Source organism: Amyelois transitella, chromosome 8, assembly GCF_032362555.1.
Source record: "Amyelois transitella isolate CPQ chromosome 8, ilAmyTran1.1, whole genome shotgun sequence".
Taxonomy (NCBI): Eukaryota; Metazoa; Arthropoda; class Insecta; order Lepidoptera; family Pyralidae; genus Amyelois; species Amyelois transitella.
The window spans coordinates 2,049,776-2,193,954 of record NC_083511.1 but is presented as its reverse complement, the minus strand read 5'-3'; the positions used below and the strand labels follow the sequence as shown (position 1 = coordinate 2,193,954).

Sequence of the window (144,179 nt, the reverse complement as noted above, 5' to 3'; positions counted from 1 at the left end):
AACATATTAAAGCTGCCATCAGTTTACTTGTAATCAATAGAATTTTAAAGCATCACTTTCTTTTCCAATAAACTTGATCATTAAACACTTATTCTATAAAACTTTCTTTATTACCAAGTTAATGGGCTGATTGCGAACAATAAAAAAATAAAACGTTTCCGGGTTCCTCTATTGGGCGTTGGTACGTAAATATACCATAAAGTTTACACCTCCCCCTAAGCCGCAACAGGCGATTAAGACCCCCATATCATTTCACCCCCTACAAGTTGCTATCAGCCTTAGAGGATAGAAACAAAGAGATGTGACAAATGAGCATCGTATTGTTTGGCACGATCTTGGAATTAATTTAAATTTAAAGCATTAACAAACCATTATGTTTTGGTTAAACATAGTATACAACTTGGGATTCTTCTTTTAGCGGTTGGCTAGCAACCTGTCACTATTTAAATTTCAGTTCCATCACTAAGCCATGTAGCTAAACGTGGCCTTTCAGTCTATTTTAGAGTTTAGACTCTGTTTACCCCTGCGGTCTACCCCGTCAGGTATAAAGACGTATATGTACGTAGAATAAATGAAATCATTTTGAAAAAAATACCTTCTTAAGTGCTTTCAACATTTGTTTGCGTCGCCTCGATAACTTATTCGTCGAGTTTAAGATGATGTATATTGATGTCGTAAAAGGCGACTAAGGGATAGGCTTACAAACTTGGGGTTCTTTTTTAGGCGATGAGTTAGCAACCTGTCACTATTTAAATTTCAGTTCCATCACTAAGCCATGTAGCTAAACGTGGCCTTTCAGTCTATTTTAGAGTTTAGACTCTGTTTACCCCTGCGGTCTACCCCGTCAGGTATAAAGACGTATATGTACGTAGAATAAATGAAATCATTTTGAAAAAAATACCTTCTTAAGTGCTTTCAACATTTGTTTGCGTCGCCTCGATAACTTATTCGTCGAGTTTAAGATGATGTATATTGATGTCGTAAAAGGCGACTAAGGGATAGGCTTACAAACTTGGGGTTCTTTTTTAGGCGATGAGTTAGCAACCTGTCACTATCTGAATCTCAAATATTTATTATAAATAATTTAAATTTAATATCTTCTTTTTTCTATTATCAACAGAAACCTCCTTCAAGTTGATATCAACCAAGTTTGTAATGGGAAGTGCAATTATTTACAAAGATTACAACGAAGCGTTAAATTTCGTATGGGGTAAGCATTAACACTTAATGTGATCTGGTTGTGTAACAAAAGGTTTGTTTTGGTTTAATTAGCACTATAGTTTATATTCAAGAGATAACTGCACTCGTGATAAAGAGGATCACTCAAAAGATTTAATTCCTATCTACTGTTTTGATTTTGACAGTGATAAATTTTATTTTATAATAGGTACCTAACTTATCTACTTTTATTTGATAAAATTATTCTTTACATAATCTCAATTGATGCTATAATAAACACATTTTTCTACAATTCTATTTAAGGAAATTTAGGCACCAGTTCCGTGCCGTGTGGTTCCCGGCACCAATCCAAAAAATAAAATAGTACACTCCATCTCTTTCCCATGGATGTCGTAAAAGGCGACTAAGTAAGGCTTACAAACTTGGGGTTCTTGTTTAGGCGATGAGTTAGCAACCTGTCACTATTTGAATCTCAATTCTATCATTAAGCCAAATAGTTGAACGTGGCCATTCAGTCTTTTCAAGACTGTTGGCTCTGTCTACCCCGCAAGGGATATAGATGTGACCATATGTATGTATGTAGGCACCAGTTTGGCATTTCTGCGGCTTAACTTTTTAAGTTGCTACATGTCGACTATGCGGAGTCATGGAGTGTTTTTTCTTAAGCCGAAGTTTCTCTTGTAAACTTTTAATATCCTTCCAAAGCCAGGAATTTATATTGGGAGCGACCACAAGGCGCACTAACATTGTTTTATGGGGAACTGAAGATTCCTTGGCATTATTGATTTTTTCTAACGATACATACGAACCGCACTGGATTATTTATTTGAGACATTTTAGTGTTTTATGTTATTTTTTATTTGTAAATAAAACGTTAAACTGTATGTACTTATATGAACTTATATCGTTTCTTGAAAGTTATATTTTGTTGCTATTAGTAGAGATTTGTAAAGAATTTTATACTTTTATTAAACTTTGATACACTATTGTTTAAGTCGTTTATTTTCTTAATACGTACATACATAAAGTCACGTCTATATCCCTTGCGAGGTAGACAGAGCCAACAGTCTAAAAAAGACTGATAGACTACATTCAGCTGTTTGGCATAATGCTAGAATTGAGATTCAAATAGTGACAGGTTGCTAGCCCATCGCTTAAAAGAAGAATCGCAAATGTATAAGCTAGTCTCTTCTCGTTGTGGTTCCCGGCACCAATAGGACTAGGACCACTCCATCTCGTTCCCATGGATGTCGAAAAAGGGAAAGAAATGGAGTAAGTTATAAGACTTTCCCTTGACAATTTTTTTATTATTTACAATCTGAAGGAAGAGAACGGCACACATTCCAGCATGGCAGCTTGGATTCGTCTCCATGATAGGATAACGACTTCCATTGGAAAAAAATGAAAAGATCTTATTCTAAACCCGAAAACTGGCACGAAATAAATGAATGAATAAATAATTCCCCGAGCAATAAAAACAAAGTTTCGTACATATTTTCGTATTCAGCGCATAAAAATGCGGAGTTCGCAACACGTTTCGTTTATAGCGATAATGGCGCGCCGAAATTCAGCTGAATTATGAACTACTTGGCGACCTGCTTTTGCGCCCTTAGCCCAGTTTCGTTCGGCTTGAATCATGGACCACCACCATTTTTAAATGTAAATAAATGTATCTTTACATTTATCTTCATTTAAAAATAAATGTGTCTTTACATTTATTTTCATTTAAAAATGTTGGTGGTCGACGCTTAAGGTGGTGTATTAAAAATGTCAGATCGGAGGAAATCTCACCGCGGCAGTATTTACTAAATCGATGCCGCGGCCATGTTCTTTTTTTACTTATGTACCTACATTAGTTTCATTACTTGCCGGCACGTGAAAAGTCTGAGAGAAAACTTGCATATTTAGACAACTGGATGTGTACTGTGCTTAAATATAACAACCACTGACTGACTGACCTCATCCAGGATCCATGGTCAAAAGTCAAAGGCATACCTCGAGCTCCTCTCCAGCATGGTGAAGATGCCACCAGACTAAAAGCCAGGAGGAAGAAGAAAAAAAAAACAATATCTGATAAAACACTTTATTATGAAAAAACAATAAACAAACGCGTTCTTTGGCTTCTGTACTATCGCGACTGCTGGCTCTGTCTACCCCATAAGGGACAAAAATGTGATTGTGTATGTATATTTTAAAGATTTTCCAGATTGGTGTTCCTAAAACCTCTGGTTTATATTAAATACGGGTCATTACTCCAGCAAAAATCCAAGGAAAAACACATCCTCCTTGAATAAATTATTTGGCCGGAATCGCACAGGATCTGCCGACCCTTAAAATTATTTAGGAGTTATTAATGCGTCCACTCAGGGCGGAAATGTTTACGCAAACTTTAATGTATTAATTTTTCACCGAGGTACCTTGTACCTAATACCAACGAATTTGTTGAAGGACGGTTTAATTTTTGATTTTGGAACATGTGGGACTATTTTGTCCGAGTAGACCCATGGGACAAGTGACACTAACAAAATTGGTACAGTGATCCCACTGTGGAGCAACTAGGACGGAAAATTTACATACATACATACGGTCACGTCTATTTCCCTTGTGGGATAGACAGAGCCAACAGTCTTGAAAAAAATTAATGGCCACGTTCAGCTATTTGGCTTAGTGATAGAATTGAGATTCAAATAGTGACAGGTTGCTAGCCCATCGCCTAAAAAAGAATCCCTAGCCTGTCCCTTAGTCGCCTTGTACGACATCCATGGGAAAGAGATGGAATGGTCCTATTCTTTTTTGTATTGGTGCCGGGAACCACACGGCAAATTTACAAAGTACTAGCTGGTCCAAATCGGTTTAGTGGTCAAAAGTCTCGCCAAGACTAAAGGCGACGTTCTGCTGTACGGCTTAATAATGGAATTGAGATTCAAATAGTGACAGTTTGTTAGCCTAGTAGTTCTACAAGAAGAATCGCAAGTTTATTGGTTTATCCTTTAGTCTCCGTTTTACTACATACATGGGATAGACATGGAGTGTTCTATTTTTAAGGGTCGGAAACCACACGGCATCCTATACAAATCTTTTATAATATTTTCCAAAAACACAGTATATATACACAATAAATTAATGGATCGGCAGGAAAAGGCAAGTGGAGTAAGAAAGTTTCTTCACGAACACCAACAGAGACACTCGTAAAAGACAAATACACGAAGGTACGACTTCCGAAGTCGTCACCTAAAAACTTTTTTCGTAAACTGTGTAAAGATGGCCATTCACTAAGGATTTTTTACGCTATTCTTATTCTTCCTTCTGGGTTTAGTCCCGGTTGCATCCTCACCGATCTGAAGAAGAACCCGGGCTATTTATAGTAGATTGGATGAGTCACTTTTTTACAAGAAGTGACTCTCATCTGACCTCCGTAAACTTTGCATGTAAACCTAACCCGTATTCGATCCATTGTTACACATCCAGTTGCTGGACAGGTTTCCTCACGATGTTTTCTCTCACCGTAAGAGCATCGGTTGGTATTTAAAAGAGCCAACCTAAAATCTAGAATGTATTAAGCTGGTTATGAAAAGGTAAATTCCATTTACGTAACTAGTTATTAAAAAAATTCATCTTCGAAACTGGGATTCGACGTTACCCGTCTACACTCGTATACCGCATACATTCATGCTTTTACTGATATATCTTACTCTGTCAACCTCTTCTATTTCTTGCAAATGAAATCGCGGGAAAAATGCTGTATAAAAATAAGTTCCGGTGCACTTAAAAATAAAATCAGATTGTACGTGCATGTCGCGCTTTAAGAACTTGTGTCACTAGGTCCTTACAACTCAAATATCAAGAGGGACGCCTCGGCGGCTGTTCTTTACGGTCTTCGCTTCGTAAACTTTTTAATGGGATAAAAAAGCCAAAACCCCTGTTGAGGTTTAGTGTTTTAGTTTTTTTTAAACACGAGTTTAGGAAAAAAATATGCAGATCAGAAAAAAGAAGTTTCATTAAAAAAATTCAACTAGTTAAATTGGAAAATTTATCAATTTTTTACAGCTGACCATGGTGGCTTTAGAGTCTTCTCTATATTGTTAGCTCTGTCTACCCCGCAAGGGATAAAGACGTGACTAATAGGTATTGCACTTTATTTCTTCTTTATGATACAAGAACGGGTAGTTTAATGAATTTCAAAAAAAGGGTAATAAGTAATGAATTAAATAAAGGATTAAATAATAATATTATACCAATTTATTCAAACTGAGTTAGCCTAAACTAGTGTATAGATTTTGAGATAAGATTTTTTAAACGAAAAGTAATAACATGATATTCATAAATTTTCTGATCATTATACATCAGTATTACCACTTTAATTATATTTTTTTAAAAATAAATTTAAAAAAGAATTACTTCATGTAAACAAAAAAAAAAAACATCACATGCACCCGCCGTAATTGTAATAAAAAAAATATACCCGCATTCCCTAACTGAGCAATAATAAAAAAATTCTATCCTTCATATTATAAGGCATTTCTTTAATACACATTTCGCGGAAAACGATATAATAAAACGTATCATGTATCACTAAGTTATTTTGATTTTATTTATGGTTCACTCCCTTTCTCGGTTGCTTCGACATAGTAGAAGTGATGCAGAATGTCAAGATGAGTGAATTGTGTGTCTGTATGTGGCTCATGTCATATATATCACATGCCGTTTGGTTCTTGGCACCACATAAAAACGAAAAGGACCAGTCCATCTCTTTCCCGTGGATGTCGTAAAAGGCGACTACATAAATTGACCTTAATAAATTGTATGAATTAATTGAAAAGCTTATAAACTTGGGATTATGCTTCTAGGCGATAGGCTAGCAACCTGTCACTATTTGGATCTCAATTCTGTCATTGAGCCAAACAGTTGAATGTGGCCTATCAGTCTTTTCAAGACCGCTGGCTCTGTCTTCCCCGCAAAGGATATAGACGTTATTGTACATCACATGCACACGCTTCTTGCGCACAGGTTGACACGACATCTTCCCCTTGTCTCTGTATTTTCTTGCAAGTTTATTTATTTAAACTTTATACATGTAAAATGTACAACAGGTGGACTTCATGCCACAAGGCATTCTCTGCCTGCAAGTTCGCTGGTTTAAAGGACACTTGACCTGACCTTTTATTAGTACGATCCCGATTTTATCAAGATAGACTTCATTATAGAGGTAAAACTATTGTATAATTATGTTTTCTATGGACCACATAGTAGGAAGTTACTTAAAATGAAAATGACAGTAAATATACCACTGTACCAAACCCAAGTCGTGTTCAAAAAAAATTATGTGTTAAAATATATTTTTAAAGGACAACATTATTTTTTCTATATTTTTATTGTAAAAAAATGTTGTCCTTCTGTTTTTATGCGTTCTTCTGTATTTAATCCCTTTTCACCCTATCCCTTATCATTAGGTAAGCCGTCCCAACCTCCAGGTTATTGATCTCACATGGATCTCCAGGTTGAGGGTTTGTTTGTAAGAAGTTAAGAAAATACATTGAAGAAGAGGATATTAATCCTTACTTTGCATAAAAAATTGTGTTAAAAAATTATATACTTGTTTTGAGGCGAAAAAATTTTTTTATGTTCATTTATATAAATATTTGTTTAGCACAGTTGTCGCATTCTCGCCTCTGATCCAAAAGATGGAAAAATTACTCTTTCTGATTGGTCTGAGTCTTAAATAAAAATTTATCTATTTAAGTAATTTTTTTATTATAAAATATGGCATCGTTGAGTTAGTATCCCTAACACAAGTCTCAAACTTACTTTGGGGCTAGCTCAGCCTACTTAATTTGTCCCGTACATATTTATATTAATTAAAAAAGGAATGTTTTTAAGGTAAACTCATGTAGTGGTAATAAATGAAAGCAGGTTTCCTAAGCACACATAAATAAAATAATGATAAATTAATATATACAGGACAGATGTCCACGCGGTATTATTTCCTACAATAAAGCGAAACCATTGTTTTATTTGCTCCATATAAAATAAGCCTATTTCCTTTGACAGGTAAAACATTTCAAAGAAAATGTATGCTTCAAACGGGCACTTATCAGCGGTTATCCGATATCCTGAAACATCAAAGTGAATCTTGAGGAAACGATATCTTTTTCTTTTGTCTCATATGATATTGAAAAGATTTATAAGTTATTTTGAATTGCTTAAAACATAGAAAAGAAATATTCTTAATAAGCATAAAGAACAATATGAAAGCATAGTGTATTTTAATGTATTTTTTTTTACAGTTTAAAAGTCAAATACAATATTAAGCCCTAAGAAGAAGATAATAATAGACAGTATAAAGAGTACATAGAAGATTTCCCTAAATTCCCACGAGAGCGGGCAAACGGGTCATCGCGTGAATGATGTCGAACGCAAAGGCTGTATATATTGGGTCTATCGCCATTAGGGTTATTAACGATATAGTGTAACGTAGTTTTAACCCCAAAAAAAACCTAATCTCGTAGGGTTTGCGACAAAGGACAACGTGCGAAACCGCGTGAATGAGTAAGTTATTACAAAAATAAAATTAAAATACAATAGATGAAAATAATAAAGAACTTTATATTTAATTATATACTTAATAATACATTTTTTATCACACATAAATTTGTTTATTTATTATCTTTGTAGGATAAAAAATATCATTGGGCATACCTCTTTTAATGTCACATCAAAACTATAACATCCGCTTCCGTAGGAACATGAGTAGACACGAGATTGACGGCCCTTGGGGCCATTCCCGTTACAAATATACAACTAGGGTCGGTTGTTTTGGGGAATTTTATATATAGATATATGTATATATCTAATATATGCCGTGTGGTTACCGGCACCAATACAAAAAAGAATAGGACCACTCCATCTCTTTCCCATGGATGCCGCAAAAGGCGACTAAGGGATAGGCTTACAAACTCGGCCTTCTCTTTTTAGGTGATGGAATCAAATGAATGGATATAAGAAGAAACCCCAGGTTATAAGCCTAAAAACATACAACTACACTGACTAGTTAACTAATATAATAAAACATCTTTCGTGGATAAAAATACTTTCTGACCTACAAGAAATTTCCTCCCATAAACTTTCAAAATATAAGCTTGCAATATCCGTGGAGATTAAACTAATTAATATTTGGAGCTGGCATTAAAATTGCCATAGCAAAGAATAAGTTTCGAGCTTATTGCTACAAAACACGTATTTACGAGTCTAAGCCTGGATTTTTGGATTTCGCAACTTTGAATGCGATTTTCATTTTGCTTTTGACGATTGTTGATTCTGAAAGTTTTACATCGTATTGTTATGTTATTGTTAAATGTATTTTTGTGCTCTAAAATAGGACCACTTGTAAGGGCTGCAAAGCTTTGGAATTCTCCCCTTTGACACTAAAAAAGCACAGACCCTCAATATACATATTTAAAAATAATGTATTTAAGTTCCTGTCCAGTTGAGCACCTAGATCGAACGCCAGGAAATTTATCTAAGTTTATGTATTTTTATTAATTAATAAGTTTATACATAAATAATTAGTGGATATGTATATGTCTATTATCTGTATTTCTGTTAGTATATCACTATATTGTTGCTAAAAACACAGTGACTTGCCGCTTTTTACTGAATTATCTAGTTCCTTTATTGTTTGCCGGTTGACTGGAAGAGATCCCTTCATGGGATAAGTCCGCCATTGCAAGTGATTTGTTTCTTTTATAACTATGTATTTACTATTTTCTTGTTACTGTCTAAACTTCTATGCAATAAAGACATTACAAACAAACCACTCCAATATAAGCGTAATATAAACTAAAATATGAGCATAGCATTACTGTATTTTTCCTCTCTTCTCCCTGGCCTTAATCCCTGTTACATCACTGGAGAGGAGCCTGGGTCCCGAAACACTTATGTGCAGGGTGCAACCGGGAATACGCAAAAAATAAGAAAGAAAAGACATCTCTGGAGAGGAGCCCGCAGTGCGCCTTTTTGGTCGTGATCCTGGAATGGGTGAGTCTGCTGCTTTCGCAAGCTTTTTTCGGTATTTATGCGGAATAAATTATTATAATTGAGCTAGCCCCAAAAAAAGTTCAACACTTGTGTCATGCAGTTTTATTAGTATATATTTCGAAATCAGTCCAACAGTGTTTGAGTTTATTATTTACAAACAAAAATAAAAATCATTTTGTCCTAATCATATTATTACAAACATACAATCTACATCCTTTACGGGACCGACAAGGCCACGTTCAGCTGTTTGGCTTAATAATAGAATTGGGGTGACAGGCAGTCCATCGCCTAAAAGAAGAATCCCAAGTTTAAAAGCCTATCGCTTAGACGCCCTTTACAACATTCATAATAAAGAAATGGAGTAAGTAGTTCTGTTTTTTCTATTGTTACCGGGAACCACACGGCACTAGCAAGTGGAAGGAATTATAAGATATTTTTTTTTTTATAAAAACAAAACCAGCCTGTTAATCTCTAGTCTGTGAAGTGCGAGTCTCGATATTCCGCCTCATTACATCCGATGACGGGGTATATTCCTCATTTCCTCGCAAACACAGGTAAGTGTATTTTTGTTAGATAATGGAATATAAACCTAACGGGGTGATGTGAAAAATGTGCGTTGGAAACACATTTTTATCGGGAATTTTCATTTTTTTGTTTATGCTCGATATATTGGCCATTTTGGATGCTGTTGATGTGTTATTTATATCTGACAGGAAGGGAAAAAATGTTCAAAGGTGTTGGTAGGTGAAGATCACGATATTGGAAAAGTCTAGAAATAATATTCTATAAGCTAACCTAATAATCAGATTTCTGTGTAGATCAAACTAATCAAATTACATCTTATAGATACCTCACTATCTAACATATTCGTTTGAGTTCGATGTTTATATATCTGTTATGAAGTGACATCACAGCGCTAATTTTCAGGCGGATTTCTGTCCTACTGCATACATACATACATACATACATATAATCAAGTCTACATCCCTTGCGAGGTAGACAGAGCTAAGAGTCTCGAAAAGAGTGACAGGCCACGTTTAGCTGTTTGATTTAATGATAGAATTGAGATTCAAATAGAGCTAGTATAATAGGTTGCTTGTCATCGCCTAAAAGAAGAATCCCAAGTTTATAAGCATTTCCCTTAGTCGCCTTTTACGACATTCGCGGGAACGAGATGTAGTGGTCCTATTCTTTTTTTTATTGGTGCCGGGAACTACACGGCACTACAGACACATGACAGACGTATTATCAAGAACAAATTAATATAAATCAAGAAGTCGCCGTCAAATTCTTCACGTTGACACATCAGGCGACTTCTTAAAGAAAAAAAAATCTACAAGATATAGTCGAAATATACAAAAACAGCATAGCAAAGCACGCAGCCAAGTTATTAGCGCCGTCATAAAGGCCAGCACGGTTCACTAGACGCGGCGGTGTCTCGGAATCTTGTTACGAGTCAATATTTTACGTGGGAGCAACGGACCGTCTTCGGGTGTGCTCTCTTTAAGCCTTTTTTCTGTTTCTTTGTTCTGATATTGGTATATACATACATACATAAAATCACGCCTCTACGCCACGCCATAAAATCAAGGCAGAGACTACCTCTTTCCACTTGCCACGATCTCCGCATACTTCCTTCGCTTCATCAACATTCATAACTCTCTTCATGCAAGCTCGGCGGTTTCGGGTACTTTTGACCTGATCCTTTACCAGATATTGATATATTGTCACGTCTATATCTCTTGCGGGGAAGACAGAGTCAACGGTTTTGAAGAGACTTATAGGCCACGTTCAGCTGTTTGGCTTTATGATGGAATTGAGATTCAAATAGTGACAGGTAGCCCATTCCCTAAAAGAAAAATCCCAAGTTTATAAGCCTATTCCTCAGTCGCCTTTTACGACATCCATATGAACGAGATGGAGTGATCTTATTCTTTCTTTTATTGGTGCCGCTAACACACGGCACCTATATCTTATATCTATATTTTATATATGTTTATATCTTATATATGTATGTATATCACATATATAAGAAAATAGCTGATCTTTGAAATAGTTATACGCTTATCCACCGTATTATGATATTACATTGACGAAAAGAATCCACGATAAATTAAGACGACATAATAAACCAAAAATGAAAAATTGAAATAATATAACTACTTCTATATTCTTTAACATTTCGCCCGTGATATTGACATTTGAATTAAAGTAACCTCTGAAAAATATTACTGAAATGTCAGTATCTCATTTCTTAGCTGTCAAATATCGTAATAATATCTCTCGGGACGACTGAGAAGGTAAGAAGTGGCACGTACTCTCCCAAAGGTAAATGACAGACGCACAGACGAGTTTAATATTATTTTGTCTTGTAGATATATCTATCTAGCTGATCATATCGGATTGAATCGATACTATATTATAATGTGGAAGATACTTCAAGATAAGAAACATTTGACGGCCTCTGTGGCGCAGCGGTAGTACGCTTGTCTGTGACACCGGAAGTCCCGTGTTCGAATTCCGGCCAGGGCATGATGAGAAAAGATTTTTTTTTGATTGGCCTGGGTCTTAAATGTTTATCTATACATATAATTATTTATTATAAAATATAGTATCGTTGAGTTAGTATCTCGTAACACAAGTCTCGAACTTACTTCGAGGCTAACTCAATCTTTGTAATTTGTCCCGTATATATTTATTTATTTATTTATCCATACATATAATAAAACTGTAACTCAACTTTGTCTGTACATTGAAGATATTTAAGAAAAAAAATTATAAGGGGTCTTTTTAGGGTCAATAGAAGCCAAAACAATTTTTTTTAGAATTTTTGTCTGTCTGTCTGTCCGTCTGTCTGTCTGTATGTTTGTACGCGCATCACGCAAAATCTACCGAACGGATCTGAACAAAATTCGGCACAGATATAGTTAGTAACCTGGATTAGAATATAGGCTACTTTTTATCCTGAAATTCTATCCCAAGGGGATGAAATAGGGGGTGCAAGTTTGTATGGAACTTCGTCATTTTTGATTTGAATCGATATAAAAAGCTATAAATAATTATACATACATACATACATATGGTCACGTCTATATCCCTTGCGGGGTAGACAGAGCCAACAGTCTTAAAAAGGCTGAATGGCCACGTTCAGCTATTTGGCTTAATGATAGAATTGAGATTCAAATAGTGACAGGTTGCTAACCCAACGCCTAAAAAAGAATCCCAAGTTTGTAAGCCTATCCCTTAGTCGCCTTTTACGACATCCATGGAAAAGAGCTGGAGTGGTCCTATTCTTTTTTGTGTTGGTGCCGGGAACCACACGGCACCATAAATAATTAATTCTTATGTTTATTATAATGAAAAATGATGATAATGATTAAAAAAATAGCATTTTTAAACGGTTTTATTTAGCTCACCTGAAATTTTGTATACACTTTGGATTTTGGTGACAATATAATTATGTTTATTCATTATCATTATAAATTCAAGATGGCCGCCGTTACAAAATGGCGGATAATTTAGGTTTCATTAATCCCATCAATATGGGTATCAAATGAAAGGGCTCAACAAGCAGAATACAATATACTATAAAAAATTGAAATCCAAGATGGCGGCCTCTACAAAATGGCGGATAACTTAGGTTTTATCAATCCCATCAACATGGGTATCAAATGAAAGGTCTCAACAAGTAGAATACAATTTACTATTCAAAATAAATGTACTAAAAACCAAAAAATAAAAAAATAGGTAAAAAAACTTTTAAAGTTAAACGGTTTTATGTTAAACATACATTGCAATGTTTAATATAAATGTACTAAAAACCAAAAAATAATAAAATAGATACAGTCGTGGGAATTATAAACATATGCATAGACTAGACTAAAATAAAACCGTGGGGCACGTCATAATAAAATAGATACAGTCGTGGGAATTATTGAAATCCAAGATGTAGTACTTTTATCATAAGTTTTGTCGATTAAAGACAAACTACGAGCAGTGAAACGATTCCTCGCTAGCCAGCAAAATAGTAAGTAATTTGCGCACCGTCTGCGGGCCAACTGCCTAACGACGAATTAAACGATTATTCTATCGCACATTAAGTCTATAATTTGTAGACAATTGGCGTGCCCCACGGTTTTATTTTAGTCTAGTCTATGCATATGTTTATAATTCCCATTGTTTATTGATTTAATTCATTATGCTTTGTTTATTGATTTAGTTCCCGTGGTTTAGGTATTTATTTTTTGACCACCCGATACGAGATGGCGCCTCATGAGAATTTAAGAAATAACACGATTGTAGCCGCCGGCAAAATTTTTAATTAATTATTAAGTTTTAATTAAGTAATTTTAGTTTCGCCAGTACTTACTTCCATTATTATACTTACCTTTTTTTGTCTTTAGAATTTATTCGTTTTTTAACAGCTGCGCCCCCGGGACTTTGCTTTTGTAGGAAAAATAAATTATGTTCTATTCCAGGCATTATTCTTCCCGTGTACGTAAGTTTCATCAAAATCTATCCAGTTGAATTTGCATGATTGAATAGCATCCTCAAACACGCACTCACGTAGGCACATCTATTTTTTTGCATAATATTAGTTTATGTCAATGCAAGGCTCTTAATCTAAGCAATCTTTTTATGGAAGCGAAATTAACGTAGGCGAAGCCGCGGGCAAAAGCTAGTTTGACATAAATTCAAACAATGTAAAACTTGCACCACCTTAAGTCTTATCTTGCTTATCACCAGGCAGATTAAGTTCTCATCTCATCCTGTTGGCTTTAGTCCTGGTTGCATCCTCATCACTCTGGCAAGGAGCCCGAAGTATACCTTTGACCATGGATCCTGTATTGGGTGAGTTAGATTTCTACACAAGGCGACTGACCTCTGCAACCTTTGCAAGTAAGCCTAACCCGTATTGGATCGATAATGGTTACACATCGAGTTGCCTTAATGTGCAGGTCTCCTCGCGATGTTTTCTTTCACCGTAAGAGCATCGATTAGTTATTAGACAAATTTACATAACTTTAAAAATAGTCATTGGTACATGGCCGAGGTGGGATTCGAACCCGTGCTTTTTTGCACATCACGCATTTTAAACGTGCCGTGTGGTTCCCGGCACCAATACAAAAAAGAATAGGACCACTCCATCTCTTTCCCATGGATGTCGTAAAAGGCGACTAAGGGAATAGGCTCACAAACTTGGGATTCTTTTTTTAGGCGATGGGCTAGCAACCTGTCACTATTTGAAACTCAATCCTATCATTAAGCCAAATAGCTGAACGTGGCCATTCAGTCTTTTCAAGACTGTTGGCTCTGTCTACCCCGCAAGGGATATAGACGTGACCATATGTATGTATGTATGCACGCATTTTAACCAGGCACCTTACTGATTCGACCACCGACGCTCGAAAATTAGTATCAAAGCTTATTCTGTGGTGACAATAGCAATGAAATACAATAACAAGAGAATTGCCACGCAACGTTTCCGATACGGATGACGCGTCTGGAAATCCCGGCTCCTATTGATTCCCGGAAAATCCGGGATAACCGGGAATTGAGTGGATCCTTTCAATGAAACGCCGTCAAACAATAACATAAATGAGTGGGGATTTAAACAATCGTAAATGAACGCTGTGTTTGAAATAACATTAGAATTTCAGTTACTTCTGTTTAATTATTTAGGACCTGGGCGACCGAGCGGCGCTCGGTGGACGTCACTTAAACCATATAACTTTTATAAAAAAAAAGAGAACCGCCTCCAATCAATCCTAACGCTAGGTGCTAGCCAATTGAACCATCACGTACAGCAATCGAAACGTCGAAACTATCGATCCCTAGTAGCCATTTTTATAGGAAAGGAATTTTGGGTGACAATATGGCAATAACGAATTTGAGAAAATTCGTAAAAAATCAATTTTTTACTCCCGTATGTACTTATATTTGAATGAAATCGTTAGAGCCGTTTTCAAGAATGCGAGTATAATAAATATTGTAGGAATTCTATTAATTCTAGAAAACCCGGAGAGCGAAAGCCAAGGAAAAGTGTAGTTATATTTTTTTTAAATAATTATAACAAAAATATTTATATACACACATAATATAATCACATACGGGTCAGACAAAGCCGACAGTCTTGTAATTTTTTTATGGAGGCCGCTATTGAGAACTATTTCTATCAAACATAGCTCTGAATAAAATTAAGATCAAAATAGGTTCACATGAAACTTATAACAGCCCATTATTTTTTCTTAAGGGAGTTAAAAGCATATTATTATGTTTTATGCAACTGTCACTACAATACTTTCCATTCCTCGTTTTTTTTTTAAATTCTAGTTTCCCGAGTGCTTCACTGTAGTGCAAAACCTTCCGATCAGATACATAACAATGAGGGTTTAGATCGCACCCCGTTTTACGAGCGGGGGCTAAAAATGTCGCTACTAGCAGTACGTGGAATAGGTACGAGTAAATGTTGACTACTATGTAATAAAGCGAAGGGAGTATGCAGAGATCGTGGCAAGTGGAAAGAGGTAGTCTCTGCCTACCCCTCCGGGAAAGAGGCGTGATTTTATGTATGTATTTATTATATTTTAAGATTGTTATAGCAATATCTTCACTACATATAATAAAGTCCCCCAATTTTCTCTGTATATATGCATGCCCTAATTTCGGAGAGATCTGGACGGATTTTTGAAATGTTACAAAGAGGGTTTTCTGAGGTTCATATTTATAAATGCTACCCGTGTAAAGCTCTTATTATATTGAAATTCTGGTAGGGATAGAGATTTCAAATTTAATATGTTCCTTAAGTGGTCTTAGGGTGTACTAAGAGAGGATTTCCCAAAATTTCTGTAAAAATATTTACATATATATTATTACAAGTTGTATTTGTAAGGAATTTTCGAGGCAACATTAATGCCTGAATGTTGCCTATACTTTGCGTGTACTACCTAAGTTCTCCCCTTACCTACCACAGACCTTAGATGGTACAAAAAGATTGGGACTCAAATTGCCAAAAAATAAAAAGGAAAACAAAATAAATTGTTCCACATCTAGAAGCAGCATTTTAGCCGCCAGTAATAAAACGGGCACTTAAATTTATCGCTTCTGGCTGTAATTTGAGAATGGCTCAATTAGAGTGATAACGTATATACGACATATGCCTTTTGTATATATTTTGCACATAAATACAAAAGACATAGGTCAGTCGATCCAGCGCAGTAGTATAGCCAAAACTATTCAAATACTTTTGTTATAGTTACGCTAATTTTAAGTCACTACAATACTGAAAAAAAAAAGAAAAACATGTTATGTCTGCGACGTAAAAATCCAACGAAAGCAATATAATTCCAAACTGAACCTATATACCTAATTCGCAGTGGGAAGCCTCGAAACGCAAAGGTACGCGGTCTCCGTTGACACGACCGTAAAAGTTCAATATCCCGGCGTATCGGGGTAATTGTAAAATTCCCCATCCGTGTATCGCTTTAATTCTCTGACTAGGCCAATTTCCGCAGCTCAGTTCGCTCCCGTTGTGCCGTGTGACGGTGGGTTCTAGAAAGGAGGAGTAAACGGTTAGTTGAGAAAAAAAAGAATTTTAATTTGAAAGAGGCTTTGGTAATAAACTTTTAACTTTCTTTTTAGATTTCTTTTACATTGCTACTCCAATGTATTTGAGATCTTTGTGTCATGAAAGCAAATTATTTTTTTTTAACATGGGCTTTAGGTGAAGAGAAATGGTTAAAGATTTTCTTTATGTTATGACCTCATAACGGGTTTTTTTTTCTCATTAACACAATTTGTTTGCTTTATTTAGTTTTATATGAAGTCGAATCCTACAATATTATTGTTAAACGTAGTACCCAATTAGTTTTATGACCTATATAAACCATATTTACAGTTGTAAATCGAGATAATTTAGAGGGTGATAAAAATGGTTTATTGCATCAAAACAACTTGCACGGATCACCTCAGGGTAGTACTTTTGGTCAATAAAAATCTTTTAATGAATAAAGTCACCTATATATGAACACAAAATTTATTTCGCACGCTTCCGCTTATGCCTTATGCCACCATTCACGCTGACGTGGGCCACAAGAAATTGAACCGCCCTCCCGTTCAGCGGACACGCTAACTACTACGACTTTACTTCTAACAAGTTACTAGAAAATGGGATTTTTCTGTAGACTCCGCGGGAATAGACGGCGTGAGTCCGTCAATTGGCGTTTGGTCCGACTTGTGTAATGGCGTGGCTTTGCGATTGTTCATAACGTAAATGTATGTAACTTATCAATTAAAATATGCCTTCTTATGAGTGAGAATACGAGCTTAGACAACAAATTTTTGTCATAGCTTGATCTTGTCTTGTCGGATATGGCTCTTAACTCATTTCGATCTTAAAACTAGTTCAAGACACCCCCCACATATTTATTGCCGACCTCTAAGACGTCATTATAAAACTGTAAAGCTGAATCTTTATATTTTATTTTCCCGTGCCGTTGCCGTGTGGTTCCCTGCATTTTGGAATACGGCTACTCCATATCTTTCTCTTGGATGTCGTCTTTAATCTGAATTGCATCATTAATGGCTAATTAAAGTGAATGTGGGCTTTCAGTTTTTACAAGACAGCTGGCTCTGTCTACCTCGCAAGGGATATAGTGACTTTATATACATATGTTTCATGGGTCAGCTGGTCAAAAATCAGAACTGAAAAAACATAGCCAATTACGTTAGTCTGAATGGATTAAGTATGCATAAAGTTACACAATTAATTTAAGCATGACTGTGTATAATGAAGCTGTTAATATTTCAGTTATCCTTTCAGAACGCTGGCTGTTCGAGTAATGGAATTTCAGACGAGATAATTATTACGGACAGTGTGGCTCCCGGCTGATCCCACTTTTCTCATGGACGTCGTAAAAGGCGACTAAGAGAATAGGCATATTCATTTAGTGCAGCTTTAACCATGATCCAATATGGGTAAGGTTCCCCTAGCTTAGTTTGCTGAGGTCAGATGGTATTTTGAAAAAACTGACTTACACAATCCAGGATCAGTGTTCAAAGGATTTATTATAGATCGGGGGAATATCCTGTCCCATCTTTACGTGTTCCCAGTTGCACCTTTCACAGAAATCCTTCACGAATTTTCTATGTTCATTATGTACGGTCTTCGGCGATCTTATTTTAAGTCAATTGACTTCTTGCGAGGTCTTCTTTCACAATGTCTAGCCAGGATTTTCCGGGAGATTCGGGTGACATTTACTTTTTCTCATTTTATAGAATTAGCAAGTTTCAAATTCAAGATTTTAATTCATTATTATGGGACATTTGAAACATGAGTTAATTAATAATTGTCATATCTTTTGTTTTACAACATTGGTTGACGTCGAATAAATTACTTTAACCTAAATTAACTGCGGCTTTTAAAGACTTTTTTCTTTAAAGTTTCTTCAATTTGAAACATGTGAAAAATCAATCGTGTGGACATTGTATTAGAGCTGATGATATTTATTTCAAATTTTACAAATTTATTCAAATATAACAGTGATTGAAAATGAAAGGCTGTTTCCAAACTTCATTTCTTTCCATGCAAAATGACACCTGGGGAAGACCTCAGTTCAAGGGTCGGGATAATATTGAGCGGCGAGATTATTAAAAAACTTTTTCTGACAAACTTGGATTGTCTTTTTTGAAAACCTATTTACTAGTGGCTCGGGAGGGCTCTTGTTTATGGGATATTTGACGGATCGACAAACATCTACGTAGCTTATGTTTGCGGTTTTGAAATCTATGAAAAATAAAGGCGAAAGGATTCAAGGGTATCCTAAATTGATGAGATTGTATGAAGAGAATTATCAAAACAAAAAAGCGAAAGCTATATCTGAATATTGCGGCCAGTGAAAGATTCAGCCTCTGCATATGCCTCCGGGAGAGAAAAGTGATAGTGTTTAAACGGTATGACTTAGTTTAATAACGTCATTCATTATTATTTCATCATTCTCCTTTCAATCTTTCGTTCTAATGGCTTCTTTACTGGGAAAGAGACCAAAGTCTGCGTTAAACCACGATCTGGGAGTGGATTAGTCGTTAAATTTGCCTAAAAACGGCTTATTTGGATCATCAACAGCCAGATTAGTCCTCTTGGCTTTCAGCCCGGGGTATGCCTTTGACCATGGATTCTGGATTAAGCGAGTCAGGTTTTTATACGAAGCGACTCCCGTCTGACCTCCGCAATTTTTACAGGTAAACCTAACCCATATTGAATCGATCATGGTTACACATCCATCCATCCTGAAGTTTCCCCGCGATATTTTCCTTAACCGTAGGAGCATCGGTTAGTATTCAAACTAATGTACGTAACTTAGATAATTGTCATTAGTACATGGCCGAGGTGGGATTCGAACTTGTTTCTTTCTGCGCATCACGCATTTTAACCGGGCACCTTACCAATTCGACCACCGACACTCTACTTGACTATATGTATGTATGACGGTACCCGGCCGAAGTGGGATTCGAACCTGTGCCTTTCTGCGCATCACATTCAGCATTTTAACCTAAGCGATTTGACCACCGACCTCGATCAACACATTCAACTGTGCATCGACTAAAAAAAGTTTAATCCATTGCGAAGCAGTAACCACATGAAGAAACTTTATATCCAGCTAGACAAATATAGGAAGCGTTTCTTTTCTACTGCGATTTAACCGCGTCCTATTTATCCAGTCTAAATGTTGGTTTAGTGGTTAACGGCGTCTATTTTAAACCTAGTTTATAGTGGGTTTAAGATGGATTATTTACTTTATGGATGCTGTTTCAATACTTAAAATTTTATAATTACTAGTTAATTCTGCTTCAACTGGTGGATTTCTTTATTTAGTTAAAAGAGTTGGTTTAGATTTATTGAATAAGTATTTTAATTTTACGATATTTTTGTAACTTTTTAACTCAACAACTATTGGACTGTTTAATTTGGAACCGAAACTTCCAGGAATATATTAGACTATTTCTCATTAAAATTTGTGGCTGCAAAGTCCAAAGGAAATGTCTAGTTATTTTAATATAACTAATATACTTAATTTAAATAAGTTAAAACTTATCTACATATTATAAATGAAGACATTGTCCCGATTCCTATATGCTACAAACATTTCTGGACCAACATTTTTATGTAACTATATTTCATACAAGTTAAATCCTTGACATTTCACTAACAGTTGGTATCCTTGCTACTCGACTCGGAAAAGATCTATAAATCAAATCGTTCCATAAAGTCTATGTTCAAATTTTATGGGTTGCTGATAAAATGTTGCATTCAACTAACCTCTTTATTTTTCTTTGGAAAATTTGAACTGTAGACGATGATCACAAAGATCTTAGTTAAAAAGAGTACCTTGTGAAATGGCAAATGCCATGACTAAAAAAAATATCTTTAGGTAGCCAAGAAGATTTATATTACGAGTACACAAACAATTATCACATCACACCTGTGAATTTGCGGGGTACTAGTTACAATATTCAAAGAACAAGTTCAGCAAGACAAATATCGGATTGAAAATCAAAGATAAAAGTGCCTAAACATCCCAAATTTAAAAACCTTTGTTATTTTTTTTTATCTGTGCGAGAAGAAAGATGGCAGGACGCTTTTTTATTGCTACGAGACCAGCATTAAAGCAAAGATATTTAATCAAATCTTAAATTTAAAATTCGAACTTTAAAAACAAAAGCAGCATTTTACAGCCCCTGGGAGACCGTTCTATCTGTCATTCGGTGTTCTGTGGCCATGATCAATGACGGAAAATTAGCGGCGCGCCCGCCGACTGCGATTTTTCACTTGGAAACTTTTAAAAGCATTCACATTCGTTGGGAAATACCCGTTTGTAAGTAGCTCCTTACTCGTTGGCACGGAGTTTGATGATCGTAATATGTTTTGTGAGTTTGGGTGAATTTGATGTTTTACAAAAAGGGGCATCATTTCGCAATTGATTTTATACATACATTCATATAATCACGTATATATCCCTTGCGGGCTAGACAGAGCGAACAGTCTTGATTAGAGTGTTAGGCCACGTTCAGCTTTTTGGTTTAATGAGCCTGTCGCCTAAAAGAAGATTCTCAAGTTTATAAGCCTATCCCTTAGTCGCCTTTTACGATATCGACGAGATGGAGTGGTCCTATTCTTTTTTCTAATGGTGCCGGGAACCACACGGGAATTAAATAAATATGAAAGGGGAATTTCGGAAAATCTTGGAAAGAATTTTGCGCAACGAAAACATTCACAACTTTAGACCCAGAAGTTTGGGGAGTTCGTTGATATGTCAGTCTATCAGTTTCCTGTTTAATATACTGAAGTATGAAATTAGATGATTAATTAAGTTATTACTTATGTTAGAAATACATATGAACCCCGACCAGTCACACAGATCAGTGTTGTGATTCAGAGATGAGTATTTACCACTTTGCCACAGAGAACTAAATATATAGAGTTAAGCTTTCAAGTCTTAGAAAGTATAATAACTCGGTCCATTATGAAAGCTGACCCTATTAAAATTAAATCACTAACAAGCACACAGATTCTGAGCACTAATGGTATGCAAAAGTATTTCCTTTTTTTTAGAGCCCTCATTACTTTGAGCTCCAGATTTTTGCCGCTTCGATCTTTTGGTTTTGCTCCAATTTAATCATACTTTTTTATTTTATGTACTGTTAAATGCTCTTTTTGAAAACGTTGACTTTTTCGTTTTTGAATATAAATTCTTTGCTTCCTGAAAAAACTGAAATTATTACTTTAAAAATCTACAGATGTTTAATGCATAGTGCATTTCAAATTTAGATCGTGAACTAAAATAATAAAATAAAACAGACGTTTCCAAAAACAATTTCGTTTATTTGTAAAAATCAATCACTCAATTTGTCACATATATAATTGAGCAGAAAATTGGTTAGACGCAAAATTAACAAGGGGCAATAGTAATGGAGACATGAGGAATATATCGAACTTGCTTCCTTCAACTTTTAACTAGTTAGATGAATTCGAACTCAAAGCAGAATAATAGTCTGCCTTCACTACAGAAGATATAGAACGATAATGGTTCTGAACGAAATGAACGAACAAGTTAAAGAGAAACTCCTTGCTGAGCTATTTTGTTCTTTTCATTTCACTCTAAATTAGAAAAACGTTTAAAATAATCGTGTATAAAACCATAACTTTAGTATCTATATATCGTATGCCTACTCCTCCGGGAATGGGGTGTGATTTTATGTATGAATGCTTAAATAATACAATCCGTTTACTTCGTTAATTTAAACAAATGGAAGGCAACATTTTTATAAAGATCATGTTTTTTTTTAAATATTACTTAGGACATGAACCAATGTCTATATTCTAAATTACGTGCATTAGTTTGATTTCTAATTGAGCTGAAGAACGCTAAGACAAAAAGGCAAAGAAATGTCTCAATATGGGTTAGGCTTTGTGTAAAATACCTGACTAAAGTCACTTTAGATTCTACAAAGGAGAAGACGCAACCAGGACTAACGCCAGGCGGACGATTATATTACATACATACATACAGTCACGTTTATATCCCTTGCGTGATAGACAGAGCCAACAGTCTTGAAAAGACTCATAGGCCATGTTCAGCTTTTTGGCTTGATGTTAGAATTGAGATTCAAATAGTGACATCCGGCGATGGGCTAGCAACTTGTCACTATGTATTTAGAATATATATACATATATATAATTAGAATAGAATCCTAAGTTTGTAATCCTACGATCATTTATAAGTGAAAATTATATTTTTCTAATTAGATAAATGATACTGACAATTAGTTAAATAAAAAAAAATGTCATAACACTATCACCATGACAATAAAATTGTATCACGAAAAATGCTTCAAAGAGCTCCTGTTTGGAATATTTCAAGATTTTCCCTTTATAAATCCAGCCTCGGTATTGATATTCAACACAGATATTTCGCCAGGAACGTAAAGGTGCGAAGTATGTAAAACTGACGGCGGCACAAAGTTGTGTAGGTTCGTGAATTTTTCAGGGGCAAAATTGTGTTGTAGTAAAAACATCAATAGACTCTTATTCTCTAGAATTGTCATTAAACTTATAATTTCTTAATGTGGTCGTGGAGCGCACTTGTAGAAGATTTCCCAAAATTCCTGTGAGAACTCAAATTATTTATGGAATATTGTTATTATTATTTTACATAATTACAACATTGATTTATAAGATATTATTTATATTACAACATTTTATTGTTATTAAACTAAAAAAGTTTGCGGGTCGGTTCGTGTACAACAACAAATTCCATAAATAATTTGAGTTCTCATAGGAATTTTGAGAAATCTTCTACAAGTGCGCCCCCCGACCACATAAAGAAACTCTAAGTTTAATGTTATTTCTAGAGAATAAGAGTATATTGATGTTTTTACTAAAACAATTTTTTATCTGTGGCGCAGCGGTAGTGCACTTGTCTGTGTCACCGGAGGTCCCGGCTTCGTATCCCGGCCAGGGCATGATGAGAAACGAACTTTCTCTGATTGACCTGGGTCTTGGATATTTACCTATAATAAGTATCTCGTAACACAAGCTTCGAACTTACTTAGAGGCTAACTCAATCTGTGTAATTTGTCCTGTATAAATTATTATCTATGAAATGAGAGCGAAACTAATTAAATCTAATTTGCAATTTCATACCGTATACATTCCACCAATAACAGGTAATCGGACGTTAACGACAACTGCCTGTAATCTAGGCTCGGTAATGCCGGTAATCGTTTGTTAATTTGGACATTTGTACACAATCATTGCGATTAGGGGCTTATATTTTATTGTGCTCTATATATCGGTTAGCAAATGAATATTTTAGTATCAAAAGACACATGACATTTAAAAACAATTCCGACATTCCGTATTATTTTTTTCAATAGTAGAAGTTTTTAGACAAGTGCAGAAAAAAACGGCATTGGCAGCGAGAATAAAGTAGACTTTAAAAAAAAGTAGATCTATGTACATACATGAAATCACGTCTATATCCCTTGCGGGGCAGGCAGAACCAACAGTCTTAAAGTACCAACATTAGTAACCGGTTGCTAGCCCATTACCTACAAGAGAAAAATCCTAAGTTTATAAGCCTATTCCTTGGTTGCCCTTTACGACATCCATGGGAAAGAGAAAGAGTGGTCCTATTCTTGATCTTATTTTTTCTTAATGTTCCCGAAACCACACGACATAAAAATCATCACACCTGTCTCCCACTGGGGTAGGCAGAGGCTATGGATTTCCACTTGCTACGATCCTTACAGACTCATTACTCTTTTCATGCATATTCGACGATTACGTGTACTCCTAACGTCTCCTATTTTTAAGACATTCGAAATTTGGTCCTTGAAAGACACAATACATATATTTGAATTAATATTCACACAATATATATTATGTGTAACGTGCCGTGTGGTTCCCGGCACTAATACAAAAAAGAATAGGACCACTCCATCTCTTTCCCATGGATGTCGTAAAAGGCGACTAAGGGATAGGCTTATAAAATTGCGATCCTTTTTTTTAGGCGATGGGCTAGCAACCTGTCACTATTTGGATGTCAATACCATCATTAAGCCGAGCAGCTGAACGTGGCCATTCAGTCTTTTCGGGACTATTGGCTCTATCTTATCGTATGTATGTATGTAGAGTCGAATGAATATTTGTTTTTATTTGATTTTGTACAAAAATACAAACATAAATGACGCCTCCTTCCCGGAGGGGTAGGCAGAGACTACATCTTCCCACTTGCCACGATTCCTGCATACTTATTGTTTGTATTTGTTTACAGGAATTCCTAAAGTTATGTATGTATGTATTTTGTGTATTACACAGTAAATGCATATTAGCCAAGGTACGGCTACATACACACTACGGCAACCCACGCCTCTAATGTCGGTCCTACAGCCTTCATTTAGTGAGCATTGTGTTCGTAGGGCTGCCAAAGAAGGTCATGTTAATTCATTTACATTTTTTAAAAAAGGAAAATTCTTGAAAAAAATTTTTTTGTCTTCTTATAATCAAGTAGATATATTAGGGGTTTAGAAATGTTTGAAAATTGCACGACTTCAGGTGAGAATGAAGCTTAATTACATTTTTATGGGTAATGAAGATTTTTTTTCATGTGAATTTAAAGCTGATTAATCTTTTTCTGTTTTTTTATAATTTAAGTAACATTAGCCACGGTCTGTTACAAATTTAGAGCTTCCTATATTTATATACATGAAAATCTCACCAGAAAAAAAAAAACACTGATACAAATTATAACACAAAAGCACTTTCTTTGGATATCTAAGTGTGTTTATCTCTATGTCTGTATGTATGCATGCTTAGATCTTTTAAACTACACAACGAATTTTGATGCAATTTTTTTTTATTGAGAAAAGTTTATATGAAAAAATGCTATCCGAGCGAAGCCGGAGCGGCTCGATAGTTAATTATAATACCTTCGTTCGGGAAATAATTATCTGCCATCCCTGTGGTACCGGATTATGTTCCCCTCACCCCAGTTCGGAGGATTCAGTAATGAGAGGAATTATGATTTTTCGTCCGAATATCGCCTGAGCAGACGGTCATAAGCGGTCTCTAGTATTGGGGGAGTTTCTTTGTTCCGTGGATTATCGTCAACAAGTTTTATGGCGATCTTTCTTCAATTTCCCTTTGTTTTGGGTAATTTTACCACAAAATGATAAGATGATACATATGATATAATCACGTTCCCTTTACGGTGAAGACCGAGCTCACGATCTGAAAAAGACTGAAAAAGACAACGTTCAGCTTAATGATGGAATTGAGATACAAATAGTGACAGGTTGCCAGCCCATCGCCTGCAAGAAGAAACACGATTTAATTAGGTTTACCCTTAGTCGCCTTTTACGACATGCATTCAAAGATGTGGTCTGGTCCTGTTTTAAATAAAAATATTGATGAATGAAGCTAAAGAAGTATACAGGGCTGGTGGGAAGATGTAGTCTCTGTCCACATCTTTGGGAAAGAGACTGTGATTTTACGTATAACTGCGAAAGGCAACGAAATACTAGCTTCAAATACTCAGTCCACGAGACTCGTTTGACAATTCAGATCAGATATTTTAAATTGAACGTGAAATAAATTCAAAGCAGTCTGTTAACCGTGGAGCCATGAGTAAATTAAATAAACCATAGATGGGTCACTTTGTATAAAGCTCATCTAGTAACTTAAAGATTACCTTTGTTCAAAGCTTATATGTGTGTCTTTGAAATTTAAAATGCCGTGTGGTTCCCGGCACCAATAGAAAAAAGAATAGGACTACTTCATCTCTTTCCCATGGGTTACTTAAAAGGCGACTAAGGTATAGGCTTATAAACTTAGGATTCTTCTTTTAGGCGATGGGCTAGCAACCTGACACTATTTGAATCTCAATTCTATCGTGAAGCCTGTTGGCTCTGTCTACCCCACAAGGTATATAGATGTGACCATAAGTATATATGTTGAAATTTAAAAGTATCTGCGGTTCGGTTGCGATTTTTATTATTTTGATACTATGCATTTTCTTTCACTAAATCTATGAAATACCCATCAGAAAATATTATACATCGATCTTAATCATACCATGACCGGAATGTGTCCTAACCTAACAGACTGGATAGCCCATACGTGTAGCGCTTATACCAAAATAAAATAATAGTAAGAAATAATTTGTATGAAAAATAATAAAATTTGTAAATCAATTAAGATAAATCCTTCTCTAATAGAACTTTAGGAATTCCTGTAAACAAATTCAAATTATAGCTTGCATGAAGAGAGTTATGAATGTCGATGAAGCGAATGATGTATGCAGGAATCGTAGCATGTGGGAAGATGTAGTCTCTGCCAGGAATCCGTCATTTATGTTTGTATTTTTGTGTAAATTCAAATAAAAACAAATATTCATTCGACATACTCGGTGCATTTCTGTGCGCTCAATAATTTGCAGACACGGTTTATCAAAATTTTAGCACAACCCTTTACTTGTACAGTCCTCAATAGCTCTCCTTACATCATTTATCATAATTAAAATTTATTATTCCGCTTTTCTGTGCCGCTGTGTTATTAATTATGAATTAATTATGATTTAGAGGAACGTTGGAAATTGTTTTAGAATTTCGTTTAAACTACTTGTTAATTATACTTCGGTGAGTAGGTTGATTGATGTCATTGGTTCATGATGAATGTCGCTTTAGAAATTGATGCCGAAAACAAAACAGCGGCAGCATTGCAGGGTTAAAGTAAAATTTTCATACAACGTAAACATACATACTTACATAGTCACGTCTATATCCCTTACGGGGTTGACAGAGCCTTGAAGAGACTGATACCACGTTCAGCTTTTTGGCTTGATGATAGAATTGAGATTGAAATAGGGACAGGTTCCTAACCCATCGCCTCAAAGAAGAATCCCAAGTTTATAAGCCCTATCCCTTAGTCGCCTTTTACGACATCCATGGGAAAGGGAAGAAGTGGTCCTTTTCTTGTTTTTATTAGTGCCGGGAACCATACAGCACTACAACGTAAACAAACTTTCAAAATTTAGCCAAATAGAGGGAGCATTATGGAAACGAATAGGAAGATCCTATCGTTTACATATTTTTTATTTTGTTCGGACTGCGCAGATCTAAATAGATATATAAAGAATTTTAGTCTGACAGCAGACAACCATGAAATAAATGGCGGAGTTAATTTCGAAATCACATCTCTCACTATTTTTCATCAACCTGTATTTCATGGAAGTAATTGTAATTTAATATGCTTGTTTTACTGCGAGCTGTAATTACTATATATGTATTCTGTGGTAACACCAAACCGCCATGAAATTTTGGGATGAATCAGTTGTGTCACGTCCTCGCCTGACTTCTTGACAAAGTAAATCAGGAAACATCACTAAATTAAAGATTACATATACAAAAAGTATATAATTAACATTATTTATTAATTTAATCCTACTAATACTATTATAAATGCGAAAGTTTGTGAGTATGTCAGTATGGATGTTTGTTACTCTTTCACGCAAAAACTACTGAACCGATTACGATGAAGTTTGATATGTAGGTAGCTGAAGACCCAAAATAACATATAGGCTACTTTTTATAAAGGAGTTCCCGCTGGATTGATAGGGTTTCCATGCGGGCGGCCTCTATTGTACAAATTTATGTTATATAAAGTGTCTTATATAGTCAAAAACTTATTCCAGCAAAATATAATCAAAGTTCAAATTACACAAAATTTACTTACGAGAGTAATGCTAACTTAACCAAAATGAAATCTTTTCAACTGAGTAACTCAACCCTTTAATAAAACTCGTTCTAACGTATTTAATAGGGTGAGTTTTACTCGGAACAGGTAAGATTTGCTCATAATATATTCATTATCAAACTGGGAGGGTGGCGTGGCACCCCGCGATATTCATGCAAGCCTATTTATCACTTTCGGATAAATAAGCATTTGGGTTTCGTAGCTGGCTCTCCCTGTTAGTCTAAGAGCTTGAGTCTCATTTTACTCGTACATTCTATGATTAAAAAGTTAATTTTTTTTTGTAAATTTTTAGTTGTACATAACTATTGTGCCGTGTGGATTCCGGGACTTAAAATAGAACCCCTCCATATCTTTCTCATGGATGTCGTAAAAGGCGTCTTAAAAATGTAGACTTATAAAATTAATATTCCTCTTGCAGGCGATGGGCTAGCAACCCGTCACTATTTTATCTCAATTCAGCCATACAGCTTACCGTGGCTTTTCAGTCTTTTCGAGACTGTTTTCCCTGTCAACTCCGCAAGAGATACAGGCGTGACTATAATATGTATGTATCAACTTTTTTCTTAAATTAAAAATATTATGTATTACATAAAAATAGTGGTCGTCTTATATCAAAATATGTTTATCGATGAAAATGACATTTCTATTGTCTATGACATACCACGCTCCACAATTTCTTTATTTTATTTTGAGACTTTTTCAGAACAACTAAAAAACAAAAAAATAAAATATTGATTGGCTTTCCAGGTCCTTTATTCATAAATATTTTATTTGTGCTTAACAAGTTTCGGTAAAACATAACGACAATTAAATCAGCCTCCCCGACTACCACAATGCTTTACCACATATCACGCGAGGCGTACGTCAAGCCATCAGTCAGGACGTTCCGATTTACACGAGATAACTCAAACATGTAGTAGACGCAGGAAATTTCATATTTCTTGTAACAATATTCTAGAGCTTCATTGCATTTTTTTTGTGCAAAACAAGTTTTAGTAAAAAAAAAATAAAAATAAAAAAAACAAGCCATACGCAATTTAACTGTGTTCTACTGCTCAAGCCGTTTTATTTGATATCCATGTTGAAATAACAAAATCAAACATATCCACAAATATCAACTACTAAAAAAATTTACCATGTTTAAAAAAAATTCTTAATCGGATCATCCATTCCTGAGCTACGATTGCACAGACAGACACTTCACATCCCGTCGATTTTTCGTCGGGGGTTAAAACTATACCCCTAATCAAATCAGCGAGCTCCCCGACTACCACAATGCTTTACCACATATCACGCGCGGCGTACATCGAGCCATCACTCAGGGCGTTCCGATTTACACGCGATAACTCAAACATGTTGCAGACGCAGGAAATTTGATATTTCTTGTTCTTCACATCATATTCGGTAGGCGCATCTATCTTAAGGTTCATCATATTACGTAAACAAGAATGGGAGACGAGTCGATAAAAAATAAATTTTGACAAGAATATTTAATATGACATTATTTTAATTTTCATTTAATTTAAATTTTCTGTATTTTTGCATGCCATGACTGGTTAAATGCGCGAAATGTATATGCTTTGTAACACCTATAATCGCTCGTTGACAAAAATGCGTTTTTTTTTAAAGCATTTCCAAGAATATATTTGCCGATTATCGGCTTTACTATAAATTATATTTTTCACAATTTTATGTAATGTGCACTTATTGTATCGATCGATTATGTACCATATAAGACAAAATAAAGTCCATTGACCAAAGGTTTTTAAACGCCACAAAAATACACGTTTTTAAAATTCCGCTCAAGAAATTTACAATAACAATAACACGGTCTCTGTTCAAGTCAATAAACACAGGCAAAATTGAACAAGACAAGGAAACTCGTTTCGATAAACAAATCAAGCGGAACTTTGCTAATATTTCGGATGCTTAACTTTGAACCTTAACTTAATTACAGCCAAATCTACTTCACGATGGAATCTAATTACCCTGCCTTTCAGAATTACCCTGGGCGGTGTCGAGAGCTCTCTCACGCCAAACATGTGCTCATAATTTGCACGTTAGAGCTCGGAGAGTCCTTGTGACACTCTGAATTTCCCCTCGGCTTGTAGGGTAAAGACGCGTACTTTAGGATGGTTAAGGTACGCAGATGTTGTCGGTCCTTGAAGAGTTTCAAACGATTTGTAACTGAAAAGGATTTGGAGTAACTTGTTTTATGAAAATCAACCAAACAGTATTTAAAATGTAGTACAATATTACCATGGTACAGTGAACGAATTTTCATATTATTTATACCAAAGGGAACATGTTATGTATTTAAAGATTGTGTGAGTAGCAAATAAAATTGTGTAATCCGACATTTTATTTCGGCGACCATCTTATACCGATTTTTATCAAACATTGTTAAAAACACGTCTGAAATATGTTTCAACCGATCGTGAGCTTCGATGATACAGACAGTCACACACAAAGACAGATAAATACACAACTTATAACATCCAAGCCTTTTTTTTTAATAATTTAAAAACTCTAAACAGAAAAAGAGGGGAAAAAGAAATACATACATCCATAAATATGGTCTCGTCTATATCCCTTGCGGGGTAGACAGAGCCAACAGTCTTGAAAAGACTGAATGGCCACCTTCAGCTATTTGGCTTAACGATAGAATTGAGATTAAACTAGTGCTTACAGGTTGCTAGTCCATCGCCTAAAAAAGAATCCCAAGTTTGTAAGCTTAACCCTTAGTCGCCTTTTACGACATCCGTAGGAAAGAGATGGAGTAGTCCTATTCTTTTTTGTATTGATGCCGGGAACCACACGGCACCATTAAATTATTTAAAAGAAATACATACATAAGAAACTTCATCTAAATTCTGTACCTAACATGGCGGACGATTAAGTTTTCCAAGACAAGCTAAGTCACTAAACTTTACTAGACAACTTTCAACCGCCGGATTTGAACAGGTTTAAACACTATCCAGCGACATGGACCCAATTTATATTAAACAAGCCCTGTAACCCTTGTTGATTTGATTACGTGCTATTAATAACGAAATGAGGGTTGTAAGGCGAAGGCCGGGTCTATAACAATAGAATAGGAAGTAATGCATAATTCATAGTACATTTCATTTTGCGAGTAATACTCGTACATCTCAGGAAATTAAAATAATGTTAAAAATTAAATGTTTTGTATATTTAACTTTGCAAGTCATCAATGTTGTCATGCCAGGTAATGTAACAGGTTTAGAACACTTGATTCATACATACATACAATCACGTCTATTTCCCATGCGGGGTAGACGGAACCAACAGTCTTTAAAAGACTGATAGGCCACGTTCAGCTGTTTGGATTAATGCCCATCGCCTAAAAAATGATCCTGAGTTTGTAGCCTATCCCTTAGTCGCCTTTTACTACATCCATGGGAACGAGATGGAGTGGTCATATTTTGTTTTTTATTGGTGCCGGAAACTACATGGCTCTCGATAAAAAGCATTTTATTTATATTTTTTAATTATGAGGCGACAATATTTTATCAGCTAAGTCTTAAAAAGACTCAGATGTCATATTCTGCTAGACGGCTTACTTATGTAATTGAGAACATAGTGACAGGTTACTAGCCCATCGCCTTTATGAAGCTGATTATCCGATAAGAAGTCGCGTGATTGGATAGGTATTAGTATTTAAAGATAATAAAAACAAAAAAAGAACTTTAAATTCTACTTTCTTTCCATTTCCGCTTATGTGCTTACACAGATCTGATGTTACCCTGAATGACAGTCAATGCGACGGCGCATCGTCATGCACGGCTGACCTAAGCCGCCCTGGTACTTAGTATAACAGTGTTTCTCAATCATGTGTGCTATTTCATTTCAAAGACCCATCCTACTGCACAATAACAAGTCAGTCGCAAACCTCTCAATAGATATTTCATTTGTAACTCGAGACCGCGTAGAATGAACATAAAAATCCCGATATCTCCCGTTCCCGCGGGAATTTACAAAAATCCTTTTTTAGCGGAAGCCTACATCATAGGAACTATCTGCATGTCACATTCCAGCTCGATCGGTTTAGTAGTTTGGGCTGCGCGTTGACAGATCAGTCAGTCAATCAACTTAAAACAATAAAATAAAATACATATATATAATGTACATTTAATTTATTATATTATTCGATTATTTTTACCCTGTTCATGATTGGTTTATCTAATTTTATGTTTTTGCTTCATGTGTCTGTTTTGTGAAGTTGTTAGGTTGAGAACCGCAGGTCTAGCCTATAGCGAGTCTAGACGGGCTATTCAGACTGCCCATAAGCCTCTGAATGTCTGTGCGCATTGTTTCAAAGCATTTACGGATATATACGGTTCAATAATCTGAATTAGAGTATTTTGTTTAATTTACACTCATATTAAAAAGAGATAAAATATATTTTCAAAAGAATAAATACGAAAATATTTTCATCTGTTTTGATGAAATCGGACCTATTTATAGACCACCTTGTAAAAACGGTAATTTTTTCCCCAGAATTTCCAAGGAGCAAAGAGAACTTACATAAAGATTGCATATGTATTAGCATAAAGTTAGACTTGTTGAATGATGATCATTAGAAATTGATTCTGGGAGAAAGAAAATAATTCCTTAGCTAATTTCTTTGTCGCAAGCTCCGTTATCGTTACAATGTTTAAGAATTTGTACGGAGAGAAAAAAAAAAAAGTGAATTTCCCTTCACAATATGCGGTACAAAACGTAGGAACATTTGCACAATGACAAAATCGTGAGGGGATGATTGCCGACACATTTTCTTGTATGAGGAATTTAACTCGAAAAATATGTGGGTATATGAGTGGTTTGTTATGACATATCTCATGGATATCAGCTTTCACGATTGTGTTATAATAGAATAGATTTATTTTCAAAATTGGATACGGTATTACTTATTGACGTCACCTCACTGAAATCAATATTAGTAGATAGACAATATTTTTAAAACCATAATTAGTGATGCGTGTGTAGTGTTATTTTTAAAGCATCGTAGAAGTGGTTACGAGTACAATAGAAGGATAATGAACAAATAACATTATCATATATAAAGTAAAAAATTGGTATTTTCTTAGTAAGCGTATTTCCTTAATAAGAAGGAATCAAGTGAAATCGTCTCATAATGCTCCCCACTCTTTGAGAAAAAATATTTTTACATTCTTGGAATCATTTTAACTTAGTGTATAAACGAATACATGAAATGTATCTTATTTATTATTTGAAAGTTAAGCTTTTACCATTAATTCGTGGCCAGACAGACTACACAAAGTTTTTATTTAGTCTACGAAGTAAGTACTTTTAAATACTATTTAGTGGTTCGACACTAAAATGTCGGAGAAAGCCATCAAAGCGGCTTCAGTTGTTTATTAGTCTAGAAAAATACTTTGTAGCGCCAGACTTCACTAATACTAAGTACAAATATTTCAGTAGGTTTTAGAGTACGAGAAACGTGTAATATAAATAAGTTTTTATAAATAATTTACTTAAGCAAGTATACTCGTATCTGTGTGTTTAAAGATGGATAAGATTACCACTTGTATGGATATCGTAAAATGCGACTTAGGAATAAAAAATCAGAAAGATTATGTATACTCATACAACTGTTAAAGTATATTCTTTGGCATTTGTCTGAGCCTCCGTCTCTTTTTATCTTTTTACTCTTAAATTTAGAGAGAGATAAAAGACTTATGTCATATTTCGTGAATATTATGTATATTCACGAAATATGACATATTTCAAAAGAAAAGTGAATGCTTAACCCTTTCAACGAAACGGTTTTTATCTCAACATCATCATAACATTATAAAAATAAAAAAATATAAGAGACGCTACAATTTCGACACCCAAACCTAACGATAAATGACACCGGAGAATATAACTAGTCAATAAAAATTCTACGTGCTCGCGTACCGGTCACGTCGGGATTGGGACCCCTTTGGTCTCAATGGGACCAATTAGGGATACGCGAGGCATGAAAAGCCGGGCCAGTTCTGTTTGTTGCACAGATACGAGAAGTTAAGACGCCGCGCCATAAACAATAGCGAGGTCTTATATTTTATTGCGACGTTAAAAAATAAATAAATAAATTGTTGTGTTTTTGTAAGCTCTAAAATTAAATAGATTTACAAGGGGCTGCAACACAACAAATGTGCTTTTTGACCAATTTTCTGTAAGTAAATAATAGAACTCTTGAGTGAATAATTATCGCAGCTGACACGTTTTTATGTGGCTCCTCTTAAAGCTCACTTTTGTGATTAGTTTATATCTTTACCTTTTTTTCTTTGTATGTATAAATCGCAATTCCAGAATTAACCTAGTACATTTATAAGTACATTGCCTTGCAAAAAATCATTTAGACAAATGGTTAAGACTAGCTATAGCCTGGGGTTTTACCGTAGCGGAAGCCTGAACTGAAAACAGATAATTAACATGCAAAATTTCATCAGCTAGACATATGTTTCGCATTAAGATTATTATAATTAATTGTAAACATTTTTTTGTTTCCTTTTAAATTCTTACCCATTTAAACCCAGTCATTTTTTGAATTCATCACCTCCGTCTTAACTTTTTTACTTTTGCCGGGTCTTAGGATCGCTGAAAGGACGTGTAATGAGGAGACGAAATATATTATGCACTGCCCTCTTTTGAGGAATCTTGAAACGCTAACCGGACGTATTCATACTTGACTTGGAGCAATGGAGTGAATATTTTTGTATTTTGGATCCTACTAAAGGTCTGCGCACATTATTGTCGTTGCTCGAAACGCAAGTTGTTAAATGTATCACTTTATACCGGGGCGTTGGTGGCTGATGTGTTACAAAAAGGGTGCCAGTTCTAAAACTCGGAGGATCAAATCCTACCTCCGTGTACTGACTCTTTTTTGAGTTACGTAAAATGAGTTTCATTGTTAATCAGTGCTTTAACAGTGAAAAAGACGACGTTAGGAAACCTTCATTATCAGGCAACATATGTCCAGTCTCTGCAAGGTTGCGATGGGCTAACAACCTGTCACTATTTTTTAATTTCAATTCCATCGTTAAGCCTAGAGGCCTTACAGTCTTTTCAAGACTATTGGCTCTGTCTACCCCGCAAGGGAAAAAGACGTGATTATATGTACTTACGTATGTAGAAACTTCCACACTCCAGGATCAGGATAACAAACATATGTAAGGGATAAACACATGATATATGTATGTGTCTGCGTACAATTCACGTCACTAGCTATAAATTTTAACGTCATACACCTTGGGGCAAACAGAAAATACATTACACTCCGCCAAGTCGAGTCAATATTAGCTTGGCCAGTGTATAACCACCCTTATTCGAAGTGTGCGATAAATAAGAAACTTATAACAAGGTAACTTCGAAGGTATGTTTATGACATTACCGACTTTCTGATATAATTTTTAGGAAGGATCAGTGACAAGTATTTGCAAGAGTATATTCTTTTTCTTTGTAAAAGATACAGATCTTTTTCGTATTGTCAAATCCTGATTTGATGTTATTGAGTCAGTGTAATGTATACAGGAATTTTAAATTCAGTATTTGGACGCCCTTTCTTGAAACACAGAGTCAGACAGTTTATGAGAAAGTGCGTTAAAGAAATTTCATTAAAAAAAATAGGTAGTTACTTTTAGGGACACGCTACATACATTATTTTTTACAATGTAGTTGAGAAAAGCGGCTAGATAGATACTTTTACTATGTTTTTTCGTTTTTCTAATACAAATCTAAATGCGATACAAGATTAAGCAATTTCAAGATCATAAAACTGGGCTTTAATCTTCTTCTCTAAGTATACAATAAAGGCTAAATTCAGCTTTTATTTCGCCATCAGTACGCAGCGTCCGAATTCAATTATTTATTTTTATTTCTGTACGTTTTGTACTTACCTGTTTTTATGGCACTCTTCGCGTAAAAGCGCGTGACTCCTGATTTTATGGAACTCAGAGTTGGTAAATTTTTGGATGAGGTATTTAATTGTTAGTAAAGGTACACAATATACTGAGGTGCAGGAAATCTCGAATGCCCTGTCTCCTGAAGGCTTTACTTCTATTGTTTGAGTGCCGTGTGGCTCCCGGCACCAATACAAAAAAGAATAGGACCACTCTATCTCTTTCCCATGGATGTCGTAAAAGGCGACTAAGGATGTCGGGATAGGCTTACAAACTTGGGATTCTTTTTTGGGCGATGGGCTAGCAACTTGTCACTAGTTGAATCTCAATTCTATCGTTAAGCCAAATAGCTGTACGTGGCCATTCAGTCTTTTCAACACTGTTGGCTTTGTCTACCCCGCAAGAGATATAGATGTGACCATATGTATGTATGTATGTTTGATTATCCGGTATTCCATTTTGCCTGTTTACAGACGGGGATGGATGTGGCGCGGCCAAACGATCGAGCTGGTAGGAGGTAAGCACACTGCTGTCTTCTTGCTTGCCTTCTGCCTCAATGGAACTATCTGGGTCTTGGCTGGTGTGGGGCAGCTAACAGCTTACTGGCCGTCCGTAATAGAAAGATCCCCGGTAAAGTCGCGCCGGGGAGCTAGGCATCATGATTGATGATGATGCCTTCAAAATGGCAACATGGCAGTGACGTGGGGGTTTTAGTGCAGTAGGTTGGCAGTAGGTAGGTTACATGCTAGGAGTCCCAAACTAACCCGGGAAAAAGGTCCCTACCTACTACCTTTGAGATAAGCAACTAGGTAGATATATGTACCTACCTTTGAGATTAGCTACTAGGTAGATATTCATAAAACCATTTGAAATTGATTGCGATTCCCAAGACTGCTTTTTTTTTAATTTATAATCTATAAACCTTGTTAGTATTAAACCGAGCTTGACGATTATACCTTGATCAAGTCGAGGATGTCCTTTCAAAATACCATATCAGAAGTACACTAAACCTAACTTAAGCTTTCATGAAGTGAATGATGCAAGAAGAATACAGGGATCGTGGGAAGTAAAAATACAGTCTCTCTTGAATAGAACATCCCCGATTTTAATTCAGACAAGACTTCTGTAACCGTTCAGTTCACTGCCAAACTGAAGCGACTCTGATAAGCGATACGCCTTTCAAGACTAAGATGATCCATAGGTCAAGCTATTTGCTTTTTTATTTATTTTCAGTAGTTTTATCGAAAATTCTGCCCCCATAGTAAAGCACGCGCGACGCCGTTATTATCGCGCGAAAAATTATCGCTGTCCCGTTTCACATCAAAATAAAAAGCGAAACAGTGATAGTTTTTAGCGCGATAGAAACGGCGTCGCGAGTACCACGGGGGCTTTTGACAAAAAATTTATTAGAACCTCAATTGCTACTAGAATATTCGCAGCTTCGCGTAAAGTTCGTCGGTCTGAAAGTACAGCATTACGGATGCACCCTCCCTAAGCAGGCTTTTATGAAATTAGCCGGCATTTGTAAGGAAAATGTAGTTCCTGAATTTTACACCAGCACCCAATCAGCTAAGTGCAAAGACTTGGATATATCTGGTCGACTTTGTGAACAGTTTCGTCAAATTCATTGCAGCTTCATTGTCTGGGATGGTACAAATTATTTATTGATACAATTTTCTTCTTGCCGTACAGTTCTCTGTACTTTAGAATAATACGGGACTAATTACGCAGATTGAGTTTGGCTCGAAGTAAGTTCGACACTTGGTTAACGAGATGCTAACTCAACAAAACTATATTTTATAATTAATACTTAATACATAAACATACAAGAGATAGTTCGTTTCTCAACATTTCCTGCCCGGGATTCGAACCTGGGTCCTCCAGTGTCACAGACAAGCAGACTACCGCTGCGCCACAGAGGCCATCTATAAATTCTAACTCAATGGGACCAACCTATATCTTTTCCATGGCTGTCGATGACAGACAATCAAATTTATCTATTGTAAGCTTCCACGCTAGTCTGGTTGCAAAGAAATAAAGAGAATCAAGAAGCCAAGCGAGGGAATGACTGTACAGAAGAAAACACATAATGTGTGCTAGCTATTTCTCGATCAAGGGAATGACGTATGAACATGGTACTCTTCTATTGCAGGCTAGCAACATGTCACTATTTGAATCTCAATACCATCATTACATCCTGCTTAACTTGGCCTTCTAGACTTAAATCTATTGGATCTGTCGACCTTATAAGTAACAAAGAGGTAATTACATACATACATACATGTACATGTAACATCACATATTTTATCCTGATATTCTCGGAACTTCAGCTAATTATTCCTTCTATATGTTCCCGTACGTTCCCTAGGGGAGTTAATCTTGTGGAAAAACTATCCAACAGCGTGTGTTGGTAACCTTTGATGTTGGTAGAGAAATAGTCGCTATGGATTTACTGGAGTAAAATATTATTAGGGGCAGGGTCAGGTTGCGGAAGTGTATTGAAAATTTGTTTGTTCGACAGAATAAGGTTGGAAGCTTCTGAAGATAAAGGGGTCTAAATGAACAAACATATTTTCTATTACTTTTTTCTTTACTGGCCTTTTACGGGAGCGTCTTTGGCGTATCAATTTCCAAATGTTATGTATTGGTAACACTACAAGCTTTAGCTCATAGCTCCGCTTGGTCTTAAATTCACATTAGTATAAAAATCTAAACATTTATAACATAAACCTAAGGAATATTTATTTTTATAATTTGTGTGCCAAAAATTCGGATGCATATTGTCAGTCATAAGTATCAAATTAAATATTGACCATCTGAATACTCGTACGAAACAATAGTCGTAATAATAGAAAATACTATGCTACTCACAATTTAATTTGTATTCTTCTTATAATATTACAATTCCTTACAAATAAACGAAATCGCTATATGATTTAGGATAAAACATTCTACCTTTGAAATAACTTAAATAAGATGAGTGCATAAGAAATATAAATACTACGTACGATAAAACGTTAAAATGGATGAGCTCAAAGCTCTTCCTTAATATTTTATTTTTTTTATTTTCGACCAGCATCTTTTAAAAAAAATCTTTCAACGTAATCGACTTACCATCTGTCACGGCTCAATCTAAGGGCCTCGATGCACGATCTACAAAATTTGTCTGATTAAATCAGCGACTAGGGCGACATCTAACTTCTTCCCATCCAAAAGTAATTACATTTGCCCACGCGTTTAAGCATGCTCAAGGAAATGTGCAAACGTCGCGTCTAATTTTCCACCCAGTCGAGGGGCGGCCTTATTTAAATAAGAATTTAAAATTGGATTCCGAATCCGCTGGGACAAGAATTCATCGGTAGAATATTAATTTGTTGACTTTAAAAATATATTGGATGGGTTGTTTATTTTGCTCTTCGTGTTCTGTTTGTTTGAAACTAGGATTCTAAATTCAAAACGGGTGTTTTTTTAATGGATAGCGAGAAGTTTATCCATCGAGTTTACATACATACATAAAATCACGCCTCTTTCTCGGAGGGGCAGGCAGAGACTACCACTTTCCACTTGCCACGATCTGTGCATACTTCCTTCGCTTCATCCACATTCATAACTCTCTTCATGCAAGCTCGGCGGTTTCGGGTACTCTTGACCTGATCCTTTACCAGGACGTTCTTAATTTGATCAAGGTACGTTCGTCTAGGTCTTCCCACTCCGACCTCTCCCTCCACACTCTCCTTGTATATTCATCGAGTATATACAATCTTTTAACTCCCTGTAAAATGTTTGTTTAAAAAATAAGGTTTTAATCCTGTCTTTCACAATGTTTTAAAATTCAAAACTTATCAAAACTCAAGAAGCCTTGTTTACTTGAATTATAAACATAACATATTATCACATCTATATTTACATTCGCCTGAAAATTGCATGAATGTTTTACATTATTCATTGTTCACAATCTTAATCTTAATATTGCCCGAACCACAAATATTTGGTGCTATACTCAAAACCAACATTATGCATTCCGTCTGCGTTAATGTTGTGTGCTCTATTTTCCATCCCGTTAATTCTTGTTTAGGAACCATGCCGTGTGGTTCCCGGCACATATAGAAAATAGAATAGGATTACTCCATCTCTCATCTCTCTCCAGTAAGTAAAAGGCGAATAAACTTATATACTCGGGATTTCTCATTAAGGCGATGGGCTAGCTATCTGTCACTATTCGAATCTTAATTCTATCATTATGCCAGAAGCTGAACGTGGCCATTCAGTCTTTTCAAGACTATTGGCTATTGTCTACCCCGCAAGGGATTTAGACGTGACTATATGTATGTATAATATTTTGTAGGAAGTCAAGAAAGGGTGCGTTGTTAGAAGGAAACGTGAGAGCAGAGCACTCCATTTATGATACGGCTACAATAACCGGAAGGTTGGTGGAGTCATGGGTGGTTTACGATAGCATACATACATACATACATACGGTCACGTCTATATCCCTTGCAGGGTAGACAAAGCCAACAGTGTAGAAAAGACTGAATGGCTACGTTTAGCTATTTGGCTTAACGATAGAATAGTTTAGTTTACGACAGTTCACTTGTAATTCATGTATTCATCATCTTACAGTATTAACTCATCAGTTAAGGGCACTCTTGATATGATCGTTGACCAAAACTTCCCTTTAGATAGCTTAAAACTAAAATTAAACCTAAAAATAGCTACCAGAAATACATGAGCGCTTATAATTATATTATGATGAAGCCACAAAGACTCTCACGGCTAATCCGCTTATGAGGCCATTACTTACCGACTCAGATATTCTTTTTCGACTCACAATAATATTAAAGAAATATTATAATACTCCTATATATATTGGTGCCGTGTGGTTCCCGGCACCGTTATCAAATTTCATCGTAATCGGTTCAGTAGTTTTTGCGTGAACTAGTAACAAACATCCATACTGACGTCCTGATATACTCACAAACTTTCGCATTTATAATATTAGTAGGATGAAGCTAAATGACAATATTTTCATGTCACTAATGACTTTATAACGACGTGCTCTTGATGGAATAAATTACAATATTAATTACTGAAAGGCATGGAAGAACAGAAACATAATAAAAATGTGCTCTGCAAGATTACAGCAAGATATCTACTGCTTAATTTATAGTCTGCACATAATATTAAAACAGGGTTGATGGCTGATGAAGTGATGAGGCCAAATAGTCATCAAGTGAAGACCACATAACAGAAAGCGCAGCGTAAGACGGCCCCTCGCGATATGAATAGAATAGAATATATTTAGTGCCGTGTGGTTCCCGGATGTTGTAAAAGGCGACTAAGGGGTATGCTAATAAACTTGGGATTCTTCTTTTAGGCGATGGGCTAGCAACCTGTCACTATTTGAATCTCAATTCTATCTTAAAGCCAAATAGCTGAACGTGGCCTATCAGACTTTACAAGACTGTTGGCTCTGTCTACCCCGCAAGGGATATAGACGTGATTATATGTATGTATGTATGTAGAATAGATTTATTTTCAAAATTGGATACAAGGCATCACTTACTGACAATGTTATGGTGAAATCCGCGGGGAAAACTTTGGATGCAGGACGCCTATAACACAGCGAGTCATTGGGAAAGGCCTATGTTTAGCAGTTGACGTTCTACGGCTGATGATGATGGTGAATAGTAACACTAGAGAAGTCTTGTAAATTTTGAAACTTCGTAATGTAATAAGAACTAAATCAGTGATAAAAAATACAGTCAAAATATAAGATTTATACAGGGAAAGTGATTCCTTTGTTTAAATACATTGTTCGAATTTAGTTTAATGAATTTTGTGTAATTAAGCAACAAATTTAATACGAGTATTGTTTAAATATTCGTATTAAGTTTCTTGCTTAATTTCTTTATTCGTTAAGTATCGATATTTTTTTCTAAGTTATGATTTTTTAAGCTGTTAGAAAATGTGCTATAGACGTTTTTTATTAATATTTTCAGAAATAGATAGCACAAGAATAAAAAAATAAACCAACAACGATTTTACTTTCAAGGCAATGCCTTACAAAAACGAACTATAAAAGACAATGGCCGAAACACTAAACATAAAGGTCCGGACACATGGTCAGTATACATAATCAGGCTCCATAGACTTTCACGAGTGCAAGAAACCGCTGGGGGTTTAATTCCGGGACTAATGTACCTCGTAAAAGTCATGAACTAAAGGTAAGTTTGCATGACAAATATATTTTTCCTTATATATATATTAATATATATTAAAGTACGAACATATAATCACGTGTATATTCCTTACTGGACAGAGCCTACAGTTTGAAAAGACTAAACGGCCACGTTCATTTGGCTTCATGATTGAATTGAGATCAAATAGTGACAGCCCATTGCCTACAAGGATATCAAATTTATTAGCTTTTCCTTAGTCGCCTTTAACGATATCCATGGAAATATATGGAGTGGTCTTCTAAAGTGCCGGAAACCAAACAATGAGTGTAATGATGTAAAATCTTGAAATTTTGTTAATTTATCTTCAGTATGTACACAGCTTTACTGTACTCTTTGCGGGGCGGTCACCATCACAAAGAATGGATTCAGGTTGAGTACTGGCAACTTCTGTGACTTCATCGCCTGTGAAAATAATATTCTTTTTTATTGTTATCATGAATGGGAACGTTAAAGCGACACTGGATTATAAAAATGTATGAACATTTTTTTGTAGTGTTATTAGCTATTGTGTTACTTTCAATAAAGTGGAACGGAGCGTAATAAGATGATTCCATTGAGAATTGATTGTTGATAGATTTTTACGTAAATTTAAATTTATTATCGATATAGTCTGGTAAAGGGTCAGGTCAAAAGTACCCGAAACCGCCGAGCTTGCATGAAGAGAGTTATGAATGTGGATGAAGCGAAGGAAGTATGCAGAGATCGTGGCAAGTGGATAGTGGTAGTCTCTCCTACCCCTCCGGGAAAGAGGCGTGACTTTATGTTATGTAAATATTGCTTGCCATTTTTATGTAATCTATAACTACTATAGGTAGTTGCGTGGAAATACCGAGTCGGTCAACCGGGTTCTAGCTGAAAACCAGTGCTTTGCTAATCTCCAGCAAAAAATCCGCCAACTGTCTTGAAAAGACTGAGATAGCCCACGTTAAAAATTTTTGGCTTGATGATAGAATTGAGTTTCATATATTGACAGGTTGCTAGTCCATCGCCTAAAAAATAAGCCCAAGTTTATTAGCCCATCCCTTAGTCGCCTTTTACGACATCCATAGGAAAGAGATAGAGTGGTCCTATTCCGTTTTCTATTGCTGCCGGGAACTACACGGCATAAGTATTTATATTGTTAAATTTTTGACAAAAATTCTGTTGTCACCGTTAAAAATACACTGTCTGCTTTTTGGTCATTTTTCATAATAAAAATCAGTGGAAGTCCCCCTAGGGAGCTTTTATTGTGGGGTAGTGGTAGTGGGAGTGAAGGACAAAGTTTGACTGCTCTTTATAGAGATAGGCCTTTGAGCTCTGTGTTAGGTTTCAAAACTTGGGAACTGACATTTTTTTTGTGAGACAAATTGTGGTAAATCCTTTTTCTGTGCTTGTTATTTGTTTTATACCTTCCACAACTATGCTTCGGGACTCGCGGGCGGCCTAGAATTTTTGCATCTGAATAAATGGTACGGTTTTTATATTTACAATGCGAATGTAAATTAAAATGTTAGAATTGAAAAGCCTAGATTTCTGGTTAAGAGTAACGAACTGACGAAGTTGCATGAAAAGATTGATAAAGGATCATAGCTTTAAGTAGTCTTCGCTTACGTAAATGAGGCCAAAGATCTTTATATTTTTTTTTATAATATATGTATTTCAGATTTAAGCCATACTTGAGAAATACTTACGATAATTTTACACAACGTAAGAATACCAGGCAGCATCATTACGACTCATCGTAGTTAATGGCCTTATTAAAATTTGGATTCAGTTAGTACTTTATCGGACCCACAAAGAACTTAAACCAGCGATGCTCTCACATGTAACACTGATTTCACACAATTTTCTAACACACCGCTATTGGAATTTATCACCACCCGATCCATTTACATACATATAATCACGTCTATCCCTAGCGGAGTAAACAGAGCGAACAGTCTTGAAAATACCTATAGCCCACGTTCAGCTCTTTGGCTTAATGATAGAATTTTTTTTTTGATAAAAAAAAGAAAAAAAAAATTACATTTACCAGGTTATAAACCACGGCAGCCAGACCGCCCCCGATCCGACGCATTTTATTTAAAGAAGAGAAAGTTCCACGTCGGCGGTCACCCGTAAACATTTACTTGAAAGGTTTATTGATGTTGAGACCTGCTCGGTTTACACGACCGCAATTTATGCTATGCATCACATTAGGTACGTGTTGTTTATTTTATGGCTGGATTTTATCAGGATTTCAGGCAATATTAACGAGACCATTAAAAAATTGTGTTTTAAGCACTCCCTGCATCGTGTAGTGAAAGAACTAAAAACAGGAATATAATTATTTTCATCATTTTAATTGGATGTGGCAAAAAAAGGTAATTATTTTATGTAACTTTAAAAAGGAATGCACCAAATTTGTTTCAATTAATGTACGCTAAAAATTTGCAGATTTCATGTCCAAATCTGGACTTTCGACAAACTACATACCTACATGAACATTTAACATACTTTACATTAACCGACTAAATTGAATTATCTCCAACATAGACAGCAGTTTCTCAGCATTCAATACGTCGTTATTTGGCTACGTACAGCGAGTCTAGCGTATTTCCTTTGAGACAACATTTGCATTCACGGCAACTGTTTAGCAGACCCGCGGGATGCACCATGCATTCATACATTCAAAGTGCATGTATGCAGCTTTGAATTTTTGAACAAGATAGAAATATTAATGATACTTTGTTAAACACGAGTGTACTGGTTCATTCCAGTACTGTAGAATAGGACCACTTTTCAATAGATGTCGTAAAAGGCGACTAAGGCAAGAGGCACATATATCTAGTGCAACTTTTTCTATGCAATATGGACTAGGTTTGCTTGCAAAGAAATATTAATGATACTATGTTAAACACGAGTGTACTGGTTCATTCCAGTACTGTAGAATAGGACCACTTTTCCATAGATGTCGTAAAAGGCGACTAAGGCAAGAGGCACATACGACGTATATCTAGTGTAACTTTTGCTTTGCAATATGAACTAAGTTTGCTTGCAAAGGTTACGGAGGTCAGATGGGAGTTGCTTCGTGTAAAAACCTGAATCACCCAATTCAGGATCCATTGTCAAAGGATACTCCTCTACAGAGATGTGCAGATGTAACTGCGATAAATGCCAGAAGACAGGTTATTTGGTTATTGTGCCGTGTGGTTCCCGGCACCATTATAAAAAATAATAGGACCACTCCATTTCTTTCCCACGGATGTCGTAAAAGGCGACTAAAGGATAGGCTTATAAACTTGGAATTCCTCTTTTAGGCGATGGGTTAGCAACCTGTCACTATATGAATCCCAATTCTATCATTAAGCCAAATAGCTGAACGTGGCCATTCAGTCTTTTCAAGCCTGTTGGCTCTGTCTACCCCGCAAGGGATATAGACGTGACCATATGTATGCAGACAGGTTATTTATAAGTATTTTTATTGTCAGATAGTTTTCTTCGTACAAAAAATTACAACTTTAGTTAGCTGTGTAAAGTTCTAAAAACATTGTAGTTGCCACGTTGAAACTTAATAAAAATGTGCTTTATCCGTAATTTAAAATAACCAGGTTGCTCATATTAGCAATAAACCAAAATCGTCTTTAATGTTACTCGCTTAAGATACATTTTAAATTGTTACAATGAACTCAGGTGTTAGTATGAAGTTCAAAAGAAATGATAATGATGTCCTTACAAAGATGACATCGTTTGAAAGACATGAACGAGGCTGAATAAACCATTTCAAATTAGACGAATTGTGTATTTTTGACACCTGACTTCTTGTAATTGATACTATTTCATCTTAAACTGTTTAACTTAGGTGACTAGTGATAAAATTCTTTAGTTATAGAAAAATGTGTTAGTTCATCTTGTTATAGTGATTTCTCATTGGCTTTTTTATTGGAATTCCTATAGTTCAGTGCATTTGCTCGGAGTCTTTCATAGACATCAATAATTCCATTGTTATTAGACTAAGTATATTATGATAAAGTTACAACACGAAATAAGTCTTCAACAAGTTGCGTTATGATCCCATTTTTTAACATACATACATATAATTACGTCTATATCCCTTGTGCGGTAGACAGAGGCAACAGTCTTGTAAAGGCTGATAGGCCACGTTCAGCTATTTGGCTTTAAGATAGAATTGAGATTCAAATAGTGACAGGTTGCTAGCCCATCGCCTAAAAAGAATCCCAAGTTTGTAAGCCCTTAGTCGCCTTTTACGACATACATGGGAAAGAGATGGAATGGTCCTATTCTTTTTTGTATTGGTGCCGGGAACCACACGAAACACACCCATTTTTTAACTTTCACAAAATACAACATTTTTCAAGCGAGTCTGAGCCATTCCCGCTTTGAACAACCAAAAAATCTGTTTTACACATTCAAAATCACCTTTAACCCAAAAAACTTCGACAGCAATTCATTAGAAGTGGCATCTTTTCTCGTTCCTTTAAATTCAGAATGCGAAAATTCTTGAGGAGCGTGTCAGGAGTATAACGGACATTTCCATACAAAACCATTGAGTTTTGTTCACTTTTACGGCGGAGACATAAATCTCGCGGGCTGACAGCCCTCCAGGTGCCACCCCACTTTCAACTCTGAATACAAATGATAATGAACACGGGGTATCTGAATCTTGTCAGTGGTGGACTACGCACTGTCTGAAAGACCGCCGCGGTTTTAGAAAGAACCCATATTACTGAAATATTTTATTATTGGGAATTTGAGTACGTTTTACCTGCAAACTGCCTAATTGTAAGCAAAATATGGTAGAGTGATTTACTAAACTTTTTTTTATAATAATTATTTTAAGTAGTAGTAGAACTCTCATATTGTGACAAAGCCAACAAATATTAGTTTACATCGACATCTTGTTGTCAAGCCACGTTCAACCGTATGGCAAAAGTAATGGAATTGAGATTTAAATAGCGACAAGTTCCTAGCCCATCGTCTAAAAGAAGTATCCCAAGTCTATCACATAGTCGTCTTATACGACGTCCTTGGAAAAGAGATGGAGTGGTCCTATTCCAAACTGCCTGGAACCACAAGGCATAATTTTCTTCAACTTAAACTTCCCCACAATTTATCAACCCTTATATTACTTTTTCATGAGCCTTAGAAAATCTTAAGGTTTTTCTGTACAGTGCGTAATACACAATACGTATTTTGTTTAAATGTGTTTTGGAAACGAAAATATACATCCTAATGAAGAGGCACGCGACGCATGTTGATGAGTTATATGACGGTACGCGAACATGACGAATTATTATTGGTATTATACGTTAAATCAATTCTATCATTAAGCCAGACAGCTTATAGTGGCCTATCTTTTCAAGACTGTTGGCTCTGTCTACCCCGCAAGCGGATCTTCGGAAACACATATCACTTTTATAATAAGGCAGACAGAGCCAATTGGTGTCTCAAAAACCACGTTTAATTGTTTGAGATAATGACAGACATGAGATGGATAGTATTGGAAAAAAAGCGGCAGATAATAAAACTGAAAAAAAAACATAAAGAAGTTATTTTCTTGAGTCATTCTTATTTTTTTTTTAATACTGACGTGCCAAGGTTTTTTCAAAAATCGAAATACAATACTCAGACGCGAAATCACACGAAGACAATAGCCAATAAACAAAATTATGATGGACAGACGTACAAACATAATACACATAAATAAGCTTACACGGACAGGTGTTATTTGCTGTTGGTTTTTGTGTTCCTCATTCAACATTGAACCTTATAGTTTACAAAATAAAGTAGTTGACTTGATTTTTATGATTGTAAATTTAAAGTTTGCGCGATGAAAGGTGGGCAAAGCCGCTCTTGATTTGTGGGCCTGAACAATACGAGATGGTTTATGGTTTCCTCATACAAAAGAATAATGTTTGCTTCGTGAATGTACACACAGGTAGTGTGTATGAAAAATATATATAGCTTTAAAATACTTAACTTGCGGTGGCGATCAAAAATAAGCCTTTATAAGGTGCCCCAATACAAAAAAGAATAGAACCACTCCATTTCTTTCCCATGGATGTCGTAAAAGGCGACTAAGGGATAGGCTCACAAACTAGGGATTCTTTTTTAGGAGATAGGCTAGCAACCTGTCACTATTCGAATCTCAATTCTATCATTAATCCAAATAGCTGAACGTGGTCATTCAGTCTTTTCCAGACTGTTGGCTCTGTCTACCCCGCAAGGGATATAGACGTGACCATATGTATGTAAGGTGCCATAATAAGAAAGGAAACCCTTATTATTTCTCAATGTTCGGTCTCTCTTTGTCCGAATCTTGCTAACACATCATTGATTATACATAATATCAAGCCTTTTTCCCGGAGCGGTAGGCAGAGACTACATCTTTCCACTTGCCACGATCTCTGCATACTTCCGTCGCTTCATCCACATTCATAACTCTCTTCATGCAAGCTCGGCGGTTTCGGATTGATTATGGTTAACTGAAACGCCTTACGCCTAAAAGAAGAATCCCAAGTTTATAAGCCAATCCCTTAGTCACCTTTTACGACACCCATGGGATAGAGATGGAGTGATCCTATTCTTTTTTCTATTGGTGCCGGGAACCACACGGCGCCAATAAATAAAATAGAAGAAAATAATTTAACAGAACAGTTTCTTTTACGCAGTAGAAATAAAGACAACTTTATTAAAAGTCTTTAGTTTTTTATTGTTTTGTATTTTTATATCATTCGGTAATTTATTATAGATTTTTATTTCCATTCAATGGGGACTATTAGGTATAATAAGATATGGATAATAATGTTACAAACATATCAATTCTTGATGGTAGTAAGTAGGTATATAATGAGTGGATGCTTTTTTATTCTCATTTATTCCATTGCATATGTCTTATATATTGACTAGTCTACATTGACATACCTAGAACATCTAACACCAAACTATTGTCCCTTTGCAGACTACTTGAACTACAATTACAGTGAGTGTTAACTCAGCTAATTAGTGCGAGTGGTCAGTCTCTAGTTATTGCTAATTGCTTGCAAGTTTAGTTAAACATGTTCTCTAGTAGAGAGTAAATATCTAGAGGACAGAAGTACCGAAATTAACGTTCGTGAACTTGTATCGTAAGACTTTTTGGGTCTTATCTTTCCCTTTTAACCGACTTTAAAAATTGAAGGTACTTATTCGACCGTATTATTACTACTTATCAACTGAACTTATCTATATCTGCTTTGTGCTGTTTTGTATGTTTTTCTCTTATGGTGCAATAAAGAGTTTTATCTATCTATCTATCTTAAATAATTGTATGATTTATAGCTGTGAGATGTAGAATTCCATTTGAAGCCAAACAGCTGAACGTGGCATATCGGTCTTTTCAAGACTGTTGGTGCTATCTACCCAGCAAGGGATATAGACGTGATAATATGTATGTATGAGAAGTAGATTAACAGTTTAAAAGCAGATTATTTTTATTTGGCCGTGTGGTTCCCAGCAGTTTAGAATAGGACCGTTCCATCTCTTTCTTAGAGATTTCGTGTAAGGCGACTTGAATTTCGTCCTGTACGACATTCAAGATAAAGATATGATATTTCGTCTTTTACGACATCCAAAAGAAAGATATGGAGTGGTCACACCGTCAAAAAACCACAAGGCAAATATATACTCATATTGTAATGTAATACTTGTTTCCGGAAAGTTACGGCTTGTCTACGATCGTTAGATTCCTTGGTTAGTAAGTTCAGTATCTTCTTGTGACCAAGATCTTACTGAACTAAGGAACTGTTGTACCTACTGAGATAGTAAGTACCATCAAATTAACCAACCAACTTGTACAAACGCGATAAATCCGAACTGATTAGGAAGCCTTTGATTCTGTTTTCTTATCAAAAATCTCTTTGTCTGATGACAAATTAATTTCCGTGTCTATCAACTTTGGTCGCCTTTTACGACAACAATGAGAAAGAGATGGAGTGGTCCTATTAAGGCAATAAAAACATGAGTGTGCTGGAATAAAAAAAAGGTATAAACTCAGTGATAATAATACTATATACATAATATTGCGTGACACGAAAGCAATCAGTGTGGTACTGATTAATTTGTTTTAAATAATAAGAGTGCATACTTTATTAAATTTATATAACTCTCCTGCAAATTAATCATCAAGATAATACGAGGAAGCTAATGTTGTACACTTGTATAGTAACCCAATTGAATATAACCCTTCCAAAGAAAATGTCATGAACACTCAGAACCTGGCTTAGACATTGACACGCTTACGATGTGGTCGGATTATCAGCGGGCGGCGTTTTGTTGAGGAGTGGAAAGGTTTGTTTGTTTGTAATACCATTATTGTACAAGAATGAATGAATGAAAAATTTGTTTGAAATAACTCAACGTAAACAAGAAAGAACAAAATACATTAAATTTAGAAATATATACATGGAATTAGGAATCCAGTAAACCACACAATAGTACACAAGAAATTTTTTTTATTTTATTTTAGGTAGACTAAAAAATTACACAGTTGATGATAGAAGAGAGAGTAGTAGCTCTTATTTTGAATAAACAGGTCACAATACAATGGCCAGGGTAATCGTAATTAAAATCAATACCATGAAGGTTTAACAAATTACATACATACATAAATCATGCATCTTTCCCGGAGAGAGAGAGAAAGTTGACTAATATGTTTTTTTTATTAGATTGCATTTATTTATTTAATTTTATTGTAATAATTACAATTTGTAAAGTACAATAGACTGTACATTATCTAACAGTCTATCATTGGGTTAAGCAGAGTACCTATGTGTGGGTGATAATAATAATGTATAATAAACATAGCTACCTACTATACTATAAACCTATATTAAATATATACATACTTATATGTATACTATATGAAAAGATACATGCAGGGATTAATTTATAGTTTTAGATAATTTCTATCATTAAGCCAAATAGCTGAACGTGGCCATTCAGTCTTTTCAAGACTGTTGGCTCTGTCTACCCCGCAAGGGATATAGACGTGACCATATGTACTATGTATGTATGTAAGTTGAACCAAATATTTCATCAGCTAAAATAATTTTCACTGAGGAATAACACTGACACCACACCTTACTATTTTCAAAACCTGATATCATGTAACCCTAAGTCTAAATTTCAAAGTTATTCCTTTTGATACCCAACGTACTTAATTAATTTGGTGACTTAAGGGAAATTTTGGAAATGAAACATCAAGTAATAATTGTGATTCTACTCGTAGTACTATTTAACTTTGAAACAAGGAGTTGAGAATTGAATAGAGATTCATAAAACTGAGAGATGATGGCTTATATAACGTAATTCTCACCTAAGTCCCTATCGGGTAATGTAAAATATACAAACACACCTCACATAACCACCATCACAATGTCTTTTACTTTTTAACACAAACTGAGTTAGCCTCAAAGTAAGTTCAAAGCTTGTGATACGTACAAAAAAAAAATTTTCATCGTGCGCTGGCCGGGATTCGAACCGGAGACCTCTTCGATTCAGATGCCGTTAACCTCGTTTCTTTTACGGGGTAGACAGATACAGAAAATACTCAAAGGCCACGTTGGTTGATTTAAAAATGAAAGTGAGATTCAGAGATAGAGGAGTAATCCCATGTTTATAAGAAGGAGAAACAGCTGGTATATATTATGTCTTTTTTTACTATTAAGTAGGTACACGGGTATTTGTAACGAATGCAAACTGTTTGTTCGTTTTGCTGACCTGCAGAAGAAGAAGAAATATCAGTTTTCCTTATATTTATTTTTTATATCATTTCCTTGCCCAGAACCACCGAGCTAGAATGAAGAGAGTAACGAATATGGATGAAGCAAAATAAGTACACAAGGATCAGGGCAAGTGGAAAGATTTAGTCTCTGCCTACCCTCCCGGGAGAGAGGAGCGATTTTATGTGTGTATGTTCTTTATGTACCACGGCACTTGCGAACACTGTCGGCTCTTGCCTTTTCCTGGTGGCTTTTTAAAATAGTTAACAAATCATTTAATGTTAAATAATTAAAACTTTGGTTAATTGCTAGACGAAAACTCCATTTGGTTACAAGCAAAATGTTTAGAAGGCTTCTTTCATTACACCTAATGGAAATGTTGCCACTTTCAAGATTAATCCCTATATTTGTGTAGTAAATGCGTCCAAAATTTAAGATGACAATTTGAAGGAAATATTTTAGGAGCTTCTTAGCTGCTGTCGAGATAAATATGTTAAATAAACATTCTGTGAATCATTGAAATATTTACAATTTTACAAATATTTAGGTTTTAACAACTGAATAACAACTAATAGGGAATGTAAAAAATTATTAAACAATATCATGTTTTTTTACTGTCTTACACAGACGAATATAGACTAGAATATAGACTTACTTTAAAACAGACGAATATATTTTTTCATATCATTGTCAAAATAAGCTTACTACTTTTATTATATATTGTTTGTTTCATTCATACCATAGCAAACATGAAACACTTACATTTAACTCTGTTTTACTTACAACCTTTCCTTTGTCTTACCTCAAAAGAATGAACTCTAAACATTATTTGTTTGTTCAATTTTCCTTATCACAATATTCTATAGACCATCACAGTTTTCACCCTAAATTGTTCCCTTCCGTTCGCATTAGATTCCCCTTTTCAAATTGTGCGTAATACCCCATCGCTGTCATATCGTAAGCTGCTTTACATTTATCAAAATGCATTATTTGCAAGTTTAAAGAAGTCGATAACATGCGCCTCAGCGTCTGTGGTACTTTGTTACGGCTCAATTAAGTTTTTGAATTGAAGAAAGAAGTTATCAAAATCCTTTAAATTATCCCTTGAACTATGCAGGCCTTTCCAAAGAAAAGATCAATTAATTCAAACAATAAGTTTTTGTTACAAATTTGCCAAACCTACGGTTCGGTAAATTGAAATTAGGAACGAAATTTTCAAATTAATTAGGAACATGATGCATTTAACCACAATAAGTCGTACGAACTAACAATATCAAAATTAGAAATATTAAAAAGATTGTTTTTCACCGCCTGCCGTAAAACTAATCATACTTCTTGAATACAGATCCAGAATAAATTACCTCAGTCTTCGACTTTTGTTCTGTTTTACATTACGGGGTTCGTTACCGAGATAAAATCTTTAATTTCCTATTTGCCGTCAGTGTCATTCGTTTTCAAAGGTCGTTCGGAACTGCTCGAGTGTGTATTTTAAAGGGTTTGATATAGGGATGGCTATTAAACGAATGATGAATAGATATAAATTTTTTGTATTAGTGCCGTGTGGTATCCGGCAAAACAAAAAGTATGTATTTATGTACATAAATAAAAAAGTTAACATATGAAAATATCAATTTATAAACTATTGTCTATTTTATAACATTATAAACGTCCAGTCGTCCATATTGTCCAATTATTTTCCAAAACATTAGTAGAAAATTACTATCTGTGGTTTTAATTCCGCGTAACTAATTATTTCGGAAATGTCAGTGAAAATAAAGCATCATTTGGTTGTTTAATATCAAATACATTACATTAATTGTTTTGTTCATTAGTCGTCTTTGTACAAATATTTATCACGTTTTTCCTTTACCGTGTAGACAGAGGCAGTAGTAAAAGTAATACACGGCTTAATTACATATATTGTTTCCCTAAATAGATTTGTATTACTGATTGAACGATAGTACTTTATTCAATAACAACATTTTTAGACAAAACAATAATATTATGACCCACGTCCATCTGAAAGGTTATACTGTTGCATCAAATTAAGATAATAATTCGTTAGTTATCAAAGGATTAATTATCTGAAATATAAATTTTATCTTTTGGCTGGATAAAAGGTTTGTAATTAATAATATTAAGTCAATAATAGTGTTGATTCCTCAACTAATTTGCTTAGCGATCATTGTCAAAATAATAATGTAAATAACTTTAAAAATACCCAAAGGCTTACATAATTAATATGTTATAGCAATTCTAAAATCAAACAAAAGAAAAAACGATTTAAAAATCGAACGGATCAAATGTTTATTTAATCTGTGACTACTCCCAACCCAAACGAATTAAGACTGCAAAATTCGAAGAAACTTTAAATTTCGAACCGATCAAAGTTCGGTTCAAAGCAAAAAGATAAAGGCGTGCACAGACGAGACCGAATGTTTGCCGGAAGCCGCTTCCGTTCGATCGAACAACATTATTCATAGTGGGGCCCACGAGTGAAAACTTCGGCCGATACACGAAACTTGGAATCGGCTTGCTTTAGTTTACGGTAAGGATGGACATTGATTTAAAACATAATAAGATACTGGACAAGACTTATTTTCTTATCCTTATATCTGAAAATCTTGGAATATATTCCTGGATGGTCAAGTATTGATTATGTTTCATATGTTCTGAAATCTGTGTAATCAAATCTGTGTAAAAAAATTATATTTAATGTTTTAGATATAATATATATAATATATATATACATATGTAAAAATAATACAATATTAATCCGTTTTAGAAAAACAAAATGAGTAGCTAAATAATATGAGTAGTTTTCATGCAACCTGATCAATTTAGGATACTCTAGGACTTGACCTTTTACAAAACCGAACTTATATCAAGTCCTTCCCATTCTTACGTTAAAATTTTCAGTCTAGTATTTTAATGTCGTTGGGTCAGAATATTGCGGGACTGCGCTTTTTGTGGTTAAGCCGCTTAAATTGTGAAAGTTTATGAAAGATTTCATTTATGATTGGCAATTGAGTTTAAACAATAAATTTTCCATTTCAATTATCTGTCTTTACTTTTTCTCAGTTTCGCTTATTGGGAGTTCTTGCTGCACAAGTTGTGTTGTCCCTTTAATCTCTCTTTCTACATTATTTACAAGAAAAGATGGTAAAAAGAAAAGATGGTAAAACCGTTTTCCTTATGGAAATTGTGTGAAACATTGTACAGGATTTTGCGGAACACATCATATTTTTTTTTAATTGGTTATGATTTTACTATAATAATACTACTAATATTATAAATGCGAAAGTTTGTGAGTATGTCGGTATGAATGTTTGTTACTCTTTCACGCAAAAAACTACTGAACCGATTACGATGAAATTTGGTGCGTAGGTAGCTGAAGACCCAGAATAACATATAGGCTATAGACTTTTTGTCTACTTTTTATTATATATGTATTATATTGATAAAGTTTTCATGCGGACAAAGTCGCGGGCGGTTTCTATAACAATTTTCCATTTTGAATAGAAATCAGTTGATAAGATGAATTAATCATAATTCATAAGTAAACGCTTTCAGCTGAACGTGGCCTTCGAGTCCTCCTTAGACCGCTGGAAAGATGATAATTGGATTCCATAACATAAGTATGTTATTGATTGACACAATAATTAGTACTAAACCACAATATTGCGGCGCCATTCAGATACGTCGATGATTCAATTCAAGGTATTTTGCAGTCGAATTAGATAACTTCTAAAACTAAGATCTTACATTGTTATTTTACAATCAAGCAATAATTTTTAATATTTATTTTATATACATACATACATAAATCACGCCTCTTTCCCGGGGGGGTAGTCAGAGATCACATCTTTCCACTTACCACGATCCCAGCACAGTTACCTCCCCCTGTCTATTTGAATCCCAAAATCCATCATAAAGTCATACAGCTGAACGTTGCCTTTCAGACATTCCAGAACTCTTGCCTCTGTCTACTCTGTAAGGAATAAAGTTGAATTATGTATATGTTTCTTTGTTTATTGTCCCGAAATAAAAATAGTCCGAACAATTACGTCCCCAGAAGACTCGTATCGTTCTTTTCAAAGAAATTAGGACAATGTCGTAAAAACAAGGAGAATAAATCGCTCTTGCTTGGATTTTTCACGTGGCTTAGCCAAATCTGCGACTTTTAATGTGGCCCGATTCGTCTCGTGGGACTTATTTTATGTACTTTCACATAAATTGTCTTGTTTTTGTCAAAGATTGCGTTACGGCGCTTTAAAAAATGGATGTTACACTCATGACTGTGTTTCCTAATATTGTAGTAATTAATGTCGTGTATAAATAAAACCGCTTGATATACTGTAATTGCATTTATTTGGCAATAGTAGAATCGTAAATGATTTAAATAAGTAGGCTTATTATGTAAAATAAAAAAAAATATTCATTACACATAATTATCTTCTTCAATTCATGGAAATGGATGTGTATTTGTTTAGGTATTTTTTTAATTTGTGTGTTGGTCGTTCCCGACATTTTTTTATGGATGTCGTAAAAGGCGACTAAGGGAGCTTATAAACTTGAGATTCTTCTTGAAGCCGATGGGCCAGCAAGCTGTCACTATTTGAATTTGAAATTCATCAGTAAGCCATACATGCTCAAAGTATGTTTGAAAGTATGTAGGTATGTATATATTTTTTTAATTTTTAATCCAATAAGTATTGCGATTGGTCTTTGTCTTGATCAAATTTTGTACATTATCTTAGTTTGTTCATAAGATACTCCTTTTCTCCTTTTTTATTTATTACGAAATCAATACACCCTTATATTAATTTTAGGTCTTATCGGAAGTGTGAAAATTAAACTCCGTCGTGTTATTTAAGAGTTTTATTACTGAAATCAGAATAATTTACATTGTAAAAAATACACATACTCCAATAATTTACGCTAAGGTTAACATTTCGCTTTCATAATAGCTATTTTACAGTTCCAACTATAGCTTCGGTTTATTTAGCCTAAAACTTTTTTAGTTTAACATCTAAATTAATAATAAGATCAATTCATCCATATTTCTTTACTTTCATTTGATATCTTCTAGTTTTGAGAGTATAAAATAGTTATATTATTGCATAACTTTCTTTTTCAAGAAGCATATTTGACTGAATAGTTTGATGTCTAAAACGTTGGTAACATAGAAATTTCTTTATAGTAGAAGTGATATTGATTTGTATTCCTGTGTGGTAAGCTTTAGAACAAAAAAAAAAGATTGCATAGAACATTATTTTTCTCTCCAATAATAAAGTTTAAACCCTCAAAAAGCTATACTTTTCGAACGATCGACTGGATATGTATGAAGTGATCTTTAATTTCATTAATCAAATAATTAAAATTATTGAAACCAATATTCTCAACTCTCATGTTACTATCTGAATCAGTTTCATGGGACTTAAGATCATCAGTTGAAATTCTTTGAAGTACAAAACCGATATAGTAATATTTAAAAGCTTCATATTTCTTTGGCATAAGCAGACATTATATAATTTGTGATTTGTAAACTGAAAATTGGGATTACCTAAATGTAAGTCAGGAACAACTAAATGTGTCCCAATGGCAATATGGACCGCCAATACAAGTGATGTATTATATTTTTTTTGTCTTCCACTGTACCTAGTGTAGTTTCAAAATTGTTGTTAACTTTTAAATGGATAAAATTAATTCTCACTTCTTAAACATTGTCAATTGACATAGATTCTTACGTTTCAATACTTAGTTGTAAACTATTTGAAATGTATACAATAAATACAGGTCCATATCTTTGTAAATTAGTCTGAATTGCACTAAAGCGAATTGCGTCATCAAATAAAACATATAGAAGGTAAGCTATAATCTAAAATACTGACTTATCTATTAGAAGCTTTTTTACATTTAATCTTTATTAAAAAAAATGTTCTTTGGATTTCACATCGACTAAACAAACTACACTTTATTGAGTTTCTGTCACTTTAATTCTTAACTAAACGATATGTATGTTAACTATTTTAGTCTCAAGAGAGCAGTTTAGTGTTGTTTTAATTATTACAGCTATGACAGATAATGAATTAATTGGTATTTGGGGAGAAATTGTGCAATAAACTTGATTGAAATGTAAGTTAAGTATGATTTGACAAAACAGTTAATTATGGTTAGAAACGAAATTTGTACAGTAAGAAATACTGCTCACTGCTTCTTCAATCTTCAACAAGGGAATCGAAATAATGCAGTGATCAGATTTCCGTGGCTAGTCACGGAAATTGGAACACTGATCTAAATCTAAATCATGAGCATGCACAGATGTAAATCATGACCATATTTTGCCATAGGCAGAATCAATGTAAACCTCAAATACTGTTAATCCGTAGTGATCTGCGCCGTGTAAAAAATCACCATGACCTCTTTTAGAATTAAAAATTTTGCTCTAATAGTTTTTTAGTTAAGAAGTTTATATAATCTGTGAAATTAAACAATGACACTTTCTATTGAAAACTAATATAAATTTAATTTTACAGCATAAGACACCACTTCATTTTGTACTAGAGCTGAAAATGTATTAGTGTTTCTAGATTTGAAAAATCACATTCATTAACTATATCTCCTAAATATATGGAAAAGCGTTTGGCAGGTTAAATAGGATAAACTAATATCTACTTAAACATAAAAAAGTTTTGAATTTTTAAATCTTCTGAAGATAATTGGAGATTTGAGCAAAATTAATTTGCAAGCAAATTAAATTTTACACACTTCAACTCACTTCATCCTTAGTCCTAACAATTGACAGAGAAATCAAAATAACTTCGAACAAGCTCACTTAGATACAGCGATAAATGATAAAAGTCTATCTAATCCAAACATTCACAGTCATCTCTTACTAAATTTATTTTTTACAACAATTTTATTGATTACTTTCTTTACACACCACGAATTTACATCCAAACGAAGGATCAATGAAATTAGAATTTGAAACGAACTGATACTGGACGGACAGACAAAGATGGTAAGAGTATTTCATGGAATATAAAAAGAAATTGAGACGTGCTTGCAAAGATTCTCAAACTGGCCTCTAATAAACGCGTTCCAAGAAAGAAACTAGATAAACATAAGTTTTAAATTTGAAAAAGGAATTACGTGAGATTATTCCGCCAGTCTTCTTGCTTCTGTTGCGTTGTGCAGTTGGTTGCACACCATCTTGATTGCATGGTGGGTGGGCAGGGCGCCCCACCGGGTCGTTGGCGGCGAATAATTCTGCGCGTGCGCACCACTGATCCTACGCAGCCACCGTCACTGCGGCATGTACTCCATTCTCCCCAGTCTGACACGCGGCAGTCTAGGAGTCCTGAGAATGAGAAGATATAAAAAAAATGCCTGATTGCAGTTTTTGAGTATAACTCTAGGTTAGGTAGAGGTTTTTACACCTCTGACACATTTCCAAACTAGACTAGATTAAATCATAATTTTAGCAATAAAAAATTAAGTTTCTTTTTATCTATAATGTGCCTTACTTGCTCTTTTCCGCTTCCTCCTCTCAGCGGGATCAGCGTTGTCAGCGCGGAGTTTGCGTCGCCTTCGGGCTCGGTACCGCCTCGCCAAACTTCGCATGGCGGATCTCTCACTGGCTGTGGGCCCTGAAGTTGGTAGCTCATTGGCTGAACGAGGCTCTTCTGTCGTATTGGCTGTCGTGTTCGTCCTATGAAATAAAAAAAAAATTATTCGTAGTTGGGTAATAAATTGAAATTTTTAAATTGCGTTCCTAATTCAAAATTTTGTTCATGTAGACTACAAAAGATTGGGAACAATTGGATTGTGATTGATAGTGAAATTAGATAAATTTTAGCGTGGTGGTTTTTTTCTGCTTCAATACTATAATGGAGTTACTTATCTGAATTAAATTCTTACCTAAAATTATATCCCCGGTTCCACAGCTATCTAGGGGCATCGTTATATGGTATTGTTAAAATTGTGTTTGCCATTATCAACATGTGATCTAAATGTGTAACTATCTCTGTTTAAAAATATAATAGGAATTTGTTATTTTTAAGTTAGTAAAATAGAATGCGAAACAGATTTTCAAATAAAATTAAAAAAACTCTGAAGATGTGACACTAAAGAAATTTACTAAAAGTAAGCATAACTATCAAAGATCAAGATAATAAAGAATGAAAGTAGAAGTTCTACATTTATACATCAAATTACACTCTTAATTCTTACGGCAAAAAACTTACAATGTATAATAAGAATAAGCCCCATCAGGCGTGGTCAGGGCACCGTCGGCGTAAATCTTCGGCGCTTCGTTCCTCTCGACTTCTTCAGCTATCGACAATGCTCGGTTCCCGTCCAGCACATCGATGCTGTTATGACTCAGTTTGTCAAGCTGGAGAACATCATAGCGCCGGTCGTCGCTGGAACGGTGGAACACTTCCGAGAGCTCATATTCGCGGAGCTAAAAACATACATACATACATATAGTCACGTCTATATCCCTTACAGAGCCAATAGTCCCGTAAAGACTGAATGGCCACGTTCAGCTGCTCGGCTTAATGATGGAATTGAGATCCAAATAGTGACAGGTGTCTAGCTCATCGCCTAAAAAAAGAATCACAAGTATGTAAGCCCTATCCCTTAGTCGCCTTTTACGACGGAAAGAAATGGAGTGGTCCTATTCTTTTTTGTATTGGTGCCGGGAACCACACGGCACTATTACCGATTTAAAGGTAGAAGAATGTCAAATATATTTACAGTCTCAAAGCATACATTTAACGCGAGATATACATAAGTAAATATTTGTATACCTACGTACGTTTACGTAAAATGTTCCCGAAATTAATTTACATAACATACATAAAATCATAAAATCACGCCTCTTTCCCGGAGGGGTAGGCAGAGACTACCTCTTTCCACTTGCCACGATCTCTGCATACTTCTTTCGCTTCGTCCACATTCATAATTCTCTTCATACAAGCTCGGCGGTTTCGGGTACTTTTGACCTGACCCTTTACCAGGACGTCCTTAATTTGATCAAGATACGTTCGTCTAGGTCTTCCCACTCCGACCTTTCCCTCCACACTCTCCTTGTATATCTGCTTAGTCAACCTGCTTTCATTCATCCTCTCCACATGACCGAACCATCTTAACATACCCTTTTCTATTCCTGTAACTACATCTTCTTTCACATCACAACATTCCCTTATCACGCTGTTCCTTATCCTGTCACTCAATTTCACACCCATCATACTCCTTAACGCTCTCATTTCCACTGCATTTATTCTGCTTTCATGCTTCTTTTGCCATACCCAACTTTCACTCCCATACATTAATGTCGGGACCAACACGCCCCTGTGCACAGCCAGTCGAGCCTTTTTGGATAGTTTCTGACTGCTCATAAAGGCATGCAAAGCTCCATTCACCATGTTCCCCGCGTTCACTCTCCTTTCAATATCACTGTCATACTTGCCATCTGATGTAAACTTTGATCCTAGATATACAAACTCTTTCACTTGCTCCACTTTTTCTCCTCCAATCAAAATATTACATGCTGTCATTTCTTTCTCCATTTCAAAAACCAGTGTTTTAGTTTTACTTACGTTCACTTTCATTCCTTTCTCTTTTAAAGCTTCATGCATACAGTTTACCATCTCCTGTAACTCCTCCGCTGATGACGCCAGTATAACCTGATCGTCGGCATAGAGCAGACATTTGACGAGTAACTCATTCATCCTTAATCCACTTTTAGACTCTTTCAAATCTGTCAAACAGCTATCCATAAATAGGTTGAACAGCCACGGTGACGCAACACATCCTTGCCTAACGCCTTTCTCAATCTTAAACCACTCAGTGTGCGCTCCGTTTATCCTGACACAAGCACTCGAATCCTCATATAAGGATTTCAGTGCTCGTATTAAGAGACTGCTCACCCCATGCATAGAAAGTGCTGACCACAATTCATTCCTCTCAACTCTGTCATAGGCCTTTTCCAGATCTACGAATGTGCAATAGACTTTTTGACTCTTGGCCAAAAACTTTTCGGCTATGCACCGCAAGGAAAAGACCTGATCAGTACATCCCATTCCCTTTCGAAATCCCGCTTGAGCATCCCATATTTTGTCATCAGTTTCATTCCTGACTCTATTAATCAATACCTTAGCATACAATTTGCCGACGACGCTAAGCAGGCTTATACCACGATAATTTTTGCAGTCCAGCTGTGACCCTTTTCCTTTGTAAAGTGGCACGATAACAGCCTTACACCAATCTTTTGGTACTCGGCCGCTTCTCCAACACAAATTGAAAAGGCAGTACAACTGACTAGCTACTACGCCTTTTCCTGCTTTAAGCATCTCGACCGACACTCTATCACACCCAGCAGCCTTTCCCGCTCTCATACTCTTAAGTAAGTGCTTCCACAATTTCGAACATTTCAATTTCGCCTTCCATCTCATTCTCTTTTTCTTCGCTATAGCAGAAATCTTTCTTATTTCCTTCCTTTTTTTCAAATAAACTTTCAAAATAGTCCTTCCATATCTTTAGTACACATTCTTCTCCTTTCACAACGCTACCATCCTGGCATCTGATCCTAGTCAGCTCTCTGGTTATAGTATTTCCTCGGGCTGACCTTACGGATTTCCAGAATACTTTCAGATTTGACTGAAAGTCTTCTGATAGCCTTTTATCAAAATCCTCTTTATACTCTTCTTTCTTTCTAATCACAGCTTTCTTAACCAAATCTTTCATTTTCTTATATTCCTTACGTGCTTCATTCACATCTTCATCTATGACCTCTTGCATTCTTAAGTTAGCTTTTGCTGCTAACAAATCCAGCCATGCTTTCTTCTTTAATCGCACAAGTTCTTGCACATCTTTACTCATCCACGCATTTTTGTGATTTTTTCCTTTCCTTCTTCTACTTACACCACACACTTCAACAGCTACTTTCACAATTCTTTCTTTAAATTCCTTCCATCCATCTTCAATATCGCTCATTTCCTCTAAATCTTCAAATTCATCCTTCAGTCTATTAATATACTTCTTACCTACATCCATATCTTGCAAATTTTCTACTTTTACTCTTTCCAAAGCGCTGGTTTGCTCCCTTACCCTGTGCCGCCAGCGATTGAAGATACCCCTTATCCGGGATATCACCAGTAAATGGTCCGAGTCAATGCCAGCACCGCGATATGCACGGGTATCCAGCACTTTGTTCTTCAATCTTTCATCTACAATCACAAAGTCTATCATACTTTTTAAAATACCTTCCACTCTTGTGTAGGTGTGGATCTCTTTATGTTGAAACATTGAGTTCGACACAAAAAGATCCCACTCTAGACAAATTTCTAATACACTTCTTCCATTATCATTCACCTTTTCGTCACCAAACGCACCAAGCACCTTTTCATATCCATCACGCTTTACACCCACCCATCCATTAAAATCACCTAACATAATAATCTTCTCATTTGGCTTGGTAACTTTCAATACTTCTCTTACACTATTCCAGAACTCCTCGTTTTCGCTTTTTGCTGATGTTGTACCCCTCGAACCCACATCCCAAGGTGCATAAACACCTAGAACGAAGATCCGAGTGATTCCAACTTTCAGCCTAATCCATAGAAGACGAGGGCTGACACACTCATACTCATTCACGCACTCAGCCATTCGTGCAGAAAGAATTAGACCGACCCCTTGACAGCCTCGGCTGGTACTGGAAATTCCAGACCAATACGCCGTGTAAGGGCCGTGCTGCGTCGCGTCGCATCCTTTCCGCTTCGTTTCATTCACGCACAACACATCCAAACGTCTTTCATCCATCATCTGGCATACTTCCTCAATCTTATCCTTCATTCCTCCTCTTACATTCATCGTCGCAAAGCGGCTTTCAGCAGACCGCATACCGCTCCCGCCGGGAACGAGACGTGATGGGGTGCGGACACCATCGCCGCCATCTAGGTGCTCTTTCAAAAAATTTGCATCCATGCGATTCCCACGAGACGCTAGGGAAAAATTTTGTCCGCCCCAGCAGAGCCCCGCATGCCAGGGTAAGGCTAGCCATTACCTGGGGGTGCCCAACCCCATGGCGGAAGTGGCACGCTCGAGACTAGGCTCGCCCCTAGCCATGCATCCATCGGCGCGGCAGACCTTAGATTGGCAGGGATTTACATTAAAGAGGAATCCCAAGTCTATCCCTTAGTCGGCTCTTACGACATCCGTGGGAAAGAGATGGAGTGGTCCTATTCTTTTGTAATGGTGCCGGGAACCACACGGCACGTCACGCCACAAGGCCGTCATCCTTGATCAGTATCTGTGCGACTTGGTATCTGGTCTTCCTCCTGAGGCCAAATTCCAATCAACTGGCCAATATATTAACAGTGCTTTCAAGGCTTCATTTAAGATCTAACCTTTATGAATTGAAACGTAGCGATTGGAGGCAATCTTCTCAAATGCGGGTAGAAGAAGGATCCCGCAGGATGCGACGGGTATTTGGAAGTGATTCTGTACGCCACCCCTTGTGGTGCCGTCGGCCAGTTTGGTGCTGTGAAGGTGAAGCCGTTGTCAGTGCCTGCGTCCAGGGGATCCACCTGATAAACGTACATTAGAGAATTGTTATATTAAAATTCGTTTTAATAAATGAAAAAAGGGTCACCACTTCTATCTGGGAATAATCAATGGTGCCGTGTGGTTTCCGGCCCTTTCGAATAGAACCACTTCATATGGATGTCCTATGGATGATGTAAAAAGTGACTAAGGGATAGGCTTATAGATTTGGTATTCTTCTTGTAGGCGATGGGCTAGCAATCTGTCACCATTTAAATATCAATTCCGCTGCGTGACTTTACAGTATTTTTAATACTGTTGGCTTAGTCTGCTCCGCAAGAGATTACGACTTATGTATGTATTTTTTTATAGTTGTAATATCAAGTCCGTATCACACTAAATCCTGTACAAAGTTCCTAAAACCTCGACCTTCGAAGAGAAATCTAATTTATTTCACCAGGCATTGACTTTTTCGCCACTACTTTCAAATAAATCCAAATTTTTACTACAGTTAATTCAAGTATTAAAATTTGAACTTCGTAATTATTATTTAACACGTCTTTTTTTTTTTATAAAAAAACAATTACCTCTATGGTTATGCTATCCAGCCAGTTTCCATCGACACAGAGGTCGAAACCGTCGATTCCAATGAACCAATCGGGAGACGGGATCATTCGCGCCATCACGGAAACCTGGAACAATATTTATGGTTATAGCGTATTATGTTTTTGGCGTAAACTTTGTTATAAACTTACTGCTTTTTTAATTCCAATAATATTCTCTTTTAGCGAAGCCTATATAAAAGTAGTAAATTGATGTAATTCATAACTAAAAGTAGAATAATTATGCGTTGTAAACTTCCATGTTGCTTCTTCGTACATTGAAGGTATTAAAAAAAACAAAGTTAATGCACTCTCGATGAGATTACAAATTTTATCTAATATTTTGTTTATCTGTTGATTGGCATAGACTACTCAAAAGATTCTAGAATCTTGAAAGGTTATAATATTTTTAGGTTATAAGGTAAAATATAGTTCATATTATTGTTGCCGGTATTTCAAAAACTTATTTATCTAGATTTCTAGATAGATTTATCTAGTAGAGCCGACTGGTTTTATAAACGGAATTAGGTCACCTAAGCTGCGCTAGGCATCTCTCGGAAAATGGGATTTGTTTTTTATTCGTCTACGGCTTTGATCGTTCTAATTAAAATCATGAAATCCTTGGAGAATTTTTTTATAAGCGAATCTACGAGTTTTATGAGAAGTTAGTTAACTTTCCTTTGAAGTATTTAATTACCACGAAATGTTAATTTGTTTTAATTGAAAAAAAAAAATATGAACAAGTTGTCATGCCCACGATGGTGTCTTTTTTTTTATCCAGTAGTTTATATACTTATTATCTGTCCCTTCAAACGTTGATTTGCCATATAAATGATTTTTTAGTTATTTCTAGTAAAAAAAAGATGTAAACGGTGTACGTACAACCCTTATCACTAAGGGGTATGAAAAATAGATTCCAATTTGGCCAATTCTCACACCTACCCAATATGCTTACAAAATTTCATGAGAATCGGTCAAGCCGTTTCGGAAGAGTACGGGAAAGATCATTGTGACACGAGAATTTTATATATAAGATACGTATCAATAATTCTCATTGCAATTGGTGGTGTCAAAGTAACACAACTTCGTTATGACAATTTTATGCATATAGTGTGGCGTAGTCGTCTGATTTCACACAAATATTATTCCAAACCACATTTAATGAAAAAAGGTTTGGTCATTCTTCATCCTCCTGGTTTTTAGTTGCATCCTCACCACTCTGAAGAGGAGCCCGGGGTATGCCTTTGACCATGGACCCTGGATTGGGTTAGTCAGATTTTACGCGAAGACGACACCCTGACCTGCGGAGGTCAGATGGGAGTTCATGTAGAGGTTGCGGCATCTTTGCAGGATCGATCATAATTACACATCCAGTTTCCTGAATGTGCCTGTTTTCTCACGATGTTTTCCCTCACCGTAAGACTTTGGACTTAACTTTACTTCTTATAAAATATACCTTGGTAACGTTGAGTAGATATCCCATAATACCATACTTGAACTGACTTTGGGGCTGATTCAATCTGTATTATTTATACCTTATGTTCTTGCTTGCTTGCTTGTTAATGCCGTGTGGTTCCCGGCACCATTAGAAAATAGAATAGGACCACTCCATCTCTTTCCCATGGGTATCAAAGGCGACTAAGGGATAGGCTTATAAACTTGGGATTCTTCTTTTCGGCGACAGGCTAGCAACCTGTCACTATTTTCATCTCAATTCTACTCGTATATCATTAAGCCAAACAGCTGAACGTGGCCTATCAGTCTTTTTAAGACTGTTGACACTGTCTACCTCGCAAGGGATATAGACGTGATTATATGTATGTATGAATGTATGTTCTTGCTTCATTTAAAAGTGAATACAAAATGTGACAATACTGACACCTCATGGGCTACAAATCAATACGTCCGGCGAAACCCGTTGGCCCGGCCCGGCCCGGCCCGGCCCCGGTCGGACCCGGTTATAAATTAATCCGTCAGGTTCAAACATTTCACAACCGTTATGTTTACGTCAGGCGAAAATGAAACAACCAAATTGAAATCTAGGAGACATTTTACAATATTCTTTATTATAAAACTGTAAGTGGTTAACGTGTCAGTCTGCTACATCCTCCATATTGGGTTCAATTTTATCAAAGAAAAAAATCATTATTTATTTGGTTTTTGTTTTGGCTGTTTTAACTAAATGGTCTGTGAATGAATGAATACTTATAATAGAGGGGAAGGAAGAGAAGCCTGGGTTATGCCTTTGACCATGGATCCTAGATGGGGTGAGTCAGGTTTTTACACGAAGCTACTCCCATCTGACCTCCGCAACCTATGCAGGAGAACCTAACTGTTTTGGATCGGTCATGGTTACACATCCAGTTGCCTGAATATGCAGGTTTCCTCACGATATTTGCCCTCACCGTAAAAGCATCGGTTAGCATTCAAATAAATATACTCTGAATGAATGAATTCGGAGCTTCAGGTAACGCCAAATGCTAGGTATTTATAGTAGGTAATATAATAAAAAGAAATGATTAGTATTTTTATTTGTAACCAATAGACTCAAACACTACTCGACTCTATCTATTTTTATAATAATTGTACAGAAACATACAAAATCATCAAAATCCATACGCCACTTTACATATTACCCTATTTTACATATTATTACGCTATTTTCATATTATTTTGCTATTTTACATACATATCAATTAAGCAACCAGATCCCCTCAAACTCTGTTGTTCTCTCATGGTACTAGATTATATTGTAACTTAATTGATTACGAACTATTTATATACGCTGCTTTTTAAAATCCCACCAAACAGAAGTCCGGCGTAAAAACTAGTGTACATATAATAAAATAAAAAAAATCCTAAAACAGATTTATGAACTGTTAATGAAAACATCCTGTAACCTGTTTATAGCCTCTTTCCCAGTTATTATTAATCCGTCAGATGCATTCGTCGACCATCATACATTTGTGGTTGCCTCCGGCTAAATTTACAACGGAATTGAATTTCCGAAGATATATTTAGCCCACGACAAAAATAGCGGTGTTATGTGTTTAGTAAATGTGTTTTAAGTCGATAATTTTTGTTTTTATTCTAGACTCTAGTTTGTATTGATTACTCATTATTTGTCGGCGCGATTAATTAGAGCGTTGTAAGGTGATTTATTTTTATTGTTTTTTATTTACTGGTGTGTGTGACTTGATTTCATGGAACTAAAGATGTTTCTGATTTACATCTTCTTTCTGTCGTTTTGTCCCAAATGGGTCTCCCCAAGGGGCTATATTACTACGATACACGGGAACTGTCAGGTGATCATATTTAAACTCATTATCTATTTTGCATAATTGCGTCGAAACATTTTAAAAGTACATTGAAATACAAATGGAACAACAAAAACAATAACAAAATGCGCAATGAAATAAACAATGGAAATAACAGGCAGCAGTAAAACAGGCGATGCAACGCCAGATAAAATTCCCTTCGGTGTGGCTCGCTTCCAGCCAAATTTTAGGGTTCCGTAGGGTTCCTTGTTCACCAGGGATCTTTTTCCAGATACAAGGCTACATCCCTACCTCTCACTTGATGGACTATAATTATCAAAGGGAAATCCCAAGTAAAGAAAAAATTTATGCTAACGCGAATTTTTTTATATTTTCCTCGGACTCTGCAGATAATTTATTTGATGTACCTAATTGATTTGATTTGAACTTTAGCCCTTGATCTGAGAAAAAACCCAAGGAAAAAAATTATATAGCGAAGGTCGATCGCAGTGTCCACCATAAAAACAGTAGTACCAACTTAACTTTTGTTTCCCCCCAAAAAAATTGTACCTGTGATGTGTAAAATTTTTTTTGTGGACTCTATTAGACTTGAGTTTGTAGCACTATAAAATAAAGTCTATTTTAAAAAAACGGATCTCTTTCTACAAGTGTTCATGTTTATAACAAAAGCTTGAGCACTGGACTTGAGCAAAAGACGATAAGCTCTTAGAAAAAGAAAAGAGGTTGATTGAAATTAAACTTACCTCCTTCATCAAAGACTTATAGCTATTCATTTAAATCTCATATATTATATCTCTCTCATCTCTGCGTGTTCCCAGTTGCACCCTCCGCAGAAGTCTTGCAGGGCCCGTGGTCCGCCTTTTATATTATATTCTCATAAATTATCTGAAGTACCAAAAATAGACCTGCGGAACACGATGCTCCAATTACCTTTTGTTTTTTCACGAACACCAAAGTCTGACGTATCGTAATTGTTCGCTCTCTCGAGTTTAATTAACGATGAAATACGATATTTTCGTCGATTGTTTGCCGGGGTAAAAAACATCGCTAGCAATTATGGGCCTACAAGTCAGGTAAAATTGTTTTTGTGCTTGTTTGTTGAAACTTTTATGTTTTCAGCGGATCTTTGTTTCGGAAAATTTGCCAGTTTCAGTGAGCATTGATAGAATGGGACTTGAAATAATGGACGACCTCATTGTTTGGAGAAGCTAAGTACCTAAGTGAACGTGGGTCATGATTCAAGGAGGTTTCGTCTGTTGACAGGGTACTCTGTGTTTCCCGCTGCATAAAGCAACGTGTATTTTCAGCCACCATAACTATGGAATGGTTAATACAGATAGTGGCTGATGTTTCTGAAATAAAAATTTGCAGCTAGCAGCACCTTAATACTGTTTATTTTATTTATTTATATCTATCATCAAGTTAAGGACGTCCTGGTAAAGGGTCAGGTCAAAAGTACCCGAAACCGTCGAGCTTGCATTAAAGTTATGAATGTGGATGAAGCGAAGGAACTATGAGATCGTGGCAATTGAAAAGAGGTAGTCTCTGCCTACCCCTCCGGGAAAGAGGCGTGTTTTTATGTATGTATAGATAATTTACTTATGTGCTTCTTTTATTGTATTCCTATGTATGGTAATTGAATTTATTTTATGTACAACGTAGGTAACTATTCCACCATTTTAATGACGACAGTTCGGTAAAACATGTATGTAGGTACCATATTTGCAAAATATCATTTGCGTGGAAATTTTATTCTCATAATTGCCGGCTTTGTCTGATATTATCGAAATTATAGTCCATTACAATTGTTTCGTGTATTTATTTCTCGTTTTATTCACTATCGGAAGAATATAATCCGCACGATTTATAATGTTAATGACGGGTAATTGCGGTTTTGAATTGTGGGGGTTTTTAATCTGTTCATGGAAGCTTTTAATATCTTTTTTATTAATTTATTTATCAACCAGTTCTGTTAAATTACTTCTTCTTTCTAGCTTTAGTCCCTTTGGTACCTCATCACCAGAGGAGCCCGAGGTAAGCCCTTGACCATGGATTCTGGATTGGGTGAGTCAGGTTTTTACAAAAAGCGACTCCCGTCTGACCTCCGCAACTTTCGCAAGTTAACCTAACCCGTGTTGGATCGATCATGGTAACTTGTAACCTATATTTGACAAATGTGAAATGAATTATGAATCAAATTATTAAATTTACTATCAAATACAATGAGATATCCTATAGTGAAGACATTGATATTTTTATATTTTAGTTAATTCAAAACAGATAAACTCAACATTCACAACACCACATATAGAACAAAGTGTCGGAAAGTTATTTTAGAAATTAATATAATTACACGCATACATTTCTGTTAATAGGGAAATTTACCTTTATTTATTGTATTGTCTGTTTCGCATACTTAGCTAAACAGTTGTGCATACACCCTTAGGATGCTAAGTTAGAATAATTTTATTTAATAATGGAACCTTGTAATATTATTATGTAGCGTCTGTTATTGTTTTTAAAAAATAATAATAATTTGTCTTTAATATATTATACTAGCTTTCCGCCCGCGGCTTCGCCCACGTGTAATTCGGTTATATATAGCGTTTTTTAATGATCTCGACAGGGCTTTTTCTTCCACAGGCTGAAATCTTCGATTTACGTGATTCTTTTTTTGTTCGGTAGAGTATACTTTCAAGTTGGTCCCGTTGTTACCTTGTCAGGATCTGATGATGGTATTCCAGGGAAATCAAGGGCAAACCTCAAATTTACAGGCAATTACGTTTTTGACAATTTCATAGATCTGTTTAAGTATTTGCGTCTGATAGTCATCATCCCATGTGAATGAGCTGATGATGGAAGGTACAACTCCTCAACGGTTAGGAGTTGAAAGAAAATTCTTACGAAGTTATACGTACATGTGAGGCTATTAGGTTGACCTGATAATAAAAAGTAAATCTCATTAACGTTAAGAATTTAGGTGAAAATGGATGCGGACAAATTTCGTCTCTTCACTTGTTTCCTTTTAGCTGTTTGTATGGGTAGTGTTAACACAAAATAGGGATTTAAAGGCGTGATGTTATTAATGTTATGCATGTATGTACATAATTATGTATGTTATTATGTATGTTAAAGAGACGACTGAAAGTTGTCATACAAAGTCTTTTTTTTTAAGGATGGGAAATCATCAAATGACCTCTCCCGCTCTGGGTGGAACGGAAGGGAGTGTCAGACTTTTACTGACTAAAACCCACCTCGTTCCTTCAGTTGCCCTTTGCGTTCCGGGGCCACGGTATCTCGTTAGAACTTTCCCGCAGCCCCGGCTCAGTTTATCCCGTTTCCCCCCCTTGGGGGTTGACATTTCAAAAATCCCTTCTTAGTGCTCACTTATGTTACTAAAGGAACCTCTGTTCAAAATCTCAGACTCCTATACCGAGCGGTTTCGGCTGTGCGTTAATAAATCAGTCACCCAATCGCACCCCCTAAATCACGATTGGAGGGTAGTTTGAAAAAACTTATAATGTCAAACATATTTACTTGCCTATGTACGTGTTCATGCCAAGTTTCAAGTTTATAAACCCAAGGAATAAGATTTTTCATAGAAACGTTTTTACCCCTTTTCCCCCCCTTGGGGGTTGAATTTCCAAAAATCCTTTCTTAGTGCTCCCCTACATATCCCAAGGAACCTACATTCCAAATTTCAGCTGTCTACGACCAGTAGTTTCGACTGTGCGTTGTCTGTCAGTCAGTCACTCAGTAACGGAAGAGTTTTATATATATAGATTACTTTTTGTTAGCTGACCTCTTACTTATTTTTACGTTGGTAACATTAAGAGATAGAATAGTGAGTCTGCGGTACGATGTAAGACGTTATAAAATGTATTTAAGAAGTCCAATAAAATAAGAAGATTTACGATATAATTCCGCACTGTTTTACTTTCATTCCCTCATATATATATTAAATACTCACTCTAGAATGATTCCCATCGACAAAGAACTCCGCTTCAGTCCTCCCCGCGCCCTGCTGCACCGCTGGGGCTCCAAACACGTCCATGGTCCCCGGGGCCGAGCCCAGGGTATCCGACCGACCGGACTCGGCGAACTGTCTAACAGCCGGAGAGACTCGACGACCTAGTCGGAAGAGGACGTACGATCGGTCGTGAGACACACCTGTGGACAAATACATTACATTACATAAAATCACGCCTCTTTCCCGGAGGGGTAGGCAGAGACTACCTCTTTCCACTTGCCACGATCTCTGCATACTTCCTTCGCTTCATCCACATTCATAACTCTCTTCATACAAGCTCGGCGGTTTTCGGGTGCTTTTAACCTGACCCTTTACCAGGACAAATATTTATAATATAAATAATTATTTTGTTACTACAAATGTGCCGTGTGGTTCCCGGCACCAATACAGAAAAGAATAGGACCACTCCATCTCTTTCCCATGGATGTCGTAAAAGGCGACTAAGGGATAGGTTTACAAACTTGATGTTCTTTTTTAGGCGATGTGCTAGATTTTTAGACTTAAGTTAAATAAAATAATGTTTCAAAATTTTTTTTAGAAACATTTCATATTAATTTATTTTCTAAACTCAGCCACAGATATCAAAAGTTTCTTGAGACAAATTCGAGAATGAGTACGGAAACGGTATTCACGTGTAATCCGTGGCTACTTTTTATAAATCTTAATAACCTTATTATTTCATGAATCACACTCCGTTGAAAATATTTCATTCACCAATTGGGTAAGAGCCAATAATAAATAATAAAAAAGATTATTTATTTATTATTTATTTATTTATTATTTTATTATTTTAAATAGCATCGCTGTCATGGCTTGGTAAGATTTGATCAAATTTTGTGATGTGTTAACTTTTAGAATTTGACCACAGTACCTATTACATATACTTAGCTTTGGTGTAAGTAAACATTACTACTTACTTAACAGTATTACTTTCAACCTTGACATTGGCAAAATCATCGTTTTGTTGAAAACAGGAGCCATAGCATTAAAAAGTGAAGTGAATTAGAGTATAACTGTAATCATCTCTTAGTGCAAATTTAAAATATCTTTGCTTTAGCGGTTTGGGCTGTTGATATGTGTTGTCAGTCAATTAGTTAGTAAGTGTGTTGTATTTAAATACATACATATGGTCACGTCTATATCCCTTGCGGGGTAGACAGAGCCAACAGTCTCGAATAGACTGAACGGCCACGTTCAGCTATTTGGCTTAACGATAGAATTGAGATTCAAATAGTGACAGGTTGCTAGCCTATCGCCTAAAAAAAGAATCCTAAGTTTGTAAGCCTATCCCTTAGTCGCCTTTTATGACATCCATGGGAAAGAGATGGAGTGGTCTTATTCTTTTTTGTACTGGTGCCGGGAACTACACGGCACTTTCCGAAATATTTCAGAACCTAAAAATGAAACCATTTTGAAAGGTCGCACGATGAAGTTACGTAAATACCTACTGTTAACATATAACTTGTCAGAAACACAAAAGCGTTTTTAATTATCCCAGCATTTAAGGTCCGAGGCTTCGCGAACTTAAAAAATAAAGTGCACAACTTTCTTAATTGTCTACGCGGCGGAGAAAATATTTTAAAGGGGTCGATTCGGGCGAGCGCAGTTAAAGTTTGGAGCAAAGGACTGCAAACTGCAGCTGCTAAAAGTTATTTTTCTAGAAATGGTGCATCGTCTTTCTTGTCGCAATTTTGTGTACGCTCATTATCTTCGTTTAGAAAGGTAACTTTTGTATTTGAACAGTTGAATAAGATAAACGAGCGTGTTTCTTTGTATTTTACAAAACGTTTGATGAGTGAGGGTTTTACCTTTGAGACTCGTCCTGACTTTTGTCCTGGTGGTATCATCTGTTTTTATGGTTAATTCATAAGACTAGTCATATGTGATCATCGAGACAAAGAACTTCATGAAATAATAACGAAGAAAACAAATGTTAATAAATAAATATATACGGGACAAATTACACAGATTGAGTTAGCCTCGAAGTAAGTTCGAGACTTGTATTACGACTTAGTAACTCAATATCAATCGATACTATCTCTACATAGTATAAAACAAAGTCGCTATTTTAGTCTGTTTGTCTGTATGCTTTAATCATTAAAATTACGCAACGGATTTTGATGCGGTTTTTTGTAACAGGTAGAGTGATTCAAGAGGAAGGTTTTTATGTATAATAACATTTATAATTTTGCACCCGTGCGAAGCCGGGGCGGGTCGCTAGTATTTTATAATAAATACTTATATAGATAAACATCCAAGACCCAGGCCAATCAGAAAAGTTTTTTCTCATCATGCCCATGAGGCCGTCAAATGTATGTGTCAATTCCGCTAACGGCAAGGCCGCATATGGCCGCAAGGCCGCTAATGGTAAGGGTTGTAAACTTGAGATTATTCTATTGGGCAATGCCTAAACAATCTTCATTAAACTGCCACCCAGCCAAGTCTTTTCGAGATTATTTGTTATGTCTTGTCAGCAAGGAATAGAGACGTAAAAATTATACAAGTATGCCGATAACCAATCAGGTGATAAGTGGGTGACTAGACACTAACAAACTTATTGTTTTGAGGAATCGCGTAAAAATAGTAAGATTGTTTACATAACCATGACTCATGAACCAGGGTAGTGAACTCGGCGGATGCCAGCTGGCATGGTTACAGAATCATTATTACTTTTATTTTCTAGTTTCGTGACGGGTGTAAATTTACATTTGGAAATATGAATGGACAAATGCACTGCCTGATTTTGCTGAGAACAGGGAAAAGTAGGAACAGAACGGAACTGTACAGTACAGGAACAGTAGGTATAAACATATACAATCTCTTTCTGGTATGTCAAGCTGCTTTTGAAGAATATATGTTAATATGCCTCACACGTGTGACACTTTGTCTAATTCTTTCTCGACATAAATCCAAAAAATTCAATGACTTCTTTGACGTGCCAGTGCGGTCTCCCTGGGAAACTTTCTTCAGCGCCTCTCTTCACAGCCCGGGAGCCCGGGCCTTCACCTTTGGACTACTTCAACGCTCACCAAGTAAAGTAGCTCGCTACCTGTTGAATCTCGTGTCTATAGCTTAACCCACGCCCTCTTAAAAATTGTAAAACAAATCCTTATAAAGGTTCGAGTTATTCTATGAATTTTTTAATTATATTTATCTGCGAAGTTTCACCTAAACGTCAAAGAAAAATATAGATTAGCAATACGAGTAACGATATGACCAGATATTTAGTAGAGATGAATTATTTATGAATGAGCTTATATTTCATTTCTGCATGAGTCGTATCCGATATTTAGTTTTGAAACAAGACCACGATACAATAAAATACGTACAAAAGAATAGTTTACAAGTTGAAACTACACCTCAACAAGTTTCGAATCGAAGAACTAACTTTTTTAACATGCTTCTCTTTCGTATAAAAATATTCTTTATTATTATTAAGAAGAAAGGTACTTAATTATGTACGTACAAATCACACTCGTGGATTATTTACCGGACTGGAGTGAATAATACGTCTACTTTAAGAAGTACTCTAAATCACGGAAACAATTTCGTCCGACCAATTAATTCTACTTACTTGGACACTCCCCAGACGGCAAAAAAAATGCCTTATATCCTTCTCGTATGTTCTATCAAATCTTTATATAGTTGAATATCACCCTTATTCTCTAACGCATAAAGATTAATTAAATCTTTACGTCTAAAAACCTGCACATTTCTTCTTAGTTTCTAGTGAAGGTGTCAATAAAGTGTAATTTTGTTTGGAGGTTACGTTTTTAGGCGTGACAGCACCTTCTTATTCCAGCTAACGATAGTAATTAGGAGCCACCTTAAACTAATGGTTTTGTTTTTCAGTGCTGAACCTAGGAGGTCCCTTTGTCCCTTTTTACAGGGAAAAATAAATGTTAATGAGAATTAATTTTAATGCTGTTAATTATAAGAGACTTTCGTTAGAATCTTAATGAGGTAAATATTTAAAATTGTTTGTTGTTGTTTTATAAGTATAATGTTTTCAAATCTCTCTCTCTCTCATTCTTGTGTAAGTTTTATAACGTTACATAGGATTAAGCTTCTGAATCACTTATGAAAGCATTTATGTTTATAACAGTTTTCAAAAATATTGCTGAAGTTATAACACAATCATTAAAAATACATAGTGATTGGAATTATTTCGAAAAGTATCTTAAGGAAACTTCCACATTCAATTATCTGGATGTGTAGAATATATGTATATTTGAGATCTAAATAATAACGATACCTACATAATATATGTAGCGGGAGCATTGATTCGGCTTGACCGCCACCAAAGGGAAGATCTCCCGCCAGGCTAGGTGTTATGTCTAAGGAACCGCGCGACAGACGATGTTGTGTTAGAGATTGTATATATACTCCAATCCGTGAAATCTTTACTTGCGCGATTAAGATTTTTCGCTTTTTTTTACTGATAACGTCGCGTGACTTTGTTTTTGTGACTTTTGGCGTAAAGATGTCGCCACATACATATACGCAAAAGTACTATATTGGGTGTCAACAGGGAACAACAGCCTGATTTCTAAGATATATATATATATACCAGCAAATATATATTTATATAAATACATAATTAATATATTAAAAGTAGATAAATACCGCGTATTCGTTCATTAAAATGTGACCTTCGATACTCACCATTATTCTGTATTCTTAATTTCATAAAAATCAGTTCAATAGCTCATCCCGATATTATAATTATTATATCACTTTGAAACTTATATAATTCCTATTTGGTTCCGATACCGATAAAGATAGTTCCATTTTCAGTAATAAATTTCAGCATAAGCCCTCGGCCTGGGTCATGCCGTTGTGGAAATACATACGTTACTCATCAATCATGTTTATCTAAATCTTACCAAGATCAGTATTGGATGTTTGTTCTACACATTGGGAATTAAGGCTGATTTCTCACTATTTATCTTTCATCTTTTTCATTATAATAAGGATTGAATAACCAATGCAACAATAATACGTAAAAATACGAAAGCCACAGCACCTGGGCGACCGAGCCAGAAAATTACCCATTTTGGTTGAATACATACATAAATAATAGTCACGTCTAGCGGGGTAGGTCCTTTGCGGGGTAGACATAGCCAAAACACTTGTGAAGACCAAAAGTTCCGAAAACCACACGGTACGGGTGAAAATATGGAGAAAACTAATTTTCTCAGATGTGGGACTTAATTTCAATGAGTCTCAAATCGAAAAAAAGAGTCCTTTAAAAATATTTATTTCTTTCACGGAACTAATCTTCCTGAATTTTCTAATATATGTACTTCTAAGTTCATTTCTTCTATAGGTAGCGTTATTTCTATTACCCTATTAACCTAAATAGAATTGTATGTTATTGACGAAGTTCCGTGACGCATGAAATAAGGCTCTTTGCACACTTCACGGCTCTAAATACCGCGTAGAGGTTCTATTATTTTTTGTCGAATTTCAGTATGAATAAAAACTAAAAGATCAAATAACTTGTACGGTGTAAATTATGAGTTCGAATATAAAATAATAACTAAGTAAAGCAGTACTTTTTTTTAATACTTGTTTAACTGGTTCCCGTAATAGTTTGAAAATATATTCGGGTACCAAGTCAATCCTTCTAATATTATAAATGCGAAAGTATGTCAGGATGTCAGTATGGATGTTTGTTACTCTTTCACGCAAAAACTACTGAACCGATTACCATGAAATTTGGTATGTAGATAGCTGAAGACCCAGAATAACACATAGGCTACTTTTTATCCCAGAGTTCCCGCGGGATTGATAGGGTTTCCATGCGGACGAAGTCGCGGGCGGCCTCTAGTATTATAAATGCGAAAGTTTGTGAGTATGTCGGATGTCAGTATGTATGTTTGTTACTCTTTGACTTAAAAACTACTGAACCGATTACGATGAAGTTGGGTATCAAGGTAGCTGAAGACCCAGAATAACATATAGGCTACTTTTTATCCCGGAGTTCCCGCGGGATTGATAGAGTTTTCATGCGGACGAAGTCGCGAGCGGCCTGTAATACTTTTTATGTTTCATGCTGATTTAACAAAAAGTTTATTATAACAAAGACATATTACATAACATTCTTATCTGCCTTATTAAAATACCTGTGTTCCTACGTTATGTAAATCTATACTAATATACTATTTCAAATGTAAACGTCTGACTGTCTGTTTGTTTTGATGAAATTTTGTATGGAAATTCCTATTTAACCAAAGTCCCGGGAAAAGCTAGTACACAATAATGTAACTTTGATAACGATCCGGTCTCGTACGGTTACATTAGCTACCGGTCCGGCTGCCGGCACGTGTATAAACACTTTATATTGTTTACAAGAATGCCATAGCGAAGTTTCGATATGATCTCTTGGCAAAATATTGATGTTACTGTTGATTTGCTATGTTTAGTTTTAGTAGGTTTGTTCCTTACGTTATTATTGAAATTGTGCATACATACATACGTAAATAAATATAATCACGTCTATATCCCTTGCAGGGTGGACAGAGCCAACTTTTTAAAGAGTGTTGCAAAGACTGGTAGGCCTCGTTCAGCTGTTTGGCTTTGGCTGTTTGAATCTCAATTCCACCATTAAGCTTAATAGCTGAACGTGGCCGTTTATTCTTTTCAAGACTGTTGGCTCTGTGTACCTCGCAAGGAATATAGACGTGTCCATATGTATGTATTTATGTATATTTCTCAAGAAGTGATTCAGTTTTCATCGCCGCATTATGTATTGTTACGTACGCCTACTCCGACGTCTGCGGTCGACCGCGTTCTTCAAGGATCGATCACGCTCAATTGATCGAGATAATAGTCGATTCATTGATAAAAATCTTTATCAAAATAATCGATCCGAACTAATTCGACGAATGATCTAACAGATGGAAGGAATGAATGACTGTCCCATTTTGTGGTTTAGTTTATTTCCAGACAAGGATTTAATTTTTGTATTTTATTTAAATTTCAATTACATTAAAGATTTCATGTGAATGTGGCCTTACAGTTTCAAGACTGTTGGCTCAGTCTACCCCGTGAGGGATAAAGACGTGACTATGTACGTACATACATACATAGCCCAATGATTTTAAGCTAAGCAAGGATTTTTCTGAAATTCGCACGGGAACAATGCTCGAAACAAAAGCATGTTATATAATTTACCAAGTAGATTTTAAAGTAATCCGGCTAAGCCTACAAATAGTGGGTCGTCTAATAATACCATAGACCCTTGTTAAACATTTACGTTCAAAGCTTTACTGGATTACACTGAGAACTTAAGATGGTACAATATTGGTAATGGATTTATTTCAATTAGGATATTTTTAAATTGATCAGTTTTGTAAGTAAACTCATGTTACATACATACAAACATATAGACGACGTCGGGTGGTTCTCGAAATTTTAGAATAGGACCACTATATACCATATCTATCCAATGAATGTCGTAAAGGCGACTAATGGAAAGGCTTATAAACTTGAGATTCCTTTTGTAGGACATGGGCTAGCAGTATGTCACTATTTTAACCTCAATTTCATCATTAAGCCATAATACAGCTGAACGTGGCCTTTCAGTCTTTTCTAGACTGTTGGCTCTGTCTACCCCGCAAGGGATATAGATGTGAAAATATGTGTTATTAAATAAGTATATCATAAAAAAAATACTAGTTTTGTTCGAAGTTAACGCCATGACAAACAACGCTCAGCGGGGTAGGTGCTTTTATTTATTGCCTACAGTAAACGAGATTCGTCTTGACAAACAAACTGATAGATAACTTTGTGAGGCAAAAAGTCGACAAGTCGGGCTTTTCTGTGATGTAAACAATAAATAAAAATGGGTTCAATGTACTATTTTATTGATTGAGTCTTTAATTTGAAAATATCGTGAGAAAACCTGCACGTTCAGGCAACTGGATGTGTAACCATGGATCCAATACGGGTAAGGTTGCGGAGGTCAGACGGGAGCCACTTCGTGTAAAAACCTGACTCACCCAACCCAGGGTCTATGGTCAAAGGCATACCCTGAGCTCCTCTCCAGAGCGGTGGGAATGCAACCAGGACTACAGCCAGGAGGAGGAAGATAAAATATAAATAAATACATTTTACGGAAGAAATTTTACTGATTGAGTAAGCCTCTAAGTGAATTTGACATTTGTGTTATGAGGTACTAATTGGACAATACTTTATTTATTATAGTATATCTATAATAAATTAAGTATTGTTGGCCGGGATTCGAATCCAGGACCTTCTATGTCACAGAATATAAGCCTTATTTTAAACGATCAAGCCGCGTTTCGACCATAGTTAATAAATATAATAAAACAATAATTAACTCGTAAAGGCAACCGGAAAATTCCTTGCCGTAATCAAAGAGATTTCGGTCGAAAGTTCAAAGCTTTCATTAGATTTTATGAGATTTTCTGTTGAGAGATCTCTGCTCATTTATCTTTCGTGTAATTGTATTAACGACCGTTTGAACGAATTTCAAACAGCCATTATCAAATTGTTTTAAATATAAGCAAGTAATTTTGATGCTTTTCTTATTAAATATACTTAAATATAGTAGCTATTACCCGCGACTCTTGTCTTAAATGTTTTTAAATTTTTAATGTATATTTTTTTCAATTTTCAGGCTTTATTGAAAATTGAAATAAAATAAACATTAAAAATTAATATAATGCAATGTTTCATGTAAATCCGTTTAGTAGTTTTTGCGTTGAAGAGCTTTCGCATTTATAATATCAGTAGTTGAAGATATTAAGTAAGATTAACTAATTTCTCCCGAACTTTGCCGAGCTATGCCGAAAGTGTGGCCTTCGAGTCTTTTCCATTTTATTGGCTCTGTCGGTCCCGTAAGGATGAGGTGTGGCAGCACGAGTGTAACAATTGTAACGATGGTACCAAAAGTCAACTTTAACAACGTTAACAAAAATAACATAAACCGAATGAAATTCTTCCCTACATTTACCGAAGTCATCGATTGCTTGTATATCGTAGATTCTGTCACGTAATAGTGTTGTTACATATTACCATTTTGTTACTATCGACAATTGTCTATTTTAATGCACATATCTGGCAGATGTCCAATGAACGCGTAGGGCGCACGGCGCTCCACTAAATTAATATTTGGCAGTACGTTTCGGTGTATTATTATATTACTCACATTTCTATTTCCAATTGTTGTGAAAAATGTTGGCATTTGTCACAAGCAGGTGTGATATTTGCTTGTGTCATGATTAAGAATTTACATGTTTGTTAAATTGTACCATTAGTCACGCTATACGAGGTTAATTAATTTGATTTTTTCTTATTAATAGGATCATTTAATCATGGTGAAATCTAAGAATAGACTAATTGATTTTTTTTTTCCTATTGAACAGACAAAAATACACGTTCAAATTTATGTTCTAATTTTGACTTTGGATAATTGTGAAGTCGACGTTATCGAAGAAAATGCTGCAGTGCATTTTGTTGACGCTTCTTCTGCACTGACGCTTTGGAAGCGGCTTATCTTTAAGTAATTTATATCACGTCAACCAATTTTGTGAAACCAAAAGTGATGACAGTTATTAAGTGACTTAGAATGGAATATTGAAATGTTCCATTCAAAGTAAAAAATATAATAATAATTTGAATTTGACATTTGAATTCATTCTATGGTTGGATATAACTGCTGTTGCTAATAAAATAACTCCCGCCAATTTTATTTTAATGAAGTATTATTGGTAGTTATCATAGAAAAAAAAAAACGATAAACTTTTAGAATTACTTCTTATTTATTCTATAGAAACTGACAATGCTCTAAGCATAAAAAGACATGCATAATAACACTCGTTATAATGACTGCATTATCGCGTGTCATTGACCTTTAGCCTTGTGCATATCGACTGCATTTTATCATGTCGCCACGATGCTCGCGTCTGCGAAATGAATCACAAATTTTGCATTGAAATGCAGATGTAATATTCAAAATATAGCATGTTTCATATGAATAAGATATCTTAACTCAAAACAAACTTTATGTTAAATATATTAAAGCTTCTTTTTTTGTATATTTCAAAATTGAATTTGAATTTATTTTAAACATTTATTCTACCTCAAAAGCAACAAGATGTGTTATTGAGGGGTTTCTTACTGAAACTAATTAAAAACATTTCACATTCATTAGCTGTATCAAGATTTTGCATAATTTGTATTCAGATTCAGTAGTCATTTTGTTTCGTAATAAAGTTTGAGCAACGCAAAAGCTATTGCTAAAAGTTGCTCTTCCCAAAACTTATTCTCTACATCGAAATCCTGTTTGTGATAAGTTTCCGCTGGCACACGTTTTCTGATAAAAGTAAGTTTCCCGACTACTTTAAGAGTTAATTTATACCAACACAATTTATTCATGGCTGTTATTGCAAGTAAATTCGTACAATGAGGGAAATTTACTCGTTTGAAACTTGGGCTAAGTTTCAAGAGTCCCGAAACTAAAAATGAGTGCAATATTGCAATTGTAATTTATTGGATTGGATGTTTTGATCTTTAGAATTCTAAATGATGCAGTGGCTCATTGTTGTTTTATTATTTAACTAGAGTACTCCCGCGGTTCTGCTCATTTTAGAGATGCCAAAATTTTAAGGTCTCCAGATCCAGCGGTTTGGGCTGTGCGTGTGTTGATGTCAAACAGTCAATCAATCAGCTTCCTCGTCCTTATTTTTAATTTAAAGGATCAGTTTTTAAGAGTGTAGTTTACTGACAAAATTTTCCAATGAAATTTCTAAAATTTGAAAGCTATAGGGAATAAGCTAGGTGTGACAAGGTAGACTATGCTTTTATAGAAAAATTGACGTTTCTGGTAAACGTTTTCATTCATATAGGCAAACATCTATTTAACAGTTAAGTACAGTAAAAAAAAAACTTACCATAAACTTTCGACCACTGCGCCGGCGGCCGCCAATCAGGATAGTGCTTCGGGAATTTCTCTCTTGTCCAATACGTGTGCAACACCATTCGATACACTGTCATTTTGTCCGGATTACACGAATCGGTGTCACCGGGTGACAGCGCGGCCACAAGGGCCGGCAGTAGTAGCACGAATATAAAACGCGCCATTTTATCGACACCGACCATCGACATAGTCACAACACTAGCTGGATGACGTCATTGCTTGCTGTCACAACATGTCACCTTAGTTGATATCTGTAACAAAAGGAGAAATAGATTAATCGATTTTATAAGAAAAATGGGTCGTCAATACGTGAGTTAGAGGTTCAGTCAATACGAAACTAGGTCAGAAAAGGTTATTGCTTGCAATGACATATAAAATATCTTTACATCTAACGGGGTAGGCAACCTAAACGCTAACAGGACTCCTCTCGATTAGCTGCATGACATGGGATTAAGATTGTATGTCTTTGACATACTGTAAAAAATATTAGCCTCTAAATTTAGTTAAGTGGCAATGAACAAGGTTGCTAGCCCTTCGCCTGAAAAACGCCTAAAACTGTCACAATTTGAGTCTTAATACCATTCTTCAGCCTTACATTTTAACGGGGCCTTACAGTCTTTCCAAGGCGGTTTGCTCTGTCTAAGCGTAAGGGATAAAGATGAAATTTCATGTTTGTTAAATTTTGAAAAAAGACTGATAAAAAATTTGAGTAATACCTATCTCTTTTATAATTGTAATAACACAAGTTCACAGAATATCCAAAGTCATGTGATACACTAACACAATTATTATTTCTGAGTCAACGCAGAATTCGTGGAAATAACGATTGTATCACACGTTGCGGAACTTTTTCCACTTTCATGTTTTATTGTTTCTTGTTTCGACGAATTTATGATGTAATAAATTACACCCAGTTTAAATAATTAGTAAAAACGATATGCTTTGAATAAATATTATGTATAATATGAATGTCACCAATGTCTCCTCGGCAAGTCTGGGTATCTACTTACATAAAAAAAATGTTATCCTACAATCAAGTGCTTTTTTCCATAATAATAAACTGTAATTGTCTATCAAAATAGTATGTTTGGTTCCCGGCACTAATAGAAAAATGAATAGGTCTCCATCTCTTTCCCATGGATTAACTTGGGATTTGTGTTTTAGGCCATGCGCTATCCTACCTGTCACTATTTGAATCTCAATCCCATCATCAAGCCAAACAAATGAACGTGGCCTATCAGTCTTTTCATGACTGTTGACTATGTGTATCCCTCGAAGTATAGACGTGATCATGTTTATTTTGCAAATTCTGTTATATGTAAATGTGAGTGTAATGAAAATTCCAGTATAGAAAGGTTACCGCCTGACTAATTCTTGAACGCGCAGCCTAAACGCCATACGGACATATTTCACTGGAAGAGTGAAGGAGGGCTTTTAGAATTTTCCAGCAAGACGATTTGTTGTGCGAAAGCTAATTAATATTATAAATGTAAAAACACCTTTCACCCTAACAGTATCGCATTACGTCTGCAGACTCCATCAAACACTCTCTAAAACTGCCATATATCTCGTTACGTCTTAATAAATTAGTCTGTGTGTTCGTCACATTCGCCGAGGTCATTGACCGTACTATTTCGGTAACTTTGAGGTGAGATATCGTTTGTATAAAGACAAGGGTGCTATTTTTTTTCGTATTAGGTGACCGGTCGTCACTATACTTCTATTCGTATAATTTGGCAGTGGTAAATTATCTCAACTACGACAACATTGCTTACTACATTATAACATTTGTAGCGTGAGCGATGATTCGGGCTCGACCGCCACCGAAGGGAAGATCTTCCGCCAGGCTAGGTATTATGCCTGGGGAACCGCGGCTCCAATGATGTTGTGTCGGAGGTTGTATATATGTAATGGTCCAATCCGTGAACTCTTTGTTTGCGCGATTTAAACTTTTAGCTGTTTATGACAGATAGCGTCGCGTCCAATATTCATCTCACCTGTCTACTGGAAGAGATTTCTATTTAAATAAGTAGCACCTTTGTACTATAATTTCTGAAGTTAATGTTCCTGTATATTATTTTGTGTACATAAATAAATAAATACATGCTATTCTAAATAGATGAATGTTTTTCCTCCTAGCGTTAAATCTGGCAAGATTCTCGTCTCTGGAGAGGTGACCGGAACGCTCCTTTTTAATCATGATCCAGGATTCAATTGGGTGAGCTAGATTTTAACGCGAAACAACTCCGCAGGCTTTGCAGTAGAACCTAACCAGTTTAAGATCATAATGCACATTCAGTTGCCTGCATGTGCAGGTTTGTCATTATCCACAGTCTAAAAACTATTATGACTTTAAAACGAATGGTTTTCATTCAATAATAAAAATCATACGTTTCGCCAATTTTGAGTGAGTCATCGAATTCGAGAATAGCGCTCCAAGTTTGTTGAAAGACTTCCAACGTGACCGACAGGACGGGCGATTCTTTAGAAATTTCTATGTTTAACTTTTCAGGTGTGTGAGGCGGAAGTGGAAACCACATGCACAACCTCTACTTCCGTTGGTATTATATTTGGATTTCGAATAAAGTATAATTTTGTAGCAATAATAATTGTTATAGTGATGTGTCTGAAATAGTTAATCATTATTTTTAGGTTAGCCAGGCACATCGTATGTTATCTTAATATTTCAATAATATTATAGATATATTTTAAATTTCTCTCAGAATAAGCAGAGACAGTTAATTATCATTTAGTGGCATTAAATGGTATAAAGAATTTTAAACTGACTTCAAAAAAGAAAGTTCTCAATTCTACCGTATTTTTTTTTAATTACAATTCTATCATCATAATCGCTCAACTCCAGCGGTGGCGTACTATTTTGTTATCTGTATTTCTGATAAAGTTATTTCTTAAAACTCTTGCTGAAGAAAATTAGATAGTTTCAAAAAAGGTCCTATTTCTCCCAGTAATTTAATAAAAATATTAAAAATAAAACTAAAAAAAGTGGATTTAACTAGTAAAATTTTGTTTTTATTGTTTCACCGTGACGCATGTGGATGTCCGCTACAAACTGACGTCCATTCATTAATGTCCATAGTTTTAAAAGTGTCCATCACTTCGGAGAGCAATACCCGTTGTTCACGAGTGATTAAACTGCATTGTTGTGACACTGTGTAACGTACAAAAACAAACACGATTTTACACAACTCAGATTATATACAACTTGTAAATATATAATAAAACTAGACTAGGCCGCCCGCGACTTCGTCTACATGGAAACCCTATTATTCCCGCGGGAACTCCGGGATAAAAAGTAGCCAAGCTGCCTCTGATTCTGGATCTTCCTGAATCCAATGATTGTTTTAAAATTTGTAAATATTTCTTTTTATATGCAATTAAAAGTTTACAAACAAAAACATAATTATATTATAAGAGCCTGGAGACGGATACAGGGTACCTTCTAGCCTTGACCTAGTCTAGACCACAGTTGCCGTAGGATTTGTACTTATCACATAATGCAAGTTTTTCACATGCATTATATTATAAGTTTACTTTATATAACATATTTCAAAATAAAACATCCAACCGTTTATAAATACAGCTGATACAAGCAGATAAATCCTCCTATCTGTCTGCGATCCATTTTCTCTAGGGATATTCTGACCCCATGTGGACCTCATAAATAATCTCCCCCACGCACTGACAGGTTACAGACGTTTTTTACCAATATTTCGCCGATATTTCAAAGGGGCACGAAACGCCTACGTCATGCAGCGGGAATATATTTTAATCGGCGATTGAAGGGTTAACTTAGTTTTCTTCGTGAAAAGATAGGGAGAAATTGATGACGATAAAAAATGTTTTTGCTTAGTTTTTAGTATGTTTATGACTGGTAGCGTTAGTGCCATTGATAGTAAATATTTTTTAATAAAATTTTTATTTGCACAGAGTCGCTCGGTGACCACGGATCATTGTAATATGATTCGAAACGTCCGAATTAAAATAAATATACGTTACGTGCGCGTTTAATAGCTGTATTATTTATAAATAAGGAAATGCAACGCGAAAGTTAAAAATTAGTTAAAATATTCTGTTTTTTAAAAACCGAACGTAAAAAGAACGTATATTAAAGAAAATAAAAAGCAAGCCAAGTTTTAATTAATTTTAAACAGTGCAGACATTTACTTTTTAATATTTGAAAAGCTTCAAACATATACCAAAAACTGCGTAATAATATAATTACGCAAAGAAAATCACATTATTCACATACTTTTCAAATCTCTTTACCATAAACGAAACAAATGTGAAATCTTTCGGAGTAATTAATTAAAACACTGCGTATCTAATAGAATTTACGTTTGGGAATGTACCGGAATCGGGAGGTGAAAAGCAAAGTTTTCAATGGAATCACATCGCGAGGCTGTTCCGCCGGTAATCAGAGGTAATACGACCAGATAAGTTAACGAAACTGCCATTCAGGGCTGAACACGGAAAGGGCGAAGGGCATGACTTGAATATTTAGTGCGCAAATGGTAAACTTTAAAAATTTATTTATCATTCGTATATTCCTAAGTAACAAATTTTGGTACTATAAAAGATACTATAGGCGTTTCGGAACGTGCTATAGCTTCAGGTATAATTGTTTGCTTAATTGGTTTGAACTGGTTTTTTTTCTTTCTATATACACCAGGATATTACAGAGACAAAGAAATGTGTATTTTTATACACTTTTTTTTCATAAGATATTTTATTTTATGTTTTAGTACTATACAGCCTGTGTTATATTCTTCCGAGAAATAGGTGTTATCATGAACATATTACATGTTTCTTGCAATAAAAGTTGCAAAATTTTCAATACTTTTGAATAATATCGTACAAAGGCGCTTAACTCGCTGTACTTTAACATAATTATTTGGAAATATGTTATGAAGACTATAAAAATAGATTTTCTAAAAGCTGTATACTTCCGCAATCAAAATAATTATCCTCATCACGGAAAATTTAATCAACAAATTACAACACACAAGTTGCAACCCCGACACGTTTCTAGATCGAAACTCGAACTATCGATTAAACAATTCCGCAATTCTAACGGACGTCGAACCCGGGAACTTTGTACAAGTTCCCTTGTTTTTCATCGCCCCAGGTCCTTGGGGACCGATAATTCTATTAAGTTATTGTTTTACGGCAGTTTGCATAACGTTTTCCAAACTTTATGATACTTGCGCTGTTTTTTTTGTTTTTGGAGAAATGCGGTAAGTTATATTATCTCTCTTTACAAATGTATCCCACATTCGTAAAGAGATTATTACATTTTTTCACTTGTCACGATTCTTGGTGCATATCTACTTCTTGCTTCATTCAATTTCCCTAGTCTTTTCATGATTTAAAATGACATGAGCTTTTCTCCAGAACGTAGCTAATTTGATCAATATATATTCGTCTTGGGCGTTCTATGGCAGTAGCATTAAATATGAAATCAAAATAATTATATCAATTACGGAGTGACGTAAGATAACGTACGGCTAAAAAAAGGCCGTAGGAAGCTGAAATTCAGCATGTATGTTCTTTTGGAAAGTCTTCCCAAAAAACAACTTCTTACGTCAAGTTATTTTGCTGTAGATACCTACTGGACGAACTGAAATTTTAATGTTCGAAAACTACAATGTAAGAATCTCAGTTTAAGACAAAAAAACTCAAATAACTAAGTTAAAAGTAGGAAAATTGTCAAAAAAAAACTTTCTTTCCCAACACTTCCATCAAAATAAATGTCGTGATAAAACTCACAATACCTTTCTATTTCACTTACAATAATAGATTCCCGTCAACCAAAATACTTTTGTCGGCCGCTGTCTCAGAAACCTTTTAAAGAAGCAAAATGGAAATCTTTGTCCTTGCATCATCAAAGAGCCCTTTGTATTGTAGGAAGTACTGGCTGGAAAAACAACAAAATAAAACGAGTAAACTTGAGATGGCCCTAACTTATAAAAGTTGGTCAATTAATTCCATTAAATAGAGAGAATGGACGGTAACTGACTGATTTTGTGAGTAGATATTTATTTATATATGTATATATAAATATAAATATAAATATATAATAGATATTTATTTATATATACATATATAAATAAAGAGCGGTTTTAGTATTTTGTATATTGGTGCCAGGAACCACACGACACAAATTAATCCAATATATAAGGGTAACAAGCATACGCTGCATGTCTTATTAGAAATAAACAAATTTAGTTAACTTTAAAAGGCTCTTTTGGCTCTGTTATGGGTCAGTTTAAATTTGGAACTGGCAAATTTAAATTCAGAAATGGGCTTCATAAAGTTTTAAACTAGGTCACTTCGGACGTGATTGAAATTAACTGAAAATTAGAGATATTTCTACCAAAATTAAAGAAAAAAAGATACCTATATGGATAGATTCGTTTCTGCTTAGGGTTTTCCTTTCTGTGGATAGTTCTGAAAGAAAAAGGGTAATGATAATGTGTTAAAAGCAGGGCTGGCAAATAGGTAATGATATTTCGAAACGTTATCGACTTTTTAAAAAATCTTAAGAACATTTTGTTTCGTTTTCAAAGGAGCTGAACCTTAATTTTTTTTTATTAAAATGAAATATTGATATTCATCTAGTGGTTTTGGGAATTTCTTTATATTAATGGCATCATTAAGATATTCAGAGAAATATATGTCCTTCGAGTCTTGTGATTATTAGTTCTGTCTGCCCCGTGAGGAGAAATTACTTAATTTATACATGTGTCTAGTTTCAGCCATATATTTTTTCTTTTTCAGAAACTTTGCCATTTCATATTCTAACGTGCTTGAAAATACCTAAAATTCCTTGTAGCTATACCAATTAAACTCTCTAAGGCAAGAGAGTCCGCAGACCAAACTTACAACCCGCCAAAGTCCTGAATTATTAAAACTTCATTACACGCTGAAGGCTGCGCTAAGAAATTCACAAAACCCTTTGAGGCATTTAATAACTGGCCTTGTATAATGCTTATGTTATCTTGATAACATAGTCTGAGCCGTGTGGTTACCGACACTTCAGAATAGCACCACTTCATATCGTTCCCATGGATGTCGAAAAGGCGAATAGGGGAAAGACTAATAAATAAAGGTGATGCGTTAACAACCTGTCACTAATTGAATCTCAATTCTATCATTGTAAATGCTGGTATATAGACATGATTATATGATTATATGTAACATAATCTGTCCTATGTGTAAGGCGGTAAGGAATTAAAATACACAACAATTAAATCACCCCTCTTTCCTGGAGGGTTAGGTAGAGGTAACATCTTTCCACATTTTTAAGGGTAAGTACTCTTGACTTGACATTAAACTAGAACTTCCTCGATTTGACCAAGTTCGTTCCCATTTGAACTTCTCTTGTTTATATGCTTAGTAAATCTACTTCTACTTCATCCTCTAAACATTCCTTAATTATCTCAAGCATTCCCATTATTCTTATTCCTGTCACTATTGTTTTATTTTTGATCATAACATTCCGTTTAATATTAAGACGCATAAGATTATGATTTAGAGATCTAATTTTTATCTTCTCTTATGCTCCATTTTTAACCAGATTTACAAGATGGTCAGAAGAGGTGAGTTTAAACAATTTTTCTTCAAAATCAAATGATTTTGAATGTAACATAACAAACCGTGTTCTAAGTAAAAGGCCATGACTAATAAATCCAAAGTCATTAGTGACATGGATCCCTACGTCATATAATGTCGGCGGTAAAAGCCTTGTCGTGTTCCCGGGGGAGCAAATAATTTGATTTCTGTATCGGCAGCCGGGGATAAATTAAAGTTTGATGCTAGTGGACCTTTGAAGCTGGGATCAATTTAATAATTGTAATATGAAAGGGCAGTTGGGTCAAAATTGATTGATTTGATATTTATATTACAATGTTATATAGATACATAATACATATATATGGTCACGCCTATATTCCCTGCGGGGTAGACAGGGCCAACAGTCTTGAAAAGACTGGCCACGCTCAGCTATTTGAATTGAGATTCAAATAGGGACAGGTTGCTAGCCCATCGCCTAAAAAAAGAATCCCAAGTTTGTAAGCCCATCCCTTAGACGCCTTTTACGACATCCATAGGAAACAGATGAAGTGGTCCTATTCTTTTTTGTATTGGTGCCGGGAAAATTAAAGGATTAAACCTAAAAACATATAGATTAAAGATACATAGATGATTGATTAGATTTGGTTTGTAATTAGTAGTCAAACGATTAAGATATCCGAATTAAAAAGCGTGATGTGTGTGAAGTGACACGTTTAAACATCCAATGACACTTGTCCAAGTAATAAATCTTTGAACAAGTATGATTGGAAACCGTTTCTTTTATGGCGAGGGAAAACATCGTGAATTTGGCTGTCCACCTGCATAGGTTGCGAAGGTCTGTCTAGAGTCGCTTCGTGTAAAAACCTGACTTACCCATTCCAAGGTTATGGTTAAAATGTCAAGAGGTAAATACTGGAAAGCAACGATCTACTACAAAACTGTATGATGTAATTCTGATTCAGATAGTGACAGATTCTTAGCTAAGATCGCGTAAAATAAGAATTCAACTTTTAAGAGCGGTCCCTCAGATTGCTTGTACAATTTGCAATATGCAAAATGTAACGTTAATTACTAAACAATAAGAATGAATTTAAAACTGTGCGGCCTTGAAGTACTCTGGCATACTAACCCGAAAATGCTCGGGTTTATTTCAGGAATTTTGAGTCACAAACATTTTAACGAACTTTATTACGCGGCTGGAAGGTGACGAGAATGAAGGTATTTTTTTTTAATATCTTAGCAACAGAAAACAAAACATGAAGATTTGTAAACTGTGAATATTTTTCGAATAGGATTTTCATATATAACCAAAAGTAAAAAATCTGACAGGTGCTATTTTGCTTATGTACGGTCGCGTTCATAATTGCAGTCATAGTTCGCAAAACTTTATAGCTTGCAGTCACCGCTGTTACTCACACATTCACACAAATAACACAATAAACAACAAGTTGGGTAACCCACCATCAAGAAGAGGGTAGTGAAAAAAAAAAAGTCGTCCGCTAATCAACACAGCGACACGCCACACAGCGGAGATCCATGGTGGAACAGTACGAAAATAATGGCTTCATACCGACCAGAATATTAGCGGAACAGTTCGACACATCAGTTTACTGTTTTATGTTTGCACCGTGAGGGACTACACCACAGACAGCCAGCAAGAAAGCCGTATTTATCAGAAATAAATAAGCAAAAACGTTTAGAATTTGCTCGGCAGTATTTGGATTTTGACTGGAAAAAAGCGATATTTACGGACGAAAAGTTCGTTTATTTTATGTCATCACAACACGGTAGACTTCATTTATTTATGGCGAAGAAATGCAACTCGGTATGAAGAAAAAAATATTGTGCCAAATATGGAGTCTGGACACATCTCTGTAAATATGTGGGGCTGGATGAGTGCTGCTGGACCTGGGGAACAGGTGTGGATAGCAGGACGCGCTACAGCTGCTCATTATGTGCAAGTGCTGGAAGAAACCATGTTACCAACTGTGCGGTGTATTTATCCGATTGATGATATGCCAACAATATCATTTGTGCAAGACAACTGCCCTGTGCATCGAGTCCATATAGTGCGTGAAAGGTTCTGCCAATTTATATTAAAAGTACTAATTACTTAGATAGTATTTTAAGGACAGCTTCAATATCTTTTCTTTATGAAAACGAATAATTAAGCTGTAACCTTAATAACAGGAGATAAGTGGATGATACAATTAGTGTAATAAACTATATATGTATAGCTTTATATAATCATCAATATGTAAATAAAACTATAGGTAAACTGTTTCAATAAAATTTACTAATTTTAATTATTGAATGTTTTATTTTGCTCCCTCTTGTTTAATATTTCTTGCTGATTCCTGTGTTTGAAAACACGGGTATTGTAATTCTTAGATATCAGTTAGTTGGTTAGTCAGTCAGTTATTTAGTTTAAATGGCACCTTGAAACATTAAAAATTGTCTAACACTAAAATAGACAAAAAAATCCTTGAATAACTTCGGAATCCAAGTAACGCTAGTAACTAGAACAAGCGAGTGTGAGCAAGCGAGATTATTTAATATATCTTAGATCTCACTTGCTCACACGAAGTAATAAAATTGCTACCCAATAACTTTCAAAGGAACCACTACCTATGTTAGGGTCCTGTGTAGACAAACTTTCAACCTTATTGAAATGACATAAGTCTGGCAGGCTTTCCTCTATAGGCAAATCTTATGCAAATAATGAGAGACGACGATATTTCGATCGACAATTATCGGGCCCAGTTCGGCCATCGTTGATTACCGTCTCTTTCTGTTTTGTTATGTTATATGTCATAGAATAATAAACTCTTTTACTTAGTAATCATTGGTATTAAAGACCGTATTCATTTGAAGGAATATTTATTCTTTTAAATATGCATGTGTGTGTGTATCTAGTGGAACCACAGTGCACGCTATTTTAACCCGTAAGAATTTTAAAACTATGACTGCAGATATGAACGCGATCGTACATACATGTAGTCACGTCTTGCGGAGTAGACAGAGCTAGGTAGGCCTCGTTCAGCTGTATCTTGCTTATAATCATTTTAAATTTTTATCCTCAATTTTTTCCAGTTCCAGTCAATGAAATTGTTGAAAATCTTAAAATCATTTTCTACCGAAACCAAAATAAAGCCGGCCTATTTTTGTTAAAATCAGGGTGGCTTTTGTAAATAAACATTTCCCAAACGGGTCACTCTTAAATTCTCTTTAAACCTCAGGCAGACCTTTGATGTCGGGATTTTTAATAAACAGGCCCTCTTGTATGCTCAACTCATGCACCAATAAGTTTAACGCGCGTGCGCAGTCTACATATTTTGACAAAAACCTTCCTTTCATATACTGAACTGGATATAGTACCGGCATTTACACGATTCTTAGATTGCTTTGCATTGACACACATTATATATATTGCACATACAGAAACCTTTAGATAATATACAGAATATAAACCCAGAAAGCCTAAAGTCAAAACTCATGTTCTCTATAATCGCGTTTTAAAATCGAGACTGAGCCAGTAAAGAAAATAAACATTGTATTCTGAATAAGTCTACAAAAAAAAAAAAATACACACACACAAATTGAATTGGAATCTCTGTTCCACAATGTCAAAAGAATTTAAAAGAATTTTGTATTTTTTGAAATTCAGGTGTGTATAGGCAAAGGAACACGCTTGTTCAGCCAAGCTCGCTCGACGTTCGTTTAAAATAGATGTGAAATAGGTCATCGTACGTTGACAAACCACAGTCTCCGTTGACCAAGATATAATAATATACAGCCAAATTCATTATAGCCATTAACCGGTAAGAGATAAGATTCATTTTGAGTTTTCCACGGAGATTTGGCTTTTGAGGTTATAATTGTTATTGAAGTTTGTGGCTCCAAATCAGTCTTCCGTATCGTTATTTTGTTTGAAGTATTTAGCCACTTGTTAGTTTTGTTAGAGCTTTTTAGTTATTAAATACGAGGAACTTAGGAAATGGTCTCTGCAACATTTGAATAATTAAAATAAAAAAGAGAAATTCTATTTTATATAACAAGTCAAATTATATTAACGTCGCACTGAATACATAAATATACAATACCTTACAGTCCTTACAGTCTAATAGATGAATGTTACAATACCTTACAGTCTAATAGATTGTAATAAAAAAAAAAAAAACAAAATAATATAAAGAAAAACATAATCGTTTATTCTTAAATCCATATCATATAACGAAACTAAAATTTAACCACAAGTACTCGCTCAGAACTCGCTCATGCGACTTTTAATCGAGTACATTTTTCACGCCCCTCGATCCACCTCTGTTTGTGAAGTCAGTCGCATACATGATTAATTTATGCAGTGTTTTAGACATTTTTTTTCTCATAATACACGATCCTAGGTCCTGATTTATTGAGTGTTTTACATGAGTTATGTACTGAGCTATAAAGTTAACTTTCTTTTTAATATTGTACTCGATTTTATACAAGTATATTGAACAGACAAATAAATATATGTATAGACAATAATGCAAATACAGTCATTTGTTATCGTATTTTTGATCTTTACGGGGTAGAAAAAATATTATTTACAAGATTCTAAAGCAGCGCTACTAGTAGGTATGACACGCGCGACACCGTTTTTATCGCGCGAAAAACTATCGCTGTCCCGTTTCACGTTATAATAAAAAGCGAAACAGCGATAGTTTTTCACCCGTAACGCGCTTATCATACTGGAAAGTTTAATAATTGAATTGATATAAAGAGACCTAGACAAAGAACTAAATAGTTTTCTATCAACAAAATAAGCTTATATTATAATTATTTTTACCTAATCATACTTAGGTTCGCTCCTAATCAGCTGTAATTCATAAATAATTCACCCTTCATAAATAATTCTTCTTCTAAATATATAGGTCACAACACTCCCGAATTCTTCGATATCAGTGACCATACATTACTGTACCGCTTACGCCCAGACGTTCCATATACATGAATACTGGTGGATTATATAGGAATTACTAGCTGTCCCGGCAAACATTGTTTTGTTATATAAATATTTTTTAAGTAATTTCTAGTTAAAAACGAATTTAATGTGGACAACCCTTATCGCTGTGGTATATAGAGTATGAAAAATAGCATATGCTTACAAAACTTCATGAGAATCGGTCAAGCCGTTTCGGAGGAATACGGGAACGAACATTGCGACACGAGAATTTTATGTATAAGATATATTTGAACCTTTTATATTTGTGTGGTAGAAAAGCAAAAAAACATGGCGGGAGTCATCTTTTTCTTTTCCTACATGGATTGTTAAAAAATTATCAAGAAAAAGTTTTACGCTCTGCTCCTACGGTGAGGGAAAACATCGTGAGGAAACCTGCACATTCAGGCAACTGGATGTGAAACCATGATCGACAACGGGAACTCGATCCATTACGGGTTAGGTTCCGCTGAGGAGGATGCGGAGGTCAGATGGGAGTCGCTTCGTGTAAAAAACCTAACTCACCCATTCCAACATACATACATATAACAACAACAATACAACCGGGACTAAAGCCAGAAAGAAGAAAAATCAAGAAAAGGTTAAAAAATTAAAATTCCTTTAGGCGATGTGCTAATAACCTGACTGAATCTCTGATACCTAATTCTATCATTGCGCCATCCAGTTAAATTATGCATATAAGATCCTTTTCAATTTATCAAAAAAGGTTACAAGCTATCTTATTACTTAAAGTTATTACCTCTTCCAATCTTATTCGATTCCACAAACAAAAACAAAATTAACAGTAATCGTACGTGCCTTAATCAGTATAATTTATTCCCTTCTCATGTTACAAAGTGCAGATTGCATTATGCACTTACAGGTGCAACTTCTCGAAGAATGGTGTCAGAGGCACGCCGCGAATAAATCTTCTCGGGAGTGCGGGGAAGATGAGATGGTGCAAGGTAAAAGAGGTGAGCGGGAATGTAGCGAGATTTTTTTTACATACGGTGTTTAGGTGTTTAGCGGCATGGAATACAATTTTGTTTGGTATGGAAAGTGGGAGAGAGTGAAAATGGAAACACGCAAAGATGGAAAAGATTGAGAGAGATATATTGAGAGATATATTTTGACGGCCTCTGTGGCGCAGCGGTAGTACGCTTGTCTGTGACACCGGAGGTCCCGAGTTCGAATACCGGCCAGGGTATGATGAGATGAGTTTTGGAAGTTTATCTATATAAGTATTTATTATAAAATATAGTATCGTTAAGTTAGTATCTCGTAACACAAGTCTCGAATTTACTTCGAGTCTAACTCAATCTGTGTAATTTGTCCCGTATATATTTATTTATATATACAGAGAGAATATACATTGAGAGACATATAATTTCAACATTTTTATACTGACTTTATGGTCGAAGTGGTGGGTATTACGAATTAGGGAACAAATAGGATTAATTAATTATTTAATTCAAAGAACTTGCTGTTTAAGTTTACATTAGATGGATACTGGTGAAAAGTAACTTTGTGATAAATCTAAAAACAAGCATAAGCTGCTTGATCTTACAATTACCACAGTTTCTTATAATGTTTTTTCATTTGGCAAGTAGGAAAAATGATGGTTATACCAAAAACGTTATTTAATTTTTAAATTATACAGTTAATTTTTTTGTCAAACAATACCGACCGATTTTTTACAACTTGGACCAAACACTTTATCCACACCCGTCTCGCCTTACTTTATCAAAGAAACTCCCACTATGACGTTTACGAGTATAATGCTTTCGTGGAGCCGCTTATGCTTTCTGCAAATATGTAGTTTTCAGTTCCGAGCTTAGCACTTGACGCTTTTGATATATATTTACAACTTAACTACTTAAAGGTGCGTGCACCATCTTGTGATTGCCATTTGATATTGTGTTTAAAGATATTGTATATCGACATTAAACTGCTTGATATTTGTTCATGACAAAAGGAAAATTGTTTGTTTTCATTAGTGTTTTCAAAGTGCGGTACCTGGGCGACCGAGCTGAGTTTGGTGTTTTTGCCATGAAAAGCGAGAACGCTGACCGCTACATCAACAATTGCGCTCGGGCGACGCTGAAATTATCTTATATGACAAAACAAGATTTCGGACGAAAATATAAGATAGAAAAAATCCCCGAAGTATGACTCAACTAGATTGATGTTCCGCTCCTGTGTTAGAGCCGTAAAAAGTTTTGTAATGTAGATCTTTTATTTGGACCACTACATACATAGTCAAGTCTTTATCCCCTGCGGGGTAGACAGAGTAAGCAGTATTGAAAAAAAAAAGCCACGTGCAGCGTAATATCTGAATGATGCAATTGAGATTACATAGTGTGGTGTTGTTAGCCCATCGCCTACGAGAACAATCTAAAGTATATTAGACTTTCCCTTAATCGCCTTTTAAAGAAAGAATGGAGTAGGAATAGGAATTCAAAAGTGCCGGGAACCACACGGCACATATTTGGAGCACTAGTAGAGGCAAATTTTAATTAGATATTTTGCAAAATATTTAATGTAGTGAAATAATATGGTTGTATTCTTCATTCACACAGTTATCTATTGATTTATTTTTCTATACCTACATACATCGTCTTAATGTCTTGTCATGTCAATAAAAGCTTTTTCGAAATGATACTAAATATTACATCAGACGAATATTCTTTACGTCTTCTTTATTTCTTCGACAGTTACTTACTTCAAATGTACATGATTATTGTGTTATAACAAAAGATTTTTCATGTTACGTCGATAATGTGTCGTCTTTGATATTAAATCGTTCGTACGCTTATGTTTTATACATACATTATATTTATTTAATCTTTTTCATAAGTTATTTTTTTACAAACTACATACCATTAATATTTTAAGTAATAATGTCAATTACACGTAGAAATATAGATTCATAATTTTTGTTTTCATTTTTTTATATTTAATTTACAATTACAATTATATTTAATTTACAACTTTAAAACGTGATCGGATCCGCGTGTATTATTTAAAAACATATTATTTTCATATTATATTGTTCATGTATGTATGCAATTAAACATTAGCTTTATTTTTTTTTAACTGAATGTATAGACGGCGTTCTCGAAAATTCATTTTTATGTTGTTTTTATCAGTAAAGACCTGGAATTGGTTTTAAAATGTTTATTTTATGAGCTAATGATTAGAACATATACTGTTGCTCATCCAAATTTTTATAAATAAAATACATGAGGGCGGAAACACATGTAAATCTTAAAAATGATGATAAGTATATGTTTGAAATCTTTATACCGAGTCAATACACACGTACGACCCACAACATTTACCATATTCTGGAAACGTACAGCGATTTACGTCGCGTACATGCAAATTTCAGGGCTCATCAGTGTGCGCTTCGCCTTAAAAAAACAATTCCTCAATTGTTCGTCTCGCAGTTCTGAAACTGCCTACGAATAACCCACTTACCCTGAGAAGATAAACATAAAGCGAGGTAAGCGCTGAAATTGATATTTCCTCGAGCGCTTCAGCAGTTCACCCGCTACGTTTTACAGCTAAAGTCACTTTCAATTTTCGACGTGAAGCGCTTTATGGTTTGCTTCGATCGTGACGGGCATAAACCTCAAGAGAATACCTCCACTTGTCTCCATCTATGCAAGCCGCGAGATTTGCCAATTCTCCAAATCCGCTTCTAACAAATTTCAACCGTATAACTCCGCGAATAAAGTTCACTCTTGATGGATGAAAAATAAGATTTCTTAATCTACGAAGGCAGGTCCAATTTTTTACTTTACAGATGTTACCTTGTTGCAAGATGCTGTAAAACTTTACATTTTATTACTGAAAGCTCTTCAGATTACAACTTGTTTGAGTGGTGATCTTGTTTTTTAAATGGGTAACTTTTCTTGTGCAATTTTGTTATAGTTTACACTATTTTTATACATATACTAACATTGGCGGGTCGTCGCTCCCTTGGAAAATTCGATATCTGTGTTAAATTCGGTGAAAATCAGTCTACCTGTCTATTTGAATTTATTCGTTACAAACATTCAAATATAATTTTTTTTTATTATTTGTAAATACATAAAAACAAGGCAATCGATCTGTTGGAATTATACCTAGGCTTTCTAAACCATATGCGTTCAAAGATAAGTCATAGTGCCCAATCAAAGAAATCAGTATTATATTAATTTGTCCTGATATTTTGGTTAAAACAAACTTTATTTACTATGATATTATATAAAGATAAATGTAATATTTAATTTAGATGGTGTTGTCACCGTTGATACTTTTACAAAATGGAGGGATATTTTTTACGATTGACAAAACAATTGCAATATATACCTACGTAATTTTTGTCAAAACGTTATTGAAAATGCTTTGTTTCGAATTGGTCCTTTGTTTCATTTTTGTTTGTATATATGAAATGATTTTTAACCGCATTCAAAAAAAGAAGGTTCTCAGTTTGATCTGTATGTATGTGTATGTCTGTCCGAGATTTTCTCGCGTAATGCTGAACAGGTTTTGATAACTGTTTAAAATCTACGAAATTTGGTCATTGGAAAGGAGTTGTTAATAATATTTAATCTTTCTGAATTTCCATAGGAACAGAACAAACAAGGTATAAGTTGGCATCAACAGGAATCATTATTAAATTATAATAAAAAAAAAATTATATTATTAAGATAGGGAGTTTCACATTATTTTACTAACAGAATAAGTATACTGAAAAAAATATGAGGTTTCTTCTTAGAAAAAGTACTGTAGTATGTCGAACGCAAAGTTCCAGGTAGACACGAATATCTTCTATTTTTTCAAAAATGGCAACACATGTATAAAAATCCGACTTAATACCCTTTACAAGACCTTTCATAAAATTGCATTAACGTTTTCGCTAGAAAAATTCATTTTAAATTCCGAATCCGTGGAATTTTCGCTTCATTTTAAATGAAGCTATCCACAGTTAAAATTTAAATTAAGAACTATATTATCCCTCTTCATTTCATTCGGTGAAAATTTCTTCATTCGTTTAAGCCCCTTAAATAGTTCTTAATTGATTTTTAAACTAACCACAATCATTTGAATATTTAATTTTAATATGTACCGTGTGGTTCCCGGCACCAATTGAAAAGAAATAGGATCACTCCATCTCTTTCCGTGGATGTCGTAAAAGGCACCTAAGGGATATGCTTATAAACTTGGGATTCTTCTTTGAGACGATGGGCTAGCAACCTGTCACTATTTGAATCTCAATTGTATCATTAAGCCAAACAGCTAAACGTGGCCAATCAGCCTTTTAAAAACTGTTGGCTCTGTCAACCCCGCATGGGATAAAGGCGTGATTATATGTATTTATTTAATTATTTAAAACTTTATTGCACAAAAAATAATGTACAAAAGGCGGACTTAATGCTGTTTGGCATTCTCTACCAGTCAACCTTACCTACATACAACCTACATAATATAAGTTGGTGGTGCGATAAAGTGTAATTTAATGTATGTGCAAACCTGATCTACCTACCTATTCTAGATTTAAGACCAGAACGGCCGCTACGAGTGTAATCAAGGTACGTTCATACTTACCTTCCAACCTTTCCAATTACACTCCATGTAAACTAGCGCAGTTAACAAAAACAAAATACATTCTTTGTGTATGCATTACTCTACTAGCCTAACAAAAAGGCTACAATACCGTAGCTACGGCCGCTACGAGTGCTACGAGCGCTACGATCACGTAGCACCGTAGCTCGTAGAGTAAACATCCAAGGAAATTGTATGAAGGCTGAAAAGGGAATGTAATATTTATACTGGCATAGCATAATGTTGTGCGATTTGAATAAGTAATTGCTTAGTTTATGAGGGTGTAACAATTTGTTTGAGCTATGAATATTCAAGCCTTTTTAGTATTGCGGTAATAGGAACGTTTTATTTTTTTGCAGCTTTTTTTGTATTATCAGTTGAATTAATTCTAAGATTTTAATTAAAAATTTTGTATTAAAAGACTAGTTACGGTATAGAATAGGGAACTTTTTGAGGCCAAATTAATAATTATAAGCAATTTTTACATAGCTATTTTGATCTTTATGATTAAACAATAATGATTGTTTCTGAAACAAAATGCTTTAAATATTTATAAATTTTAATGTTTACTTTCATGATTGTTTACAAACTTAAATGCTCTAAATTTTGGTGAGCGTTGCCTTTTAGGTATATATTTTTTATGCGTCCCGCACTTTTGCTAAAGGTAATATTTCCGATTATAATTCATGATTCTTGATCATTATTATAAAAATTTAAAATATGATCAACAAGAACAAAATCCACACTGAAACCTCGTTAAAAAATTCAAACGATAAAGTTTTTAATCCGGAATTAAACATAGAAACAAACCACTCAAAGCCGAGAAGCAACAATAAAAGAGTTATATCCGCCCCAAGGCCTCTGAAAGACAATTTTCAGTCACCTTACCCACCTGAAATTGGCACTGAAACGATTGCACTTACCGTATCTACAGCTACATAGCACTCGATATCCGTATAGCGCACAAAGTTTAATTAAAAACACAGTCTAATACGTCCCAGTATGGTCGGAAGATCGTTAAACCCACGTTTTCATCAATTTTTCATTAAAGTCCCGGCGAAAACACGCCTGTATCGTGATGTTTTGATATTCGAACGCGGAGAACACGTCTGGACGCCACGAGCTCTCGGGCGAAACTAGGAGCTCAGAGTAAGCTACAAACCCGAATTGAGCCTGATAGAGACAGGGATATGTGGAAGGGAGACAGACGAGGGTGCAGAGGTGCGCAGGAAAGAATTAGATGTTTATTTGGGCTACATGTAATGGGATAACAGAAGCTGTGCGTGAGGTATTCTAGTTTCAAGTATGTGAGGCTTGATTAGTTTCAGTGTTGGGGAAGTTCTTGTTATTTCTGTTCGCCTAGTACTTTTTTAGGATCACTAACTTTTCTTAGTTGGTTTTTGTTAGGTTATTTTGTACATGAATTCTCCTATAATTTTTTTTATTTTCCTTGGTACAGAGAATAAAAATTGCTCAATAATTCAAAAACACTGAAGTTGTAAATTTCATGATTTAAAAATAACTTTTAAATGCAAAAAAAAAAACAGTATTTTTGGTTCCTTAGGGTATATCTGGGTAACCACTTTAGAGGTAGAAATACAACAAAATGCTTTCAAAGCACATTCGCTTTACCTACGTTCTTTTTATTATAGCCACGGCTTAGGAAACATGCACACGCTTACTGAGAAGATACCACTTTTTTATCTCTGCCGGGGTAGACAGAACAAGGTTTTATGATATTATTTAAATTCGCTTTGGCGCAAAAGGAGCCTAATCTACTCCCAAAGTTTTACCTTTCTTTTGATTGACTTTTACAATTAGCTCAGGATGCTATTCTTTCACTACGAGAAAAATCTTGCATTAGATCTGTTAATTTCCTTAGTCACTTCATACGACGTCGGCAGTTTAGTATCCCGGAGTTAAAGTTAGTTAGTTAGTTTAGAGCCCGTACGTGTATCAACCAAAATCGTAAAGAATTATAAAATCGTGAATATGTCTTGTATATATCTTGTAGTATGTATTAATGCATTATTATGAAATGTATGTATTATGCAGAATGCATGTGCACTTTATCGCACCACCAACTTAATTTTTTTCTGTTTGGTCAGCTGGTTGACTGGTAGAGAATGCCAAGGGCATTAAGACCGCCTTTTGTACATTTGTTTCTTGTGCAATAAAGTTTTAAATAAATAAATACATATGTAACAAGAGAAATAATGAAAAGTCGTCTGAGGGAAACGACCGTGGAATCATGTTTACGTACAAAATATTCCATCAATATTGAGCGCTTGTCAATACTATTATCTTTTGAGGATTTCAGCATAGGTTCTTTATTTTTCAAGTCAACAAATTCTTGGATTATTCGTTTTGTGCGAGATATTAAAGCGGAGAAGAAAATGATTGTGAATCTGTTTGCAATAACGCTTTAAATGTTATTTTTGGTTCATTTTTGTTAGATTTTTTCGTAACCAATAAATTTTGGGACGAAAAATTATTTTTTGTACGTATGTTTGTAATGCGATAACCTTCGAACCGTTCGTCTGATTTTGATGAAATTTAAAACTGTCAATGGAATTTTCGTGGGGCATCAAAATCGGTTAATTAATTATATTGATATAGATTTCTTGCCAATATTTTTCTGGTACAGACGTCAGTCGGGTACTATTTTGTTATCATACAAAATATATATAGCAGAGTTTAATTATACTAGCTTTTGCACGGGACCTCGGCGCCTCAGGAATAGTAGATATACTCCTTTCTGTGCCTTTGTTTCAAATGTCATATTATATCCTGTTAAATACCTCCAAAACATAAGAAGCGCCGGAACAAAGCCCCGGAGCGAAGCCCCGGACAACATTCTATATTCCCAGGTAAGTAGTTCAAAAGTTGAATAAATGGATATCTCTTGGATAGGCATGTATCATCTTCGTATTCATCGTCACTTACCATCAGGTGCCATAGAAGACAAAAGCCTAAAAAAATTAAAATTAAAAAAAAGCCCAGACTATTTACGTCCCCTTTAAAAAGTAAAACATAATACAAGAAACCCAATCTCAAGGTATCTTAGTATGTTTTAAGTAACAATTTTTGAGCCGCCTTTCAGTCTCCCTTCATGAGTTTTAACTCCCACGCGACTCACCTTCAATAATTAAAAAAACTAAATTGAAATCGCTTCCTCAGTTTGTGAGCTATGACGACGCAGACAGACAGACACGTCAAAATTATAACAGCCCTCTTTTCCAGTTGGGGGTTAAAAAGGAATAGTTAAGTAGCTATAACTGGAACTCCACGCGCAGTAAGGTAGCATATCATCATAATACCTCATTACGTAAAATTTCGTCTTAAATTAATTATGACAAGTACGTGACACGCGTAAGGAATCACTTTTACAATGCCATTAGTTAGGGAATTAGGGAAGCTATTATATTTCCTGGTTATAAATAGATGAAGGCCTATTCTGATATTTATTATGGCACGTCATTAGGTATTCAAATTACCAGATTAATTTTCTCTTAAAATCTTAAAACCATATTTATGGTTATCAGTGTTATTTGTCCCGTATATATTTAAATAAATATATACGGGACAAAAAACACTGATTAAGTTAGCCTCGAAGTAAGTTCGAGACTTGTGTTACGAGATACTAACTCAACGATATATTATATATTTTGTAATAAATGCTTATATAGATAAACATCCAAGATCCAGGCCAATCAGAAAAAGTTATTTTCTCATCATACCGTAGCCAGGATTCGAACCCGGGACCTCCGATGTCACAGAAGCGTACTACCGCTGCGCCACAGACCATACAGTTCAAACTTTGCCTTTCAGTCTTTGTGGGGCTGTTCACCCTGTAAAGGATAAAGACGTGATTATATGCCGTGTGGTTCCCGGCACCAATACAAAAAAGAATAGGACCACTCCATCTCTTTCCCATGGATGTCGTAAAAGGCGACTAAGGGATAGGCTTACAAACTTGGGATTCTTTTTAGGCGATGGGCTAGCAACCTGTCGCTATTTGAATCTCAATTCTATCATTAAGCCAAATAGCTGAACCTGGCCATTCAGCCCTTTCGAGACTGTTGGCTCTGTCTACCCCGCAAGGGATTTAGACGTGAACATATGTATGTATGTATGTACGTGATTATATGTATGTATGCAATATACTTACGTACGAGAAGTTTATCAAAACGCGTTGCGAGCCTTAATAAAACTGGTACAAATTCATACATATTAAAAGGTTTAGCGACGTGGCCCGGAATTTTATTGCCAAAATAAAACGCGGCCACAATGAATCGAAATGGGCCGTATGATTCTCGGCCCAATGTCAATTTATGTCCTTCCGAACTTGCGATCTCTTTGGAAGTGAAGTGCATATGAATAAGAGTGAAAGGTGCCGTGTGGTTCCCGGCACCAATAGGAAAAAGAATGGGACTACTCCATCTCTTTCCGTGGATGACGTAAAAGGCGACTAAGGTATCCCTTAAGCCTATCGGCTTATAAACTTGGGATTCTTCCTTTAGGCTAGCTTTATTCTAGCAATCTGTCACTATTTGAATCTCAATTCTATCATTAAACCAAGCAGCCGAACGTGGCCTGTTAGTCTTTTTAAGACTGTCGGCTTTGTCCACCCCGCAAGGGATATAGACGTGATTATATGTATATATATGTATGTATATATGTCTCTGAAAGCCGATAAGCCGGAAGGTAAGCGAATCACTAAATGAGGGTTATGTTTTCTCGCTTCGAACGTTTAAAATTCTCAAAACGTCAGATACTTCTTGCTGATAAAATTTTGCTAATTTTATAGTAACTATATAATTACATAATAATAAATAAGATAGCATGACCTGACCATGACCCATAGCCGCAATTTTAATTCATTTTCTTCTGAATTAGAGTTATTTTTTCAGGGTTTATTTTTATGTGAATTTTAACCCCTCTTCGTATTAGTCATTTGGTTTAAACCAGTATACAGACACTGCTCATAATTAGCCCAAGTTTGGTAGCCCAAAAAAAACGAAGGCTCTGCTTGACTAGTAAAGTAATTAGAGTATTCAATTAATTATAATTATAGTGTATGTATATACAATAATATTGTTTTGTTATACATTCACCAGGCACTCATTATCAGCAGACAACGATGTATCCTCTCGAAGACATTTCTATTTTAGTTTGGATAATTGTGAAGTTGACGTTATTGAAGAAAATGCTGCAGTGCAGTTTGTTAAAGCTTCTTCTGCACTGACGCTCTGGAAGCGGCAGTAAAATTAGTTTAAGTTATATGTATTATGTTGTGAAACCAAAAGATCTTACAATTATTAATAAAAAATAATAATTTGAATATATTGCTATTGAATTTTCAGAGGGCAAAGGACTTAATAAATATACAATTTCCAAGGTACAAACATTTTGTATGTTAACATAAAAAAGGAGGAAGGGATACATATTTCATCCTTTACTTTTTCGAATAGCCTTAAACTCTTACATACATACATAGGGCCACGTCTATATCCCTTGCGGGGTAGACAGAGCCAACAGTCTTGAAAAGACTGAATGGCCACATTCAGCTATTTGGCTTAATGATAGAATTGAGATTCAAATAGTGACAGGTTGCTGGCCCATCGCCTAAAAAAGAATCCCAAGTTTGTAAGCCTAACCCTTAGTCGCCTTTTACGACATCCACGGGAAAGAGATGGAGTGGTCCTATTCTTTTTTGGATTGGTGCCACACGGCACTTATACTCTGACCCTTAAAAATTCAAATAAACGCATTATTATGACTTTTCATCAGATCAAATTGAGCAATGTAATCGTTACATCAAAATAAGCCAAATTGTCATTATGGCTGCCGAATGACAAATTGTCCCAGCATTGCTAGCTATTGTGTTGCCAACAATTTGGGTCCTTTTTAAATAAATTTTCGATGTTAAGCGCAACAAAAGGCGTCAGTAACGACTTTATCCAATAAATTGATCGGTTCGCTCCCTTTGCAACTTCGACAAGTTAAAAGGTTTCTACTTATGAGAAGTTCTTTAATATTGTTAGCTTCAAGACAGTCTTTTTATTTTTAAATACATACATCCATATGTCACGTCTATATCCCTTGTAGGGTAGTCAGAGCCGTCTTGAAAAGACTGATAGGCCACGTTCAGCTTTTTGGCTTAATGATAGAATTTTTTCGCTGTTTTGACTGGTAGCGTCGCATTATTTTATTTGTAACTTGTGGCGTAGACATGTCCCCACAGGGTTAATCATAAAGCTACAACAGGAACAAATCGATCGACATGATGACAGAATGCACAGACAAAGGGACGGATGGTTTATGTAGTGAATAGGTAGCCATTGTTCTTTATGAATGCGTAATTTTTCTCTGAAATCCTGCAATGACTCAAAGCGGGATGCATTAGAGTATTTTAAAATAAAATTCGTTTTATAAAAGTCTAGTTTTGTTCACGGCTTTGTACGGTTATTTGATTTTGACTTTCGAGTTTATTTATTTATTTAAACTTTATACACGTAAAATGTACAACAGGTGGACTTAATGCCACAAGGCATTCTCTGCCAGTCGAACCTTCGGACCAAACTGAGAGGTACACGGGTGGTGCAATGAATTTAAAAAAAAGAAATAATAATAAAAATATGAATAATAGATTACTTTAAGTTTCATCGAAAACGGTTCATTAGCTGTAGCCAATCTCTGATAGTGGTAGGCTGATTCGGTCTCCTCTACAGATAGGTGAAAGTACCACCCAGACTTAAGCCAAGAATATGACAGCCACTTATAAACTAGCGACCCGCCCCGGCTTCTCACGGGTAGCATTTATACATTCATATTCAAAGTTTTTACTAATTATTATGGGACATTACAAACATTTAACAATTGTATTCCTTTTGGTATCAAAATATTGGTTGGTTAATTTTACAGCCGCTTCCGAAGCGTCAGTGAAGATGAAGCGGTAACAAACTGCACTGAAGCGTTTACTTCAATAACGTCAACTTCACAATTATACAAACTTAGAATTAGAATAGAAATGTGGACAAGAGAAATACATTGTTATGATTAATTGATTTAATTGAAATATTAATAATTTTAAATATTATAAACCTTCCTTTTGAATCACTCTAACTATAAATAACTGCATCTAAATTCGTTGTGTAGTTTTAAAGATCTAAGCTTACATACATACAGAGAGACATCGCGGGAAGCGACTTTGCTTGCGGTGCTCAGAAATTTAACATTTTACACATTCATATAAACACGTTTATATCCCTTGCGGAGTAGACAGTGCCAGCAGTCTTGAAAGACTGGAAGGCCACGTTCAGCTATTAGGCTTAATTATAGAATTGAGATTTAAATAGTGACAGGTTGCTAGTCCATCGCTTAAAAGAATAATCCCAAGTTTATAAACATCTCCCTTAGTCGCCTTTTACGATAACCATGGGAAAGAGATTTAGTGGTCCTTTTCTATATTGGTGCCGGGAACCACACGGTTCTATTCAACTATTCAAAACTTTAATTTTAAAAAATCACACCAAACCTACTCACACAGTCTTGTGATGAAATTTTGCTATTCAGGTGTAAACAACCTTTTTGGAGAGAAAATAACCAAATAAACCTCCACCGGTACAAATAAAAGTATGAGAAGTACAGTGGCTAACACATTGAAAAAGTGTGCCCTTTTAAAAGTCGTTATGAAGTAGCAAGCTCGTCGGTAAAGGTAATAGGTACTCATAATAATTATAGGTATCTTTACATACATACATACAATCACGTCTATATCCCTGGCGGGGTAGACAGAGCCAGTAGTCTTGATAAGACTGATGGGACACCTTCAGCTGTTGTAGGCTTTGATATGTATCTTTATTTCCTTAAAAACGTAAAATATCATTGATGGTTTTGTCTAATCTGGAGCACACCAATATGATTTCTTAATACGTACTTTATTTCTTGTTATTTGCCGTGTGGTTCCCGGCACTAATACAAAAAAGAATAGGACCACTCCATCTCTTTCCCATGGATGTCGTAAAAGGCGACTAAGGGATAGACAAACTTGGGATGGGCTAGCAACCTGTCGCTATTTGAATCTCAATTCTATCATTAAGCCAAATAGCTGAACGTGGCCATTCAGTTTTTTCAAGACTGTAGGCTCTGTCTACCCCGCGAGGGATATAAACATGACCATATGCATGAATGTTTCTTGTTTTGGCTACATCAAAACGTACCAAAAAACGCGAAGGTGGTACACTTGTCTATGTCGCCCACTGTACGAGTCACAATATGCTCATAACAGCCAGTCTCCAGGGAAATCTGCCCAGTAGTGTACATTGAGTGTGGAATGTGCTGGCTGATTTTTGAACTGACCAAATTAAAAAGCTGCGGAAGCGTTTCAATTTTTAAAATGTTCGCAGTTTGAAGGTGATTAGGATCTACCTACGATGAACACGGTTATTTTTTTTCGCGCAGAACAGGGTTATGATTAAATTATATATCATTGTTTCTCCTCTTGGATTTCACGGGTCTATACACCCCGGTTTTTTGAGAGGCTTGCGTGAGGCCCTTTGGAGAAGTTAATGTTATGTTATTCTTCTGCCAAAACAATAGACGATATGTCCATGAACAGGTCTCGGCAGAAGGTGGATCTATTACAAAATAAGGAAAAGGATGATGGGTTATGGAGTTGACGTTTGGATGAATTTAAACTGGGCTATTGCTGGAGAAGTTTGGACACCTGCCATAATCATGAATACGTGACTACTATGTGGCAGGTGGTGACTCGCCACTCACTAAATGGGCCCCTCAAATCAGTCACCATGATAAGCAACAAAGGGGCAACATCGGCGTGGGTGGCTAAGGTTGTCGAGAGGTGAGACTACGGGGCGTGAAATCGTGGTGATCCAGTCAGGCACCCCAGGCGTTATGACATTTTACACTTCCATCCTTCGAGCGTATAGCTCTCGCGACTCCACTCTGACCGGCCGGTTAAGGCAAGCCAGAGGTAGGGGTCCTGTCCGTCATCGGTTTCCACTCCGACCCTGGCTAAGGAAGATCGGAGGCGAGGAACAGGGGCCTCCCCTGGGAGCACTCAGGTCCGTGGGGTCGCTACTCCCCAACAGCTCGCCACAAGCTGCCCTGCGGAGACTGATTGCACTGGGAAGGTGACCCAGGGGGCGATGGGGTCGTCATATCCCGAGGCCTGATTATTATGTTTTTCTGTAAAATAATAATATCATTTACCTCATATATATAACACATAGACAAATAACACAGACTGGGTCAGTTATTATATTACATTTAAGTTCTCAATAATGAGAGTCAGTAGGTTCATTAGGAAGTGATTTGAAGCAGTTCATAGCAGCAAATGTGAGATAGAATATCATGTAAATTACTAGTAAATTGAAACCAACATGTAGTAAATTGTAATATCAATGATTGTATAGAAACAGAGCTTTGTACAGTTCTCTGCACCTTAGTTGATCTAAGGCTCTACCAATTTTCCAGTAACTATACCGTATAGTTGTATCGTATGCTGATACGAGCCGCATAATGAAAGGGTTCCAGTTCATAGACATACATAAAAACATCTCTTCTTCTTCTTCTTCAGCCCATATTCATCCACTGCTGGATGTAGACCTCTAGTAATGCACGCCATTCTCCACGGTTTTGTGCTTTTCCCATCCACCTCCTTCCAGCAATCTTGCCCAGATCGTCCGTCCATCTGATAGGTGGTTTACCCACATTTCGGCGACCAGTTCTGGGTCTCCATTCCAGTACCACTTTGCCCCAGCGGTCGTCTGTGGTGCGGCATATATGGCCCGCCCATCGCCACTTTACACATAAAAACATACATATAGTCATTCTTTATCTCTTGCAGAGCAAACAGTCTTGAAAAGATTGATAGACCCCGTTCAGCCATACGGCTTAATGATAGAATTGAAACTTAAATAGCGACAGATTCCCAGCCCATCTTATAGCAAGAAGAATCTCAAGTCTATTAGCCTTTTCCTTAGTCGCGGTCTTTGTGACTGTTGTTAGCGATTACAATTTATCTCTGTAGAATCATTGTTTTATACCACCAACACACAAGTACGGTCGCTCCAGCAACGCTAATTGAATGAAGCGAGTGTTTACCTTCGTTTGTTTGCCAATAGTTAATTCTCCACGGCTCCGTCGGCGTTCCAAAAGCTAATGATAGCTCATACTTGGAAAATTGATGAGAATCCACCAGCGCCTTCTCATTACGGGAACTGTTAAATACATACATACATAAAATCACGCCTCTTTCCCGGAGGGGTAGGCAGAGACTACCTCTTTCCACTTGCCACGATCCCTGCATACTTCCTTTGCTTCATCCACATTCATAACTCTCTTCATGCAAGCTCGGCGGTTTCGGGTACTTTTGACCTGACCCTTTACCAGGACGTCCTTAATTTGATCAAGATATGTTCGTCTAGGTCTTCCCACTGTTAAATTATCATTAAAATTCATCTGGAATTATATAAGTAAGTATGTGCAAGAAGACACCCGTGTATATAATATACTTGACTTATTGATGGACTGACTGACATTTCAATGTATAGCCTAAACCGGAATTTTTAGGCATATAGGCTTCTCATGTGGTCAAGGGGTGCACTAAGCAAGGTTTTTCTGAAATGCCCGCGAGTACCCTAGAATCTGGTAAAATGGTAATAAAATAATCTTAACAGCTGTCAGTATTATGTTATTTCCTTGATACTATTCATATAATATAAATTTTGGATATAAATTTCAAAAGTTATATCTAATACATTGTAAAAAGATAAAATAACAACGTCGTCAAAAAATAAAGGTATAAATTACAACACCTTTGCTGAAAACGCGCCAAAGCAGGGAATCCAGTTGTAAATTTGTATAAATTATTGTGAAGTTAAGTACTATAAGATGTACCAAGTTGGCTTATGCATCGTATCAATTCATATTTTTCCTACTTTTGTTTCTGGGACTACATTAAAATGATGGTTTAAAATGTATTTGTCTGAAATAAACAGATTTCATCACGATGATTTCCCTCAAAATAAAAGCTGGCGAAATGGGCTAGCATTCAGTCTACTCGGAAAACTCTTATCCGTTCTAGAAGAATAAGTATAATAAATATCGCATACATATATACATGAACTAGCTGTGCCGTGTGGTTCCCGGCACTATTACAAAAAAGAATAGGACCACTCCATCTATTTCCCATGGATGTCGTAAAAGGCGACTAAGGGATAGGCTTATAAACTTAGGATTCCTCTTTTAGGCGATGGGCTAGCAACTTGTCACTATTTGAATCTCGGTTCTATCATTAAGCCAAATAGCTGAACGTGGCCATTCAGTCTTTTCAAGACTGTTGGCTCTGTCTACCCCGCAAGGGATATAGACGTGATCATATGTATGTATGTATGTACTAGCTGTCCCAGCAAATGTTGTTTTGCCATATAAATATTTTTAAGTACATTCTGATTAAATAAAATGTTAGCGGTTATCAACTAAGGGGATCAACAACAACCCTTATCACTAAGGGGTATAAAAACCTACTCAATATGCTCACAAAATTCCATGAGAATCGGTCAAGCCGTTTCGGAGGAGTACGGGGACGACCATTGTTTAATATATAAGATTTAATACATAACCTTAAAATAACATTCCAATATTTGAATTTCAAAACGAATTCCGCAAATCCACTATAATATTCCTCGGCGACGTGGAATTTAAAATGGCGAATAGGGCAACATTAATTTAATCTATCGTAGTTGAATCAAATTCTCACACGCCCCGCGCCCATCCGTCTACATCATGTGGCGCTTGAAAATTGAATCCGATGTGTTGGTATGAAAGTTTATTCTGTTAGCAATAGCGTATATTGGAACGACAATTCAGGCAAATGGATTTTATGTAACGTCGTGTTGGTATGTCTCGTGAAATTTACTATTTAGATTCGATTTAGAGTAAATTTTTGTAGATATTTTCCATTTCATTTCTAAATATATCTAGATAGATGTCTAATGGGTACGTTGTTAAAACTTGTATAAGATGAAATAATATCTAGCACTAGCTGTGCCCGCGACTTATAATGAATAGTTATGATGGGCATCATTGAAGCCCTCAAGGATGAATAATTGTCCCCGATTTTTTTCACATTCTCCATTATTTCTTCGCTCCTTATAATTGCATCGTGATGTTATAAAGCCTAAAACCTTCCTCGATAAATGGTCTATTCAACACAAAAAGAATTTTTCAATTCGAACCGGAAGTTCCTGCTTCGCGTTCAAACAAACAAACAAACTCTTCAACTTTATAATATTAGTATAGATTAAATTACTTTTTTATGGGAAATAGAATAGAATATCCATTATCGTACAAATATACCACCAGGCAGATTGAAAAGAAAAATCCCAAGTTTGAAAAAACCTTTCCCTCAGTAGCCTTTTTGTAGCCTGACAACTCCATCTCTTTCCAACGGATAGGGCATCCGTTGGAAAGAGATGGAGTTGTCTTATTCTATTAACCATTGTTGCTAAGAATGAAGTCCAAAGCATGTTTATATTCTACAGCGACTGTTTTGATTGTATTTGACTGTATTGACTGTTTTGACTTGATTGTATGCTGGACTTGAAGTTTCACCAAAATGTGTCGATGAGTTCAAGAGATATTTACTTACGTCTAGTTATTATATACATACATATAATCACGCGTTGCTTATGTATATAATATATATTGTAATATAATAAATGTCAATAAGATTGCATGAAGAGGCAACAAACAAACAAATAAACTTACTTTCATAGAATTTTCTTTTAATATTTTCATACATATTAGTTTCAATTCATATAGGTAATCTATCCCGCAGTTCATAGAAAATTTTACCAAACACCTCGATTAATTTAAGCAGAAATTTCAATTTGCCGTGTGGTTCCCGGCACCATTACAAAAGAATAGGACCACTCCATCTCTTTCCCACGGATGTCGTAAGAGCCGACTAAGGGATAGACTTGGGATTCCTCTTTAATGTAAATCCCTGCCAATCTAAGGTCTGCCGCGCCGATGGATGCATGGCTAGGGGCGAGCCTAGTCTCGAGCGTGCCACTTCCGCCATGGGGTTGGGCGACCCCCAGGTAATGGCTAGCCTTACCCTGGCATGCGGGGCTCTGCTGGGGCGGACAAAATTTTTCCCTAGCGTCTCGTGGGAATCGCATGGATGCAAATTTTTTGAAAGAGCACCTAGATGGCGGCGATGGTGTCCGCACCCCATCACGTCTCGTTCCCGGCGGGAGCGGTATGCGGTCTGCTGAAAGCCGCTTTGCGACGATGAATGTAAGAGGAGGAATGAAGGATAAGATTGAGGAAGTATGCCAGATGATGGATGAAAGACGTTTGGATGTGTTGTGCGTGAATGAAACGAAGCGGAAAGGATGCGACGCGACGCAGCACGGCCCTTACACGGCGTATTGGTCTGGAATTTCCAGTACCAGCCGAGGCTGTCAAGGGGTCGGTCTAATTCTTTCTGCACGAATGGCTGAGTGCGTGAATGAGTATGAGTGTGTCAGCCCTCGTCTTCTATGGATTAGGCTGAAAGTTGGAATCACTCGGATCTTCGTTCTAGGTGTTTATGCACCTTGGGATGTGGGTTCGAGGGGTACAACATCAGCAAAAAGCGAAAACGAGGAGTTCTGGAATAGTGTAAGAGAAGTATTGAAAGTTACCAAGCCAAATGAGAAGATTATTATGTTAGGTGATTTTAATGGATGGGTGGGTGTAAAGCGTGATGGATATGAAAAGGTGCTTGGTGCGTTTGGTGACGAAAAGGTGAATGATAATGGAAGAAGTGTATTAGAAATTTGTCTAGAGTGGGATCTTTTTGTGTCGAACTCAATGTTTCAACATAAAGAGATCCACACCTACACAAGAGTGGAAGGTATTTTAAAAAGTATGATAGACTTTGTGATTGTAGATGAAAGATTGAAGAACAAAGTGCTGGATACCCGTGCATATCGCGGTGCTGGCATTGACTCGGACCATTTACTGGTGATATCCCGGATAAGGGGTATCTTCAATCGCTGGCGGCACAGGGTAAGGGAGCAAACCAGCGCTTTGGAAAGAGTAAAAGTAGAAAATATAGATGTAAGATATGGATGTAGGTAAGAAGTATATTAATAAACTGAAGGATGAATTTGAAGATTTAGAGGAAATGAGCGATATTGAAGATGGATGGAAGGAATTTAAAGAAAGAATTGTGAAAGTAGCTGTTGAAGTGTGTGGTGTAAGTAGAAGAAGGAAAGGAAAAAATCACAAAAATGCGTGGATGAGTAAAGATGTGCAAGAACTTGTGCGATTAAAGAAGAAAGCATGGCTGGATTTGTTAGCAGCAAAAGCTAACTTAAGAATGCAAGAGGTTATAGATGAAGATGTGAATGAAGCACGTAAGGAATATAAGAAAATGAAAGATTTGGTTAAGAAAGCTGTGATTAGAAAGAAAGAAGAGTATAAAGAGGATTTTGATAAAAGGCTATCAGAAGACTTTCAGTCAAATCTGAAAGTATTCTGGAAATCCGTAAGGTCAGCCCGAGGAAATACTATAACCAGAGAGCTGACTAGGATCAGATGCCAGGATGGTAGCGTTGTGAAAGGAGAAGAATGTGTACTAAAGATATGGAAGGACTATTTTGAAAGTTTATTTGAAAAAAGGAAGGAAATAAGAAAGATTTCTGCTATAGCGAAGAAAAAGAGAATGAGATGGAAGGCGAAATTGAAATGTTCGAAATTGTGGAAGCACTTAAGAGTATGAAAGCGGGAAAGGCTGCTGGGTGTGATAGAGTGTCGGTCGAGATGCTTAAAGCAGGAAAAGGCGTAGTAGCTAGTCAGTTGTACTGCCTTTTCAATTTGTGTTGGAGAAGCGGCCGAGTACCAAAAGATTGGTGTAAGGCTGTTATCGTGCCACTTTACAAAGGAAAAGGGTCACAGCTGGACTGCAAAAATTATCGTGGTATAAGCCTGCTTAGCGTCGTCGGCAAATTGTATGCTAAGGTATTGATTAATAGAGTCAGGAATGAAACTGATGACAAAATATGGGATGCTCAAGCGGGATTTCGAAAGGGAATGGGATGTACTGATCAGGTCTTTTCCTTGCGGTGCATAGCCGAAAAGTTTTTGGCCAAGAGTCAAAAAGTCTATTGCACATTCGTAGATCTGGAAAAGGCCTATGACAGAGTTGAGAGGAATGAATTGTGGTCAGCACTTTCTATGCATGGGGTGAGCAGTCTCTTGATACGAGCACTGAAATCCTTATATGAGGATTCGAGTGCTTGTGTCAGGATAAACGGAGCGCACACTGAGTGGTTTAAGATTGAGAAAGGCGTTAGGCAAGGATGTGTTGCGTCACCGTGGCTGTTCAACCTATTTATGGATAGCTGTTTGACAGATTTGAAAGAGTCTAAAAGTGGATTAAGGATGAATGAGTTACTCGTCAAATGTCTGCTCTATGCCGACGATCAGGTTATACTGGCGTCATCAGCGGAGGAGTTACAGGAGATGGTAAACTGTATGCATGAAGCTTTAAAAGAGAAAGGAATGAAAGTGAACGTAAGTAAAACTAAAACACTGGTTTTTGAAATGGAGAAAGAAATGACAGCATGTAATATTTTGATTGGAGGAGAAAAAGTGGAGCAAGTGAAAGAGTTTGTATATCTAGGATCAAAGTTTACATCAGATGGCAAGTATGATAGTGATATTGAAAGGAGAGTGAACGCGGGGAACATGGTGAATGGAGCTTTGCATGCCTTTATGAGCAGTCAGAAACTATCCAAAAAGGCTCGACTGGCTGTGCACAGGGGCGTGTTGGTCCCGACATTAATGTATGGGAGTGAAAGTTGGGTATGGCAAAAGAAGCATGAAAGCAGAATAAATGCAGTGGAAATGAGAGCGTTAAGGAGTATGATGGGTGTGAAATTGAGTGACAGGATAAGGAACAGCGTGATAAGGGAATGTTGTGATGTGAAAGAAGATGTAGTTACAGGAATAGAAAAGGGTATGTTAAGATGGTTCGGTCATGTGGAGAGGATGAATGAAAGCAGGTTGACTAAGCAGATATACAAGGAGAGTGTGGAGGGAAAGGTCGGAGTGGGAAGACCTAGACGAACGTATCTTGATCAAATTAAGGACGTCCTGGTAAAGGGTCAGGTCAAAAGTACCCGAAACCGCCGAGCTTGTATGAAGAGAGTTATGAATGTGGACGAAGCGAAAGAAGTATGCAGAGATCGTGGCAAGTGGAAAGAGGTAGTCTCTGCCTACCCCTCCGGGAAAGAGGCGTGATTTTATGTATGTATGTATGTAGAAATTTCAATACTGAACATATACCTAAACATAATAATTTGATCATAACGAACAAGAACTGTAATTTCCTATTAATTAGCAATTTAACGTAATTGCTGAAATGAGAATGTCGTCGTCATTATTATCAGACTATTATTCCTATCGCCCCTTGTCTTCTCTTAATTAGATTGTATTTAATTAATGAGAATTTCCATTTCGTATTATACTCTTAGTTATATTTCTTTTTTGTTAATTGAGAAATTATGCAAGAAGAAAAAAATTGTAAAGAAGCTTTAGAATTTCCTCAATTTACAAACATATAGTCTCGTCTATATCACTTGTGGGGTAGACGGAGCCAACAGTCTTTGACAGAATGATAGGCCACGTTCAGCTGTTTGGTTTAATGATAGAATTGAGATTCATATAGTGACAGGTTAGCTAGCACTTCGCCCAAAAGATGAATCTTAAGATTTTTTTTTTATTATTTAATAACATGTATATGGATATTGAGCAAATTAGTTATTAGTATTCTTGTCACAAATTACTACAAGCCCATTGTTAAGAGGAACAATAGATACATGTTTTCACGTTTGTCTGGAATAAACAAGTTATTATACTCGAGACTACTTGTGTCGTAGGTTTAGCTCTTACCTACATTTACTATCAGTCTGATTAAGGGAAAAGGCCAGATTGTAATGAAATGAGAGGAAGAGCGATCAAAATGCTGTTTTGAACATATTAAACATAATTAAGACGGTGCCGTGTGGTTCCCGGCACCAATGATAAAAAGAATAGGACCTCTCCATCTCTTTACCATGGATGTCGTAAAAGACGACTAAGGGATAGGCTTACAAACTTAGGATTCTTCTTTAGGCGGTGGGCTAGCAACCTGTCACTATTTGAATCTCAATTCTATCATTAAGCCAAATAGCTGAACGTGGCCATTCAGTCTTTTCAAGACTGTTGGCTCTGTCTACCCCGCAAGGGATATAGACGTGACTATTTGTATGTATATTATGTATAATTAAGACTGTATTACATAGAAGCACATAAGCACAAGGAACTTCACAAAAAATATTAAATCCAATGTGCATCGTTGACAGCTGTGACAATTGTTTAAGTTCTGAAATTGCCTGAAGCATATTACTTACTATCTCTACTTCAATGCAAATTAAGTATCCTTGGAGTGGTTTCTGTAAGTTCAAATATATTATTGTCCATTCGCTATATTATATCGCTCAATTTTTTTATAATTTAATTCTTAAAAAGAAAATCCGTCAAAAAGATTCTTCTCATGTAGCTAGTAGGTGAGAATTATGAAGAAATTGTATTATTATATAATTTAATAAGCTAAATAAGGCATTCAACACATGTTCACAACCATATGGAAGGGGGAAGTTATGATTTTTTTGCTTTTATTAAAATCCTTTTTCCAGCATATGCTGACATCTTGCTTTATTTTAATGGTTAATGCTCTTAATATATAAGAACAACTTAATCAAGCTCAATTGTGATATGAAACACAAATAGTATTGTGCATGCCAACTCTATATTGAACTTAACAGAAGCAAGCAAAGGAAGTCTTTGAGTACAACAAACCTCTGCGATAATATCTTACACTGTCTTGTTCTAGTCACACAATAGCGGTCAACGCACCTAGTGAACTTAGGGCACGTTAGACTGTCATGCCATGCGCAAAATGTCAACTACGCAAAACGACAACTCGTAAATTGTGGTAATATTTATTTTTCTCGTTATCATTTTCTTTATTTTTTACCGCATTCAAAAAAAATTGGTGCTTGTCAGTATTAACTATGCGTGTTATATAACATTTTTTTATAAAGGAATGGATGTTTATCTATATAAGTATTTATTATAAAATATATATCTACTATATTGTTGAGTTAGTATCTCGTAACACAAGTCTCAAACTTACTTCGAGGCTAGCTCAATCAGTGCAATTTGTCCCGTATTTTTATTTATTTACTAGCTTTTGCCCGCGGCTTCGCCTACGTTAATTTCGCTTCCATAAAAAGATTGCTTAGATTAAGAGCCTTGCATTGACATAAACTAATATTATGCAAAAAAATAGATGTGCCTACGTGAGTGCGTGTTTGAGTATGCTATTCAATCATGCAAATTCAACTGGATAGATTTTGATGAAACTTACGTACACGGGAAGAATAATGCCTGGAATAGAACATAATTTATTTTTCCTACAAAAGCTTTTTCCTACAAAAGCAAAGTCCCGGGGGCGCAGCTGTTAAAAAACGAATAAATTCTAAAGACAAAAAAAGGTAAGTATAATAATGGAAGTAAGTACTGGCGAAACTAAAATTACTTAATTAAAACTTAATTAATTAAAAATTTTGCCGGCGGCTACAATCGTGTTATTTCTTAAATTCTCATGAGGCGCCATCTCGTATCGGGTGGTCAAAAAATAAATACCTAAACCACGGGAACTAAATCAATAAACAAAGCATAATGAATTAAATCAATAAAATGCTATTTTTTTAATCATTATCATCATTTTTCATTATAATAAACATAAGAATTAATTATTTATGGTGCCGTGTGGTTCCCGGCACCAACACAAAAAAGAATAGGACCACTCCAGCTCTTTTCCATGGATGACGTAAAAAGGCGACTAAGGGATAGGCTTACAAACTTGGGATTCTTTTTTAGGCGTTGGGTTAGCAACCTGTCACTATTTGAATCTCAATTCTATCATTAAGCCAAATAGCTGAACGTGGCCATTCAGCCTTTTTAAGACTGTTGGCTCTGTCTACCCCGCAAGGGATATAGACGTGACCATATGTATGTATGTATGTATAATTATTTATAGCTTTTTATATCGATTCAAATCAAAAATGACGAAGTTCCATACAAACTTGCACCCCCTATTTCATCCCCTTGGGATAGAATTTCAGGATAAAAAGTAGCCTATATTCTAATCCAGGTTACTAACTATATCTGTGCCGAATTTCGTTCAGATCCGTTCGGTAGATTTTGCGTGATGCGCGTACAAACATACAGACAGACAGACGGACAGACAGACAGACAAAAATTCTAAAAAAAATTGTTTTGGCTTCTATTGACCCTAAAAAGACCCCTTATAATTTTTTTTCTTAAATATCTTCAATGTACAGACAAAGTTGAGTTACAGTTTTATTATATGTATGGATTTACTAATTTATGTACACAGAAAACATTGAGACTGATAAACACAAGAAACAAAATTACAAAGGTTCTGCATACATACATACATACATAAAATCACGCCTCTTTCCCGGAGGGGTAGGCAGAGACTACCTCTTTCCACTTGCCACGATCTCTGCATACTTCTTTCGCTTCGTCCACATTCATAACTCTCTTCATACAAGCTCGGCGGTTTCGGGTACTTTTGACCTGACCCTTTACCAGGACGTCCTTAATTTGATCAAGATACGTTCGTCTAGGACTTCCCACTCCGACCTTTCCCTCCACACTCTCCTTGTATATCTGCTTAGTCAACCTGCTTTCATTCATCCTCTCCACATGACCGAACCATCTTAACATACCCTTTTCTATTCCTGTAACTACATCTTCTTTCACATCACAACATTCCCTTATCACGCTGTTCCTTATCCTGTCACTCAATTTCACACCCATCATACTCCTTAACGCTCTCATTTCCACTGCATTTATTCTGCTTTCATGCTTCTTTTGCCATACCCAACTTTCACTCCCATACATTAATGTCGGGACCAACACGCCCCTGTGCACAGCCAGTCGAGCCTTTTTGGATAGTTTCTGACTGCTCATAAAGGCATGCAAAGCTCCATTCACCATGTTCCCCGCGTTCACTCTCCTTTCAATATCACTATCATACTTGCCATCTGATGTAAACTTTGATCCTAGATATACAAACTCTTTCACTTGCTCCACTTTTTCTCCTCCAATCAAAATATTACATGCTGTCATTTCTTTCTCCATTTCAAAAACCAGTGTTTTAGTTTTACTTACGTTCACTTTCATTCCTTTCTCTTTTAAAGCTTCATGCATACAGTTTACCATCTCCTGTAACTCCTCCGCTGATGACGCCAGTATAACCTGATCGTCGGCATAGAGCAGACATTTGACGAGTAACTCATTCATTCATTCATTCAAGGTTCTGCTTATTTCGTATATAATTATTATTTATTTATGTAGAGTATACATGTTGACATTTTGCGAAATGTCCGTAACGTTGTTCAAATCTAATGTATACAACACCTCGCTTGGCTCCCCGCTACGGATTTACGTGCCAGTCATCGTCGTAGGGAAGATCTTGAATTTCACTCTCGATTTACCCTTACTATAGAATCTAGTTGTTAAAAACAATAACAGCTTTTTTTTTTGGGCAAATTTGAATAATCTACTTACTATTTCAATCTCAATTCTGTATATCTATAAATAGTATATATAGCGATTAAGTATTAATAGGGCAACTGAACGTGGACTTTTTGAGACTATTGGCTCTGTCTACCCTGCTTTCCCATGTGTATTTATTATGAACCGGCAGTCTTGAATGAAGAGCAAAGCGAAAAATATATTATAACTAGAAGACGCCCGAGACTCCGCCCGCGTAAAAAATTAAAAATCACTATAATTCCCGTTCCCGCAGGAATTTAGAGAAATCGTCTCTTAGTGCGCCCATTTTTGTTTTTGAAGGGTAATTCCTTTAAACCTGGACTGCCTCCCGGATCTTCACCCGGGAAAACGTGGGACTCCTTGCATCTAGTGTGCCAGCCTACCCACTAAAACCCCTCCTGTGCGCCCTTCTCGCCATTTTGAGGACATCACGGGATCGCATAGCATTTCACCACCCATTTTCATTTAGTTCACTCCCTAGACCACATAAAGAACCTGCACGTCAAATTTCAAGTCTCTAGACCCAGCGGTTTGGGCCGTGTGTTGATATGTCTGTCAGTCACTTTCTTATTTTTATTTTATTTATTTATTTATGTACACAAAATTATATACAGGAGCATTTATTACAATAAATCTAGTACAAAGGTGCTACTTATTGCGAAAGAAATCTCTTCCGGTAGACCCATGAGAGGAAAGATGAATTTTAGAGCGGTATGGCGTTTTATGTATGCGGTATGGTATTTTTTATATTTAAACTAGCTGTCCCGGCAAACGTTGTTTTGCCACATAAATAATTTTTAAGTAATTTCTAGAAAAAATAAATTCACTAAGGGATATGAAAAATAGATGTTAGCCGATTCTCAGACCTACTGAATATGCATGCAAAATTTGGTTAAAATCGGTAAAGTCGTTTCGAAAGAGTACGGAGACAAACATCGTGACACGAGAATTTTATATATAAGATTAATATTCAGGGATCATGATGGTCATCAGGGAAAAGTGGAATTATGCAGTCTCTACCTACTCCTCCGGGAAAAAGACGTGATTTTACGTATGTATACTCACTCATTTATTTATCAAAACATATTGAATTATTTGTTCATACAAATAATTCATTATTATTTTATCACGGGAAATTTTCACGGGAACAAAACCCGATACAATTGTTAGTTTACAACACCATGGTATTTTGTTGGTCTGTCATTGTCACGGCTCACCAAACAGACCCAAAACTTTGCAGACACCACGCGCCCTTCACAAACCTTTATAATCTCACTAACTATATTATGTAAATGATAATAATAAATTATATATAAATTATAAATATAAATTTATTTCATTTACTTATTTATTTCACGATTTATCTAAACAGTTTACATAATTTAACAGATATTATATAGGTTTTTTTTCATACTTATAGAAAATTACTCTATCTTCATAAAGGGCAGGCGGTAACCGCTTATTTTTATGTGCCTTTTTATGCATGTTGCTCCAGTCTTGATCTGCTTTTTTATTCCTCTCTCCTCAGAATCACTACATAGTATAAAACAAAGTCGCTATTTTAGTCTGTTTGTCTTTATGCTTAAATCTTTAAAATTACGCAACGGATTTTGATACGGTTTTTTGTAACAGGTAGAGCGATTCAAGAGGAAGGTTTTTATGTATAATAACATTTATAATTTTGCACCCGTGCGAAGCCGGGGCGGGTCGCTAGTAAAAAATAAAACATAGTTTATACATTATTGTTCCCCGTGTGGTTCCCGGTACTTTAAAGAGAATCACTCCTTATCTTTGCCATGGATGTCGTGAAAGGCAACTAAGGGAAAGGTTAATAAACTTGGGATTTTTCTTGTAGGCGAAGGGCTAGTAACCTGTCACTATTTGAATCTGAATTCCGTCATTTAGCCATACAGCTGAACGTAGCCTTTCAGTCTTTTCAAGGTTTTTGGTTCTGTCGATCCCGCAAAGACGTGAGTATTTGTATGTATGAATATAGTTTGTACATTATAGAAATTCACAAACAAAAATGTCTTAGATCCATCGATAAGCGTGTACAAACAAATAAAGATCTTTTGTTTCCAAAATTTTGTCCTGTTACTATTTGCTTAATCGACACAATGTTTAACTTTTAAACACACACACACACACACACATTTCCTGCTGTTTTATTACCTTTATTGAAACAAAGTGAGTTCCGCTAGTACCGCCACAGTGTACTGTACACACAGATCCGCCAGTCATCACCCTCCGTGGACACTGCACTGTGACGGATCACATAGATTAATCTACATACCACAGAGTAAGCGTTTACTGGATATGAATCTCAATTCTATCATTAAGCCAAACTGCTGAACGTGGACTGATAGGCCACGTTCAACTGTTAATGATAGAATTGAGATTCATATAGAGTCAGGTTGTTAGCCCGTCACCTAAAAGAAGAATCTCAAGTTTCATAAACTTGAGATTCTTCTTTTAGGTTATCCCTTAGTCTCCTTTTACGACGTCCATGGAAAAAAGGTGGATGGTCCTATTATTTTTCTATTGGTGCCAGAAATCACGCAGCATTTATACTCCATAAGTGATAATAATAATTTAATGACAATGTGTGTTGTTTAAATGTAAGCTTAAATTCACATACGGTATCTAGTTAGTTCTATGTCTGTGCCGAATAGCATACCGTTGTGAGGGTTGTATTGAGTTAATTTTACTGTTTTCACGCTCGAAATACTCCTTTGATTAATTATTCTCGAAAATAATTATTTGTGGTACCCTCTTGTACTGATTTTAACGGGGATAAGACGATATATCGTTAATCATAAAGTAAATGAATAACACTTTAATATTACAATAGTTAGGATTTTTCTTAGAAAAGTAATAATATACTAGAGGGTGTTATCGCATTAAGGGACATGGTTCTCTTACAGAGATAGCTTTTTAGTGTAAAATCGGATTTTGGTCACACGGGCTCCTCTCGAGAAAACTGAAGACTTAACCAAGACTACAGCTAGGAGGAAGAAGTAATTACAGGAAAGTTCCGTCCAAAATTATTTTTATTTATTCATTTAAATAAATTATGCCGATAATACCTTGTATTTTGCCATATCTACCTACTGACAAATAACAAGCCACTGAAAACGACTGAAAAGTGTGTATGTTTTAAATTTTGATGTGAAATCGCATTTCGAGTATGAAAAGTAAAAATTTCAACTTGTAACGGTCGGTAACTATGTAACTATCAAATTCCATTTTTTCTTGAACCCTCAAATACTGAATCGCACGCATCGCTTTATCTATTCATGTGATACTTATCTTTACAGACAGAACGATAGTTGAAATGAAATTTGTCGTGACGAAACTCAGTAAAGGCGTAACCTTTGACATTGATGGGACTAGACCATGTGCAGCATAAATGCGAATGATGTTAACGCTCATATATAGTACTTAGCGAACCGTGGGGTTGCCGGCATCAATTAAAAAAAACACTAGGACCACTCCATCTCGTTCCCAAAGATCGTCGTCGTAGAAGTCGTAAAAGTTAACTAACTTGGAATTCTTCTTTTAGGCGATGGGCTAACAAATAATCACTTTTTTTTGTCAATTTGAATCTCAATTCTATCAGTGAACCAAGCAGCTGTGAACGTGGCCTATCAGTTTTTTCAAGACTGTTGGCTCTGTATACCCTGCAAAGAATATAGACGTGATTACATGTATTTATGAATGTATACTAAGCATAGGTAGTACCTAAGCATTTTTTTTTTTCAAAGATGTAAGAATAGAAAGAGTATGTGACAATGGTATTTTGTTTAAGTTATTAATTCAAATGCAGTCAAATCAATCAAAGTAATGGCTAATAAACTTGGTATACTCTATGGCCGAAGGGCTTACAAACTGCCTTTTAGTCTTTTCATGACTGTCTGCTTCGTATACCCGATAGAGATAAAGACGTGATAAAAATTATGAATATACTTATGCAATTTAAGTCCTTCCTTTGACCGAAAAGGAATTCTATCATCAATAACGTAAAAAAAATCGCATCGCGTGTAAAATTTGTCAAGTATGGCTAGTAGTATCTATCTATATCTATGTCTGTGGGAGTTACGATAAGAAATCACAAAGTTTCAGTTAGTGAATGTTATTTATGCAGTTGTTTGTGATATAACATGCAAATGAGTTTGGGGTTGATGTAGGATTGAAATGTAATTTTGAATTTTTATAACGACGGATATACCTCTATATTGGTAGCCTTCGAGAATAATTGACTTTCGATTTGTTTCTGATATTTTTTTTTAATTTTAAATTAATAACCTATTTAAGAATATTTATTATTCATACTTTAAATTAAGTAAGTCTTATATTATACTGTTTACAAATAGTTAAAGGTCTTAAAATTGTAGCGCAGGTGCCACATCACCAATTCTAAAAAATCACAAACCTAAAATTAACATTTCGTAGACACGCAACAAAGGAACGCCCTTGCATTTTTTCAAGCAAATGATACTTCAACTGTTAAAATTTATGAGTTTCTTCGACCCCAGCCGTATCGATTCCACACAAAAGCTAAAAAGACAAAAGTCAATTATGTAAAACGCGAAACGAATGCGGGACATTGCTTATGCTAAATGCGCAAATTAATCTTGCGTTCTCGTCGACAATATAAAATAGTAAAGTACAGAATTGACACTGCTCTTTGTGTGGTATTTGTTGGCAGGACAATGGAGAATTACAGCCGAAGTAATCAATTTTAATAAAATCAAGCCGTCAAATTTTGTTACATCCATATAACGTCTATATCCCTTGCGGGGTAGGCAAAGCCAACAGTCTCAGCAATTTGCCTTTAAGATAGAATTGAGATTCAAATAGTGACAGATTGCTAGCCCATCGCCTGTCACTATTTGAATTTTAATTCTGTCTTAAAGCCAAATAGCTGAGCGTGGCCTATCAGTCTTTTCAAGACTCTGTCTACCCCGCACGGGATGTGGACGTAATTATATGTATGTATGCAACGGCCTCTGTGGCGCAGCGGTCGTACGCACTGTCTGTGACATCGGAGGTCCCGGGTTCGAATCCCGGTCAGGGCATGAGGAGGAACGAACTTTTTTTGATTGACCTGGGTCTTGAATGTTTATCTATAAAAGTATTTATTATAAAATATAGTATCGTTGAGTTAGTATCTCGTAACACAAGTCTCGAACTTACTTCGAGGCTAAATCGATATGTGTAGGTAATTTATCAAAAAAAAAATTATATTTCTATAACAGTCGCACTTCTGTACTTTTTGTATTTACTACCGGTCCGGACGAATCGTACGTGAGGAAAAATCCGGATCGGCGGAAATTCCAATTATTCGACGGCGATGCTGAAATTTTCGCGCCGATACGGCTCGATTTCAATCGTCTCGATGGAAGTTAACGAAAATATTTACCTTCTGTGATTTTTCTTCGTCTTATGCATAAAGTCACCGAAATTCTGTCATTAGTGAGAGTTTAAAAAGAAATATGCGGAAATCGCGGTGATTGGAAAAATATGTTTAAAAATGTGTGTGTGTGTGTGTGTTTGGAGAAAGATGTTAAAAAATGTGTTAATATTTCACACTAACATTTTAGCTTTAAAGGTTATCGACTAAAATTAATATTCCATTTTAATTTTAAATATCAAATACCAACTGACGCAATCATAAAACATTCAACTAATACCGAGGGTAGGTTCAAAATTGGAATTCAGAAGGGGGATTAAAAATCAGGAGTGTCCAAATAGTGTCGAGTAGTGTTGCCGAACTATCGATAGTTTGAGTATCGATAGTTACTATAGCTGATCCCCAGAAATCCGCAGATATATATTTTACTCAGATGGAGTATAATAACGATATTACAATCAATACCGATATCGATAGTATCAATATCTTCTGAGGCATTAGCCGTACTATTTTTAACGTTAGCGGGTACAACTTTAACCGTTATGTGCCCAACAATGGCGGGTAAAATACAAAACAACAACTAAATCATATAACATTAAATATAATTAAAAAAAAAATAAAGAAAATGCAATAAGGAACTTGTCTTGAAATTTCATTATTTTTTTTAAGTGATAAACAGATCGATCGGGACAAAGCCTTTTTTTTACAGAACGTTATTGGTGGGTTGTATTGCCCTTTAACCAATAGCTATATTACCTATATATATAAACATACAACAGCTTCATCAAACACTTGCTTAAACTTCAGGATCGTCAGATTATCGATAGTGACAACACTAGTGGCGAGGGTTTGCTATTAATCTTCTGAGAGTTGTCCGGTGTCCGGCCGAGCCGGGACAGTCCCGGACACGCCGTAAATCTTGTACACCCGTGTCGCACTCGCTACGCATACGAAAAAGATGGAAAAAGTCCATGAGAAATTGTATCGGCGGTTATACTGCTGACACTGGCCACTTATACATGAAATACTTTGAAATAATAAATCATTGATGTGGGAAATTGGTATGCCACGTATGTATGTCTATGTCGCGTATGACGATTTTTATGGTATTAGCCAAAGTAAATTTTCTTGTTTTACGTTTAACACAGTGCCGTGTGGTTATTGGCACCGATAAAAAAAGAATAAGATCACTCTTTTTTCCCCATGGATGTCGTAAAAGGCGACTAAGGAATAGGCTTATAAACATGGGATTCTTCTTTTAGGCGATGGACTGGCAACCATTTGAATACCAATTCTATCATCAAGCCAAATAGCTGAACGTGGCCTATCAGTCTTTTCAAGACTGTTGGCTCTGTCCACCCCGCAAGGAATATAGACGTGACTATATGTATGTATGTAACTAAAAAGAATAAAAAGACTTGATATTGAGGATCTTGCTTGAAATTAAGGTTCTATGAATTGAGATTCTAATAGTGACAGGTTGCTCGCCCATCGCCTAAAAGAACCCCAAGTTTGTCAGCCTATCCCTTAGTCGCCTTTTATGGCATCCATGGGAAAGAGATGGAGTGGTCCTATTATTTTTTGTATTGGTGCCGGGAACCACACGACACTTTAGTTTTATACACAAATTACGGGTCTCCTGGAAGAGATAAGGTCGCCTTTTGCTGTTATGTTTTTTTAATACATGATTGTCAATTTGCTGTAATTTATTGAGGTGCAATACAGTTAAATTGTGATGTATTGTACGTACCCCTTATTGAATAAACTAATAGTCTCAGTCTGACTCGAAGCCTGTATGAAAAAATGTTACCATTAGTGTTCATAGCCTTTATAAATAAACAAATGAATATATACGGGACAAATTACACTGATTGAGTTAGCTTCGAAGTAAGTTCGAAACTTGTATAACGAGATACCAACTCAACGATACTATATTTTATAATAAACACTTATATATATATAAACATCCAAGACCCTGGCCAATCGGAGAAACTTCGTTTCTCATCATGTCCATGTCGAACCCGGGACCCCCGGTGTCACAGACAAGAACACTACCGCTGCGCCACAGAAGTCGTCAGAGCCTTTACACATGGACAAGCCCTTATGCACTACCTGAGTGCATAGTATTACTCCATTTATTCACACAATGTGGACTACACAGATTGATGGTGATTGGTTACAACCGCTACCAATGGTTGAAAGGTGAGTAATGTTCAAAAGGACTGCCTCATTGGCATTGGCATTTTGGAATACCGTTACTAACAACGTTATATATATTCATATTTTTTAATGTAAACAGTGTGCATTCGTCCAAGATTTCGATTTAAGAGATCTATATTTGTAAATTGACGTGCGGTGAAAATGCTGCAGTGTTATTTGTTCCGCCGCTTTTGCGCCGTGCCGTATAGAGTATAGAAACACATGCGCTTACGAAGCGGTAGTAGTTGTAATTAGATTTAAGTGATGTGACGTCAATAAGTGATACCTTGTATCCAATATTGAAAGTAAATCTATTCTATATTAATCATGATTTTATCCCTAACGGAGTAGATAAAGGCCATATTCAGCCAAAATCTGCGCGCGAAAATCTGACGTTGTTTGCATTCAGGTATAGGTAAGTTAATGTTATTATATAGGTACCTAATTGTATAGAATGCAATTTGCACGTATTTAGGTATGTCTACAATTAAATCCCGACGTAAACGTTTAACGATTAATCCAGTTTTGTTTAAGATGAAAACGTTACTGGCGTTTTAATGCCGATAAACTTTAAAGAGCCGTTTAACGTAGAAGAACTAATTAGTTTCGCAGCGGCTGATATGAGGAAATGTTCACATTGTGTAAGTTTTCAGCGATTACATTTGTCCAGAAAGAAATTCAAACGGAGTCGTAAAAAAAATTCATTCATGATGATAAAAACATAAAAATAACATTTTTTCTTAAATATTTTAGGTATGTAACAATTAATTCCACGTTTAAAATAAAATGCAAAAATTAAATATACACCGAAATATTATAACTATAAGCCTTTTCACATGACTCCGATTTTGTAAAGGTTTTAATTATAACTCTACCAATGTAAGTTACTTTTATCCATACGTCCTTAATTGCTAAAAGCTAATGTATCTAATAAACAGACACAATTTTCTTGAATCAACAAGTATCAGTTTATAATTAACTATGTACATTAATGCCGTGTGGTTCCCGGCACTAATACAAAAAATAATGGGGCCACTCCATCTCTTTCCCATTGATGTCGTAAAAGGTTACTAAGGGATAGGCTTACAAACTTGGGATTCTTTTTTAGGCGATGGGCTAGCAACCTGTCACTATTTGAATCTCAATTCTATCATTACTCCAAAAAGCTGAAAGTGGCCATTCAGTCATTTCAAGACTGTTGGCTCTGTCTACCCCGCAAGGGATATAGAACCTATGTATGTACTTTTCGGGCTCCGTATAATTATTTAAATTAAAAAAATAAAGAAAAGTGGCATAATTAAACCAAAATAATTGATTGAAATTAATGAATGCATGAAAATAATATACAATTAAACTTAACATTTAAGCCTATTTAAGGTTCGTGAAACCGTGTCGTGTGGTTTCCGCCATTTTTTGAATTGATCTAATTCGAATCTTTCCCATGGATGTCGTAAAAGACATCAAAGGGATAAACTTGACATTCTTTTTAGTAGGCGATGGGCTAGCAAGCCTGTCACTATTTGAATCTGAAGTCTGAAAATCTTAATCAATTCCATTAAAAACAAGTAAAGCTAAACGTGGCCGTTCAGTCTTTTCAAGACTTTTGGCTTTGTCTACCCCGCAAGGAGTATAGACGTGAATATATGTAAACGATAACGAAAACAGATTATTTGATCCCCCATTTTAGAAGAAAAATACGAGTATCCCACGAAATACCAATTTTGTTAGTGAAATCCTTTCAAATATTTTCAAACAGTAAGCGGCTTTTCTTTATCCAAAACACAGACAAAATTTGCATTTTCTACGCCCTTGGAAAGTTCATTCACCTTTTTGGCTTCAAATGGTGAAGTTTGTGCACCAGTAATATAATTCTCATGTAGGTAAGTTTTCCATCTATATTTTAAATACAGAGACGGATTAAGGTTTGTTTTAAAAATAATTTGCTTTTACAGCCATTTCTGGTATACTTTTTGAAAATAAGTTGCTGTATTTACATTATGGCTTGCTTTTCACACGATGGAACTATTTTTCAGAATAAAAAAAGTCATGAGCTTTTGGCCTACTTGCAGTCAACCGTCACCGAATAAAAAATTATACATATATATGGTCACGTCTATATCCCTTGCGGGGTAGACAGAGCTAACAATCTTGAAAAGACTGAATGGCCACGTCCAGCTATTTGGCTTAACGATAGAATTGAGATTCAAATAGTGACAGGTTGCAAGCCCATCGCCTAAAAAAAAAACCCAAGTTTGTAAGACTATCCCTTAGTCGCCTTTAACGACATCCATAAGAAAGAGATGGAGTGCTCCTATTCTCCAATAATAAAACATTATCTATGACAAAAAATATGACATAACTTTCTTTCCTAGATTAGGTAACTCTAACTATCACTCTTAAAAATTACAATAATCTATAATTATTTTCACGAAATAAAAAAAAATAGGTACTTTTTCAAATCCTCAGTTCAACCCTGTGCGTTAAAGTTTCATTCACTTAAAAGTAAGTAAAAATAACTACATCTGTCTGGGAGGACGATGCCCCGAAACCCTTTTGGGGACAATAAGCACCTGAAGGGTTACTCGATACCCATCCTCAAGTGAACTGAAAGTCGAAGGAAATTGAACGGTTCTTTAGGGAATACGCACTATTTTTGTTGTCTGTAAAATTCTTTGCTTTTGCCGAGAAAAAGGTGGCTTGGCTTTATAGGTGCACCGGTACTTAAATCTTTAGTCAGAATAATAACTTATTTATGTATAGAGAAGTAATTTGTTATGTGTCGTTTTTTATTTAGCTTTTCACCATGGCTTTACTTCTGTGGTAAAAACGTAAGCAAATTATTTAGCTTGATTGATGATTAAACTTGGAATTCCTCTTTAAGGCGATGGGCTAGCAACCTGTCACTATTTGATATCTCAATTCTATCTCTAAGCCAAATATCTGAGCGTGGTCGTCAGTCTTATTAAGACTGGTGGCTCTGTCTACCCCGCTAGGGATATAGATGTGATCATATGTATGTATGTAAATTATTTAGCGGAATTCGCTTTCCATAATCTATATGCTGAGTAATGAATAAGAAGTCAGTCACTTTCGAATTTCATGTCGGGATACCGACTACTTAATCATTTAAATATAAATATATTTACGTGATATTAACGAACTCCAAGGACGAATTTTTAGAAATTGCCCTTAACAGGAAACTGCATACAGAAACTAATAAAAAAAAAACTACACTAAAACAAACTTTTCCTTCAAATAATTGGTTTGGATAGCTCACTGTTTCAAAAGTGTGTACAACACAGAAATCTGAATACCTAATATAAAATAATAGAAATGCCATATTTTAAAGAAAAAAAAATTAAAAAAAAAGTCACGCAGTTTTGTGCGCTGTAGTAAACTCACAAATAAGACGAAATCGTCATGGTGACTGATGGATTACCCTATGTTCGGACGATATTTTCACATAGAATTAAAACTTTATACCTAGTGACCACGGATCATTGTTTTAAATGAAATTGCAACGCAAAAATTTAAAATTTCTTAATAATGATTGACTTACCACTTCTATTGTCTCATATTATTCCGAATTCTATGGGCACGTAATGGAATATGATAGAACTGAATAGACAGATGTAGTAAAGTTTAATTGAGTTGCACGTTCGCTGAGCCAGCATTTTGTATCGTACAGTTGTTAGCTTACTTTTTGGTAGCATCGTTATTTCTGTAAGCTTTTAACTCCAGCCAGTTGTCTATTGTTTGATACAATTATTATACTATGAGTTCTGTTTTATTTGAATAGTATTTTGACAGTTTATTTTAAAACTGTTCTCTAATATTTAGTTCATTTGTTTTAAACAATATTGTTGTGCCGTGTGGTTTCCGACATTTTAGAATAGAACCACTCAATCTTACCCATGTATGTCGTAAAAGGTGACCAAGGAAATGACTTGGCATTCCTCTAGTAGGCGATGGATTAGCAAACTGTCACTATTTGAATTTCAATTCCATCATAAAGCCATAGAGCTGAACGTGGTATTTCACGACTGCGCTGTCCCCTGGCACAAAACACACAGTTATGAGTAGTCTTATTTATTTCATACACATAAGTATCTAACTTATAAAAACAGAGGGATCCAGCGGAAAGTTTCATCGTCATGGCGTCTCTATTTACCCCTCACAGCTGCGTTTCCCCTTCAATCCTGTCCCCTGGCGAGTGCTCGACAAATACCTGTCATCCATTGTACTCCCTTATAAATTAACGTGGCAATCCAATATACTTCAGTCTGGAAAGTTGAACACTGTTTGACTGAGATATTGAATGTTTATTTTGTATGCGACGGAGAACAATTGTGATAAAGTGTTGCGACTGTTATTTTGTTTTTGTTCTATAAAAAATTATGATCAAACAAGAAATATTTCCTAATTTACTAGGTAATAGAATAGTCTAATATGAACATAACATATAATCACGTCCGTATCCTGCGGGGCAGACAAGAGCCAACATTCATTAAAAAACTGTAAGGCCACTTTCAGCTATTTGGCTTAATGATTGATTAAAGAATATTCTGATATACCTGAGAATCCTCTTTAATGCGATGGGCTAGCAACCCGTCACTATTTGAATCTCAATTCTAGTCTAATATTTATTACTCTCAAATATTTTGATAAGTGGATAACCACATTAAGTGCCTATTCCAGATACATGATATGCGTTTAGAGATCATGCCTCCCCTGGATAATCTTGGTATAAAACCATCGCTGCAAATAATCAATTGTATCACATTATCATTTCAATTTAGTTTATTTAAAAGGCGGTTTGTAAGTACTTATTTTATTTTTATGATATAAACATTGGTTAATTAAGACGAATCGGTTTTTGTGAAACACGGTTTGAATCCCACTGCGAGCATCAATGACTCTTTTCTGAGTTACGTGCGCACGGCTGAATGCGGGGCGGACAGGCAATATTATTTAAAGAAAAGATAAAAAAACATACATACATATAATCACGTCTATATCCCTTGCGGAGTAGACAGAGCCAACAGTCTGGAAATGATTGATATCCACGCTCAGCTGTTTGGCTTGATGAGAGAATTGAGATTCAAATAGGGACAGGTTGCAAGCACGTCGCCTAAAAGAAGAATTCCAAGTTTATAAAACAATCCCTTAGTCGCCTTTTACGATATCCGTGGGAAAGTAGTACTAGTAGCTGTAATCGAAAATTTCAAAAACTATTGGACCGATTTTGATGATATCTTGCACAGAGGCAGACAAAAACAGGCTTCTTTTACTTTAATTTTGTTTTCTTATAACATATGTTTAACTTTTTAATCCATTAAGCATTTACAGAAAGTATTAAAAGCACAACAATTTATTCTGAATGTTTATGTTTTATAAATTAAAGTCACTTAATAAAAAGTCCTAGCAAATAAAAGTGCATCTACCAACATTACTTAATAACACCCTAAGCTCATTACCCTGGCAGGAGATGTCTGCAAACATCCCTCCGGTTCCATTAACTAATTGTTAATTACCTCCCCTGCCTACGCCGATGATGTCTTGATGGAGTTTTTTTGGCTCCGAGCCATTCGAATAATAACCAATTTCTTTAATAAACTTCTATGTTACCGCTTTATTTTTTAAGATATGGTGAGGGGATGGCTTAGTCGAAATGTGATGCGATTTATGTTTGCTTATGCCTAGTTACATAAATCGCATCACATTTCGACATATATATACAATCCTCCTAATGCCTGTGTTTTTATTATTATTAACTTTACATTTTATTTATTTCATTATTTAAGAATTCAAAATAATTCTTAATTTATAATTCAAAACTTTATTCATTATTATGGGACACTTCATATCACTTAATAACTGTCATATATTTTGGTTTCACAATTGTTAACGTCCAATAAAAGACCTTTTGAAGATACGAAAGAACTACCTTGAACTAGCCTGGAGACTGGAAAAAGAATTCTTTATACTTGTATTCTTATATATTCTGCACTCCGACCGACGGCGCGTCGTTTAAAGTATCAAATTCGATTGGTCCCGAAGTGCAAGGTAAATGTTCCTTAGGGCTCGTGCAGAGAGTCATCGACTTCGTACGATCTCGGTCGTTCCCATTACGTGAATTATTAATTTTAACGCTATATATGTTTTATATGCATTCTAAATGAATTCAAAATTATTTTAAAAAAAACTTTGTCATCAGACAATTATTAACGCAGCTGCCAAACAAATAAGGTTCATGACACGAACAAGAAGCTCAGTTGTAACGTCATACTTAAGTAGCGTTTTGTAAGGGGCGTTTTGGACTCGTCCAAATAATGTGTGATTAATATACGAAGATATTAATCTTCGTATATCTCAGGTAGTTTATGGTTTATTGATGCCCTTTTTTGACCAATGCATTAGTTGTTTTGAAATTAAATACCTAAACAAAAATTTGTCATCATGTCTATCATACACGTTTAATCTAGTCGGCACGATCGAAGTCGTACGAAGTCGGCGGCACGCTGCACGAGACCTTAAGGATGAAACTCCATTGCTACTGTTTGCATTCGCCACCTCTGGGGCGTGTCTAGTCGTTGTTGTGGCGGGATTTCTATTTTTTATTTATTGCAGCAAAAGATTTGTATTTCCCTCCCGCCATTGGAAATGAATTGAACTTTCTACGAGTCATTCCAGGAACAGTTTGAATCAATTATGTACACTTTACCGTCGTTAACTTATAGTGTGCATTTTCAGTTGTATTTATGGCTACTAAGAGAATACTCACATTCATCTAATGCAAGTTCTGCGCTGGTTAATTTGTGAAGAAAGAACAGTGTGTTCTAGCTCATTCTTCTCGGTTTGTAAAAGTGAATTACCCTCGAAGGCTTACCCTCGAATCCGATCTTATCTTTATTTAGCTAGAAAATCTATTCGTTGATAAATAACTGTGGGATTAATAATCCCGAGTAAACTGGTACGAGTTTTACTCGATTGAACTAGTCAAGAAAGTAAACGTGAATTTGTATACAGTACAGTACAGCATTAGTGACATCGCATTACCACTAGATGGCGCTGACTAAACCACAAACAAATTCGGTTTTTAAATCTCGCGAAGTATTTTAGTAAAGTACCTATAGTAGAGTATTTTCGACAAAAATATATTACTTACTGTTGTGAAGTAACTCGAGTACTCGTACAGTAAGTCTCAGAAAATATACTTTTAGGCAACGAAAAATCACGAAGAAACAAAAACAAATACTAACCCTTTGTCACTGCACAAACTCCTTGCCCCTGCAGCATTTTATTCGACTACTGTGAGAGTTCTCATCATACATGGAGTGCGCACATAATCGTTGAAGAACAAAACTGCAGATTGAATGCATTTTTTCACTATCATAAATAAATCTGTCGTAAAAGGCGACTAAAAGATAGGATTTTAAACTCGGGTTCTTCTAGGCGATGGGCTAGCAACCTGTCACTATTTAAATCTCAATTCTATCAGTAAGCCAAACAGTCGAACGTGGTCTATCAGTTTTTTCAAGATTGTTGGGTCTGTCTACCCCGCGAATTATATAGACGTGACTATATGTATGAATGTATAAATAAATCTTAACGTTTAGTAATTAGTCTACGAATGTCATAAATAAGAACAGTCTTTTGGACGGAAGATGGTGACAGGTAAGAATGGGTCTATTTTTCATCAGATAGAATTTAAGGGTTTTAACAAATTTAACGAATCGGGATTATATTTACATTTCTGACTAACCTACGTACCGTGTGGTTCCCGGCACCAATACAAAAAAGAATAGGACCACTCCATCTCATTCCCATGGATGACTAAGGGATAAGCTTACAAACTTGGGATTCTTTTTTAGGCGATGGGCTAGCAACCTGTCACTATTTGTATCTCAATTCTATCATTAAGGCAAAAAGCTGAACGTGGGCATTCAGTATTTTCAAGACTGTTGGCTCTGTCTACCCCTCAAGGGATATAGACGTGACCAAATGTATGTATGCATGTATGTACTAACCTACGTTTCTCACCTGGATAATATTATAATGCACGCTCTTTAGAAACAAAACTTATCCCATCCGCTAAGTGAAAAGGTAATCCTCAGTATTTCTTGGGAACACTTTGTTCTGGAGCGGAATATATTGGAAAAGTTAACAACAGTTGCATTTGTATTGTGCTGAAGTTGAGAATCGGCGAAGTTAAATTGGAGATCACTATCGCCTGACGATTCGAATCTAGATCTGACTAGATCTTAAATTGAAACACCTTTTCTTTGCCTAGAAAATGTTTAAGTTTCACAATGGTTATTTGTATAGTAAAAGTTTATTAATATTTTGCTTTATTTTTCTTTGATTGTTATTTGTATTAAATGTTTGCCAGTTGCTTTTTTTCTTGCTAAGATTGTGTAAAAATCAATTAAGGGAGAGGCTTATAAAGTTTTTTTTTTTTGGGCGATGGTCTAGCATTATCTGAATCTGAATCGAAATTCCATCATTAAGTCAGCCCCGGCTCAGCTTTTGAGTCTTTTCGAGACTGGTGGCTCTGTATACCCCGTAAATTGTTGATACTCAAATATTATAACTTTTGACTAGATCATGGTTAAATTTGGATAAACGATAGGATTATGATAATAAAAAGAAGATAATTGTGTTATCAATAACGTGAGATTTGAAACCAAGACTTCTAGGACATAACTTAAACAACTCGACCTTAATTCAAAATGCAAATTTAAATTAAATTTAAGAAGAGCAATTTTAGCAAAGTTAAAAAAAAAATACTTTCAAATACCAAATAATTTTTCAGAAATAAAAACTTTCAAAGCGAGTCTCTTACAGGACCCGCATTATAAGGCTTAAACTCCACAGCTGTGTTGAGTAAAATTAATTTATTTCTATGTCCTCTATGCAGTCAGGGTTGACATAACGGTAAATATTTATAAATTTTGCTCTTCTAAATGAATAATTTACATTTTAACTTTTCAAAAAAAAGAAAAAGTCAAGTTCAAAAAAAAGTCTTTACTCAAAGTAAATGAATAAGAAAGGAAAAAAACTAAAAAGTTTAATTCCGGTACCGGGAATCGAACCCGAGCCTCCTGGGTGAGAGCCAGGTATCCTAGCCACTAGACCATACCGGAGATGTGAGATGTTGTGAAATTTCGGTATAGAAATAACAAGCACATTGTCAACCGCTGGCTAAATTTAAAAATAGACGATTTTCAAATTACGTACTTTTTCTATAAAAATATTTAAGAACTTATGTAGGAATTGCATTTTATTATTATTCAAATGTAATGAACATAGATTTTGAATAATTCTTTATATGCTCCTATTACTACTTTGACATGGTTTCATAGTTATGAATCGTTATTTTCACAGATTGTTATTTTTAAACATAGTGTGTTAGCGCTAAGAAAAAAAAAGAACACCGCTTTCTGCTTCGTTATATTTCGGCGTGTCACTTTAGGAAAGACATATCATACATATATATATAATCACCGTATACATCGGAAAAATATTTGGCTATCCACGGCTTCACCCGCGTAAAGTCAATTTCCGTTCCCGTGGGTATTTCGTAAAGTCCTCTCTCTCCCCTAGAAGATATAAGTAACTTACTTGCCAAATTCTAATTTTCTAGGCCCAGCTGTTTGAGCTGTCTGTCAGTCACTCACTCAGTAACGGAAAAGTTTAATACATAATTTCAATATACCATTTATGGCAACCCTAACACGTTCAGTTCAAAAACGTGCGCTTGACAGTAAAACAAAGGCTCTACGTAGACTTACGTAGATGAACTAAATTCTTCACTCGCAAGACCCATTGAAATTCAAGTGAACATTAAGTTCGAGAGTCCGCTTTATGTTCTTCTGTTATTTTCTGTGTTATTTAATCTTCTTAATTTATTGCACAACCGTGACTCTGTATAGTACTCGATGGAATACTGGGTTTGAGTTTTAGCGTAGGGAACAAAAATTAACTGTCACATGTTAATATATTTTCACTAATATTATATATAGTAGGTATCGTTGAGTAAGTTACACAAGTCTCGAACTTAGCATGAGGTTAACTCGATCTGTGTTATCTGTGCCGTATAAATTTGTTATTATTTAAACATAAATTATGAATTGCTTTTCACGGTAAAAAATGTTACCCAGGGATGGGCGGACATTCACGGATTGACTGTGTGAGGAGTTCCTATTCATATCCGTGATAAAGAAAAAAAATCTAAATGTCTAGGTCTAGGTAGAAGAGAGAGACCGAATAAATCCTGGCTAGATACTGTGTAGAACGATATGCGAGTAATTGGACTTAAAAATGAGAATACCAGAGACCCTCTTCACCCCGGGCCCCTAAGGAAACTTGAGAGAGCAATAACATAACCTCACTTTTTAAAGCTAACCCCGTAGCATGAAACGCGCGACGCCACTTCTGTATAATAATAAAAATCCGCGCGATAAAATATCTCTGGTACGCTATTGATTATGTCGTAAACAGCAATAGATTTTCGCGCGATGAAAACGGCGTCGCGCTTGCTTTGCTATGGGGCTGGAGTAACCACTTATCATTAAGAAGTCTGCATGCTTATGAAAAAAGAGGAAGGTAGATATTGTGATATGTGTAAACCTGTACCTAAGTACTGGTAAATATCGTTCTCAGCTGCACTCAAAGTACTGGTAAGGAGCTCATTCAATATTTACTATTGTATACCGCCACTCTTGCAAGGTTTGGTTCAAAATAAAAGACGTAGCGATTATTTAATAAAAAAAATTAACTTATTAAAAATCTCTTTTCATGTATTTGGTTTGAGTCAGAGGACAAATCAAATCTTCATTAAGTGCGATAAAGAATAAATGTGACTTGTGTTTGTGTGTGACTTTCCTGGATTCCCGTTCAAAAAGTGTAATTATTGTGGGTTCCCATTCAAAAATGTGTTTTATCAATAAAATACAATCTACTATGTCTATATCTATAACCAAAATTATAGAGAGTTGTATGTTAATAGTTTTGTTTGTAAAAAAAATAAATCAATTACTACTATAAACGAAAATGAATGTCATCTGCCAAATTTAATTTTGTCCATTTTTCGAAATGAATCCTCCGACACTTATAACCTGACCCATAGATATTTTTGAAATTCTCACTTAAGGTAAGTTTCTTACGATCTACTATAGTGTTAAAAAGTTTATTGATAATGATAAAAATACTCAAATAAAACATTTGAAATATTGATTACAATTTTAACAAATTAAAAAAATTCTACTTGAAAATATTTGTCGAAATGGCTGGATTAGGTAAAAAATAAAGCATCCTATTGAGACTTGTTTAGATCTAGTTGGGAAGGGAGAATATAAGAAATAAGAAGAATAAAGAATTTTTGTAATTAGCCCTTCTACGATAGTTAAAGCGCTTAAGAGCTTTTCCACCAAACATTCCCACGGAATTGATAAATCACGTTTATCAGAAAAAACTTACTCATAACATGAAATTCTTGTAAAAATGTCAAGAGCGAACGATTTCGTCGCAACCGTTCCATTTCACGTAGCGTGTATCAGTGACAATAGCTCCCACAGCCATACAGGGTCGTATGAGACGATGCCAGCTCACTGCATGTTTAGACTTTACATCCATTTAGCTGAAACCGAACGTCGATATGCAGAAGGCGGTTCGGGTGTGATCACATTGGTGAAAAAACAGCGGTTTGTAATTTGCAACAATTTAACGTTACTTGAGACATTGTTGACTTCTATTTTATGGTTTGCATGTATCTTTTCTCTTATCTGTGTTGTGTATTTTCAGTTGTAACCTCCACTGCTATACTTTGGGGCGCAAGCGCCTCTCTCCAACATTTTCGTCATCAGTTTTGAGTCCATTTACCATTATATTTATGATAAAAGCACATTTTTCACATAACGTGCGTAATTTTTTGGGGACATATAAAATAGTAAAAAAAAAGTAAAATCCTTTAATTGTTTATGCTGTGCATGCTGTGTTAGCTCCGAGAAGGTTGGCAGCTTCGTGTCATATTATGTATGTTACTCACCTTGTTTGTTGTTCAGCCAAAGAAATAAAAAAATATATCTAACGTTATTGAATTTTTACTAATGCCCACATTGTTCGTATACATAGTTTGGAAGCCTACTCAGGCAGGATGTATAATTTCAGCCCCCTGCTGGGCCGCGAAAGTCACACTCATGTACAGATGTCACTTTGTGTATTTGTCTTCTACGTAGGAATCGTCGCCAAAGACGAACCCTGATCTCTAGAGAAAAGGGCCTCAGGACTTTACCAGAATTTCAAATATTTTACATACATGCATACATACATACACGTCCCCTTCATATCCCTTGCGGGGTAAGCTGAACCAACAGACAATCCAAAAGACTGATAGACAACGTTGGGTATTTGGCTTGATGATAGAATTGAGATTCATATAGTGACAGGTTGCTAGCCCATCGCCTACTATGAAAGAGATGGAGTGGTCCTATTCTTCTTTCTATTGATGTCGGGAAACAAACGGTATCAAGATCTTTAACAAAAAAATTTTTGACTAAATTTATCTGACATGTTTAAGCAACAAAGCCTCTGTCTATCCCACTGGCTTGCGCTAAAAGCGTTCAAGCACTTCGACACTATGCTTCAAGATTTAAGAGTGTGAGAGCTGCTCCTTGTCTCTCCACAAAGGCGCAAACGGCTATAAGTTTATATTGGTCGAGTTGAATAGACGAGTAAAAGGGCGAGTTACTATATAAAACAATTCTGAAATAATAAAGAAAAATAACGGTTATTTAAAGAAAAGAGTACTTTTTAGCACTATTTTTTATTAATATCTGTAAATAAAATCTTGTTTATTTACTAATCCACTTTAGTTAATCCATTCTGTATATGCCAGTTATAAATATCTGTATCTGGCTGCCGCAGAACAAACATTTTAGCAAACTGTGGTCAATCATAATATCTTTTATGTTATAAATTTTATTATGATCAGTAATTGTAAAGTAAATCATTTAAATTTGATTCTTTTATTGACAAAATGCTTAAATAATAATTATTAAAAAATATAAAAACTGCCCAAATGTGAAACATTTAGCCGTTATAGTTCCGCCTCCGAGTGGGAAGGCTTTATCTAAACGACTGAAAAGTTACTTAGTTTGTACACTCACTCGGTTATTGTTGCTAGTTTCGGAGTAAGTTTGCTTGATAATTTTTCTTAATTTTCTGCACTAAAAAGATATAATAAATATACTAAACTTTTGCTACGTTGTATGATAATCGTTTACCGCCAATCTCATGAAAATGGTACCCCTTTTTCGAGATGAAAGGTTACTTTTATTTTACTTGTTATTTCTGTAGAAAATTTTAAATAAAGATAAATCGCAAGGAAAAAATAAATAGCTGAACGTGGCCTGTCAGTCTTTATAAGACTGTTCGCTCTGTCTACCCCGCAAGGGATAAAGATGTGATTTTATGTATGTATGTAGTTAAAAACTAATGTATATGTATATACAAACCTTTAAAACACTACTAGAAACAAATCTAACATACTTTCAAATAATGTAAATCCTAAAGTTTTACCCTTACTTATTTATCTCTCTGAGACTCTTTGCATCCATAAGAGATAAATACCAACACGTTATTTCACTTAAATGCTCAATTACTTGGATACTCAATTTCACATGAATAATTTCACAATGTCTAAAGTTCGCGCCTCAAACCGATCCTTAAGCTAATTGTACACAAGAACGAGATAACTTTGCTATCAGTGCACATTAATGCAGATCTTCTGTTTACCAAAATGGCGGTAGGTAAATCGCACCCAAGGTAATAGA

At 35.6% G+C, this 144,179-nt stretch overlaps 1 protein-coding gene and 1 non-coding gene across 2 annotated transcripts; both read right to left on the bottom strand.

Moving 5' to 3' along the window:
- Positions 1–57,364: 57,364 nt before the first annotated feature.
- On the bottom strand, positions 57,365–103,133 carry LOC106137337 (spondin-2). The gene is made up of 8 exons (XM_013338147.2): positions 102,938–103,133; positions 83,820–84,096; positions 72,838–73,037; positions 65,575–65,679; positions 64,852–65,031; positions 60,685–60,902; positions 59,965–60,149; positions 57,365–59,798 (listed from the first exon to the last, which is right to left on the bottom strand). Exons 2-8 carry the CDS (start codon positions 84,031–84,033, stop codon positions 59,587–59,589), a joined length of 1,314 nt encoding a protein of 437 aa, XP_013193601.1. The 5' UTR covers positions 84,034–84,096; positions 102,938–103,133; the 3' UTR covers positions 57,365–59,586.
- A 36,285-nt stretch (positions 103,134–139,418) lies between these two features.
- Trnae-cuc (transfer RNA glutamic acid (anticodon CUC)) lies at positions 139,419–139,490 on the bottom strand. The gene has a single exon. It is a non-coding gene; the product is annotated as a tRNA-Glu (tRNA).
- Positions 139,491–144,179: the final 4,689 nt, after the last annotated feature.

What these genes read in the sequence shown, in the direction of transcription:
- LOC106137337 (XM_013338147.2), bottom strand. Translation starts at nt 84,033, where the DNA reads ATGTCGATGGTCGGTGTCGATAAAATGGCGCGTTTTATATTCGTGCTA. An exon ending in CTACGTTTCAATTCATAAAG is followed by an intron (nt 60,903 to 64,851) that starts GTTAGATCTTAA and finishes GTATGTTTTTAG; the next exon opens with CTCCGCGAATATGAGCTCTC. An exon ending in GCTTATTCTTATTATACATT is followed by an intron (nt 60,150 to 60,684) that starts GTAAGTTTTTTG and finishes TTTATTTCATAG; the next exon opens with GACGAACACGACAGCCAATA.